Raw genomic sequence first — 142130 nt, 5'->3', positions numbered from 1 at the left:
AGTCTTGAGAAGCAATTCCAGGCCAGGTCTAAGAAGGCTGATGTGTCTTATTGGATCAAAATTTGATTCAGTGCACTTATTTTGATTAGAATATATTTTTTAAATTTAAAACATTTTTTTTTATTATTTTCCTCTACAGTAACATTGAAATATTGATATATTAGCATATTGACATATTAGCACATTGAATAATCGAAATATTGAAAATATTTATGTGTAATGGAAATATACACAAATGAAAACATAGTACATGATTACATTATATTCCATATTTACTGACTGGACAAAATCTTATATATTAACAGTCAGAACAATAATTGCATATTAAAAAAAGAAAAATTCTAAAAAAAAAATAAAAATACCTGCAAGTATATATCTTATGTCCACTGCAGTGGTGAACTGAAAGCATTTTATGTTCATCTTAATGGTGCTTTCAGTTGACTGACCCTAATTTTTCTTATTTTCATTATTAAAGATTCTCTAATTTGTTTGGTTCGGAAACAGAATATTATTGGATTGACAAGAGGGGGAAACAGACTATACCACATGCTCACTATAATGCGAATATCGACATTCATTTGAACTGTTAAATCGGTAACATAAGCAGCACACCTGGGCAGATAGTAAAGGCATATGATAATAAGCTGGGGGCTACACGTGGAGAATGTTTTGTACATTGTTTGAACACTGGTTATTTTTAAGACCGTTATGATAATTACTGTGTAGGAGAATATGATGAACGTAAGGGGGCCCAACAGCACAATCATAGCCACAACAAAGGAAATTAATCTTATATTCCGAAAGTCAGTACAAGCTAGTCTGCTTATTGAATTTTGGTCACAGAAACACTGTGCTATAACATCTGAGGCACAGTAAGGCACTCCTATTGTCTGGAGAGTGATCATTGTCATCAGTGGAATTGGAAATGCCCACATCACTCCACATGCGAGTCCTGCTGAATAGTTTGTAATAAGAACAGAGTATCTGAGGGGGTTACATACAGCGATTAATCGATCAGTGGCCATTAACAGCAAAAGGAAAGAAGTGACCGTTCCAAGATAATGAATAAAAAACATTTGTACAAAGCAAGCTTGGAATGACAATTTTTCATCTCTAAGTAGGTATTTTGCAGTGATTTTAGGCATTGTGGTGGTTCCAAAAGCAAAGTCCACTGCAGCAAGATTACAGAAGATCAGGTAGCATGGTTTTTGAAGGCTCTTTTCATAAGACACAAATGCAATAATGAAAATGTTTCCCACTACAAGTGTGAGATAAATGAAGAGGAGAAGGGTTCCAACTGCTGTGTAATATTCTGGAAGGAGTCCTGGAAATCCAAGGAGGAAGAATTCTGTAATTGTTGTGGAATTTGTAAAGTGGTCCATGACTTTCAAAATGTTCCAAAACCTCCTGTTAAGACACTCACTGCAATTTTAAAAGGGAAATGGAAGATTGTATCATGTTTTGATAATATAACTAATTATTACATTATTATAAAACATAGATATTACATAACCAATTAAACACAACTAAATATTAAGTCAAATCGAAAAGCAAGTTCATATAATACATATAAATCATATAATGCAATAGCAGAATTAATAATCTATTAAGGTTTGACTTCATGTAAAAAGCAAACTATCCAACTGATTATAGCTAAAATATTTTTATTTTTTCTTTTTAAATACCACTTAAAACCCATTACATGTATTCCGCCATAATTAACATAAATTAGAATTTATAGAAAGCAATGCTTCCTTGCCTCAGTGTATGCTAGAGAGTAGCTGTAAGTATGAAAGCTGTGGCCACACTAGTGGTACCCATATGAGAACAACTCTAAAGCGTCAGTTTATAAATGCACATCGAAGACAAGAAAGGCCAAGTATGCTTGATGTACGATCTGACGTGTGTCTTTGTTCCCTGCCCTCCTGTTTAGTCACCTAAACAAAAAGTGGTGGTGCTCCCTTAGGGGCACTCAGGAAGCAGAAAGATCAAATCTGTTCATTTTCTAATCCTTCTCTCAATAGCGATGACAAATAGTGAAAATGTGCTCAACATGGCCAGAAAAATAGCCAGCTGTGGAAAGCACTGAAGTAACCCTCCTCTTGTTGAATTTATACCAAAATAAACTGAGGCTAATTGAGGCCAAAAGAGAATGTGTCATGACATTAAAAAATAATGCCTAATGTTTTCTACAATGATTGTTTAAAATTAGTAAATAAAATTGATTGTTGGAAATTTTGCATGTGTTAACACTATACTATGACCAAAATAAATTTTTTGAGGTTACACTGTCACTGAAGCAGTGACAATATTGCCAGCATCTTGTTTGTTCTGTGATACCTTTGAGTTTTGATATTTTTCTAACATAATAAATAATATAATAAACATTCTAAGTAATATAATAAACATTATATCATACCACCTGTAAAAATTGCACTGTATATATTTTTTTACACACACAAAAAATATTTTGTGTCAGATAATTGCACCACAGCCCAATTTCAGCTTCATTATAGTACTTTCAGTGTCAAAACCAAAAATGCCGAATTCAACATACTAGGTATTGATTGACCCATTGCAACGTCTCCGTTTTGATTGTGCTTATGTAATTATGGTTTCCCTTCCTTTGTCTTGGCCTGGTTTGCATTTCTGTGTTCTTCATTTATTTAGGTAATGTCTATTTGTGTTTCATCTGTGTTCAAGCAAAAGCTCCCATTGTTACTAATGTTAATCTATTAGTCTCCTTCATTCTTTGTTTTACTTCCATTTATAGTCACATGTATGAAACCTTGTTAGTGTTTTCTTGTTTGGCCTCTTTATTTAGTTGTTATCCTGCAAACCATTATTCTCTTCTCTTTTGTGTTTTCTGTTTCTTATTAAACTCACTCCTTTTTATTCATTTCCTACTGTCATTTAGTCATGGCTTCATGTCATAAATCAGACTCTGACTTTCTAAACTTTCTCATACGAGGTGATTGTTTGCACTCAAGCTAACCTACATTATACCCTTACATCAAACCTATGCAAACTAACGAAGAGAATGCTCAAGAATAGGCTGAACTATTTCCATAATGTAGGGGCTTCTGTCTCCATGTCAAAGCAGATTTAGAAGAGGTTGTACTTTGAATACTGCCCCATGTCTGTCTGGCCCAAGTCAATAAGGCAGCACTTGTACACAATTGTTTTGATATTGAAAATGTTTATGATATGGAAAATAAGGATAACAAGTGAAATGACATTTTATATGTTTATCTTATTTTAATTCATGCTATTTTCATTTACATTGATATATACCCCAAAAAACTATAAAATGCCACATCCTGAGTTTGTGAACTATGCATTTGTCATTACTGGTACAGCCAGCATAGCTAGGACCCAAATTGTGATATTTATTGAACAACAGATTTATTCATCATCAATCTTTGCGCCACTAAATATGTTTATATGAATCTGCCACATACGTCCACTGACGCCTGTCTCCAATGCCGCCACTGGCTTCTCATGCCAACTGACACAGAGAGTGTGACCTGCTTCACCTCTGCAGGGTGAGGTCAAAATAAATATATAACAAAGCCATCAGTAATTACTGACAATAAGAAATATAAGCCCTAATCTACTCATATTCACTTGCTGTTGATATATTTCATTAGTCCTGAAGTGTCTTGTGATACCAACTGTGAAGACACATATTATTAGCAGAACAATCATTTGTTAAAATTCAGGGTTTGACATAAAAATCCTAAAATTTAGACATAAAATATAAAGAAATATATAATTGCTCACTGATGAAGCAAATTGTTAAATTTACCTGGGCTCTCCACTCAAAAACATTATTCATTTTGCCCATTATATTCAGGCTATAGAGACATTTTCAGTGACATACTGAATGCAAATAATGTGTTTTGATTCAAATGATATTGCGTTCCATTGTAAAGTGGAGACAGGCTGGGGAGTATGGGATGTGTAAACAGTTTCCTAGAATAATTAATGTCTCTGAGTGTATTGGAAATCTGGCTTACCAGTGGGCATCTTGCTCTTATACATGAAAACATCTTACAACTTCCAGAGTTCTTGCAATATGTTTACAGTTATGCATCCTTGAATCATCAGTGTATAGCAGATACATGCAGGTTTTGCTTTAGAAATTGAATTAACATTGTTCTGGCTAAATGTTTGGTTAAGGCTTTTTTCACTTCTTTGGTCCTTATACAGTAGATGAATGGATTGATCATGGGTGGCACCAGGCTGTATAGTAGAATAACTAATATTTGTATGTCAGAACTGAACATTAGACCAGTGAAGGAGGCAAAATAATTAAAACACCTGGGTAGAAAGAAGAGGGCAGTTATGATGAGCTGGGAACTGCAGGTCGACAGAGTCTTTATCCGCCCTTGATTGGTTGAGATTCGAAGGACAACCTTAACAATAGAGCCATAGGAAAACAAAATAAAAACCAAAGGTACAAGCAACACAAACATAGATGAAATTAAAGCTGCAAGGCCATAGGGCGTCCTGTCAGTGCAAGCAAGCCTTGTGATGGATACATGATCACAGTAGCAATGGATGATTGTGTTAGTATTACAGTAAGGAAGAGGATATGCTCTGATTACCATCACCAAGATACATGGCACTGCCAGCAACCAAGCTATGATACATAAAATAAAAACAGTGGAGTCTTTGACAATAATAGCATACCTGAGTGGATTGCAGACTGCTATGTATCTATCAAAGGCCATTATTCCTAGCACAAATGCATTAACTGAACCTGTATAGTGCACAAAATACATCTGAATAAAGCAACCTAAGAATGAGATGCTGTCATCATTGAACCAATACTTTGCTATAATCTTTGGTAAGGTGGTAGTGCTAAATAGTACATCACACACAGAAAGATTTAAGATGATATAATACATGGGTTTTTGAAGACTTTTTTCCCATGCAAATAATGTAAGAAATGTTCCATTCCCTACCAAGATGCACATATAAACAATGAACATGACAGCAGATACAAGGCCGTAGTAGTTATGGTGAAGTCCAGGAAAACCTACAATTGTAAAATTCTTCAGAGTGGTGATGTTTCCTTCAGGCATGGTCAGGTGGAGGCACTGATTTGCTGAGAACTGATGCAAAATATTAATAATAATAATAATAATAATAATAATAATAATAATAATAATAATAATAATAATAACTTAAACAAGCAATAATGTTTGTAAGAAGAACATAGACTTATTGAAGTTTGGACATTTTATAAAGGAGATCTTAGATATTGCAAAGATTGCAAGATATTGTTGGATATCGCAAATAGACAGTAGGTTTGTGTATTTTACAATTTAAATAAAAATATTGTATGAGGGAAAAAAAACATTCCAAATAAACATTTGACAGGTGATTTTAAAATGTACACCCATTCAATTATAATCTTTGTCAGTAAAGCATATAACTTGGAGCTCTACCTTGCTTATATAGTTCCAAGTTTTCAGAAACATGCTGCATATTAAAACTTTAAAGGAGCAAAAGGTGTCATTTGTTGGGTAGTTTCAACTCATCTTTTAGGTACAGTCTACCTTCTTCTGGAAGACACTGTCGGCAAAAGTGCAATCATCAGTTTATACCTACTCTGGACCTCCCCTATTATCATGTGACACATTACTGTTTGTGAGAGTTTTCAAAGCTCAGCTTAGGGCTTTAATGTCATAATCACTCATACCCTGACCAGCTCAAGGACTGGATACAGGTTAGTAAGTGCTGCAGGCATCACCCTTCATTGAGCAGCCCAGTATATTAATCAGTGATTGTTTGGACAGGACAGGGTTATTCCTAGCACACAGTCTGGATGTTTGTTCCTGCCAGTTCAAAGTAAAATACCCAGGAAGGTGTATTTTTTTTTTACTGACTACCAAGATAACCAGAATAATACTGAGGAAACACTAATTATAAGTAGCAGAGGTAATGAGTCCTTATATTCCACAGGTGAGCATAATTAGAATCTATGGCATTCAGTCTGTATTCTGTGGAGGATGACCTCTGGTTGTGAGAGACAAAAGAGTCTCAGCTGTTGGCATACTTGACAGAGAAGAGGCAGTTGGAGGCCTGGTGCAAGTAAAAAAAAAATCTATCTCTGAATGTCAGTAAGACAAAAGTGATGACTGTAGACATTAGCAGGACATTAGAAGTGCTTCACATCTCCCTGCACATAAGCAGTACTTACACACAGTCTCTCAAGATTCTTCAACATTTCCTTCTTAGTAAAAAAAGCTCAAAAGCATAATTAAGAGCATTCTGGCTTGTAGCATTACTGCTATGGCAACTGGTTCCTCTCAGACAAGAAACCACTGCATTGAATCATGAAGGATACTCCAGTATTTGATTTGGTTGTCTTGCCATCAACATACTGAGCATCCAAGTGCAAGTCCTCTAGACTCATGAATACTTTCTTCCCACAGGCAGTAAGACTCCTGAACAGATCTGCCAAAAAGGCATTTGCAATTTTCAAACTCCTACCTCAGATCTACTCTTTTTCCACTCATAAATTTGCACCTAGTCCCTTTACATCTAAGATGAATCTTTGCTCGTTTTAATCTGTACACATTGCCTGTGCCTCTGACAATAGTTAATCTGTTAAATGATTAAATTATACCAACTATCAGCACTCACTGTATAATACATAAAAAATAGCAATGCACCATCCCACTACCTATTGCCTTTTGAAGAACCCTTCTGAGATAGAGAAGTTGATCCAAGCCCAGGTTATTCATTAAGTTTATTTAGCAGACATTTACCAAGGAGACATCAACTAGTAATGAATCTCACACTATCTGGTTGCCCACAATGAGAAAAGTTCTCATCTTTCATCTGGTGATATTAACCTACATTAATGTCACTATAATCACCAGTGTTAAACCAATTATAACAATCCAATTATAGCTACTCATACATGAAATTTTATTAAATTGTATAACTACCAATGTGATTTGATTACCACACTCAAAAATCTTGCTGGTGTGCCGGTATTACAACCCTGGCATCAGAGTACGAATTGTGGCAGAGGTCTTGTCAGGATTGTCTGGTGGAAGGTCTAACCATGAGTTGACTGTAGAGCATCACATTTGGTTTAAATATACTTAAATACATATGTTTCTTACACCATATTCTGAACGTCTCACTAAATCAAGGGAGTCTGTGTGTCCTGTTCTGCGCCCTGTGGCACTCGGGCCGACGTTACACCAAGTCCCATGAATTCTGCAGTAAATGAACAACACAGTCTTATTTTACCAGGGAATTGATTAGTCTGTCCATGATTGGCACTAAAAAAAATGAAAAAAATTAATATAGGCAGTGGAATTCTGACCCCCTCCACTGAACACAACAACTGAAGCATTGAAAGAGTTCAGTTGTTCTGTCTGTGGGCTAACTGGCTGACAAGGTTACAAATAATAAAATAATTTATATATATATATATATATATATATATATATATATATATATATATATATATATATATATATATATATATATATATGCAATGTGGTCCTTGATGTTCTCCACCAGACCTTGAATGGCTTGCTTGCCATAATGTCTAGAGAACACTTACAATATATTTTCTTCTTACAGTATAGGTGTTATCAAGAATCAATTGCATATAGTAGATATATGCACCTTTTGTTTAACAAATTGAAACAAAAATGAACTGGCTAAATTCTTGCTTAAGATTTTTTTCACTTCTTTGGTCCTTATACAGTAGATGAGTGGATTGATCATGGGTGGCAGCAGGCTGTATAACAGAATAACTAGTATTTGTATGTCAGGACTGAAGGTGATACCAATGTAAGGAGATAAATAATTAAAACACCTGGGTAGAAAGAAGAGGGCAGTCATGATCAGCTGAGAGTTGCAGGTGGACAGAGTCTTCAGCCGTCCATGAGGAGTTGAGATTCGAAGGATGGCCAAAATAATAGTGCTATAGGAAAACTAAATAAAAGCCAAAGGGCAAAGCAACACAACCATCGCAAAAACAAATGCTGGAAAACCATAGGGGGTTCGGTCAGTGCATGCAAGTTTTGTGATAGATACATGATCACAGTAACAATTGATAATTGTGTTAGCACTACAGTAAGGAAGAGGGTATGTCCTAATTACCATCATTAAGACACATGGCTCAGCCAACAGCCAGGCTATTATACATAAAATAAAGATAGTGGAGTCTTTGGCAATACTAGTATACCTGAGTGGATTGCAGACTCCTACATATCTATCAAATGCCATTATGCCTAGTACAAATGAGTTAACTGAACTTAAATAATGCACAAAATACATCTGAATAAAGCAGCCTAAAAACGAGATGCCTCCATCATTGAACCAATACCTAGCAATAATCTTTGGTAATGTGGTAGTGCTAAATAGTACATCACATACAACTAGATTTAAGATGATATAATAAATTGGTTTTCTAAGACATTTTTCACTGGAAAATAATTTAAGAAATATTCCATTTCCTATCAAGATGCACATATAAACAAGGAACATAATGGCAGATACAATGCCATAATAGTTGGTGTGAAGTCCAGGAAAACCTACAATTATAAAGTTCTTCACAGTGGTGATGTTTCCTTCAGACATGATGGTCAGATGACAGAAAGATTGACCTTGTACACAGAAAAAAACAAGCTCATGTTTATTCAAACTATACATTTTTATGAAGCAAACATTCTTTATTTATACTCAATATATAATGTAATTTTCTTATACTTAATTTTGGAAACTACAAAGTAATTTGTAAAATTTGAATGCTGAAAAACCTCATGAAATCTTACCTCTTTAGTTTTGTTCACAATGTAAGCAAACATGTTACTGCTGACAATATTCAGCAAACCATTTCTACTCTATATCTTTTGGATAGCTTCAGCAGTTTTTTATAGAGGCTGTAGTCTGTTTCCTTCCTTCTGACACTAACAGCCAAACTAAAAGCATCCCTTTATAATCACTGTGGACTTTCCCTATTGACATTACCATGTGATACATATTCCTGTTTGTAAACTTTAAATAAGTATTTCATGATAATTAAAGAAGGCATAAAGAAACAACACAGCCATGCAGAAAAGATGGGAATTTCCATAATTCCTAATAATGGGATATTACACATGGGAAACTTAGTGAGTGGTTTTAGGTGTGTTCCTTCTCCCAAACTTTATTTTTTCTTCAAAGAATTATCTATGGTAAGTAGCTGTTAATCAGGGAACTGAACATTAAAATGGATGAGAAACTCATTGGGCTCACTGGCTAAAGTCTGTGGTGACTCTTCTGTTACTCTTGCCAGCACAGCTGTGTCCAGATCTAGACCCCTGGCTCCAGACCGGGTCTGGGTTGCCAGATCTCATGGTCTGGAGATGTTGTAAAGGAGCGTGCCTACACAATGGTGAATCAAGACCACTTGAAATGGGTGGGAGGGGGCAGGCCTGGGCCAGTGGCTATGTAAGAGGGGCCATGTGCTTGCAAGAGTGAGGAAACTCAGTCCTCATTTAGGAGGGCTGTGGGGGGGGTGGGCAAGGTTGTTGTCAAGGATGTTGCACCCCCCCCACCCCCCACCCCAAACTACCATTTTGCTTAATTGACATCCCCAATGAGAAGCCCGAGAAGTAATGCCGTCTAAGGTGATTTATGACATGTACTGTTAATTGGAGGGGGAAGGTTAGCTAGGCCTTTATGTAATACTCGCTGTCTTAGGCCATGTGAGGAATGTCTTAACATGGATAATTGTATTATTTGAAAATCTTTGCATGGTGCCTGGTCAACATTATTCAATGGCCACTATACTGTGATTAGGCCCAATGAAATCATGAGTTTATTTTTTTTCCCCATTTAGTTATGTATGTGCAAATCATTATGAACCTCTTGTCCCTCTTGCATTCAGTGCAGTCAATGGGCAACATTAGCATGGACAAATTCCCAGTCTCTTTCACCAGTGTGATTATCACCCCATTGGGATTGTGAGTGATTTTCTTCATTATTCCCCTTAGGTCAACTCTGATATTAATAAAAAAATATTCTAATCCCCAGTGCTCTGAATTAGGAATGTGTTTTCACTAAATACCATACCCTTGTCACACATGCTATTAGGCTGGGAAAAACAGTGGAATTTTAATTATATACTGTTGCGATGGAATTCCAAATTCATAATTATCACTACAATGAGAGAAAAAAGTTTCAGTCTGAACTTTCAGAACAGCAAATTGGCAGTTCTCTGAATCCCTCTGGAAATATGATTTGCTTTGTGACTTTATGCCTCTCTGCTTGGTGTGAGACAGGGGACCAAACTAGAAATTTTAGCATGTAGGTTTCACTCTGTCAGTATCACAAACAGGTCCTAATTAGTCTGGTTCCCTGGAGTCCTCATTAGTACATGTTTATCTGTCATTATGATTCAATGCCTTTGAAACTACCTGGTACACAAAGAGACCTCTATACCTTCTCTTAGGAGAGAGCATAACATAACAAAACTCTCACAACACCCACAGACACACAAACACAAGCATAAACGCATGCAAGCGCGCACACACACACATACACACACACACACACACACACACACACACACACACACACACACACACACACACAGAGTAATTCTGAAACAAATGTAAGATGAAACTTTTGTATTATAATAAGGTGTATTTGAAATGTGATCCTTCAAAATCAACTGACAGATTATTGATCAGGATTAATAAAAAGGCTAACAATGACGACAACAACAACAACAAAACCCCTAGAAAACAAGCAAACAAACTGAAAACTAGGTGTAGCTGCTGATTGTTTGTCTGGATTTTATAAGAGATGACACAAATAATAAACCATAAAAATTTATAAACTATTTTAGCTATCTCAGCAATCCTGCAACATTTAGAATAAAAAGACCAAGCTAATGTAAAACTTGAGGAACTGCTATGGTTAGTATTTGATTTGGTACTCTAAGGCCTACAACCACGCTGATCCCACCACTCTCTTGACCTTGATTGACTCAGAGTTAGTGAAGCATGCATCAATTAAAGAGGTTAATTCTGAACAATAATGTGTTTGCACATGTTGCACATTTCAGTCTCATCACTGCTCCCAAAGTGACCATTTATTCCACAGTTTGTGTACCAGCTCTAGACTCAATACTGACATGAGTCAGAAAAGGCTTTCATAACAATTACTATGGGAGATCAAAACCTGTTTACAAAAACTATTTGAAATGAAACCAACCACACACTGAATAAATATTTTCATGAGGACTAGTGCTGGGTTATTTCTCTAACACCAGGATAGTCTTTTTGCAGACTTACTGCTCTAACATGTTGTAGCTGTCATTGAAGGAAACCCTATGCAACTCTAAACAGTGTGAAAATTGCTAATAAAGGTACTACACTGAAAGTGCAGTTCAAATATTTCCACTACTCCTGGACTATTTTCTGTGACCCCAGAACAAGAATGACACATCATTAAGCATCCATTCCTCTGCTGCCTATTGGATGGAGGTGGCTGGCATAAGATGAGTAGAAGAATGTGAATGTAACTCTTCTCCCTTGATTCCTCATGTTTTCTTCTCCTGGTGTTGTGAAGTTTTATCAGGGTCAAGCTTTTTTCTTTTTTGTTGTTGTTAAAACATACACAAGTGATAAACCAATGAGCACATTCATAGATACATACTGCTCCCTATATAAACCCAACAGTTGTACTTTTTGGCAGATTTTGAGACCTGGGACTTTGGGGATGTGACGAACCAGAGCAAATTTGCAAATTTGTTTTAAAGAAATGCATACATTTCTTTTATTGCTTTCAATATTGGATGAATTGAAAGACATGGGCACTTTTTAGATTTTTTTGTGCATTACACTGCACTGGATCACATTATAGAGAGTAGAGAAGGGTAATTACATAGAAGTTGTAATTGTTATAGGGAAAAGAAACACAATGCCATTTCAAAATATTTCTACAGGAAGCATTACTGAATTTGTAATTGGAGGATTTGACACCGTGCAAAGACCTTTAGCTGTTGGTGTTGTGCTGCTGATAATGTACATTCTTGTTATGACTGCAAACTTTGCAAACATATATTTCATTATATTAGATAAACGTCTGCACCAGCCAATGTACCTTTTTATCTGCAATTTAGCATTTGTAGATATGCTTTACTGTACAAGTTCATGTCCAACTATGATAGGTGTTCTTGTAGCTGGCTGTAAAACCATATCCTATGTGCCTTGCATTTTTCAGATGTTTGTTTTCCATTTGTGTGGCATCATGGAGATGTTTGCTATTGCTGTTATGGCTTTTGATCGTTTTATTGCAATAGGAAGCCCTTTACGATATAGGTCTATACTAACCAATTTTCGTTGTGTTTTAATCACTGTTTTACTGTGGATGGTGGCTTGTGCTGTTTTGAGTATAATTCCTGTCACTATTCTTCCTTTACCATTATGTCAGTCAACTCTGAAATATGTCTTTTGTGACTATCCGGCTATTGTTAGGGCAAGTTGTGTGGATCCTAATCCATATTTCAACACAATATCTGTCATATCCTTCTTTATCATTTTTGTAACCTTTGGGTTCATCTTCTTTTCCTATCTAAAGATAGTTATTGTTGTTGTAAAAATGTCCTCAATGAGTGACAAGAAAAAAGTGTTCAATACTTGCTTTAGTCACTTGATAGTTATAGTCTGCTACTATGCTCCTACATTTATACTTATTGTCTTGACCAGAATTGGTGTAGTTTTATCACTGGAAGAACGGCATGGGTTGATGGTTGGGTCCATTCTTGGACCTTCTTTAGTAAATCCTTTTATATATTGTCTTAGGACCAAGGAGATCAGAAACAAAGTGTTGAGAATTCTCTCAAAAGTTGAACCAGCATTTTGAAGTAAGCAAACATATAAGATGTAGATTAAAGTGGTTTGTTTCTTCCTATATGTTTTAAGCTTATCAGCCAAACTTGGCTTCAAGCTTTGAGCAGCGAGGATCCTTGTTTGATACAATGAATTTGTTATAATTGGAATAAAATACATTTACTAACATAATTCATCAAACTAGTCAAACTTGCTTTCTCCAGGTGACACAATTAATTTTATAGGACTGTGGGGCACAGGTTATTTGCATGGAAGTGTTATAAGGGTGTAAGAGGTGACTTTAAAATCAATATGTTGATGTCTGTTTATATAGGAAAATTCATTGATGAAAATAATGATTACAATTATTGACAAGATTTCTGATCATGTCATCTGATTATAACATAAAACAATTATACAGGGACAGAAATAATAATCAAAATGTATTTAGCATTTAAAACTATCCAAATGTTTTCAGCATTTATGTTGTATAATTTATGTTGAAACTTAATTGTATAAAATCTAAAATGCTACATGTATGTAAAATATATATGGTTTGGACATTTATGTGATGCAATACATCTAAACTTGTTTGTGAATAATAGGAGCAATTATGCTAGTGGTAGGAGTAGAAATGAAAACTCTCAAATAAATCAGCTGATTTTCTTCCTTTGAACGTTTTATATACTTAACCCTTAGTTACAAGACTACATGTAGAGAAAATTATTTGCTAATTAGATTAATAAGACACAGTCACTTTATGCTTAGTATAAAAATTATTTGTATAAACATTTATACATACAGGCACATATTAAAGGGAAAAAACCCAAATAACAACACAAAGTCTCTTTTTAAGGTGTTAGGCAACCTTAAGTGTCCCGAATGGCTTAATTGTATCTTGACGTGGTTTTGGAAAGTTTTAAATAACACATTAGTCCAAAACCTCCCATGTGTTGAGATCTAGTGATACCAAAAGCTATAGCATATGAATTAAATATTTTTATAGCGATCAAACCATTTAGTAACCCCCCTTGGCCTGTGAATGGTGATAGTCATCTTGGAAGAAATCAGTCCAATCAGGACCAAAGGTTTCCAGCACAGGGCAAAGCTTATCAGTCTAAATAACTGTGTATTGATATGCATTGATTTCCTTTGTCTAAGTTTTAAGGGAACTAGTTAATCCAAATAATTCCAGCAAATACACTGCCCATCCCCCAACAAGTACCTGTACTAAGAACATGGTGATTGATGACTCATCTGGCCATGCCATATCATATTTTTCCCACACATTTGTAGATTAGTGGCAATGTTACCACTGAGCTCCCAAAAGTGCATTCATTTCACAGACACTGTTATCAAATGTGAATTACATTTATGATATAATCCACCATGAACAAATGATGGTAAAGGACCTTGCCCAGGGGCCCAACACCTTCCTTGATTCTGATGCATGCCAATATATAAACTGTATTGTGCAGCACACCTTTCTGGAAACAATTGCACTCTTTGCCAAATTATTTATTCAAGTGTGTCTTTAAATGTTTCATGTGACTATATATTAAAATCACAATAACTGAAAGATACTTTAAAATGAGGACACTTATGAAAGAGGCAAATTCACAGCATTAAGCGCTTCCATGATCCATAAATATGAATATACAACAGTTAGTCCCAACCTTACAATCTGATTGATTGAGAAGTGTTCTAACCATACTGATATGTATGATAACAGCACAGGTTTTTTACACCAAATCTTTATCAGCCCACTGATGCATTGCTAAGTAACGACTAGCTTTATGCACCAAAGCCTTAGTTGATTGGTGCATATACAAATTGGAATTGCCAATATTAAGAGATAAAATCACTACATCTTTGGCATCTTTTCTTTATTTTGTAGAACTGTTGTATAAAAGAAATATGATCTATAGCACTCAATATAGGCTCATGCCCAAACCAAATGACAGCTGTGAAGTATTTCATGACAACACACTTCCGCCTGTGTTCTGTTGTTTAAATATTACAATTATGTAAAGGTATGGCAGAAAAAGGTATAATTTATTTGAAAGAAAGTGACAGTGTGTAATGGTTTGTTAGCTGTTTTAGTCATTAGTTATGGGAAGTAATATGAATAAAATTTAACTGAATTTAAATTTTGTAAATATATTTTATTCTTATGGCCAAGACTAAATCAAAAATGGGTGGCAAACCTAACAAAAAATCAAAAGAGTCATTTTTTAGTATAAATGTTAAATGTAATTACATTAATTTTTATGTCATGGGAACACATACAATGTAGGGGCATTGTAAAAGTCACATGTCTGATTAACCAATGAGCTTCTTCATTGAACATTGCTGATCTGTATAAAGATGGACTCAACAGCTTTCTTCCAAATTAGATAAAGCATTAGGTCTACTGAAAGATAGATAGATTAAACACTGCACAGACACTTGTTCAGTAATTATTGCTTATTTGACATTAGAGTTTTATTGACTTTTGGAAAAGCATGTATTTATTTATTCAATTTATTTACTAGAACATTGCTAGTGAAGGTAAAACATCATGTCATTTCAAAATATTTCTAGAAAAGCAATCACCGAATTTGTCTTTGGTGGGTTTGACACTGTGCAAAGTCCAGTGGCTGTTGGTGTTATTTTGCTCATACTGTATATTCTTGTTATAACTGCTAACATTGCAACAATTTGCTTAATTATTACAGATAAAAAAATGCACCAGCCAATGTACCTTTTCATCTGCAATTTGGCAATTGTAGACATGCTCTACTGTACAAGTTCATGTCCAACTATGATTTGTATTCTTGTCATTGGTTATAAAACCATATCTTATGTACCATGCGTTATTCAGTCGTATATTTTCCATGTGAGCAGTACGATGGAGATGTTTGGTATTTCAGCCATGGCATTTGATCGTTATATTGCTATTGGAAGACCTTTACAATACCATTCTGTTCTAACAATTTGCCGTGGTTTTCTCATAACTGTCATACTGTGGACGGGGGCTTGTGCAATTATGGCACTGTTACCTGTTACTATTGTCCCTCTACCATTTTGTTACTCAGCTGTGAAGTACATGTTTTGTGACTTTGCAACTGTTGTCAGGGCAAGTTGTGCAGATCCCGAACCATATTTTAACAATGCATCCATTTTAATAACCACTCTCATTTTTGTAACATTCAGTTTCATTTGTTTGTCTTATCTAAAGATTTTTGTTGTTGTTATAAGAATGCCTTTAAAGAGGGACAAGAAAAAAGCATTAAATACTTGTATTTGTCATTTGATAGTCATAGTCTGTTATTATGCTCCCACATTCATACGTATAGTTTTGACCAGGACTGGTGTAGTATTAACAATGGAACAGCGAAATGGATTGATGGTTGGGTCAATTATTGGACCTTCTTTAGTAAATCCTTTCATTTACTGTTTTAGAACCAAGGAGATCAGAAATAAAATATTGAGAGTTCTCTCAAAAGTTGAAGCAGCTTTATAAAGAAACATAAGAACAACTGCATTTCAAGACCTTGAAAACACAGATGTAAAAAAGGTTTATGCTCCTCCAAGCTTTTCAACAAAACCTAACATCGAACAATGAGCAGCTAGGACCCTCATAGTCAATCCAGGCTGTGTGTCATATATTGAAATTAATGTACAAACTTTTATTTCAGGGGAGTTGATCTTCAACACTTAATACAATATATATTTTTTAATTTAATTTATTTCATAATTTTTTCCCTTTCTCCTAAGGCTCCATGTGTAAAAAAAAAACCAAAGTAATAATTAAATATTTTATATTCACAAATGTTTTGAAATCCCTCATACAAAATACACTGTGCTTCAGACCTGCTCATTAGGATCTGGAAACAAACATTTGGTTCATTGTGACAACACATGCTGTATAAAACGCTATATAAATAAGCCTGACTTTAATTAAAATGTCTATCATAAAGGTATGGAGTAGCTCAATGAATGTTACGTTGATCTTGAATTCAAATGTGCAGAGGAGATTCAGTGGGCCAACTATACAGAGACGCATCCAGAAATCGGCATTTGTAAAGCCCAAAGTGTTGTTCTGCTCTCACTGGAGCAGATTGGATTAGCAAGTAGCTGAGTCTGCTGTGTTGCGTGCCTGTGAGTTAGTACCTGAGGCCTACTGCCAAGATTCAGAAAGCACGCAAAAATCAAACAGCATTCCTTGAGAAATTGTATATTGCCTGTGAAAACCCTAAACCAATTTAAGCAGTTGGTTATATTGGCAGGATTGAAAGCAAGTGCCCCAGAAAGACTTGCAGTGCATTTAAATGGACAAAGGGTTACATCACTTGTTGACATTGCTGTCCTCCCAGATTACTGTGCTCATGCACAAGCTGTTTTTTTCTCCTTTGCGCCGGCATGGGCTTAGTGATAATGTAAATAACAAAGACCCTTTTCTTATTGGTCCGCTGTTTTTGTACACATGGTACATCACTGTACATAGTTGTAACTAGTTTATAGTTCAGAAGTAGCTGGGAAATAGAGAGCTTGATGCCATTTTAGTTTCAGTGCCCCTTTATCTTCTGTTTATGTAGCTAGGGAGATAGATTTGTGTTTTCTTCTGTTTATATCCTGTTTCTATCTTTTTTTTCCCTTGTTGTTACTGTTGTTGGGTTTTCTGTTTGTTATTTTGGCTTGGTCAGCCTGGTAGATGGGTTGAAGCACAAGGCTGGAAATTGATGGTGAATGTTGTGGTGAATGACGGTGCTGTGGTGTATTGCATTAACCACACGGAGGCCTGATATGATATTATATTCAGAAAGTAAATGTATAGTTTACTTTTAAGAGTTAACAATTCCATTTGATGATGCAGTTGAAGCTTTTGAAAGGAAGAAGCTGAAATAGATTTAGAATCTGACGTAAGAGAATGTGGGTGGCAGGCATTAATCAGGCCAGTAGAAATAGTTGCTATGGTATCTGTATCTAGTATGGTATCTGGTATCTAGGTCTGCTCCATCTTTGCTTGAAAAGGCTAGTCAGTGGTTATGGATGAGGAGGGAACATGATAGTTCATACAGGAGAATACAGCATAGAGAGTTTTCAGTGTCAATGTCATATCACTATCATGTCTAGAATGAGCATGCATTACCGTGCTAGTAGGGCTAGATACGGCCTTAGTGATCACAGAGGCCAGTATGAATCTGCATTATAGGGTGTTTGGTGGCACAGTGGGTAAAATTCATATGTAACTAGTTGTATTGAGTATGCATCAACAGTGCCAGTGGAGTACTTGGAGTCCAGCCATAGTTACTGTGGAGGCTACAATGGATTTTATGATTTGGGGAGTGATTGACAGTGCAGGGACAGCACAGTGGGTAAATATGTCTGTCTGCTTTTATAATATAGTAAAGTTTCTGCGTAACTGGCAGCTCTGAGCATGTATTAATGGTGCCACTAGGGTTGGGTAAGGCATTATTCACCAGTGAGGCCATTATGGATTTGGTGGATTATTATTATTATTATTATTATTATTATTATTATTATTATTATTATTATAGATTGATTGTCTGTGGGGCAGTTTGGAGGTTTAAAAGCAAGTTTGGAGGGGATTGGCTCTGGGATGCTGTGTCTTCTGTGGGTCTGAGCTTAATTCAGTGAAACACTGACAAAAGGAGGTGTCCATCTGACAACACCTGTAAAACGTTTGCAAGGTAGTTGGTTAAAGGTGTTGATTATGAGTGGAGTGAGTGGGCCCTACATGAGTGGGCCCTACATGAAACCTTAATGATGTAAAAAGCATTCAGGACAGAGTTTTTAAATGCTATCCAAAATATGATCACATTTTCAAATGATATGACTGTCATATGTTAATCAGCAGTGCTGGGACAGAGCTTTCTTTACTTAAACAGCTTTAATACCTAAATAGGTGGATCACATTTCTTCTTATTTTAAAGCTCTACACCTATATTGATTTGTAAGTAGGTGACCAAATTTGGCAGTTTGGCCAATAGCAGGTGCTATTAACATGCAAATAAATATTTTTCACTGGTCTGATTGAGCAACAACTTTACATGCTGCTTCCTAAGGTGTTCTAAGCATAACTTAATAACTGAAAAAATTTAACTTTGTTCAGTTAAAAAAACTTACCAGTTTTTGGCTATCGCTGATCATTTGAAAATGTATTTTTCATACTTATCCTAAAGTGTTTGCCCAGTCATCTCAAAACTAATCAGCAGTTTCTCTCTGAAAATCATTCCAAATCATGTTGAATCATGGCTGCAGTACCTCAATCAATAGGTGTTTAGGTACAATTAACTAAAACATTAAAAGTCATAGGCCGATTATCACTGTATTTGGCAACTATTTACAATGTCACATTTATGAAGTCATCTGCCAAGTTTGGTAGGAATTGGCCTCAGGGGAATACTGCAGTGGCAAAAAACTGGCACAATTTTACAGTTCAGTGAATCTGAAGACTTTTCAAATGAATAAATTAATGAAGTTATATATTTATATAGTGTATTTCAAAGAAACCACAGTTGCTTTACGATTGACACACATAGCTTTTACATCCAGTCACACGCCAGTGACAAGTGGCAGCCAATTGCGAACAGGTGTCCCCCACGTGGGGGCTGAATAGGGTTCAGGGGGGAGACAGGACAACAACAAAGACAGAGCACCATCCACCACTGGGCATGCGCACACATTCACACACACATTGTATTTAAATAGGACTACTGCTTTCATTCTTTTTAAATATGGTTCTATAAACAATCTATAGATCTTCCTTAGATAATTGTGCATCTTTCTAACATGCCCCTCCTACCCGGAATTGGGAAGTGTGCACAGACACGTGGTAAACCAGAGAGCAAAATCATACTGAACTATATAAATGGTCTTCAGCAGTCAGCTTTTGTAATCACAGTTGATCTGACACTGAAGTAGGCTGTATAAATCCCCAAACAGGATCTGTGTTTTCAAAGACTTTGAAAAAAAAGGATAAAGAACAGGATTACTTTGGACACTCAACTGATAATTAAAAAATAACTACAAAAGGCCTTTTTTGCTCTTCACACTGGCACAGAAAACACACTGAACTATGGTTGAAAATGTTTCTAGAAAAATTATTACTGAATTTGTTATAACAGGTTTTGATACTTTAGAAAAACCAACAATTGTGGGTATTATCATATTCATTATATACATTGTTGTTATGCTTGCCAACTTTGCAAATATATACTTTATTGTTTTGGATAAACGACTGCACCAGCCAATGTACCTTTTTATCTGCAATTTGGCAATTGTAGACATGCTCTACTCTACCAGCTCATGTCCAACTATGATAGGTATCCTTATAGTTGGCTATAAATCTATATCGTATGGACCATGCATTGTTCAGATGTTTGCTTTTGGTTTAGGTTTTGTGATGGAGCTGTTCACTATTTCTGCCATGGCATTTGACCGTTTAATTGCTATACTCAATCCCCTGAGGTATCATTCTATTCTGACAAATTTTCGTTCTGTTCTGCTCACTTTTTTGCTGTGGATCGTGGGTTCTGCTTCTATGGCCATAGTTCCTGGTACAGTGCTACCTCTGCCATTGTGTTACTCAAGTCTGAAGTTTGCTTTTTGTGATTATGCAGCTGTTGTAAGTGCAACTTGTATAGATCCAACTCCATATTTTAATTTGATTTCAATGTGTTCCTTCATACTTATGATTGGTTCTTTTAGTTTTATTTGCATGTCTTATCTTAGGATAGTTATTACTGTCGTCAGAATGAACTCAAAGGGTAACAAGAAAAAAGTGTTCAGTACTTGCTTAAGTCACTTGATAGTTATAGTCTGCTATTACGGACCTATCTTCATACTAACAGGCCTAACCAGGATTGGGTTAGCCTTAACAATGGAGCAAATACATGGCTTGAGAGTTGGAACAATTCTTGGTCCTTCATTGGTAAATCCTTTTGTATACTGTTTTAGAACTAAAGAGATCAGAAGTAAAATATTGAGAATTATATCAAAAGTTGGTCCAGCCAAACAAAGAAGACAATAAATCCCAAAGGTTTTGTATTGACCTTTATCTTTAACTATATTCTCACTGGTTATTTTGGGTGCAAAAATTTTTATTATCTCCACTGACCACATATATTTTATCAGAACAATGACTGGAAATGATAACAGGTATGTATGCTTATGGTGTGACTACGGTGTGAGAGTAGACGGTTTTTTTCTGTAGGCATTCCAAATGTCTTGCTAGTATGGAGGCCACCTTAGTTTTCAGGACTGTGTGATCACCAGATGCAATTAATGTCACCCCCACCAAGTCACTCTCCTTAATTTCATTGACGACCTTTCTTTCCCAGGCAAAATATTAAAATATAAAACTATCTATTAATTCAAATATAATTCAAAGTAGGTAATGATACTTTAAGTTTATAACTAATTCCAGAAGGCCAACAATTTACGTTTATATTCTTATATTTTTCCAGCCATGCTGATAGCTAACTAAAGTGGTTTGGCATGTGTCACCTTTACACAGTGAATAAATATATAAGACTTTACTGACCATTTCATTCTTAAACCTCATTTTTAAAACTTAAAAAAAAAGAATTAAAATGCAATATAAACTGAAAATACTTGAATGAGATATTGTGCTTGGGCCATTTTAAATATGCCTGCCCTGCACTGTTGTTGGACCCCCCACTGTAAAGCTACTGTTTAAATCCTGTGCTATCTATTTTTCTCTCACATGTAAACATATTTTTCATTTGAAAATGCTCTTTCGTTTAATGGCGAAGATTCCTTTTCAGCCACAATAGTGTCCAGCCAGGGCAGGTCTGTTCACACAGATTTGTTCACTTACAAAAATTAATGTAACTAAACAAAATTTAAAAAACTGGATCTGTACAAAAAAATAATTAATTTTACACAAGAGAAACATGTTTGACTATTGCTTTTAAGAACACTTATTAAACATTTCCCTGACTACTATATGGCAAATCAGATCATCTGTTAAATCATCTGTTAATGTGTCTAATGCCTAAATATTTACAAAACATAGTTATGAAAGCCACAGTTTGGCATTTAATATACTTGTAACTTGCAATTACATTTTATGTTACAGCAACTGGGAATGTGAGATAAATGGAATTTAAACTTTTACCCTAATGCACCTCAAAAGGTGAATTTTATTAATTTTACGTTCGCTTCCTGGGTATTTGGCTTAATTCCATTGCACAACTCTCCCTGCACGTTTGACTGTCAAACAATGACTCTAGCTTGATTATGAATATAAATATATAACTATGATGATGTCACTTCAGTAATCAGATTCATCACTTGGAATGATGAAAACAAGTGGCAAGGATTTGGTTGAATGGAGCAAAAATTTTGTTTTGTATGTTACTGAAACATAAGAGATGATTAAAAAATATATGCCTCACTTTTTAAAAGATATTTCCTATAATATAACTTTAAACTTTATTTAAAGTTGCTTCTCTTGAATTGTTAAGTCTTTTAATTTAATTACATAATTAACATGATAAAAATGCAACAAAATATAGGCATCAGAAATACAGGCCTTTTACAATTCATTGCTTTTATTGTTTCATTATTCTGCTTCTGCTTTTAGCTGGGGCTTATACTTTACCATTGGTGTTGTTTTTTTAAAGTCTCTTTTTGTTTAGAGAAGCATTATCATTCACTGACCAAATCCCATGTTGTAACATGCATGTGTAAAGAGCTCTAATGGTCCAATGAGGTCCATGCCAGTTCTCTTAAAGGGCAACTCAGTCAGAAGCAGGTGGCATAATGGTGCTCATTTGAAAGGCACACCACCAGCATACATTGCCGCAGTCATCCAGCCAATAGAACTGCTATTAGTCTGTGTAGCATTTTGTCTTACCCCTAGGTACCCTGCCATGAAAACTGAATGCCTGAGACTCTTTGGTATTAACAGCTGTTACTGTTTCTTCAGTGGGGATCCTGTGCCACTTGGTAAAGCCTTCATCCAGGCCCACCCACTCCAGGACTGCATGCCTCAGTACCTTGTAGTCCAATTGAGTGCCTATGTGAAGTTGTGCAGCAGGTTGAGCTTCTGCAGTGAGCAGTGGCAAAATGCATGGCATCCAGCTGATTGAAGGCCACACTCAAAAGATATCAACATATGCATCTAGATCATCCTGGGGCATCATCCATGACAAGATTTGGGTTATGGCAGAAGCATTGGGCTGGAAGATGCTTCTGAGAACCTTGGCCAAAGCCTCAAAGAGGTGCATCTGCTCCTGTTGCATGTCCAGGAGTACCTGATGCTGACAATGCTGGAAGGCTGGCCAAAATTTTGATCACCTCACTCAAAGGGGATATTTCCATCGTGATGCTTCCCTTCTTCAGTTCCAGGTTTTGGCACTACTGTGGTAATATCTGTGAGGAAGGGGGATCTGAGACAGTTGGATTGGAGTAAGTAAACATTGAAGATAACACCAATCAATAAAGAAAAACAAGCCATGTCCTGGTGGTATGCCTGCTGTTAACACAGTTTTGGAGTTCCACACAAGTGAATGTTGTCTGTCCAGGTCTCTCTCTCTCTACTTGGAACAGAGACTACCCAGCTTATCCAGAACAATGAAATGGTGCACTGAATGGCCACACTGCTACATCAACATTTCTTTAATCAAAGTCCATATCTAATACACTCAAACATATTTAAAAAACCCCCAGTCTTAGATACAACTTTCTACATTCATTACTTCATTACATTAGGGAGGTGTCTCCTGTTCTCAAGTATGTCTCTGTCAGCTGACTAGCCTCATGTAGGTGTTGCTGTAGCAGCTCCAGGCAGTGACTCTGGACCAATTACACTGTCTAGAAGGCGAGCTATTTCAGCACTACCAATGGAATACAATAGCTGTAGAGTCTGGCTCCACAGCAAAGAAACAATACCTTTTGGTGCTGCTTAGGGATTTGGCCAGCCTGTTGCATGTTTAGGTGTGTTCAAAGTATTCCACAAACTCTTCTGGTTTGTGCTATGGAGTCATCTTCATAAATTGAAATTGGCCTGCAGTTGGAGCACTGGCAGGCTTCAGCAGACTACGGAGGATCTGATGGCCTGCATCTTGCTCCTTAGTGAGGGCTTTAAAGTGAAGGAACTGCTCACATAGTAGCTCAAGGAACTCCTGATGCTGTGTTTGTTGCACAACAGCAAGAGTTTTGATAATATTTCCAAACAAGAAAGTCTTTAAAGAGACTTACATGAGTTCAACAATCACCAGCTTTGGTAAGGGAGGAAGGACTCTTGGTCAAAGAGGAAGGACAGGGAAAGTGATAGTGATAGTGAAAAGAGATTTCCTTACTGCTCACTATGAAACAAGAAAAAAAACTTTATGTAAGTTATATAACTTTTATATAACCTTTTTTTCCTACATTCATTTTGCTTTTTAGCAATCAGTTTTGTTTTGTTTTTTGACTCAGGGTCTGTGTTAGTCCTCTGCTCTCTCTGGAATTAGCTTTGGCAACCTACTGAAAGAGTTGGCATATAAGTAGTCTGCCATTATGCACTCACAAGTTTTATTTCTGACTGATTCACCTGTGCTGCTTCTACGCTGTGCAGATGATATTTGCCATGACCCTGCTTTTTCATCACCTGGAAAAGGCCCATCAGCTAATACAGAGACCAGAGGAAAGAACAAGGCAGCTATCATGGCCTCTGGAAGGAAATGACTCAGTTTTTGATATGGCTTTTGTATAAGTAAGAATCAGCAGTCTGTCATTGCTGTATTTAGCTGGCAGGATGTGTGACTTTTTACAATTCTCTATGTGCAACAGCCAACCAACTGATGGTGTTTGTAATCTAGCGTTATGCAAAGGCTGCTGTCTCCACTGAAATAAAATTAATATTCTCATTTTTCCATGTCATCATAATGATGACATGGAAAAATGAGAATATTATGAACCTCTACAATTTATCTCTCTGTACTTGCAACTAATCACAACATCCTGCACAACCTATCCAGTATTAGCCATTCCACATGGCTCCTCCTCAGTTTCCACCATTTAAAAAATATTCAAACAATCCATATATGTCCTTCCTTTAATGTTTGTTTCAGCATTCAGTCAGGGTCCAGCATACATTAAGTCATTTTAACTGTTTTAACACATTTTGGACCAATTTATTGTCATAATTAAAATCAAATCCCAGCAAAGAGGAGGAACTGTTATTCTCTCACAAACATCTGCTGATGACAAACAAGGAAATCTGCTGTCCCACTAGAGGGTGCCGTGACAGAAGTCATGGTGAAGTAGCCAGGTCAGCTAGCTAGCTAGCTGGCTAATTGGCTACTTAACTTCCCTATGAAGGCCAAACACTACTACAGCTAGGCTACTAGCTACCTTAAAGTACCATGCTTTAAAACAGATCTCTTACAAAAATAGCAACCATTTGTTAAGTTTAAAACAGTAAAATAATAAAGAAAGAAATCCAAGTTGTATTGACATTTATACACTGTTCACCTGCAGCTGTCACTGCTGAACCATCTATGTTGTTCGCTATTTTTTTCAAAATTTTTCAGATGTTAGTAACTTCTTCTTTTCCATTTTGCATTGCATGGAACAATACTATCCATTCAAACCATACTCAAAAACCAACCAGTTCTAAGTATGCATCTTGGAATTTTGAGTGTACTCAAATTTAACAATTTTAATTACACTATATACTACATACTCATAGACTAGTTAGTATTAGTAAATAGTATGCAGTTGGGATGCGCACATAGTCTTGGCCTTACTTTTCTTCAGACAAAGAATGGTCTGCTCCGAGGAAACCCTGCTTTTCCTAATGTGAAGGATACTCACTGGCAGCATGAAGCAGAGTAAATTGTAAAGCTTATTCATTTAAAGTGGAATTGTATGATGCTTGTGTTATGTAGGTGCTGAGTATTCAGATTGAACTGTGGTGGTTTACTGGTGGGCAAGCTAAATTGTTTGGGTTTGGCATTACAACTCTTGATAAAGTGAGCTCCACATTACATATCCTGCTCCCACTGGCACACTTGTAGCTGAGCTTGATGACAACTTTAAAAGTAAATAAACTCCATTCACCTGTAGCTATGCTGACACAAACATGGTCATATCTGACTCACCCCACTCACTCTCTTGACCACACTTGTGCTAATCACCAGAGATAGGCACTGCCCATCTCAGCTATTGATGTAACATTGCAGTTCATGTGTCCTGAACCAGAGGATAAGCTCCTTCTGACTCCAGTGATAACCATGGCCAAATCCTCTGGAGCCCCAGCCCAAGTCATTTTCAGTGATGGAACTTTGACAGACCTTCATGGTGAAACCAAACTGTTCACCACTTCAGCCCTAGGAGCAGAACTAAAGAAAACTCTGACTCCAGGGTAGCTTGAGTCATTATTCCAGGGCTGATGTCAGTCTAGCTGGCAGATATAAACAGCAAGGAGATGAGCAGCATTACAGATGTCAGTCCGCTAGTCCACAGCCTCCCGACTCATGACATGTACACTTTGCTCATACTTGGGATTCAGGAAATGGATAGTTGCTGAAGATGTTGGAACAGCACAGTTATGCTCATGTACTACAAAAAGCCCAGTATAATAAGGTCAAATTCACAGCTTACAATGTTCTCATAAGGTTGAATGATCCTGCACACTCCAGATGTAAATTGGAACCATTGTGAAAAGGACATTATACTGTGACATGAGCAATCAAGCCTGCTGATGGTCATGGTATGCATGAATTACTTTTATTTTGAAAATATTTTTTTTTAAAGAGCGGAAGAGAGAATGTAATGCAGAGGTGAGCAGAGTGCCTGTCTCCTGTGCTCTGGCTTTATTTGTTTTCTTCCCAGCAGAATTCATAGCCAAGTCTATTACTTTAGTACTGAGTTTCTGTAAACTGGTTCTTTCTGCATGAAGATCTTACATTCATATTTTACATTATTTTTTCTTATAATTACAGCTCTTGTGTTTGAACAAGCCAGATCTGATATTTTTGTTTTTTAATTGAAATTAAAACATTGAGAATTTGGCATTGCATTTTTATCTTTTAATATAACTGAATTATTTACTTGTTTAACCAATTACAGTGCACTTTTTATTTTTATATTATTTTTTAGAGTTCTCTGAGTATTAAAATATGCTATACAAGTAAATTTACTTTGCCCTGCCTTACCTTACGCTCTAAATATTGTAATAACCAGCTACCAGTTATATCTAAAATTATTTTTGCAATGTGTAATACAAGTATTTTCAATCTAATGTATACTTTTAAGTTCATTTGAGTTTTTAGGAATTAGGTGCTCAGCCAAGCATTCATAACAAACCCTTTGACTATTCAGCATGTGAGAGTTAAATAAATATATTAAATATATGAATATAACCGCAAATTATTGACCTTCAGGAATATGTATAAAAATAGTTCTAAACTAGAGCTATTTTTTATATTCAATACTCAGATAACATCTATTAATTACTGCTTTAAAAAGTATTTAACCAATAATTAATAGATACTTGTTTGAATATTCAGCCTGAAAGTATGCTCCTACATGTAATAAGAAGAGAGACTTGGTGAGAATGACAATGATTGGTTGTGCATTACTCAGTCCTGAAAACACAAACACAACTTAAACATTATACCAGCAAGTGGACTGAAAAGCCTGCAAGAAAAAACCCCACAATCCTAAACACTTAGACTTTGTTAAAAGTTTAATACATTTATCATGTCTATTAATTGACCTGATAAGATATCTGTAGTCAGTTGAGACCACAATAGAACATTTTGTCCATAAAAATTACCAGTGACTTTGGTATGAATGATGTTAAAAAAGCTTGTGCAGAAACAGTCCAAACATATTTGAGAGTATTGTCTTCTTTATTTATCTGGTTCAACTTTTGATATAATTCTCAGTATTTTATTCCTGATCTCTTTAGTTCTAAAACAGTATATAAAAGGATTTACCAAAGAAGGACCAAGAATTGTTCCAACTCTCAACCCATGTCTTTCCTCCAGTGTTAAGACTAACCCAATCCTGGTTAGGCCTATTAGTATGAAGGTGGGTCCGTAATAGCAGGCTATAACTATCAAGTGACTTAAGCAAGTATTAAACACTTTTTTCTTGTTACCCTTTGAGTTCATTTTGATGACAATGATAACTATCCTAAGATAAGACATGCAAATAAAGCTAAAAGTACCAAACATTATTATGGAGGAAAACAATGACATTAAATCAAAATATGGATTTGGATCTACACAAGTTAGCCTGACAACAGCTGCATAATCACAAAACACATACTTCAGACTTGAGTAACACAATGGCAGAGGTAGCACTGTACCAGGCACTATGGCCATAGAAGCAGAACCCACGATCCACAGCAAAAAAGTGAGCAGAATAGAACGAAAATTTGTCAGAATAGAATGATACCGCAGTGGATTGAGTATAGCAATTAAACGGTCAAATGCCATGGCAGAAATAGTGAACAGCTCCATCACAAATCCTAAACCAAAAGCAAACATCTGAACAATGCATGGTCCATACGATATGGATTTATAGCCAACTATAAGGACACCTATCATAGTTGGACATGAGCTGGTACAATACAGCATATCTACAATTGCCAAATTGCAGATAAAAAGGTACATTGGTTGGTGCAGTCGCTTATCCAAAACAATAAAGCATATGTTTGCAAGATTAGCAAGCATAACAAAAATGTATACTATCAATATGACAATACCTACACCCAATGGCTTTTCTAATGTATCGAATCCTGTTACAACAAATTCAGTAATCATTTTTCTAGAAATATTTTGAACCATAGTTCACTTTTTGTGACAGTTTGAAGGACATAAAAGGCCTTTGAATGAATGAATAAGGAATTATCAGTTGAGTATCCAAAGTAATCCTGTTCTTTATGCTTTTTTTTTCAAAGTCTTTGAAAACACAGATCCTCTTTACAGATTTATACAGCCTACTTCATTGTCAGATCAACTGTGAAAACAAATCTGATGACTGCTGAAGACCATTTATATAGTTCAGTATGATTTTGCTCTCTGGTTTATCATGTGTCTGTGCACACTTCCCAATTCCCAGTAGGAGGGGCATGTTAGAAAGATACACAATTATCTAAGGAAGATCTATAGTTTGTTTATAGAACCATATTTAAAAAGAATGAAAGCAGTTGTCATGCTCGCCCTCCCTTGTGTTCTGTTTTCCATGGTGACACCTGTTTTGTTATCTTCCTGGTTTTGTTGCCATGTGCTTCCTTGTTTTGGTTTTTGTTTTCTCTGCCCCCTTGATTAGTTTTTCACCTGTTACTCATTTCACCTGTGTCTTGTTATTGCCATATTAGTTTGAGCCTACATGGATGGAAAAGGACCAGCTCAGTATGACCTGGGCAGCCCATAAATTTATGGACAGAATGGACCAGCTTATAGGTAGAGGCATATTAGGACTGGATGAAGACCATATAGCCTGTGTCCAAGCGGATATTACAGCCCTCTTAGAGTTGTGTAGGCGGGGAATGTCTCCAGCTTCAGTGGCTCTTTAACCAGGTAGTGGGATTTGTGAGCAAAGCTCCACAAAACCTGAAAACCTCCCTACACTTTACCCAAGGTGCCACCAATGTTGGAGGAAATAGACATCTGAACATGTTCCTCAGCCAGGTCCATCCTTCTCATCTATTATCTCTATGGACCAGGCTACCCCAGGGGGTAAGAATTCTCATGGATTATTTGGGGGGTGCCGTGTGCCCCTGGGTTTGGCCCTTTCATGGCCCAACAGGACTTTCCCAAACCTTGTTTGACCCAGAGAAAGACTCTGGGTCTCAGTGGCTGCCTAGGGGCCTCTCTGTCTTTGAGTCCCCCTACAGGTGACCAGCCTCCAGACCCTGGCAAGGGACACGACAACCAGCTTCCAGACCCTGGCAAAGAACACGACAGCCAGCAGAGCGCAATGGCCAGCGGAACTCGACAGCCAGTAGGATGCGACGTCCAGGTTCCAGACCCCAGTGTGCTCCTTGATGCTCAGGCTGTGTCAGGCATGCTAGGAAACCTACCGGACATGACGCTGATCATTGCTGCACCTTTGGACCAGTCACCTGCAGCAGCTGCACATCTGGACCTACTGCCAATAGGTACTGCACTGCCAGACCCCTTCCAGTTCTTTTTCCCAGCATAGAAAACATGACCTTGCCAGCTCTGGTTCCCATGCTTTGGGCCAAGGCCATCCCCATGCCTCGTACAAGGCTTATTCCAATGGCTACACCTTGTGGCTCTCCAGTGTTCCTAGTAGACACATGTTGCAGCTCTCCTTTGCCTCTTTTGACTCCTGTGGCCATGATTCACAAGTGGCCATTTATTTCAGAAGCCTTTTTGTTGACCTCCCAGACCCCAGTGACTCCAGAGGCCTCTCTTTCAGGATTCTGGACCTCAGTGACTCCTGTGTCTATGCCTTGCGTTCCTCTGTAACTCCTCAGCTCTCTCAGGTAGCTGTGTCAGCGCCTAGAGCTGCCCCAGTGTTCTTCCCATCACCCATTACTGGCACTGTACTTATGTCTGTTTTTGTTCCTGTTCCTGTTGTTGTGCCTGTTTCCGTCCCCGTGTCAGTATCAGTTTCTGTCTCATTTCCTCTGAATGTATCAGTTCCTGTACCTGTGTCCATCTTTGTTCCTGTCCCTGTGTCTTTTGTTCAGTCCCTAATCCATTCTGTTCTCCATTGTCCTGTCCAGTCCTCCATGGTCCAGCATCCTGTCCATTTCACCATAGTCCGTGTGGTGTCTAGCCACAAGTGGTAATGAAAGGGTCCAAGGACCACACTGCCCATGTTCACACTTCCGCTGTTGATCTGACAGTGCTCCACATTAATGCAATTTCACCATTCATATTTTACATAAGGCTAAGGTCTATAGGCCTGCCAAAATACTGACTCAAAGCAAATTTAGCATGTATTCATGGCAAGTATTTATGTACATACCTTTTTTTGGTGACAATCTGACACCACATTGTCAAGTTTTAGCCAGTTTCAAGTTTCAAGTTTGGTTTATTTGTCACATACATAGTCATACACAATATAACTCATAGTGAAATGGTTGAGAGTGCTCTGTCTAAACTGAGGAAAAAGAAAACAGGGGTGCATAGAGGAATATATATTCTTTATATGTACAAAATATATTAACAATGTATGTACAATATATATATATATTATGTTTATATACACAATGTACAATGTATATGGTTGTGTATATATGTATGTACACAATGTACAGAATGTACAGATCCATTTTGTAAAATGACATATTTACAGTTTTTATGTTACATATGTTACATATTTACAGTTTTTATGTTACATGGTGGTAATTGAATATATATACAGTTATTGAATATATATACAGTTATGTTACATGGTGGTGGTGGTCCCCACAGTTTATCAGTTTCCCTGATTCAGGGCCCGAATGGCCTGTGGGAAGAAGCTCCTCTGCAATCTCTCTGTCTTGGTCTTTAGGGAGCAAAAGCACCTCCCTGACCTCAACAGAGAGAAGAGCCTATTGTTGGGATGGGTGGGGTCCTTCACAATCCTCCTGGGCTTGGTCTGGCACCGCTTGTAGTAGATGGTCTGCAGGTGAGTGATGCGCTCTGCTGAACGCACTACCCTTTGGAGTGCTTGTCTGTCCTGCTTGGTGCTATTCCCAAACCAGACTGTGATGTTCCCCATGAGGATGTTCTCGATAGTGCAGGTGTAGAAGTTCCGCAGTACCTTGGCGGGCAGTCTGAAGTCTCTTAGGTATCTGAGGTGGTAAAGACGCTGACGAGCCTTCTTTGCCAGGGAGTTGGTATGGCTGGACCAAGACAAGTCCTGCGAGATGTGAACACCAAGGTACCTGAAACTATCTACTCTCTCCACCATGGTTCCACTGATCCTCACAGGTTGGTAGTGCCGCTCTTGCTTCTTGCTGCAATCCACGATCAGCGCCTTTGTCTAACTGACATTTAGGAGGAGATTATTTTCCTGGCACCAGTTTTCCAGGTGTTTAATCTCCTCCAGGTAGGCCCTCTCATCGTTGTCCAAGATCAGGCCCTTGACAACGGTGTCATCAGCAAACTTGACAATGATGGTGGAGCTGGAAGTGGCTGCGCAGTCGTAGGTGTACAGTGAGTAGAGTAGGGGGCTTAGGACACAACCCTGAGGAGCTCCAGTGCTGAAGGTGAGGGTGGATGAGACACAGTTGCCCACCCGTACTGATTGTGGTCTGTCTGTTAGGAAGTTGGAGATCCAGTGGCACAGGGATGTATGCAGTCCTAGATCCTCCAACTTAGTAGTGAGTAGGGAGGGGATGATAGTGTTAAATGCTGAACTGTAGTCGACAAACAGCATTTGATTACATAAGGGCGTGCATGTGGAGACCGAAAGTGTGGTTAAAAGTTATATTGTAATAGGTGTTTTCTTGAATTCTGTAGAAGTAGTTTATGTATCCAGGATAAAAAAAAATCTATTTTATGGCCATCCAGGTAATATTTCAGATTCAACAGAATGCTGTCATCACATATCTCAGCTTCTTTTTTTTGGAAGCTGTGTTCAGAGTGCAGGGTCAGTCATTGTACAACACCACCCTGTTTGCTTACAGGGTTAAGGGCCTTACTCAAGGGCCCAACAATTGCTAATGGCAGAGCTGGGAGTTAAACCCACAACCTTCCAATTGATAGCCCGATTCAGATATTTTCTGACAAGCAAAATGAATGCACCCACTTGCATATATGTTTTAAGCTATTTGGCTAAATAATGCTTCTCCAGAAGCCATCTGTGCTTGTTTCAGATGAATTGCTGTGACTTAAGCCCCTCCCAAGATGGCAGATGCACAGATAAAGCCAAGATGAATTGTTGTGACTCTAGCCTCTCCCAATTTCACTGTCCTTGAGGAATTTACATGAGACTATGAGCTGAATCATGCTGAAGTACATAAATACCATGGGTTTTGCCAGATAGGGTTTGAAGTAGCACAAAGTAGCACCTTTGCTTGTCATTTCTCAGACACAAAAGTGCATGAAATATTGAAGCTGTGATGACACTTCAAGGACTTTGAAAAGAAAGAAGATAAAACAATCTGTCACAAGGCGCATTAAACCATGACTAAGAATGATTCCATAACGGAATTTGTTATAACAGGTTTTGACAATTTTGAAAGGCCAGTGGCTATTGGTATTGGTATTCTTACAGTATATCTGCTGGTTATGCTTGCTAACTTTGTAAACATATGCTTTATTGTCTTGGATAAGCGTCTGCACCAGCCAATGTACCTTTTTATCTGCAATTTGGCAATTGTAGACATGCTCTATTGTACCAGCTCATGTCCAACAATGATAGCTGTTCTTATAGTTGGCTATAAAACCATATCTTATGTACCATGTGTTGTTCAGATGTTTGTTTTTGGTTTAAGTTTTATGATGGAGCTGTTTACTATTTCTGCTATGGCATTTGACCGATTAATTGCTATACTCAATCCACTGCGGTATCATTCTATTCTGTCAAATTTCCGTTCTATTCTGCTCACTTTATTGCTTTGGATTCTGGGTTCTGCTACTATGGCCATAGTTCCTGGAAGTGTAGTTCCACTACCATTGTGTTACTCAACTCTGAAGTTCATGTTTTGTGACTATGGATCTGTTGTCAGGCTAACTTGTGTAGATCCAACTCCATATTTTGATATGATGGCAATTTTATCTTTCTTTATGCTATTTGGAACATTTGGTTTTATCTGTGCAACTTACATAAGGATAGTTATTGTTGTAATCAAAATGACCTCAATGTGTAGCAAGAAAAAGGTGTTCAATACTTGCTTTAGCCACTTAGTAGTCATTATCTGCTATTTTGGGCCCACATTTGTAGTGACAGTTCTGACAAGGACAGGTTTGGTTTTAACTGTGGAGGAGCGACATGGTTTGAGAATTGGGACTATCCTTGGTCCATCTTTATTAAATCCTTTCATATACTGTTTAAGAACAAAAGAAATCAGAAATAAAATATTCAGAGTCATATCTAAAGTCAAAACAATCAAATAAAGAAAGAATATGAGGTTCTTCGATATTCCTGAAACAATTTATATGCACTGTTTTCCTCTGATTAATCCAACTGTGTAGTTGACAACAGATGTTAAATATAAAGAAATACAACTTAGTGTATTTTTGCTGTTTAACTGCTGTTCTACCATTTACATTACATTTACATTGAAATGTGCCACATGGAAGTACTGCCAACATCTCTGGGAAAAAAAGAAAATGAAAACCTAAAGGATCGTTCTAATGATTCTGTAAGATATGGCTGTAAACAATAGAAATAGAGAGGATAATTCAATTAAAATTCAAATAAAACAGGGCCTGCCTCACCAGTGTACCACATCTGGCAGGAGTGATACCTATATTCAGATCAAAAGTTGTACTGTTGTAGTCGTATTCATGTCAGTCTTCACTGGTTTCCTGCATTAACTGCCTATTTCTGTTAACATAAGCAAGTCATTTTAACATTGACAATTTTTGCGGAATTGAATAATCTTTAGTAAAATAGTTTTGAAATGACAATGAATATGAAGTTAAGGTAAAAACGCAATAAAAAGTAATATTTTTCAGGGTGAGGCTCTGTCAGGTTTCTACTGTCACCACAATCAGTTCCTATATTTGGGGGCTTTATTCTTCAGTACTGAGTAAGGACATGTGGGGTTCCAATCAGCTGATTGGCCAGTTTTTGGCTCAGCTGTTGCTTTAGCACTACTCATGGGGTTGCTGCAAGAAGAAATGCCATCCACTGAGGTAACTGGGTGATTTGTGTGGATCCAAATATTTTGCCTGTATATTTATTGTTTTGTAACTGTGCAGTTAGTTCCAGTCTGCTGCATGTATGTATTTTCTTAAAATAAGAAACACATTCTTCAACTCCACTGTTACAGGGAAATAAGTATCCATCATATCATAGCTCATGAAAGTGTTTTAAGCTGACCGAAGTAATAAAATTAATAAATTAATTACAATTAGGGAAATTCATGTATACAAACATTAATTTAGTTGAACGCATATAATACACACCATGTGAGTTTACAAAAAGTGAACATTAAGAGAAATCAGCCTAGTTTAATGTATTTATACTTCTAAATATCATGTCATCTAAATATGTTGGAATTGTCATCAAAACACACTTATCACACAGCCTTCACTGTGACTAATGTAGAAGGAGCTGGGTAGCCTTAAAGAAACGGGAGTCACTGAGAGATGGTGCTAACTCTTTTGAGGACATCCTTTATTGGCAAACAACAGAAAGAATACAAAGGCACAATCGACATTTGCAGTTTGTAAGGGTCTAATGAAAAATCAGGCAAACAAAATAGACATGGATATCAAGGTTAGAGCAGTTACACTGATAACCAATGTATAAAACTCTCAGAATAGGAAATACCCAGTGGCAATTTTAGACTGTGGGATCCACGCTAGGGCCCATCAGAGGGCCTGTTCATTTGTACCTTTCTATCTTATTCTTCTTCACTTATTTATATTCACCATATAAATAAATGCATTGTGATCAATAAGTCAATGTTCTTTATCATGAAACATTTTATTTTATTTGCGTTAGCCTACATGGCCAACTATTTCTGCCCATTGACAGAAAGTTTTCTCAGAAAGCACTGAGAAAAGCACAACACAGGCAAGGAGGAATTTCAGCAGATGGCTTTGGCAATTCGAATGCAAAGCACTGGCAATGGGCACCTCTGGGACTTAAAAAGCAAGCGAGTGGAATGATGAACAGCTGCAGGTGATTACTAATAAGCAGGTGATTGGTAATGGGGGAATAGCTGTAATGTGTGATTGGTAAATTCCTGCCTGATGGTGGAATGACAAGATTTTAACATAGTAACATTGTAACACAGTAATAGTAGCAATTTTTAACATGGTAGAATGTTCACATCAAGTTTAATTCATTTTTCAAAACACTTTAATGTGTTTTAAATGTGTAGAAGAGATTTGGCAATGTTAACATGATCAACTATATGAATAAAAAAATATGATTATTGATGTTTTTAATATTTATTATAGACTCCAGTCCATTTATACCAGCTGCCCCTGTCAAAACCCAGTCATTGCCCAGTTTATGTAAATTGTGCTCCTTTCCTTCATCAATAATGAGTACTAGAACACATTCTGAATATGCAACAATGGGAATAAGCCAAAGAGATATTAGGAATGCAAAAGCAAGGAAATGTAAAGTAAGCAATTGATGTCGGACCGACACAAACAAGATGACAAGAGGTATATATACAGGGCAATGAGGATAAAACATCAAAAGGCAAATAACAATACATGAGATATGAAGGAGGGCAGAATGAAATAGACACAAAAGCAAAACCATCTGGTGCTAATGCCATGAAAACCAGAGGGGAGACGTTATAACCACACCATTCAAGTAATGCACAGCTTCCAAAGTGCAAAGGGGCAAACAGGGCCCCTCAGTTCCCAGAGCAGGACTGAGCCAAGAGGATGGTGTTGCGCCGGAGGAATAAGGCCAGTGGCTAGAAGCAGATTAGGAGCCAGGTCGAGAGCTATGGTCCAGTCAGGATCAGGTGCCGAAATCAGGAACTGGTCAAGAATGGGAGATGCAATCAGAAAGTGACAACAGATCCAGGGAAAGTGACTGGAGCAGGGGAAGGGCCTGCAATAAGAACAGGAACAGGACATAGAATAGGAACAGCAGTAAGAGATAAGCAGGACAAGAGAGGAAGCTAGAATAGAAAGTGGACCTGGAACTGGAACCCACTTAGGGGTGGGAACTAGAACTAGGCCTTTAGAAGGAGCCAGAACTGGAGGTGAAACAGGCCTCGGGCCTGGAGAAGGAGAAGGAACATGATCCTGACCTGGAACAGCGAGTGCAGACGGTAAAGGGGCTGAGAAGTGGACCGGAGCATCTGTGACAGTAGCAGGTGGTGTGGGGGTGATGGTGGGGTTGAACTGGGGGGTATGTTTTATCAGTATTGTTGGCATAACTGTCATTAATTTTCTTACTTAATGGTTTGCTGCCTGCCATTTTGCATACAAGCTCCGATGCCAACATTCATAAATTACAACTGCTGTCAGTGGAAGTGCTGATGATGCATTGTATGAGTCAGTGGAAGTGCTGACGATGGGTTTGTATTCATATACTCTCTCACACAGTACAGTCAAAATTACAGCCAGTTCAAATAAAATCACACCAACTGAGAAAGAAAAAAGACAAAAGTATAGAGTGTGTTTTTAAAGGCCATTTATGTAATGGACTTTTATTAAATCCTTAAGAGTAGATGCAGTCACATCCCATGCCAATACTGTAGCTGATTTATCATTTATCATTAGTGTGCTCAAGGGCAACAATATCATAATAGAATAAAGGTCATTATTGCAATAATCATATATTTGGACTGAACCAATTATGTTTAATGGTATTTTTAGCAGCAATATTAGCAATATTTAGCAATATTAGTAATTTTTTAGATAATGTGAAGGTAAAATAGCCACCATTGTTTATAGACAGAAACCAGGATTTTTGTTAATCAGAATTTCATGCACATTGGACAATGTGGACAGTATGTACTCCCAGAATTTTATAATCTCATTACAGCCCTAAAGCATATGCAGGAATGTGCCGACAGTAAGGCATGGGAAATGTGGCAATAGTATAAAACATATGGCTATGTAGATCACCAGAGCAGGCTTGTCTATCTGCTTCTCATTGTCTAAACTTCACTAAAAAATGTCACTTATGTTACTGATACATGATATTACATTTTACATGATATTAACTGACAGAAGTCTGCACATTCCCAACTACATAGGGATCTTTAATTTAACTCTGACAGATTTTGGTGAAACAAATGCTATGATTCCTAACCTTATGAAGACATTTGTTTTTAATTCTCAGTACATATCATAGGAGGCCTGTTTAACTAACATGGTTTTTATTTATTTATTTATTTATTTATTTATTTATTTTTGTATTCATTGGTATACACAGTTTAACTCTTGTTGTCCTGCCATATGATTTTTCATGGCAAATTTATGTACTGCATTACTCATCTATGCACAAATTCTTGCTATAATTTTAGCGTATTTAGGCTTTTTTATTTTATTTTTTTTGCCCTAAACCTTTAAGCTGCACATGGATCCGTCTAATCCCTCTGAACCACAAGTTGTTTAAAAATGAATGGTTTTGCATTATTTATGGTCTGAAAACACATTTTTGTTATTTTGACCAGTTGTCATTTTCTGCAAATAAATGCTCTAAATGGCAATATTTTTATACTGAATTTTGTAGAAATGTTGGTAGGAATTTGTAGAATAAAAAGAAAATATTCATTTTACTCAAACCTATTACTAAACAAGACAAACCTTTTCTCTAAAGGTTATCAAGTGTCATGTGCCTCTTACCTAGTTCTGAAAGCTACTGAAACAATACAATACAAAAGAAGAGACGGTGGAGTCGGGGACCTTTTAAAAAATGACCATGTGGCTTGCAAAGACAAATGTGTTACTGCACTGACTAACCTCTTACGTGAAAATATATGGGAAAATGTCACTATATATAAAGGTCTCAAGTTCACTCAGATTCTGACTTCCAGAAAAGGCAACGAACAAAAGCCCATACTGAAAGGTGAATCATTTAAAGTGCTTTATCATTATTAGAATTAACTGGTGTGTTCTAATTAATCAGCTACAAATAACTCTTTTTAAATAATACTGAAGAAGGTTTATCATTGTAAGTGCACCATCTTCATATTTTATATACAATGAACTGAAAATATACACATATATATTTTTATATAGTGTTTTTGTTTACTTCATTGTATAGATCATTTTAAGGTGAAGAGAAAACCAGCACCTACAGGAGAATCAATACCATCATGAGTGCTTTAAACTCTAGTTTATCTACTAATATGTCATTTGTGCACCCTGAGTACTTTTTCATCAGTGGTTTTTCTGATATGCCTTTCAGCAAATACTACTTTGTTTTCTTATTTTTTATTTATATCACCTCTGTGTTTGAAAATTCAGTTGTCTTTATGGTGATATTAACTGACAGAAGCCTGCACATTCCCAAGTACATAGGGATCTTCAATTTAGCTTTGGCGGACTTTGGTGAAACAAATGCTATGATTCCTAACCTTATGAAGACATTTGTTTTTGATTCTCAGTACATATCGTACGGGGCCTGTTTAACTAACATGTTTTTTGTGTTTGTATTCAGTGGTGTACAGAGTTTAACTCTTGTTGTCTTGGCATATGATCGCTTCATTGCCATTTGCTTACCCCTGAGATACCATGTCATCATGAATAACTCCTTTATATTTGTAGTCTTAATAGCAGTATGGTCGATTATCACTTTTTTGATGGGCATGATTGTAATTTCAATCACCCGACTTTCATTCTGTAAAACCAATGTGGTAAAAAGCTACTTTTGTGACCATGGACCCATTTACACAATTGCTTGCAATGACAACAGCATAAATTATTTCATGGCAAAACTATGTACTGTATTACTAATCTATGCACCATTGGTTGCTATAGTTTTGTCATATTTAGGCATTTTCCTTTCCCTACGTAGGATTACCACATGGGAGGAACGACTTAAAGCACTGAAGACTTGTGTCTCTCATCTACTGGCAGTAGGAATATTTTTCCTCCCTTTATTGGGTATATACCTTGCGGCTTTAATTTGCCCTCTGCATCCCAATGCTAGGATAATCAGTACTTCCCTATCAAGTGCTCTTCCACCTATGCTAAATCCAATCATTTATGTCTTAAATACAACAGAATTTAAGGGTGTCATATTGAAAGTGCTCAAAAAGAGATCCACTGTAATGGCCCAGGGTTGAATGAAATGACAAAAACAAACAAACAATTAAGAAAACAAGCAAAAAAGAGATCTGCCCACACAGCCCCAGGGAGCAAAAGCACTCTAGAAAAAATAAATAAATAAAGATTTTTGCCTCATGCATGTTGGCAGAAAAAAAAATTGAATAAAATTTTAAGAATCTTGCTGTGGACTGAATTGAAGATCCTTGTCAGATTTATTTTTCTGAAAGCCTGGCTGTAAGTGTAAAATGATTGTACAAACATTTTTAATTATTGTAAAATTATTATTGCAAATGTTAGTTCATCAGTGCATATTTGTATCTATATGGCCTAATATAGGATTACATATATGTATAATTGTAAAGGGCCACAGCAGTTTAACTTTTTTCCCCTGTGGCACCTATGATCCAAATTATAAAGTACTTCAAGCACATGTTAAAAAAGGTAAATACTCAGTTGCGCAGTCTTTCAACACTCCAGAACTGGACTCTAAATTGGACTCTATACTGTGTAAAAGAATGTGAGATGAAGAAAGCTAAACCTGAGCCAAAGTAGAAAGTCAAACTCACTGTGGAACATAGTGGTGCTGTAGATTGTACTCTTGATTAAGGGATGAGACTGTGCTGTAGGCATAAGACAAACACTGTCAAACCACAAATCTGAGTTGAAAATTAAAAAGTGTCAAAATAGTTCAAAATTCAGCCTGGGTATGCTTAATGTAATCTGTGGGTAGCATTTTATGCTTATAATTATTTTAATACCTGATCAACTGATTTCTTGACTTGGCATATATGTTTCGGCAACAACCATTTCTCAGGATGTGTTTAACATGCAACTTGATCTTTTGCTGCCATCTTGTGGTAATTATGGAAGAGCATCCCCTTCTAATATAGACTGGTTATAATACTTGCAATGAAGCATGAAAAAGCAATTAAGCAAAAACAACATAGTTATGTGTTACTAGGATGCTTCTGTTTTAGGGGGAATAAGTTTCACTTGGTTATCAGATGTTTGCCTGAATTACATACTGTTGTTTTCTAATGAAAAATGAATGCAGTGCACAGGGTCTATGTGCAAAGTAAATGTATTTTAGGATCCATTAATTTTCCTTGTATTAAAAGAAAGCTAAATAAAATAAATAAATAAGTGCTGTGTTGAATCTAGAGTTTGCACATGGTAGTATGTAAGCTAGATTTGTTGTTGTTGTTGTTGTTGTTATTTGTTTTGTCCCTTTTAGGCATCAATATACGGTTAACTCTGGACCTTTCAGCTAATCCATGTAGTACATCAGTAAGCCACTATATACCAGTATACCACTTTAAACTAATCCACTTTAAATTAATCCATATAGAGCATTACTAGACAATCCCTAGACCACTATGTATCAGTATTCCTCTCTAAACTTGCCAGGTCAAGCCCCACCACTGCCAAGTTGCCACTGTTGGGCCCCTGGGCAAAGCCCTTAACCCTCAGTTGCTCAAGTTGTGTTCAGTCAGAATCGCAAGCTGCTTTGTGTAAAAGCCTCAGCAAAATTCCATAAATGTGACTGTAAATGTAAACTAAACCATGTAGAACATCACCACACCACTATATACCAGTATACAACTTTAAACTAATCCATGTATTCTATCAATAGGGCACTATATATCACTTTCACTCTGTTTCATTCTCAGAGATCTGTTTGTTTCTGTTTGGCTTCACTGTTATTCAGCTGCATTACAAGTTTATCTTAAATTTTCACAAAATCATTCTGCTGTCCTATTGTGACGTGAAAGAAGCCTCACAAAAAGAATCACAAGATTACATCATAAATGCTTTGAGAAAATACACATTGTTTGGGTGTTTATTTTTATTAACATTATGATTGCATACATATTCATTCATTTCCAAGATTCAAGAGTTCCCTTTTGATTTTTAACACAATAGGTTAGTAGACACATAATGAAAATCCCAAATCCCATTTCATATTTTATATCTGACAGATGTCCAGTGCAGTTCAGACCCATTAGAAACAGATATATGATATGTAAAAGTGATGAATTCCTCTAAAAACTCTAACTCGCTGCTTCTTGCTTACGCAAGTGTGGTGCTACTTTTGGTGTAATAAGAAATTTGAGCACTTTGTCTCGCAGTTCTTCAGTCTTTAAGCTGTATATGATAGGGTTTAGCAGTGATGGAAGGGTAACAAATATGGTCAGAATTGCTGTGTACATATCTATTGATTGTATTAATCGCAGATTCCCCAGTATATAAGACAAGATCACTGGCAGATAATAAATTAAGACCAAGAGTAGGTGAGTGAGGCAGGTGTGGGAGGCCTTCCAGCGCTGGGTTGCTGATGCAATTCGTAACACTGCAATAATTACTATAGCATAAGAACAAATAATGAATGTCAGAGGACCAAACAAAACCATTAGAGACTTGGCAGTTACCAATCTCTTGTTATAAGAGATATCTGCACAAGCTAGAACGAAAACTGGGCCATGTTCACAGCAACAACTCCCCACCACTCTTGAGTTGCAGTAGGGGAGGAGACTTGCCAGAGTTACTGGGTAAACCTCGATCAGAAACACCAGAAACCAAATGGCAGCTATGATAAGTCCCATCCTCAGATTAGTGTTTATAGTTGGGTAGCGCAGAGGAAAGCAAATAGCAACCAGACGATCATAAGCCAAAAGGGCGAGAGAAAAGGACTCCATATCACCGAAAAAGTGCAGGAAAAACATTTGGGAGAAGCATGTGCCAAATGAGATGTGATTGAGGTTGAATACAAACACAGGGACCATTTGTGGAATGATAACACTGCTTATCGAAATGTCAACAATGGCAAGGTTGCAAATAGCAAGGAACCTAGGGTTTTGTAAACTGGAGTTCATCATGACTACAGCCAGTAGAGTAAGATTACATAGCAAAGTGATCAGGTAGATAATTACGAATGCTAGTATCAGGTAGTTCTTGTTGGCCAGTGTGTTGAAAGCAGTTAAATAAAATCCCCTATCAAATGAATCATTTCCATTGCTGACACTGAAGGTAAAATTCATTTGTGTGGTTTCTTTACACCTGCAAAAATAAATAAATAAAATGTAAAAATCACAGAAAGAATACATGTTTACATTAAAATGATAATTGTAATAGATGTATATGACAATATGGCAATATTATTAATAAAAAATATAAAAATAAAGTTGTGAATATTCATAATTCTATTATTGTTATTTATATTTTAATATAAATCATTGTTTAATATATATTAATGTTATACAGAACTATTCTGTTAAACATTTACAAAAGTAAAATAAAAGCTATATAAAGCTGTCTAAAATCACAATTTGCCATTGATATGAGGCAAATAGAACACTACATGGCACAATTATTATTATAAACTATATGCAGTATGACTTACGGGCAATTTACAAGTCCACTCAGTTCAGCCTTCTCTTTGAAATATAGAACATCTAAGGAATGTCATAAATATAAGCAGCTCAAAAAAATGTCAAATGGTAATTTGGGATTAATTAGTCACTGAGTGTACAAACAAAAAATCAGTTAGCTTCAACTAATTAAACTGAAAGTTTCTTTGCAGTACCTAATTGGACTATTTATTACAAACAACAACAATAGGGGGATGAACTGTGTATAAGGTTTATATGAAATTTTCAACCTAAATGTTGTCCTTAGATACAAAATTGTAAAAGGATGCCACTACCAAATAGCAAATGTTGCATACATTGATTTTTAATTTATGTTTCAGCTGTAGGCAGCACTTCTAATTTAAAACCTCTTGGATTCCCCATCGCACTTAGTAGTCTAGGCTAGTTTAATAACATCTGCCAATTATGTTTTCATTTTCATTTTCTCTGAATTTTGGCAGCTGGAACTTAATAAAGAGCACTAAAATGAGCTCAGTGTCTCTTTCCCAAATATAAACATAACACTGAAACAACAACAAACAATCTCAAGTTCTACAAACAATGAGATGTGGCCACTCTTTTAATTTACATTTCCAGCATTGTTTACTTATGATTTTGACACAAAATTGGATAATGAGGTTTGGAGTGACTGCACAGCTCTCTAGAAGTAGGAAGTGCAACAGTGGCATTTTCTCAATAAATAAATTACAGAGACTAATATTCTTGTCTTATTTGGCTCTCATTCTCTACTTTTAGGACTTGTGTGGCAATCTGAAGTTTTAGGTCAAATTTATGCATAGTATCGTAGCTGTTCCCAGGACTGCACTCTTCTGGATGGAGATCTCAGAAGTTGTTCCTGGGATCTGCTGGAGCCACTTTCCAAGTTTGAGGTTCACGGTCCCTAGTACTAGGGGCAGTGGAAGTTCAATGGTGTACCTGGTTAGTAATTGGAAGGTTGCCAGTTCAAGCCCAAACACTGCCAAGTTGCCACTGTTGAGCCTCTGAGCAAGGCCCTTAACCCTCAGTTGCTTAAGTTGTACTCAGTCACAATTGTAAGTCACTTTGGATAAAAGCATCAGTTAAATCGGACTAGTGCTGAAGTTGAGCTTCACACAAATTAAATATGCACTCCTGTTGCAGTCTTGCACATTATCCTACTTGTTGCTAGAGCACTGTACTCTGAACTGCTCTGGCTGCTACCAGTGACTGCTATGTTGATTATAGCATGTCACTGACTCTTTTGCACAACTCATTTTGCATATTACCAGTACTGTGTACTGGACTAAATAATTGCACTGTCTATTCATTTTGTATTTGTCCTGTCCTGTATTTATTATTGTTTATATAATGTTTATAACATTTTACACTATATTGTATTGTTTGCACTTTTGTGGCATGTTGTCTGTTGCACAGTTGTTTTATGTTGCACCATGATCCTGGAGGAACATTGTCTCATTTTTGCTGTGTATTTGTATATAGCTTAAATGACAATAAAGCCTCTTTGAACTTTGAACTATAAATGCCATAAATGTAATGGTAACATTGCCTTTGCTTTAGGTGAATTACAAGGTCTTTCTGCTTCAGAACTGGAAGTAGGAGAACCCTCTGCATGTACTTCAGTGCTGTCAACATTAGTGTGTAATGTATCCACCTCAACCATCTCATCAAAAATAATTTAATTTCAGTCTGATTTCATTTTTCATTAGATGGTGTGAAATCAAGATAACAAAGTTCACATCTAGTTGATCAAAATGTCCTTTCTAAGATGTTTTCTTCACAAATAACTAATAAAGGTGTGTTCAAGGATGTCTGTGCTTCAAACTGTGTCATAGTGACTGCACAGGCACTGCAAAGACAATATCACTGCAGAGAGGGCTACAGTCATGAACTGCCTGTGCAGCAAAACTGCACATTTCCAGAACTGACTCCCAACTCACATCCACATCCACATCCAGTGATTAGCTATATATCCCAGGTGATCCCCCACATTAAAATGCTGTGGCAGGTCTGGGCGTAATCAAGGCCGATAACTTTGGATTAAAGGAGATTATTGGAAAGGGAATCAAGTCAAGAGGGACAGAGCTGAAGTGAAACTATCACATAAAACTGAAAAAGAAAAAACCCCACCCCACCCCACCAACACAGTACTTACAACATGTACACACCAGAGACCAATAAGCATGATCAGCATAGACCGGCATGGGGGAGGAAGAGTCTAGTCTGTTGACAGCACTAAAGAAAATGGACCATCAAAATATTTAAACTTTATATCTACACAAGAAAACATAAATAAAAGGGTAGGCACCCGCACCTTAACTAAGATGCCTAGATATCTGCCTATTACATGTAGAATGAATAACTGCATCTACTGTCCAGAACTCTGTTACAGCTCAAGTAATATCAAATAGCTAAGTAATATATGAGTGTATCACAGACTCATTATTTAACAGAGCTATGGCTAACAACAAAAAAGCCTGTGTTTAATTAAACAGTGTCTTCCCTCTCTCTCTCTCTCTCTCTCTCTCTCTCTCTCTCTCTCTCTCTCTCTCTTCTCTCTCTCTCTCTCTCTCTCTCTCTCTCTCTTTCTCTCTCTCTCTCTCTCTCTCTCTCTGTGTGTGTGTGTGTGTGTGTGTGTGTGTGTCACATGCAGTGTGCATTCTCTTCTGCTTCTCCTCCCTCCATCTTTTAAAGGGAAAGCTCCGTCTATGCGGGAAGCAGATTTTCTGCAACATAAACACCTGCATCACTCATTATATTGGTTCCCCCAGAAACACATAACAAACAAGCAAGTATGTGCTCTCGCGCATAACACTGATGTTGACCCTCTGTCCTCTCCAGTTACATTTACAGCACACCTTTTCACTCTAAGATTTTGGAGAAAGTTACTTCCTGACATGCATAAAGTATTTTAATGTGCAGTCACTTTAGGCAGGTATGGCCTTGCTCTTAGTTCAAGTATGAACCCTCCTTTGATGTTGCTGTGCTGAAGCTATGAAACAGTCTATCACTAAGCATTAGATCTACTCCCTCTATCACAGTCTTTAGATCTAGTGGTAAAACTTACCTTTTTACTTTAGCATTGTAGTGTAACAGAAATGTCGGCACTTGCCAGCTTTGGTTATTTTAAATGTATAAATGTGCATAAGTAATGTCTGCATAGTATACTAAAATTGAATATTATACATATGAAGATATCTCAAGTAAATTATGTTAATCCTACATGATGAGTAAATGCTTTTATCACCTTCAAATTAATTTGACTGACCTAATGTCTTTTTAAGAAGGCTTGGTGCAATATTTTTCTGTTATATAACTCATAAATTGTAGAATAATTTTCTAGAAGGTGTTAGGAATTAATGCTCCATGGATACTTAAAGCCGGAATGAATACTTATTTGATTACCATGGCCTATACATTGCTTGGTGGACCTTTACTTTGTTTAACATTTCATGATTTTATTAAAAATAAAACAACATTTTAAAAAATACAACAAATCAATATTATTATAATCATTATTATATCATATTTATTATGTATTATCATTAGGATGTGAGGACAAATGTTTTGAATAATATCATGAACATTATGTTTGTTATTATCTGATTTGTTGATCGATAGAATGATGTCATCTTAAACTATACCAGTATACCACTTTAAACTAATCCATGTATTATATCAACAGGGCACTATATACCAGTATGGTACTTTAAACTAATCCATGTAGAACATCACCAGACCACCTTATACCAGTATACCACTTTAAACTAATCCATGTATTATATCAATAGGGCACTATATACCAGTATACAACTTTCACTCTGTTTCATTCTCAGAGATCTATTTGTTTCTGTTTGGCTTCACTGTTATTCAGCTGCATAATTCATTTTATCTTGAATTGTCACAAAATCATGCTGCTGCCTTACTGTCATGTTAAAGAGACCTCACAGAAATAATCACAATATTACTTCATGAATACTTTGAGAAAATACACATTGGGTGTATTTTTATTATCATTATTATTGCATTCATATTCAGTCATTTTCAAAATTCAAGAGTTCCCTTTTGATTTTTAACACAATAGGTTAGTAGACAAGTAATGAAATTCCCAAATCCCATTTCCTATTTTATATCTGACAGTTGTCCAGTGAAATTCAGACCCATTAATACCAGTTATATGATATGTAAAAGTAATGAATTCCTCTAAAAACTCTAACTTGCTGCTTCTTGCTTATGCAAGTGTGGTGCTACTTTTGGTGTAATAAGAAATTTGAGCACTTTGTCTCGCAGTTCTTCAGTCTTTAAGCTGTATATGATAGGGTTTAGCAGTGGTGGAAGGGTAACAAATATGGTCAGAATTGCTGTGTACATATCTATTGATTGTATTAATTGCAGATTCCCCAGTATATAAGCCAAGATCACTGGCAGATAATAAATTAAGACCAAGAGTAGGTGAGTGAGGCAGGTGTGGAAGGCCTTCCAGCGCTGGGTTGCTGATGCAATTCGTAACACTGCAATAATTACTATAGCATAAGAACAAATAATGAATGTCAGAGGACCAAACAAAACCACCAGAGACTTGGCAGTTGCCATTCTCTTGTTATAAGAGATATCTGCACAGGCTAGATTGACAAGTGGGCCATGCTCACAGCAACAACTCCCCACTACTCTTGAGTTACAGTAGGGGAGGAGACTTGCCAGAGTTACTGGGTAAACCTCGATCAGAAACACCAGAAACCAAATGGCAGCTATGATCATTCCCATGCTCAGATTAGTGTTTATAGTTGGGTAGCGCAGAGGAAAGCAAATAGCAACCAGACGATCATAAGCCAAAAGGGCGAGAGAAAAGGACTCCATATCACCGAAAAAGTGCAGGAAAAACATTTGGGAGAAGCAGGTGCCAAATGAGATGTGATTGAGGTTGAATACAAACACAGGGACCATTTGTGGAATGATAACACTGCTTATCGAAATGTCAACAATGGCAAGGTTGCAAATAGCAAGGAACTTAGCGTTTTGTAAACTGGAGTTCATCATGACTACAGCCAGTAGAGTAAGATTACATAGTAAAGTGATCAGGTAGATAATTACCAATGCTAGTATCAGGTAGTTCTTGTTGGCCAGTGTGTTGAAAGCAATTAGATAAAATCCCTGATCAAATGAATCATTTCCATTGCTGACACTGAAGGTAAAATTCATTTGTGTGGTTTCTTTACACCTGCAAAAATAAATAAATAAAATGTAAAAATCACAGAAAGAATACATGTTTACATTAAAATGATAATTGTAATAGATGTATATGACAATATGGCAATATTATTAATAAAAAATATAAAAATAAAGTTGTGAATATTCATAATTCTATTATTGTTATTTATATTTTAATATAAATCATTGTTTAATATATATTAATGTTATACAGAACTATTCTGTTAAACATTTACAAAAGTAAAATAAAAGCTATATAAAGCTGTCTAAAATCACAATTTGCCATTGATATGAGGCAAATAGAACACTACATGGCACAATTATTATTATAAACTATATGCAGTATGACTTACGGGCAATTTACAAGTCCACTCAGTTCAGCCTTCTCTTTGAAATATAGAACATCTAAGGAATGTCATAAATATAAGCAGCTCAAAAAAATGTCAAATGGTAATTTGGGATTAATTAGTCACTGAGTGTACAAACAAAAAATCAGTTAGCTTCAACTAATTAAACTGAAAGTTTCTTTGCAGTACCTAATTGGACTATTTATTACAAACAACAACAATAGGGGGATGAACTGTGTATAAGGTTTATATGAAATTTTCAACCTAAATGTTGTCCTTAGATACAAAATTGTAAAAGGATGCCACTACCAAATAGCAAATGTTGCATACATTGATTTTTAATTTATGTTTCAGCTGTAGGCAGCACTTCTAATTTAAAACCTCTTGGATTCCCCATCGCACTTAGTAGTCTAGGCTAGTTTAATAACATCTGCCAATTATGTTTTCATTTTCATTTTCTCTGAATTTTGGCAGCTGGAACTTAATAAAGAGCACTAAAATGAGCTCAGTGTCTCTTTCCCAAATATAAACATAACACTGAAACAACAACAAACAATCTCAAGTTCTACAAACAATGAGATGTGGCCACTCTTTTAATTTACATTTCCAGCATTGTTTACTTATGATTTTGACACAAAATTGGATAATGAGGTTTGGAGTGACTGCACAGCTCTCTAGAAGTAGGAAGTGCAACAGTGGCATTTTCTCAATAAATAAATTACAGAGACTAATATTCTTGTCTTATTTGGCTCTCATTCTCTACTTTTAGGACTTGTGTGGCAATCTGAAGTTTTAGGTCAAATTTATGCATAGTATCGTAGCTGTTCCCAGGACTGCACTCTTCTGGATGGAGATCTCAGAAGTTGTTCCTGGGATCTGCTGGAGCCACTTTCCAAGTTTGAGGTTCACGGTCCCTAGTACTAGGGGCAGTGGAAGTTCAATGGTGTACCTGGTTAGTAATTGGAAGGTTGCCAGTTCAAGCCCAAACACTGCCAAGTTGCCACTGTTGAGCCTCTGAGCAAGGCCCTTAACCCTCAGTTGCTTAAGTTGTACTCAGTCACAATTGTAAGTCACTTTGGATAAAAGCATCAGTTAAATCGGACTAGTGCTGAAGTTGAGCTTCACACAAATTAAATATGCACTCCTGTTGCAGTCTTGCACATTATCCTACTTGTTGCTAGAGCACTGTACTCTGAACTGCTCTGGCTGCTACCAGTGACTGCTATGTTGATTATAGCATGTCACTGACTCTTTTGCACAACTCATTTTGCATATTACCAGTACTGTGTACTGGACTAAATAATTGCACTGTCTATTCATTTTGTATTTGTCCTGTCCTGTATTTATTATTGTTTATATAATGTTTATAACATTTTACACTATATTGTATTGTTTGCACTTTTGTGGCATGTTGTCTGTTGCACAGTTGTTTTATGTTGCACCATGATCCTGGAGGAACATTGTCTCATTTTTGCTGTGTATTTGTATATAGCTTAAATGACAATAAAGCCTCTTTGAACTTTGAACTATAAATGCCATAAATGTAATGGTAACATTGCCTTTGCTTTAGGTGAATTACAAGGTCTTTCTGCTTCAGAACTGGAAGTAGGAGAACCCTCTGCATGTACTTCAGTGCTGTCAACATTAGGGTGAAATGTATCCACCTCAACCATCTCATCAAAAACAATTTAATTTCAGTCTGATTTCATTTTTCATTAGATGGTGTGAAATCAAGACAACAAAGTTTACATCTAGTTGATCAAAATGTCCTTTCTAAGATGTTTCCTTCACAAATAACTAATAAAGGTGTGTTCAAGGATGTCTGTGCTTCAAACTGTGTCGTAGTGACTGCACAGGCACTGCAAAGACAGTCCAGAACTCTGTTACAGCTCAAGTAATATCAAATAGCTAAGTAATATATGAACCTATCACAGACTCATTATTTAACAGAGCTATGGCTAACAACAAAAAAACCTGTGTTTAATTAAACAGTGTCTTCCTCTCTCTCTCTCTCTCTCTCTCTCTCTCTCTCTCTCTCTCTCTTTCTCTCTCTCTGTGTGTGTGTGTGTGTGTCACATGCAGTGTGCGTTCTCTTCTGCTTCTCCTCCCTCCATCTTTTAAAGGGAAAGCTCCGTCTATGCGGGAAGCAGATTTTCTGCAACATAAACACCTGCATAACTCATTATATTGGTTCCCCCAGAAACACATAACAAACAAGCAAGTATGTGCTCTCGCACATAACACTGATGTTGACCCTCTGTCCTCTCCAGTTACATTTACAGCACACCTTTTCACTCTAAGATTTTGGAGAAAGTTACTTCCTGACATGCATAAAGTATTTTAATGTGCAGTCACTTTAGGCAGGTAGGGCCTTGCTCTTAGTTCAAGCTAAAGTGTGAACCCTCCTTTGATGTTGCTGTGCTGAAGCTATGAAACAGTCTATTACTAAGCATTAGATCTACTCCCTCTATCACAGTCTTTAGATCTAGTGGTAAAACTTACCTTTTTACTTTAGCATTGTAGTGTAACAGAAATGTGGGCACATGTTTGTACTGTCTTATATCTTTCTAAAGTTAATTGTGTCCTTTTGTTACTAACTTTGCACAACACTAGCCAGCTTTGGTCATTTTAAATGTAGAAATGTATATAAGTAATTTCTGCATATTATACTACATCTGAATATTATACATATGAAGATATCTGAAATAAAATATGTTAATCCTACATGATGAGTAAGTGCTTTTATCACCTTCAGATTAATTTGACTGACCTAATGTGTTTTTAACACAGCAGTCCATGTTGTTAGCAAGATAAGAGTTAAATCATATTCTTATTCAATTTGCAATGTATGTCTATTAAGTTCTGGATTTACTACAATGTCATGTTTTTGACATTAGAATTATTTGATGGCTAAGTTCCTACATGTCTTGCTGATCTCTGAGAAAATATAACTCGCCTGAGGCAATACTGTTCCTAGAATGGTTTATAACTAAATTGGTGAAATATTTTTTTTCTGTTACATAACTCATAAATTGTGGAATCATTTTCTAGAAAGTGTTAGCAATCAATGACATATATATATATATATATATATATATATATATATATATATATATATATATATATATATATATATATATATATATATATATATATATATATATATATATATATATATATATATATATATATATATATATATATATATATATATATATATAGATTTTATTCAAAATAAAACATACAACAAACCAGTATTATTATTTCATATTTACAATGCATTATCAATTGGATGTGGGGACAAACCTTTTGTATAATATCATGTATGTTTGTTATTGTCTGACTTGCTGTTCAATAGAGTGATGTCATCTTAAAGTCCTGGAAGACTAATCGCCTATCCCATCACCTAGAGACTTGTTAGTGTTAGTCTCATACGACAACCCTTTGTCTACTCTAACGACTACAAGATGTAACATCTATATCTTTTTGCTGTTCATTAAGTTAATGACTGGTTTGTTTATGCTGTTGCCATTTATTATGGGGGTCTCTGGCAAGTGTCCCTGTAGGTCTGTAAGCCAATAATGGCTCTTCAGGGAATGAGTTGTTTGCAATGACATGATCTGCAAAGAGTGGCGTCAGATGAATGGGCCACAAGTTCAGTTTATTCTGAGACCGACGTGCTAAACGTATTTCACAGCTGCAGTTAGTTTTGCTGGTTTGATGTATGATGCAAAGGTCTCCTCAGATACAACCAAATTAATTTAAATGGCATCTGCTCTTGCTGTGTTTTATCTTGGAGAAGGGTAATGACTCCAAATTAGGGCAGAGAAAAAAAAACAACCCTGAATCAAACAGTAAATGTAAATGAATGTATTTAAGGGCTGGCAGAGCAACAGTAAGGAAACTTCAAAGTGTCTGATGATATCTACAGGTCACATGCTATCGGTTATTTACTGTAAAGCATCTGCAGATGTTTATTTGTTCAGTTTGAACAGTAAAGACATAAATACCCTTGAAAGACACAATTAAGACATAAATACTGAAGAAAGCTGGTATTTATGATATTTAATACAGGGGTGTCTTTGGTTGGGGTAGTGGGGGGTGTACGATGGTTTCAAAGGCTTGTGGTTGAAGGCAGCCCTAAAGAATCATTAGAATATTACTGTCAATATTATCTCAGTATCATTAATAAGATATTTGATTTACAATATACTATAAAAAAAACTAATGGCTTCCACAAAAGAAACCAAAAAGGAAAGAGAAAAGAAAGGGCGACACTATGTCACCCAATTTTTCACAAACAAAAGTGGTTGTAAGTATGAGTTATGCATCAAAGAGACAGCTGAGGTTTTTAATAACTTGAGTTGATCTAATAGGAACACCAGCAACATCAACAGTGAGGTTTGAGAAACCAGAGAGAAGCCTACTAGTAAAACTTCAGATTTATCAGCATTACATTTCAAGCAGCAGCATCCAGTTTTAGATCTCTGATACATGAGATCAATGCCTCAGCAGAAGCCATGAGGGATTATATCAATCTGAATGTCATCAGCATGACAGTGGAATTTAAGGCCATTATTACGAAGATCTGGCCTAGTGGAGAAATATATAAAATGAAAGGAAGAGGCCCAAGGTCAGATCCCTGGAGTACTCCTTGAACAACAGAGGATGATTTTGTGTATCGATAGGTATCGATAATAATATCAGTCAATTTAGAGCTAAGCAATTAATGTTAAGTATACCATTTAGTATTTCATGGTTTACAGAATAAAAAGCTCCTGTGTCATCCAAAAGAACAAAAACCCACATCAGTTGAAAGCAGCTAATTTGCAACTCTTAAGAGGGCAAACTCAGCACTGGGCATAGTCTTTGAACTTGTCTGGCAAGGAGTTGGCAGGAGTTGCCATATCCCATAGTGAGATACTAAAATGACTGATTGAAAGAGAATGTTAGGCTACGGATGTAACCACAGTCCTCTGATAAGATGAGTGAGGTTTCTTACTGGACCACCTTCCTTGCATGAATCAAGGAAGTGGAATGCTCATATTGAATGACAATATAACATTGCGTCTGTCATTAAAGATGGAGGAAGGGTGACTTAGAGTAACGGTTGACCAAAGCTGCCATAAAATTTGTTGTGCACAATAATGACACCAAATGGAAGAAACCTATTGATTTGGTGACCACTTGACCTTTCCTCTACTGCCACAATCAGGCCTTTTCCCTTGTTTCCCATTTCCCATTTTCACTTTTACAGCTGCTTTTTTTCCAAGTTGGTAGGGACAGCTGTAAAAGATGACCATTTGCACATCTCTTATAGAGGGTATCAGTCTTACATGAATTGAATCAGCAACTGGATTATATAACTGATGCAAAGAAAAAGGGATTTGACTGGTTAATTTATACAGGATGAAGATAAGATATATACACATCAACAAAACTCAATTGACTCACTTCCCCAAGTAAAATTAAAGGCTCAACTGACATTTGGCTATCATCAATGCTATTATTAATAATATTTCACCAAATTCACAAATAATCTATCTAAAGGAAGAATGTCTGCTGTAGCTGTGATAATCATTTTCAATAACCATAGGAAGATGTGGAAGGTCAGATGCCTAGCCTAACAGGAAACCAAAGAGGTCAATGGCATGTCTGCTTAAAGAGGAAACAGACTTCCTCAAAGACAGTCTGAAGTATGGAATGTTAACACAAGCTTTTCCAAAGCATCCACTGAGCACTGAATCCACAGCAGTACAGTTTACTGGGTACAGTTTTCGGAGTTTTCTGGGAACTAGCAGCAATCTCCCTTGCCAGTGTATTCTTCCAGGCCCTGGAAAGGGCAGAACAATGCCATATTAACACAAACTTTGAGCCAGCCATGCTTGGCACTGACAGAGCACTCAATCACCTAAACCAAGAAGCTCAAATTACAAAAACAAAGAAAACAAGAAACCAACCAACCAACCAAATAAACAAACAAACAAACAAACAAACAAACAAACAACAAGAAGAAACATTTTTCAACACCATGATCTAATTTATTAAATGATATTTTGCCACACTTGCCCAGTTTCAACAATATTTCTGTACATACAGACTGTATTCCAAATGTGTCATGTAAAAACAATCATATTTTAATATGTATTTATTTATGTTAGAAACTGTGAATGTGAATAACAGTACTGATATGCAAACATCCAGAAATATACATTACTGCTAGATTGAAAATAGTGTTAAAATAATGAAAAGCTGCACACAAACACACAAGTACATTCTTGCAAATGTGTAAATGTGTTTTAAGCACAGTGTCTCATGGCTTTTGGCTTGACATGTGCTTGTTGTGTGTGGAAAATAATGAGTGAGGTGTGCAGTAAAAGGAATTAATAGTTTAGCTGTAGTGTTCTTCCCTGGCAGTTCTAATTTTCCCACTATGCAGGTATGAAAGAATAGGCTGAATCACAATTCTGGCTCTGTTGCAACGCTCTGTGTGCTGTGAATGCAGAGCAGAGAAATAAGCATATTTTAAAACCTTTTTTTTTTTTACATTTAACAAATGTTATACACAATGTTTGGCCATTTTCATTTCCTCTTTTATTAAAAGTACAAACAGCTGCAAATGTGCTGCTTCCAAAGATTCCATCTCTCTGCTCAGGTTAAACCTTTACTTTGTGAGTTCAAAGATATGTACTGTAATAATTTGTACTGGGGTTACATTTATAGGTCTCTGTATTGGGTTAGTGTAGACTTTAAGCAAATTTCCAAAGACTGTATCTAGGCTTTCCTGCTTGCACCCATATACTGAAAATGCAAGCTGAGGATATTGATAGAAATTGTATACCAAACCATTTATAAAAATATCAATCATCAATCAGTGATTTATATAAGTATCTTTATGTATCATCCATAAAACACTTCTGTATTTTCAATGACGTAGATAATATTTCTGAAAAGCAGAAAACCATGATTAATTTAAGATTTCTAGGAATGTGTTATTTTTTCTTTGTTTCTTGAAAAATGCATGGTCCCACAGACAATTAAATACCCAGGCATAAATCATAGAGTTTGTATCCAGAAAATGCTAAACACAACATACAAACAAGCAAATATAATGCTACTCCTATCTCGACATATTATCACAAGGCAAATGTTACTTTCCATGCTGTTAACTGAATGTAACAAAGCAACAGATCACAGGTTACCTCATAGCGAATAAACATATTCTCATAATTAGCAGACTACTGCCATCTTCTGTTCATGAAGTAAGGTATGTACAGTTTGTTATTTATCCCATGAAAAAAAAAAAACTAAATAAGTTCTTAGAGGTAGGGTAAGGGTAAAACAAGAACAAAGAATAAAAAATAAAGAAATAAGAAATATTAATAACTTTAAATAATTGTAGACTATACATTACACAATATGTCATGTCTACAGGTTGTGAAGACTATATATTTTGCTTAAGTAATTTTAAAGCTTTGATTCTGCTTACTTTTGTTCCCAAACCATAGATTATAAGATTCAGTGTTGCAGGGAAACTAATGACCAGCTGTTGAAGGGGCATAAATCATGGATACTTCAGGCCACTTTGCTATAAGGCTATTAACTAAGAGGGCCATTTCAGAAAATCGGAATATTTACTGATCGAAACTCTTTCCTGTTAGCATACATTTCCTCAAATTTATGTGGGGCCTATCAGAAAATTATATGTAATTAAACTTTGATTAACATGATTTTGCATAACAATAATTACAGTCTATGTAAGGCACAATGAACTTTATTGCAATGTATGACCTATCATCTACACAAAGTATATTTGGCAATCCATTGTCAAAGAGTTTTTTTCAGTGTTTGCCTTTGTTCTGAACCAGTTGAAGGGAACTTGATAAAGTTCCTTACCCTTGCAGAGGGCATCTGATAAAGCATTCTCCACATGACTGAAAGATATTTGATAGGAGCCAGATACAAAAAATCTCAGTTCAACCATTTTAATTTGTAAATATTACAGGAAGATGTGAGGATGTTTTTGATTTATGCAAGATATATTCCTTGGAAGTCATTATTGTTATAGAAGTATATAATCACGTAGGTCAGAGGATCTGCCCTGTCTTTGTGAGGGCTTTGTGCGGGTTTTCTTCTATCCAAATCCCAGATAACGTCTAACTAAAAAAAAAACAAAAAAAAACTAAACAATAGCTTTGCTATATTTTCTTTAGGTAAACTACTTGGTATTTTAAGAAGGCATCCACTTGAAAGTCTTATAAATGTTTGAATTGACATTATGTATAATGTATTTCCAGTAATTAGAATATTTCAACTTTGAAGTATATTTTAAGGCAAGTGTGATCATGAGAACATTTTTTTTCAACAATATCACTGGTTTATAAGAGGAAAGCATAGTATTTTTTTGGGAAAATTATATTTATTAGTAATCTTGTTTAATATGTAAAGTTAAGAAAAAACTATATTTAAAATAAATTTATTTCTTAAGACGCTTTTGTGAATCTGTCCCCTGGTCTTCCCCAGACCCCAATATATCTGCCGTTTTTTTTAGCTTTTGCCCCAGGCAGCAGGACAGTGGGGCAGTGAGGAATGGGGAATGAAAAGCTGGTGACCCTGCATTTGCTTCAATCAACCATAACCCAGGAGTGAAGATATTTTACCAATGGAGAAATAAACAAACAGACCACACAGTATCCGTACCATCCATACAAAAGGTAGGAGGTGATGGATGGCATCTTGTGTTAAAACTGATTCAAGATACAAATATCTTGTAAATATTGGATATGGTGTTATGGTTTGGAAATAGGGCCAGATTTTTATAGTCCACCTTTAATTTTTTGCATAAAAAAAAAAAACAGTAAAACTGTGGTTAAATATAAATAGACATACCGATACAATTTGTCCAGAAGGGGACAACATTGCTCTTTATAATGTGTGTGTGTGTGTGTGTGTGTGTGTGTGTGTGTGTGTGTGTGTGTGTGTGTGTGTGTGTGGGTGTGTGTGGGTGTGGGTGTGTGGTCAGGGGTTATTGTATGCTTTAAAAATTCATACATATGATTTCCTGATGTGACCCAGTCTGAATGCAAGCTTGACTGGAAGTTGCTAATTGAGAAAACACCATAATTAGGATTTAGATAACATTAGAATTTCATATCTTTGTCATTAGATTTTCAGTTAACATAGGAGATCAACGTAAATTTTAAATTCTGTTAAATGCTAATGCAGAAGGACTTGCCTCATTAAAAACTTACTTTACAATGTGGTGAAAGTCTGGTACATGTCAAAATATATACAATTTAAAACAATTCTTAAAACTTTCAAAGCAATAATCCAACATCACATCAATTTTATGCTTATGAGGGATAGACCGTTTGCTTAAGGAGCTTTAAAGTGTTCATTCTAATTTCTTTTGTCCGTAAACCATAGATGATAGGATTCAATGTTGGAGGCAAAATCATGGCAGCCACACCACTAAATTGTCTTATATGTGTGGGAATATCTGTAAGCCTGTAAGAAATAATAGTGAATAGGCCTAAACATTCAAAAATGATGAAAACTATTAAGTGTGTGGCACATGTCTGCAGGGCCTTGCTACGTGTGTCTGAGCTTTTGTTACGGAAACAGGCTATGAGAATCTGCAAGTATGTAAAAACAAATGTGCCTACAGTTACTACCTGAGAGAAAGCTACAGTTGTCAGTCCATAAATATTATTAATAGCTGTGTTCCCACAGACAAGCTGGAGCAGAGAGGGGTTGTCACAGTATGTATGGGTCAGGAGAGATCGACACCGTGGCAAGCGGAGCAGCAGGATAAAAAGCACAGCTATCATAAGTATGTTTGAGAGCCAGACCAAGGAGATGATTTTCATTATGTGTGTGTTGCTCATAATTGTGTTGTATCTCATTGGTCGGCATATAGCCACATATCTGTCATACGCCATAGCAGTCAAAATGAACACCGCACCTACTATGTACATATGTATAAAGAAAGCTTGGGTAACACAGGCTGAAAACTGTATGGTCCTGGTATCCCACAAGAGTTCTTTGATGAGTTGTGGATAAAGGGCTGTAGAGCCCATAAGATCATTTATAGGCAGGTTTAACAGCAGAATGTACATGGGCTGATGAAGACTCTTATTTACAATGATAGTGATCAGGAGGATGAGGTTACAGAAGAGAATGATCATGTAGTTAAGTGTAGCAAAGAGGAATGCAGGGAGGATGCTCTCAGAGGGGATGTCGAAGCCTTGAATTGTCAGCAAGAATGATTCATTTGAGAAGTTGTTCATTCTTGAGTTATTTTTAAACCTGTGTTGAGGGAATAATGGTGGTCATTGCTAAAGCTTCTAATTTTAAAGAAAAACATGCTGAACAAAGAATATTGATTACAGACCAATTTAACAGTATATACATTTTAACTATAGCACAATACATCAGAATGTTTTTTACTTATTTTTGTTAATTCATTTTTGCAGTACATACTCACCCTCAAAACTGAGCCTTCTGAGATTTTGTTCAGTGCCATTTTAGTGAGGTACCAGATGTTTGGTTTGCTGTTTAAATCTGAAGTGCATTGTGTATAAAGTGAATAAAAACACCTGGGCACTTTTTCAGCACCCAGGTTTTATAGAGTTCAGAATACTGGCTGTACAGCAAGGTGCCTAATGGCATATATTCTCAGGAGGAGATAGGGAAGAAATCTCAGTTTGCACGTGTGTAAACTTTAGTGTACTGCTAAGTAACAATATCATTCAGGGCAGAAATCCTGTGGGATTGGCAGCATTATGGTTGTGATTGAGCCTGTATCAGGCTACTGCATAACCTACATTGATTTTATTCAAAGTGTCTGCTTAAGTTAAAATATTACTTTATTGGCTATGCAACAGTGCACTTTTAGAACCTTTACAGTACTCCTTTAGAAAGGAGTTTCCCAATCCTGCTTCTCTACTAAGCCAGCACTGTGCATTGTTTTTGTCTTCCCAGCCGTTATGTCTTTGTTAATCAGCTCAGGAGTTTAGTTATGTGTGTTACTACACTGCATGGCACATCATGTTCATTGCAGATATATTTCAGGACAGATGTACTTTCACAAAGAACAGAGAAATTAGACTTTTTGTGCTATATCTGTTGAATATATTAAACAGGCCAGATTCACACAAGGTGTCATTTTGTACAAATAAATTCAAAGCAAGCCAACATATCCAAAAAGCAAGCAAAAGAGACAGTCACAGAAATATTTTATTATTGTTGTTGCTGCTGCTAATGATTTTAAATAATGCCTGATAACGTCGTCTTTCTCCTGCACCCACAGCCATCCCACACGTTACAGCTTCAGGCGTCTTATCAGTTTAGATTGCTGTCCCTGAGAGGTATGAAACATCACCTGATGGATGTAAAAGGTTCTTGAAGCAATGCATGCTTATTATTAATCAAATCAAATCAAAGTTTATTTGTCACATACGTAGTCATACATGCTACAACTAGCAGTGAAATTTTGCTTACATGAAGGGTATTGTAGAGATAGAGAATCTAAAGATATAAAGATAAATAATATAACTAAGAGAAAACAGTGGACCACTATTACAATGTAAACAATGTATATATGTTCATCACAATTGGTATAGGGGATGGTGGTAGTGAGCATTGTATGGTTGATTGTAAAGTGCAGTGTATAGTTGAGAGCAAAGGTGAGTAGAGAGCATAGATTAGTAGTGAGTGGAGAGCACTGACTCACCTAAATGCACTCTTATCCTTGGCTGCCCATGCTTAGTGCATCATAACCCTGTGATTTACTTGTAAAAGGGGAACATAATCCAGTAGAGGAAACAATGCCAGGGTCGCTGTTTGACTCTCCCACACTTATGTGAATGCAAACCTTTGTTTTTTCAATGCCATAAACAATGCATTTCTAATATCTCTTGTGTTCATTCCATATATAATTGGGTTCAGAACGGGAAGGATTGTAAAAATCATTATACCACAAACTTTTTGTGCATTAGGAGGTATATTCTGGAAACGATATGAAAGAACGCCAAAAATACCAACTATTTCAAAGAGACTAAATGTAATCAGCTGTGCTGAGCAGGTATTTACAGCCTTTTTTCTAGCATCAGATTGTGAATGGGAAATGCAGGTTTTGAGAATCTGGGCATAAGAGAATACCTGAATACTCACACTAACCACATGCATAAATCCAGTCAAAACTAAGCCATATATATTGTTCACAGTAATATCACCTACACATGAGAGTTGTACTAAGGCCATATTTGAACAATACACATTAACAATAAATGTCTTGCACTTTGGCAGTCTGGCCTGAAGAGCAAACAACACGACCTCTAATGCAATGTCAGTGCCCCATGCCAGAGCTATAACACCTCCAACTGTAAAGGGTGTCATGATAGAGTGATATCTGAGTGGCTTGCATATTGCTATGTAGCGGTCAAATGCCATGGCTGCCAGGATAAAATAAACACCACCTGCATACAAATGCAGAATGAATCCCTGTAACACACATGTTGGATAATAGACAACATTTGACTGAGTTACAATATCGATCAGCAGTCTGGGAAGGAGAGTGGTGATTCCTACTAGATCTGCTAGTGGAAGGCTGAACATTATGTAGAACATTGGCTTATGAAGGCTTTGTTGTGTCAAAATGAGTGCTAGGATGATTCCATTACATAACACTGAAAAAAAGTAGATCAGAGTCCCAGTGAAGAAGACAGGATATACAGCCTCTGGAAGGACATCAAATTTGGCAATCTGAAGACTCCAGCTAAAGGTGTCATTTGAAAATTGGGCTTCCATTAAAATCTGTGGAACAATCAAAAATGTAAGAGAAAAGTTACACATTTCCAAAATATTTTTATCCTAGTATTTATCTAGTAAATTATATATTTTTTCTTTGATTCAATATTGGAGCAATATTTTACTCCTTGAAAATTCTTCATTATTTGGACTACACATTTTGGACACTTTTTTTGTATTCTGTATGGAACAAAGCCTTTCATCAATAATGACACCAAATGTAAGATTGTCATAATGAAAAATGTAGGTACATTTTAACAAATATAACATGAAATAATAAAAAAAAGTTTGTAAAAAATCATAGAAGGCCCTGTTCCTGTTTTAGCTTACCATTGGCTTAGCCTTTGTTAACTTCAGGCAACATCAGGTGAATATTTGGCCAGTAAAGTAATGAAATGCACAGATCTTCTAGTGGCATCAATAGTGAAGCACAATGGCACATTTATATACAGTTAAATCCTCCAGAGACTATGCCAGTGACTCACATGTAATGCCAGAGAACCGTCGGCAAAATCTGTTTAAAGTCTATAAAAAGCCCCCAGCTGTCTGGAAATTTGTATGTTTTGTTTGAAACTACTAAACTACTTTAGGTGATTATGACCTCATTAACATTTATTAAAGTGTAATGTGAATGCACATGTGGAGTGAGTTACATCAGTTGGCTGCTCCTCATACCAACCCCAGTTTCTACAGTCCACCAAGCTATTGTTAGCAGTAAACCTCTGTGGGTAGATGCCCTGTAAACGGTGCACTAGTAAATGTAATAGGTTTCCCTCTTCCTTTAATTGAGGGTGGCCTAGTCCACTTGAGTTTGGCGCATACTGAATAAAGGTCCTAAAAGGTTGGATGTTGTCAGTGAGAGACACAATGCATTATAGCTGATACATTTACCATACTTCATATATTTCATTTAATTACATTTTCATTTTGACAGCATAATTTAAGTCATTTCAAATGAAAAGAGACATCTCTTTTTTTAGACAATGGAATTATTTAATTATATTTTGATGACACATTTGAAGACAGTACCAGCATATTGTTTTTATGTTAAATCAGTCTACATATTCATAAAGGTTAAAGCTTTCACATTAGCTTTATGTGACTGTGACCTTTACTTTTTTCAAGACCAAAAAAAAATGCATTTCTAATGTCTTTTGTATTCATTCCATATATAATTGGATTGACAACTGGAGGAATTGTGAAAATCATTATACCACACAATTTTTGTGCATTAGGAGATATATTCTGGAAATGATATGAAAGTATTGTACTGGTAGAGACTATTTCAAACAGACCAAATGTAATTAATTGTGCTGAACATGTATTTATAGCCTTAATTTTAGAATCAGACTGAGTGTGGGAAAGGCAGGTTTTGAGAATTTGTACATAGGACAATAACTGAACACCCACACTAACTACCTGCATAAATCCTGTCAAAACCAAGCCATATATAATGTTCACAGTAATATCACCTCCACACGAGAGACGCACCAAGGACATATTATCACAGAACACATTAACAATATATGTCTTACACTTTGGCAGTCTGGCCTGAAGAGCAAACAACACGACCTCTAATGCAATGTCAGTGCCCCATGCCAGAGCTATAACACCTCCAACTGTAAAGGGTGTCATGATAGAGTGATATCTGAGTGGCTTGCATATTGCTATGCAGCGGTCAAATGCTATTGCTGCTAGGACAAAAAGTACACTACCTGCATACAAATGGAGAAGGAAACCTTGTAACACACATGTTGGATAATAGACAACATTTGACTGAGTTACAATATCGATTAGCAGTCTGGGAAGGAGAGTGGTGATTCCTACTAGATCTGCTAGTGGAAGGCTGAACATAATGTAGAATATTGGCTTATGAAGGCTTCGTTGTGTCAAAATGAGTGCTAAAATGATTCCATTACATAACACTGAAAACAAATAGATCAGAGTCCCAGTGAAAAAGACAGGATATACAGCCTTAACATGGCTTAATGTTAAGTTAATAACATAAATACAGAAAATACACACTGTTCCATGTTTTGTATCAACAGTTCTTTTTTTTCCCACGTCATACATTAATATATGCATGACTAAAGTGAAAATATGCAAGGTAAGCTAAATATTGTGGAAACTGAATCCTTCAGTCAACTTAAATTTCATGAACAATGTCTTATTACATGTATCTTATGGCTGATACATTTGTAACCAATCCAAGCAAGTCAGTAACAAGTATGTTGTGAATGATGAAACTTCTTTTGATTCTCTGAGGTGCTGTCAATTTATTTTTTGAACAAAATATACATTTATTTGGATTTGTATGAAAAGGAAACTTGGCTTTAAGAAAAAAGGAACTAAGTGAACGATACAGTTGCTAGGCATTGGTTCTTGGTTTAAAACAGACCACTTGTTTCTCCTCAGCTTCCCTTGAATGTAAAGCCAATCAAAAGCCAAAATATAATGTAAAGGAATGAAAATTATAAAGAAAATGAACAGATCTAACATCAAAGTTTACAATCATTTACAATCGTTTTCAGTTCATGCCCTTTACAAATAAAATTACTATTACTGTTTTTTTCACATAAAACATTAAATTGGTTTTACTGATTTTAGAACAGTATATCCTGTTGTTCTTTTTAATAACCAGGGCTATACTTGATATTTTCCTTTTGACAGCATAATTTGTCATTTCAAATGACTTTCTTTCTACAGACTATAGAATTGTTGTTTAATTATATTTTGATGACACATTTGAATACTGTACCAGCATATTGTTTGTTTATATTGAATCAGTCTACATATTCGTGAAGTATAAAGCTTTTCACGTTAGGTTTATGTGAATGTGACCTTTATTTTTTTCAAGACCATAAGAAATGCAATTCTAATATCTTTTGTATGCATTCCATATATAATTGGATTAACAACTGGAGGGACTGTGAAAGTCATTATACCACACAATTTTTGTGCATTGGGAGATATATTTTGTAAACGATATGATAGTATTACAGTAGTGCAGACTATTTCAAACAGAGCAAATGTAATTATTTGTGCTAAACAAGTATTTACAGCCTTGATTTTAGCATCAGATTGAGAGTGGGAAAGACAAGTTTTGAGAATTTGTACATAAGAGAATAACTGAACACCCACACTAACAACCTGCATAAATCCTGTCAAAACCAAGCCGTATATGTTGTTCACAGTAATATCGCCTCCACATGAGAGTTGCACTAAGGCCATATTTGAACAATACACATTAACAATAAATGTCTTGCACTTTGGCAGTCTAGCCTGAAGAGCGAACAACACGACCTCTAATGCAATGTCAGTGCCCCATGCCAGAGCTATAACACCTCCAACTGTAAAGGGTGTCATGATAGAGTGATATCTGAGTGGCTTGCATATTGCTATGTAGCGGTCAAATGCCATGGCTGCCAGGATAAAATAAACACCACCTCCATACAAATGCAGAATGAATCCCTGTAACACACATGTTGGATAATAGAGAATGTTTGACTGAGTTACAATATCGATCAGCAGTCTGGGAAGGAGAGTTGTGATTCCTACTAGATCTGCTAGTGGAAGGCTGAACATAATGTAGAACATGGGCTTATGAAGGCTTCGTTGTGTCAAAATGAGTGCTAAAATGATTCCATTACATAACACTGAAAAAAAGTAGATCAGAGTCCCAGTGAAGAAGACAGGATATACAGCCTCTGGAGAGACATCAAATTTGGCAATCTGAAGGCTCCAGCTAAAGGTATCATTTGAAAATTGGGCTTCCATTAAAATCTGTGGAACAAACAAAAATGTAACAGAGAAATTCCACATTTCCAAAATATTTTTTATCTTAGTGTTTATCTACTAATTTTTTTTTTCTTTGATTCCATATTGGAATAAAAATGAATCATATTTGCTACTTTGTTCCTTGAAAATGTCTTCATTGTTTGGACTACATATTTTGGACTTTTAAAACATTTTTGGTATGCTGTATGGAACAAAGCACTGCTGCCTTACATAACAAAAATCCACAAATAGCTAATAATGATAGCAAATGTAAGAATGTCACAATGAATTATTTAGATATATTTTAACAAATATAACATATGAAATAAAACAAAAAATGTTTATTCTAAAAAAAATAATTCAAGGCTGTTTTCCTTTGTTTTAGCTTACCCTTGGCTTAGCCTTTGTTAACTTCAGGCAACATCAGTTGACTATTTGGCCAGTAAAGTAATGAAATGCACAGATCTTCCAGTGGCATCAATAGTGGAGCACAATGGCACATTTATATATAGTTAAGTCCTCTAGAGACTATGCCAGTGACTCACATGTAATGCCAGAGAACCGTCAGCAAAATCTGTTTAAAATCTCTAAAATGCCTCCAGCTGTCTGGAACGTTGTGTGTTTGAAATTACAAAACTACTACAGGTGATTATGAACGCACTAACGTTTATTAAAGTTTAATGTGAATGTTGTGATTTTTGCCTGTGTGCTGTGGTTGGGTTGTGTTGGCTGTATCTCTTTCTGTTGGTCTTTGTGTCTCCATAACTGGTTTTCCTTCCTATTCTTCACTCACCATTACCAAAGTTTGGCCAATAGCCCATCAAAAGAAGGTTGCAGAGTCATTCCACACACCTGAACAAAGGGGAAACCCTACAAAACAAGTGACAGAAGCACCAAGGCAGGGTTGGAATATTGGGCCAGAGTACTACATCATCTGAGTAACTTTTTTGGAAATTAATTTTGGTCTTCATACTGCATACTGATTTGAGGCCCAATCAGAATGTGAGTAACTTTGTACAGATGATATTTTTATGAATGTTACTGTCTTTGTCTTGTTTGATGTATGTTTTGAAACAGTGCAGCTGGTTACTGAATGGGGTTTCACACTGTTACCTCTGGTTACATCTTTGCCTTCAGGTCATTATTGAAAGACAGGATGCATTGCCAGGCCAATCTCATTCACAAAAATATTGAATGCATGGCTTAATGTTAAGTTAATAACATAAACACAGAAAATACACACTGTTCCATGTTTTGTATCAACAGTTCTTTTTTTTCCCACGTCATACATTAATATATGCATGACTTAAGTGAAAATATGCAAGGTAAGCTAAATATTGTGGAAACTGAATCCTTCAGTCAACTTAAATTTCATGAACAATGTCTTATTACATGTATCTTATGGCTGATACATTTGTAACCAATCCAAGCAAGTCAGTAACAAGTATGTTGTGAATGATGAAACTTCTTTTGATTCTCTGAGGTGCTGTCAATTTATTTTTTGAACAAAATATACATTTATTTGGATTTGTATTAAAAGGAAACTTGGCTTTAAGAAAAAAGGAACTAAGTGAACGATACAGTTGCTAGGCATTGGTTCTTGGTTTAAAACAGACCACTTGTTTCTCCTCAGCTTCCCTTGAATGTAAAGCCAATCAAAATCCAAAATATAATGTAAAGGAATGAAAATTATAAAGAAAATGAACAGATCTAACATCAAAGTTTACAATCATTTACAATCGTTTTCAGTTCATGCCCTTTACAAATAAAATTACTATTACTGTTTTTTTCACATAAAACATTAAATTGGTTTTACTGATTTTAGAACAGTATATCCTGTTGTTCTTTTTAATAACCAGGGCTATACTTGATATTTTCCTTTTGACAGCATAATTTGTCATTTCAAATGACTTTCTTTATAGAGTTCAGAATACTGGCTGTACAGCAAGGTGCCTAATGGCATATATTCTCAGGAGGAGATAGGGAAGAAATCTCAGTTTGTATGTGTGTAAACTTTAGTGTACTGCTAAGTAACAATATCATTCAGGGCAGAAATCCTGTGGGATTGGCAGCCTTATGGTTGAGATTGAGCCTGTATCAGGCTACTGCATAACCTACATTGATTTTATTCAAAGTGTCTGCTTAAGTTAAAATATTACTTTATTGGCTATGCAACAGTGCACTTTTAGAACCTTTACAGTACTCCTTTAGAAAGGAGTTTCCCAATCCTGCTTCTCTACTAAGCCAGCACTGTGCATTGTTTTTGTCTTCCCAGCCGTTATGTCTTTGTTAATCAGCTCAGGAGTTTAGTTATGTGTGTTACTACACTGCATGGCACATCATGTTCATTGCAGATATATTTCAGGACAGATGTACTTTCACAAAGAACAGAGAAATTAGACTTTTTGTGCTATATCTGTTGAATATATTAAACAGGCCAGATTCACACAAGGTGTCATTTTGTACAAATAAATTCAAAGCAAGCCAACATATCCAAAAAGCAAGCAAAAGAGACAGTCACAGAAATCTTTTATTATTGTTGTTGCTGCTGCTAATGATTTTAAATAATGCCTGATAACGTTGTCTTTCTCCTGCACCCACAGCCATCCCACACGTTACAGCTTCAGGCGTCTTATCAGTTTAGATTGCTGTCCCTGAGAGGTATGAAACATCACCTGATGGATGTAAAAGGTTCTTGAAGCAATGCATGCTTATTATTAATCAAATCAAATCAAAGTTTATTTGTCACATACGTACTCATACATGCTACAACTAGCAGTGAAATTTTGCTTACATGAAGGGTATTGTAGAGATAGAGAATCTAAAGATATAAAGATAAATAATATAACTAAGAGAAAACAGTGGACCACTATTACAATGTAAACAATGTATATATGTTCATCACAATTGGTATAGGGGATGGTGGTAGTGAGCATTGTATGGTTGATTGTAAAGTGCAGTGTATAGTTGAGAGCAAAGGTGAGTAGAGAGCATAGATTAGTAGTGAGTGGAGAGCACTGACTCACCTAAATGCACTCTTATCCTTGGCTGCCCATGCTTAGTGCATCATAACCCTGTGATTTACTTGTAAAAGGGGAACATAATCCAGTAGAGGAAACAATGCCAGGGTCGCTGTTTGACACTCCCACACTTATGTGAATGCAAACCTTTGTTTTTTCAATGCCATAAAAAATGCATTTCTAATATCTCTTGTGTTCATTCCATATATAATTGGGTTCAGAACGGGAAGGATTGTAAAAATCATTATACCACAAACTTTTTGTGCATTAGGAGGTATATTCTGGAAACGATATGAAAGAATGCCAAAAATACCAACTATTTCAAAGAGACTAAATGTAATCAGCTGTGCTGAGCAGGTATTTACAGCCTTTTTTCTAGCATCAGATTGTGAATGGGAAATGCAGGTTTTGAGAATCTGGGTGTAAGAGAATACCTGAATACTCACACTAACCACCTGCATAAATCCGGTCAAAACTAAGCCATATATATTGTTCACAGTAATATCACCTCCACATGAAAGTTTCAGCAAGGACATATTATCACAGTACACATTAAAAATCAGTGTCTTGCACTTTGGCAGTCTGGCTTGAAGAGCAAACAACACGACCTCTAATGCAATGTCAGTGCCCCATGCCAGAGCTATAACACCTCCAACTGTAAAGGGTGTCATGATAGAGTGATATCTGAGTGGCTTGCATATTGCTATGTAGCGGTCAAATGCTATTGCTGCTAGGACAAAAAGTACACTACCTGCATACAAATGGAGAAGGAAACCCTGTAACACACATGTTGGATAATAGACAACATTTGACAGAGTTACAATATCGATTAGCAGTCTGGGAAGGAGACTGCTGATTCCTACTAGATCTGCTAGTGGAAGGCTGAACATAATGTAGAACATTGGCTTATGAAGGCTTCGTTGTGTCAAAATGAGTGCTAGGATGATTCCATTACATAACACTGAAAACAAGTAGATCAGAGTCCCAATGAAGAAGACAGGATATACAGCCTCTGGAGGGACATAAAATTTGGCAATCTGAAGGCTCCAGCTAAAGGTGTCATTTGAAAATTGGGCTTCCATTAAAATCTGTGGAACAAACAAAAATGTAACAGAGAAATTCCACATTTCCAAAATATTTTTTATCTTTGTGTTTATCTACTAATTTTTTTTCCTTTGATTCCATATTGGAATAAAAATGAATCATATTTGCTACTTTATTCCTTGAAAATGTCTTCATTGTTTGGACTACATATTTTGGACTTTTAAAAAAATTTTAGTATGCTGTATAGAACAAAGCACTGCTGCCTTAAATAACAAAAATCAACAAATAGCTAATAATGATAGCAAATGTAAGAATGTCACAATGAATTATTTAGATATATTTTAACAAATATAACATGAAATAGAACAAAAAAAAAGTTTATTCTAAAAAAAGTAATAATTCAATGCTGTGTTCCTCTGTTTTATCTTACCTTTGACTTAGCCTTTATTAACTTCATGCAAATTCAGTTGACTATTTGGCCAGTAAAGTAATGAAATGCACAGTTCTTCCAGTGGCATCAATAGTGGAGCACAATGGCACATTTATATATAGTTAAGTCCTCTAGAGACTATGCCAGTGACTCACATGTAACGCCAGAGAACCGTCAGCAAAATCTGTTTAAAATCTCTAAAATGCCTCCAGCTGTCTGGAAGGTTGTGTGTTTGAAATTACAAAACTACTACTGGTGATTATGAACGCACTAACATTTATTAAAGTTTAATGTGAATGTTGTGATTTTTGCCTGTGTGCTGTGGTTGGGTTGTGCTGGCTGTATCTCTTTCTGTTGGTCTGTGTTTCTCCATAACTGGTTTTCCCTCCTATTCTTCACTCACCATTACCAAAGGTTGGCCAATAGCCCATCAAAAGAAGGTTGCAGAGTCATTCCCCACACCTGAACAAAGGGAAACCCTACAAAACAAGTGACAGAAGCACCAAGGCAGGGTTGGAATATTGGGCCAGAGTACTACATCATCTGAGTAACTTTTTTGGAAATTAATTTTGGTCTTCATACTGCATACTGATTTGAGGCCCAATCAGAATGTGAGTAACTTTGTACAGATGATATTTTTATGAATGTTACTGTCTTTGTCTTGTTTGATGTATGTTTTGAAACAGTGCAGCTGGTTACTGAATGGGGTTTCACACTGTTACCTCTGGTTACATCTTTGCCTTCAGGTCAATATTGAAACACAGGATGCATTGCCAGGCCAATCTCATTCACAAAAATATTGAATGCATGGCTTAATGTTAAGTTAATAACATAAACACAGAAAATACACACTGTTCCATGTTTTGTATCAACAGTTCTTTTTTTTCCCACGTCATACATTAATATATGCATGACTAAAGTGAAAATATGCAAGGTAAGCTAAATATTGTGGAAACTGAATCCTTCAGTCAACTTAAATTTCATGAAAAATGTCTTATTACATGTATCTTATGGCTGATACATTTGTAACCAATCCAAGCAAGTCAGTAACAAGTATGTTGTGAATGATGAAACTTCTTTTGATTCTCTGAGGTGCTGTCAATTTATTTTTTGAACAAAATATACATTTATTTGGATTTGTATTAAAAGGAAACTTGGCTTTAAGAAAAAAGGAACTAAGTGAACGATACAGTTGCTAGGCATTGGTTCTTGGTTTAAAACAGACCACTTGTTTCTCCTCAGCTTCCCTTGAATGTAAAGCCAATCAAAAGCCAAAATATAATGTAAAGGAATGAAAATTATAAAGAAAATGAACAGATCTAACATCAAAGTTTACAATCATTTACAATCGTTTTCAGTTCATGCCCTTTACAAATAAAATTACTATTATTGTTTTTTTCACATAAAACATTAAATTGGTTTTACTGATTTTAGAACAGTATATCCTGTTGTTCTTTTTAATAACCAGGGCTATACTTGATATTTTCCTTTTGACAGCATAATTTGTCATTTCAAATGACTTTCTTTCTATAGACTATAGAATTGTTGTTTAATTATATTTTGATGACACATTTGAATACTGTACCAGCATATTATTTGTTTATATTGAATCAGTCTACATATTCGTGAAGTATAAAGCTTTTCAAGTTAGGTTTATGTGAATGTGACCTTTATTTTTTTCAAGACCATAAGAAATGCAATTCTAATATCTTTTGTATGCATTCCATATATTATTGGATTAACAACTGGAGGGACTGTGAAAGTCATTATACCACATAATTTTTGTGCATTGGGAGATATATTTTGTAAACGATATGATAGTATTACAGTAGTGCAGACTATTTCAAACAGAGCAAATGTAATTATTTGTGCTAAACAAGTATTTACAGCCTTGATTTTAGCATCAGATTGAGAGTGGGAAAGACAAGTTTTGAGAATTTGTACATAGGAGAATAACTGAACACCCACACTAACAACCTGCATAAATCCTGTCAAAACCAAGCCTTATATATTGTTCACAGTAATATCACCTCCACACGAGAGTCGCACCAAGGACATATTATCACAGAACACATTAACAATATATGTCTTACACTTTGGCAGTCTAGCCTGAAGAGCAAACAACACGACCTCTAATGTAATGTCAGTTCCCCATGCCAGAGCTATAACACCTCCAACTGTAAAGGGTGTCATGATAGAGTGATATCTGAGTGGCTTACATATTGCTATGTAGCGGTCAAATGCCATGGCTGCCAGGATAAAATATACACCACCTTCATACAAATGTAGAATGAATCCCTGTAACACACATGTTGGATAATAGACAACATTTGACTGCGTTACAATATCGATTAGCAGTCTGGGAAGGAGACTGCTGATTCCTACTAGATCTGCTAGTGGAAGGCTGAACATAATGTAGAACATTGGCTTATGAAGGCTTTGTTGTGTCAAAATGAGTGCTAAAATGATTCCATTACATAACACTGAAAACAAGTAGATCAGAGTCCCAGTGAAGAAGACAGGATATACAGCCTCTGGAGGGACATCAAATTTGGCAATCTGAAGGCTCCAGCTAAAGGTATCATTTGAAAATTGGGCTTCCATTAAAATCTGTGGAACAAACAAAAATGTAACAGAGAAATTCCACATTTCCAAAATATTTTTTATCTTTGTGTTTTTCTACTAATGTTTTTTTCTTTGATTCCATATTGGTATAAAAATGAATCATATTTGCTACTTTGTTCCTTGAAAATGTATTCATTGTTTGGACTACATATTTTGGACTTTTTAAAAAAATTTGGTATGCTGTATAGAACAAAGCACTGCTGCTTTAAATAACAAAAATCCACAAATAGCTAATAATGATAGCAAATGTAAGAATGTCACAATGAATTATTTAGATATATTTTAACAAATATAACATATGAAAAAAAACAAAAAATGTTTATTCTAAAAAATTAATTCAAGGCTATTTTCCTTTGTTTTAGCTTACAATTGGCTAAGCCTTTGTCAACTTCAGGCAACATCAGTTGACTATTTGGCCAGTAAAGTAATGAAATGCACAGATCTTCTAGTGGCATCAATAGTGAAGCACAATGGCACATTTATATACAGTTAAATCCTCCAGAGACTATGCCAGTGACTCACATGTAATGCCAGAGAACCGTCAGCAAAATCTGTTTAAAATCTCTAAAATGCCCCCAGCTGTCTGGAAATTTGTATGTTGTGTTTGAAACTACCAAACTACTTTAGCTGATTATGACCTCACTAACATTTATTAAAGTGTAATGTGAATGCACATGTGGAGTGAGTTACATCAGTTGGCTGCTCCTCATACCAACCCCAGTTTCTACAGTCCACCAAGCTATTGTTAGCAGTAAACCTCTGTGGGTAGATGCCCTGTAAACGGTGCACTAGTAAATGTAATAGGTTTCCCTCTTCCTTTAATTGAGGGTGGCCTAGTCCACTTGAGTTTGGTGCATACTGAATAAAGGTCCTAAAAGGTTGGATGTTGTCAGTGAGAGACACAATGCATTATAGCTGATACATTTACCATACTTCATATATTTCATTTAATTACATTTTCATTTTGACAGCATAATTTAAGTCATTTCAAATGAAAAGAGACATCTCTTTTTTAAACAATAGAATTATTTAATTATATTTTGATGACACATTTGAAGACAGTACCAGCATATTGTTTTTATGTTGAATCAGTCTACATATTCATAAAGGTTAAAGCTTTCACATTAGCTTTATGTGACTGTGACCTTTATTTTTTTCAAGACCAAAAAAAATGCATTTCTAATGTCTTTTGTATTCATTCCATATATAATTGGATTGACAACTGGAGGAATTGTGAAAATCATTATACCACACAATTTTTGTGCATTAGGAGAAATATTCTGGAAACGATATGAAAGTATTGTACTGGTAGAGACTATTTCAAACAGACCAAATGTAATTAATTGTGCTGAACAAGTATTTATAGCCTTAATTTTAGAATCAGACTGAGTGTGGGAAAGGCAGGTTTTGAGAATTTGTACATAGGACAATAACTGAACACCCACACTAACTACCTGCATAAATCCTGTCAAAACCAAGCCATATATATTGTTCACAGTAATATCACCTCCACACGAGAGTCGCACCAAGGACATATTATCACAGAACACATTAACAATATATGTCTTGCACTTTGGCAGGCTGGCCTGAAGAGCAAACAACACGACCTCTAATGCAATGTCAGTGCCCCATGCCAGAGCTATAACACCTCCAACTGTAAAGGGTGTCATGATAGAGTGATATCTGAGTGGCTTGCATATTGCTATGTAGCGGTCAAATGCTATTGCTGCTAGGACAAAAAGTACACTACCTGCATACAAATGGAGAAGGAAACCCTGTAACACACATGTTGGATAATAGACAAGATTTGACTGAGTTACAATATCGATTAGCAGTCTGGGAAGGAGAGTGGTGATTCCTACTACATCTGCTAGTGGAAGGCTGAACATAATGTAGAACATTGGCTTATGAAGGCTTCGTTGTGTCAAAATGAGTGCTAGGATGATTCCATTACATAACACTGAAAACAAGTAGATCAGAGTCCCAGTGAAAAAGACAGGATATACAGCCTCTGGAGTTACATCAATTTTGGCAATCTGAAGGCTCCAGCTAAAGGTGTCATTTGAAAATTGGGCTTCCATTAAAATCTGTGGAACAAACAAAAATGTAACAGAGAAATTCCACATTTCCAAAATATTTTTTATCTTAGTGTTTATCTACTAATTTTTTTTCATTTGATTCCATATTGGAATAAAAATGAATCATATTTGCTACTTTGTTCCTTGAAAATGTCTTCATTGTTTGGACTACATATTTTGGACTTTTTAAAAATTTTTAGTATGCTGTATAGAACAAAGCACTGCTGCCTTAAATAACAAAAATCAACAAATAGCTAATAATAATAGCAAATGTAAGAATGTCACAATGAATTATTTAGATATATTTTAACAAATATAACATGAAATAGAACAAAAAAAAAAGTTTATTCTAAAAAAAGTAATAATTCAATGCTGTGTTCCTCTGTTTTATCTTACCTTTGACTTAGCCTTTATTAACTTCATGCAAATTCAGTTGACTATTTGGCCAGTAAAGTAATGAAATGCACAGATCTTCCAGTGGCATCAATAGTGAAGCACAATGGCACATTTATATATAGTTAAGTCCTCTAGAGACTATGCCAGTGACTCACATGTAATGCCAGAGAACCGTCAGCAAAATCTGTTTAAAATCTCTAAAATGCCTCCAGCTGTCTGGAACGTTGTGTGTTTGAAATTACAAAACTACTACAGGTGATTATGAATGCACTAACATTTATTAAAGTTTAATGTGAATGTTGTGATTTTTGCCTGTGTGCTGTGGTTGGGTTGTGCTGGCTGTATCTCTTTCTGTTGGTCTGTGTTTCTCCATAACTGGTTTTCCCTCCTATTCTTCACTCACCATTACCAAAGGTTGGCCAATAGCCCATCAAAAGAAGGTTGCAGAGTCATTCCCCACAACTGAACAAAGGGAAACCCTACGAAACAAGTGACAGAAGCACCAAGGCAGGGTTGGAATATTGGGCCAGAGTACTACATCATCTGAGTAACTTTTTTGGAAATTAATTTTGGTCTTCATACTGCATAATGATTTGAGGCCCAATCAGAATGTGAGTAGTATGTTCAAACACAGCCTGTGTGTTCCAACTGACCTTTTACAAGCATGGATTGAGTTACATCGGTTGGCTGTTCTGCTTTAATAACAATATATGCTGAAAAAAGTCAGTTTCATTGAATCATTTAGGTTATGAATGCTACTCACAGCATTTATTACAAGAGATGTCCATTACATGCACAATTTATCTGGTTTATTCAGTAAAGTTCTGTTGTGTATAACGATGTACAGATGTTCTTTTTCTGAATGTTACTGTCTTTTTCTTGTTTGATGTATGTTTGGAAACAGTGCAGCTGGTTACTGAATGGGGTTTCACACTGTTACCTCTGATTACATCTTTGCCTTCAGCTCATTATTGAAAGACAGGATGCACTGCCAGGCCAATCTCATTCACAAAAATAATGAATGCATGGCTTAATGTTAAGTTAATAACATAAACACAGAAAATACACACTGTTCAATGTGTAATATCAAAGATTCCTTTTTTTCCACGTCATACATTAATATATGCATGACCAGAGTGAAAATATGCAAAGTAAGCTAAATATTGTGGAAACTGAAGTCATCTTAAATTTCCAGAATAATGTCTTATTACAGGTATCTTATTGTAACAGGTAATACCCATATACATTAAATTTCTTTTAGTGTGCTGTGTGCCTTTTAAGGTTACTGCCTCTGCATGATTGGGAATCTCATGAGATATTTAACTCCTGTTTCTTCTTGTTTGAATAAGAGTGGCATATGTCATATGGCTAATTTGTGATGCCCCTCATTTTAATTCCTGGACTGTAACTTTTTAAACGGATTGAGGCTGAGGCTGTAGAAGTTTTGTGGTGCAAAGGATTTTTTCTGTGCTGTGTTTTAATGTAATTGAGAATAATTATGTCTTTAACTTTATAAAGGACATTACTTTGGGGAGCCAGGAGATTTTGGTCCTGAATTACAAGTCATGATAGGTGGTAAGAACATCCATATGGTGGAGTTACAAACCCGATATTGGTTTTGAAGTGCTCCATTTATGTATGTGCCTGCTTGTTTGGCTTTAGGTGATTAGAAGACTGGTATACCGAGTAAGTAACATATGTGAATGGGTAGGCTAATGTTAAGGGTTTATGGGGAATTGTATCATGCTTTAATTTCACTTGTGGTGTTTTACTGGATTGAGCCTGTTGTGCATCAGAGAAAGCCACTGTTTTGTTTTGTTTTTCTCTCTGCAGTTTTCTTTTGATTTGTTTCTTTTTTTGGCTTTTCTTCCTGTATGGATGGCATGTATTTTTAATTGCTCTTAACTTAGTTATCGGTATTACTGTTAGCGTTTGTTCAGTGTTGTCGGTGGTGCTCCACAGTTGGGGAAGGTGTTTGGAACAGGTGGTGATTAGTGCTAATGCTGCTACTACAGAGGCGAAACTGGTGGAAAAAAAGGTGCATTCTTGTTTTAATTTTGAAGTGTGCTTTATTTTTAGTCCGGGATTTAATTAGATTTCTTTTATATGCGCAGATTTCTGATAGCTTGGGCAATGTGGTCGCTGTGCCTTACTGTACTCTGGGTATTAGTAATCCCAGGACATGTAGCCCTTAACCACATTATCCCCACTGAATTTTGTATGTTGCAGGTGATTACTGAAATCATTAGTTGTTGATGTGATTGTATTTGAATTCATGTTATTAAGTCATGTTTTAATTATATTTCTTATATGAATCAATAAACGATCTATGCATCAGTTTCTGCAGTCCACCAATCTATTACTAAACCTCTGGGTGTCAAGACCCTGTATATGGTGCTTTAGTAAAGGTAATAGTTTAACTCTTTCTTTGAGGGGGGCCAAGTTGACTTGAATTTGGCACATACTGAATAAACATTTTTTCATACTTCATATATTTCATATACTTAATGTTTTAATTTTGAGAGCATAATTTATCATTTCAAATGAAGAGAGACATTTCTTTGAATAGACAATAGAATTGTTATTTAATAATATTTTGATGACACATTTGAACATTTGAAGACAGTATCAGTATATATATATATATATATATATATATAGATATATATATATATATATATAGATATATATATATAGATAGATATAGATATAGATATAGATATAGATATAGATATAGATATAGAAATAGATATAGATATATTTATTTATTTATTTATGTATTTACTTTATTTATTTATTTATTTATTATGAATCAGTCTACATATTAATAAAGTATAAAGCTTTTCACATTAGGTTTATCTGAATGTGACCTTTATTTTTTTCAAGACCATCAGAAATGCTATTCTAATATCTTTTGTATGCATTCCATATATAATTGGATTAACAACTGGAGGGACTGTGAAAGTCATTATACCACACAATTTTTGTGCATTGGGAGATACATTTTGTAAACGATAAGATAGTATTACAGTAGTACACACTATTTCAAACAGAGCAAATGTAATTATTTGTGCTAAACAAGTATTTACAGCCTTGATTTTAGCATCAGATTGAGAGTGGGAAAGACAAGTTTTGAGAATTTGTACATAGGAGAATAACTGAACACCCACACTAACAACCTGCATAGATCCTGTCAAAACCAAGCCATATATATTGTTCACAGTAATATCACCTCCACACGAGAGACGTACCAAGGACATATTATCACAGTACACATTAACAATATATGTCTTACACTTTGGCAGTCTGGCCTGAAGAGCAAACAACATGACCTCTAATGCAATGTCAGTGCCCCATGCCAGAGCTATAACACCTCCAACTGTAAAGGGTGTCATGATAGAGTGATATCTGAGTGGCTTACATATTGCTATGTACCGGTCAAATGCCATGGCTGCCAGGATAAAATATACACCACCTCCATACAAATGTAGAATGAATCCCTGTAACACACATGTTGGATAATAGACAACATTTGACTGAGTTACAATATCGATTAGCAGTCTGGGAAGGAGAGTGGTGATTCCTACTAGATCTGCTAGTGGAAGGCTGAACATTATGTAGAACATTGGCTTATGAAGGCTTCGTTGTGTCAAAATGAGTGCTAAAATGATTCCATTACATAACACTGAAAACAAGTAGATCAGAGTCCCAGTGAAAAAGACAGGATATACAGCCTCTGGAGAGACATCAAATTTGGCAATCTGAAGGCTCCAGCTAAAGGTGTCATTTGAAAATTTGGCTTCCATTAAAATCTGTGCAACGAACAAAAATGTAACAGAGAAATTCTACATTTCCAAATTATTTTTTATATTATTGTTTAGCTACTAAATTTTTTTTTCTTTGATTCCATATTGGAATAAAAATGAATCATATTTGCTATTTTATTCCTTGAAAATTTCTTCATTTTTTGGACTACATATTTTGGACTTCTTTTTTTTTTTGTATGCTGTCTGGAACAAAGCACTGCTGCCTTACATAACAAAAATCCACAAATATCTAATAATGATAGCAAATGTAAGAATGTCACAATGAATTATTTAGATATATTTTAACAAATATAACCTGAAATAAAACAAAAAATGTTTATTCTAAAAAAAATAATTCAAGGCTGTTTTCCTCTGTTTTAGCTTACCCTTGGCTTAGCCTTTGTTAACTTCAGGCAACATCAGTTGACTATTTGGCCAGTAAAGTAATGAAATGCACACATCTTCCAGTGGCATCAATAGTGGAGCACAATGGCACATTTATATATAGTTAAGTCCTCTAGAGACTATGCCAGTGACTCACATGTAATGCCAGAGAACCGTCAGCAAAATCTGTTTAAAATCTCTAAAATGCCTCCAGCTGTCTGGAATGTTGTGTGTTTGAAATTACAAAACTACTACAGGTGATTATGAATGCACTAACATTTATTAAAGTTTAATGTGAATGTTGTGATTTTTGCCTGTGTGCTGTGGTTGGGTTGTGTTGGCTGTATCTCTTTCTGTTGGTCTGTGTTTCTCCATAACTGGTTTTCCCTCCTATTCTTCACTCACCATTACCAAAGGTTGGCCAATAGCCCATCAAAAGAAGGTTGCAGAGTCATTCCACACAACTGAACAAAGGGAAACCCTACGAAACAAGTGACATAAGCACCAAGGCAGGGTTGGAATATTGGGCCAGAGTACTACATCATCTGAGTAACTTTTTTGTAAATTAATTTTGGTCTTCATACTGCATACTGATTTGAGGCCCAATCAGAATGTGAGTAGTATGTTCAAACACAGCCTGTGTGTTCCAACTGACCTTTTACAAACATGGATTGAGTTACATCGGTTGGCTGTTCTGCTTTAATAATAACATATGCTGAAAAAAGTCAGTTTCATTGAATCATTTAGGTTATGAATGCTACTCACAGCATTTATTACAAGAGATGTCCATTACATGCACAATTTATCTGGTTTATTCAGTAAAGTTCTGTTGTGTATAACTATGTACAGATGTTCTTTTTCTGAATGTTACTGTCTTTTTCTTGTTTGATGTATGTTTGGAAACAGTGCAGCTGGTTACTGAATGGGGTTTCACACTGTTACCTCTGGTTACATCTTTGCCTTCAGGTCATTATTGAAAGACAAGATGCACTGCCAGGCCAATCTCATTCCCAAAAATAATGAATGCATGGCTTAATGTTAAGTTAATAACATAAACACAGAAAATACACACTGTTCAATGTGTAATATCAACAGTTCCTTTTTTTCCACGTCATACATTAATATATGCATGACCAGAGTGAAAATATACAAAGTAAGCTAAATATTGTGGAAACTGAAGTCATCTTAAATTTCCAGAATAATGTCTTATTACAGGTATCTTATTGTAACAGGTAATACCCATATACATTAAATCCCTTTTAGTGTGCTTCGTGCCTTTTTTGGTTACTGCCTCTGCATGATTGGGAATCTCATGAGATATTTAACTCCTGTTTCTTCTCATTTGAATAAGAGTGGTGTATGTCATATGGCTAATTTGTGATGCCCCTCATTTTAATTCCTGGACTGTAACTTTTTAAACGGATTGAGGCTGAGGCTGTAGAAGTTTTGCGGTGCAAAGGATTTGTCCTGTGCTGTGTTTTAATGTAATTGAGAATAATTATGTCTTTAACTTTATAAAGGACATTACTTTGGGGAGCCAGGAGATTTTGGTCCTGAATTACAAGTCATGATAGGTGGTAAGAACATCCATATGGTGGAGTTACAAACCCGATATTGGTTTTGAAGTGCTCCATTTATGTATGTGCCTGCTTGTTTGGCTTTAGGTGATTAGAAGACTGGTATACCGAGTAAGTAACATATGTGAATGGGTAGGCTAATGTTAAGGGTTTATGGGGAATTGTATCATGCTTTAATTTCACTTGTGGTGTTTTACTGGATTGAGCCTGTTGTGCATCAGAGAAAGCCACTGTTTTGTTTTGTTTTTCTCTCTGCAGTTTTCTTTTGATTTGTTTCTTTTTTTGGCTTTTCTTCCTGTATGGATGGCATGTATTTTTAATTGCTCTTAACTTAGTTATCGGTATTACTGTTAGCGTTTGTTCAGTGTTGTCGGTGGTGCTCCACAGTTGGGGAAGGTGTTTGGAACAGGTGGTGATTAGTGCTAATGCTGCTACTACAGAGGCGAAACTGGTGGAAAAAAAGGTGCATTCTTGTTTTAATTTTGAAGTGTGCTTTATTTTTAGTCCAGGATTTAATTAGATTTCTTTTATATGCGCAGATTTCTGATAGCTTGGGCAATGTGGTCGCTGTGCCTTACTGTACTCTGGGTATTAGTAATCCCAGGACATGTAGCCCTTAACCACATTATCCCCACTGAATTTTGTATGTTGCAGGTGATTACTGAAATCATTAGTTGTTGATGTGATTGTATTTGAATTCATGTTATTAAGTCATGTTTTAATTATATTTCTTATATGAATCAATAAACGATCTATGCGTCAGTTTCTGCAGTCCACCAATCTATTACTAAACCTCTGGGTGACAAGACCCTGTATATGGTGCTTTAGTAAAGGTAATAGTTTAACTCTTTCTTTAATTAAGGGGGGCCAAGTTGACTTGAATTTGGCACATACTGAATAAACATTTTTTCATACTTCATATATTTCATATACTTAATGTTTTAATTTTGACAGCATAATTTATCATTTCAAATGAAGAGAGACATTTCTTTGAATAGACAATAGAATTGTTATTTAATAATATTTTGATGACACATTTGAACATTTGAAGACAGTATCAGTATATATATATATATATATAGATATATATATATAGATATATATATAGATATAGATATAGATATAGATATAGATATAGATATATTTATTTATTTATTTATTTATTTACTTTATTTATTTATTATGAATCAGTCTACATATTAATAAAGTATAAAGCTTTTCACATTAGGTTTATCTGAATGTGACCTTTATTTTTTTCAAGACCATCAGAAATGCTATTCTAATATCTTTTGTATGCATTCCATATATAATTGGATTAACAACTGGAGGGACTGTGAAAGTCATTATACCACACAATTTTTGTGCATTGGGAGATACATTTTGTAAACGATAAGATAGTATTACAGTAGTACACACTATTTCAAACAGAGCAAATGTAATTATTTGTGCTAAACAAGTATTTACAGCCTTGATTTTAGCATCAGATTGAGAGTGGGAAATACAGGTTTTGAGAATTTGTACATAGGAGAATAACTGAACACCCACACTAACAACCTGCATAAATCCTGTCACAACCAAGCCATATATATTGTTCACAGTAGTATCGCCTCCACACGAGAGATGCACCAAGGACATATTATCACAGAACACATTAACAATATATGTCTTACACTTTGGCAGTCTGGCCTGAAGAGCAAACAACATGACCTCTAATGCAATGTCAGTGCCCCATGCCAGAGCTATAACACCTCCAACTGTAAAGGGTGTCATGATAGAGTGATATCTGAGTGGCTTACATATTGCTATGTAGCGGTCAATTGCCATGGCTGCAAGGATAAAATATACACCACCTCCATACAAATGTAGAAAGAATCCCTGTAACACACATGTTGGATAATAGACAACATTTGACTGAGTTATAATATCGATTAGCAGTCTGGGAAGGAGACTGCTGATTCCTACTAGATCTGCTAGTGGAAGGCTGAACATAATGTAGAACATTGGCTTATGAAGGCTTCGTTGTGTCAAAATGAGTGCTAGGATGATTCCATTACATAACACTGAAAACAAGTAGATCAGAGTCCCAGTGAAGAAGACAGGATATACAGCCTCTGGAGAGACATCAAATTTGGCAATCTGAAGGCTCCAGCTAAAGGTGTCATTTGAAAATTGGGCTTCCATTCAAATCTGTGGAACAAACAAAAATGTAACAGAGAAATTCCACATTTGCAAAATATTTTTTATCTTAGTGTTTATCTACTAATTTTTTTTTCTTTGATTCCATATTGGAATAAAAATGATTCATATTTGCTAATTTATTCGTTGAAAATTTCTTCATTGTTTGGACTACATATTTTGGACTTCTTTTTTTTTGGTATGCTGTATGGAACAAAGCACTGCTGCCTTACATAACAAAAATCCACAAATAGCTAATAATGATAGCAAATGTAAGAATGTTACAATGAATTATTTAGATATATTTTAACAAATATATGAAAAAAAACAAAAAATGTTTATTCTAAAAAAATAATTCAAGGCTGTTTTCCTTTGTTTTAGCTTACCATTGGCTTAGCCTTTGTTAACTTCAGGCAACATCAGTTGACTATTTGGCCAGTAAAGTAATGAAATGCACACATCTTCCAGTGGCATCAATAGTGGAGCACAATGGCACATTTATATATAGTTAAGTCCTCTAGAGACTATGCCAGTGACTCACATGTAATGCCAGAGAACCGTCAGCAAAATCTGTTTAAAATCTCTAAAATGCCTCCAGCTGTCTGGAACGTTGTGTGTTTGAAATTACAAAACTACTACAGGTGATTATGAACGCACTAACGTTTATTAAAGTTTAATGTGAATGTTGTGATTTTTGCCTGTGTGCTGTGGTTGGGTTGTGCTGGCTGTATCTCTTTCTGTTGGTCTGTTTGTCTCCATAACTGGTTTTCCCTCCCATTCATCACTCACCATTACCAAAGGTTGGCCAATGGCCCCATTTATTAATAACTATATATATAATTGTGAGAATGGCTCCAGTTGATCCCAGGAACAATAGCTGAGATTTCATGCAGCTGGATACTGAATGGTGTTTCACACTGTTAGCTCTGGTTACATCTTTACCTTCAGGTCATTATTGAAAGACAGGATGCATTGCCAGGCCAATCTCATTCACAAAAATAATGAATGCATGGCTTAATGTTAAGTTAATAACATAAACACAGAAAATACACACTGTTCCATGTTTTGTATCAACAGTTCTTTTTTTTCCGACATCATACATTAATATATGCATGACTAAAGTGAAAATATGCAAGCTAAGCTAAATATTGTGGAAACTGAATCCTTCAGTCAACTTAAATTTCATGAACAATGTCTTATTACATGTATCTTATGGCTGATACATTTGTAACCAATCCAAGCAAGTCAGTAACAAGTATGTTGTGAATGATGAAACTTCTTTTGATTCTCTGAGGTGCTGTCAATTTATTTTTTAAACAAAATATACATTTATTTGGATTTTTATGAAAAAGGAAACTTGGCTTTAAGAAAAAAGGAACTATGTGAATGATACAGTTGCTAGGCATTGGTTCTTGGTTTAAAACAGACCACTTGTTTCTCCTCAGCTTCCCTTGAATGTAAAGCCAATCAAAAGCCAAAATATAATGTAAAGGAATTAAAATTATAAAGAAAATGTACAGATCTAACATCAAAGTTTACAATCATTTACAATCGTTTTCAGTTCATGTCCTTTACAAATAAAATTACTATTACTGTTTTTTTTTCACATAAAACTTTAAATTGGTTTTACTGATTTTAGAACAGTATATCCTGTTGTTCTTTTTAATAACCAGGGCTATACTTGATATTTTCCTTTTGACAGCATAATTTGTCATTTCAAATGACTTTCGTTGTATAAACTATAGAATTGTTGTTTAATTATATTTTGATGACACATTTGAATACTGTACCAGCATATTATTTGTTTATATTGAATCTACATATTGGTGAAGTATAAAGATTTTCACATTAGGTTTATGTGAATGTGACCTTTTTTTTTTTCAAGACCAAAAAAAAATGCATTTCTAATGTCTTTTGTATTCATTCCATATATAATTGGATTGACAACTGGAGGGACTGTGAAAGTCATTATACCGCACAATTTTTGTGCATTGGGGGATACATTTTGTAAACGATATGAAAGTATTGCAGTGGTAGAGACCATTTCAAACAGAGCAAATGTAATTATTTGTGGTGAACAAGTATTTACAGCCTTAATTTTAGTATCATATTGAGAGTTGGAAAAACAGGTTTTGAGAATTTGTACATAGGAGAATAACTGAACACCCACACTAACAACCTGCATAAATCCTGTCAAAACCAAGCCATATATATTGTTCACAGTAATATTGCCTCCACATGAGAGTTGCACTAAGGCCATATTTGAACAATACACATTAACAATAATTGTCTTGCACTTTGGCACTCTAGCCTGAAGAGCAAACTACACGACCTCTAATGTAATGTCAGTACCCCATGCCAGAGCTTTAACACCTCCAACTGTAAAGGGTGTCATGATAGAGTGATATCTGAGTGGCTTACATATTGCTATGTAGCGGTCAAATGCCATGGCTGCCAGGATAAAATATACACCACCTTCATACAAATGTAGAATGAATCCCTGTAACACACATGTTGGATAATAGACAACATTTGACTGAGTTACAATATCGATCAGCAGTCTGGGAAGGAGAGTTGTGATTCCTACTAGATCTGCTAGTGGAAGGCTGAACATAATGTAGAACATTGGCTTATGAAGGCTTCGTTGTGTCAAAATGAGTGCTAGGATGATTCCATTACATAACACTGAAAACAAGTAGATCAGAGTCCCAGTGAAGAAGACAGGATATACAGCCTCTGGAGAGACATCAAATGTGGCATTCTGAAGGCTCCAGCTAAAGGTGTCATTTGAAAATTGGGCTTCAATTAAAATCTGTGGAAAAAACAAAAATGTAACAGAGAAATTCCACATTTCCAAAATATTTTTTATCTTAGTGTTTATCTACTATTTTTTTTTCTTTGATTCCATATTGGAATAAAAATGAATCATATTTGTTACTTTATTCCTTGAAAATGTCTTCATTGTTTGGACTACATATTTTGGTATTTTGGACTTCTTTTTTTTTTTGGTATGCTGTATAGAACAAAGCACTGCTGCCTTACATAACAAAAATCCACAAATAGCTAATAATGATAGCAAATGTAAGAATGTCACAATGAATTATTTAGATATATTTTAGCAAATATAACATGAAATAAAACAAAAAATGTTTATTCTAAAAAAAAATACTTCAAAGCTCTGTTTCTCTGTTTTAAAAGGTGTCATTTGAAAATTGGGCCTCCATTAAAATCTGTAGAACAAATAAAATGTAAAAGAAAAAAATGACACATTTCTAAAGTGGGAATTTGAAGGATGAAACTTAAGGTAGAATTTGAAAATTTTGCTTCCATTACAAACCTGTGTGAGAAATGAATACAACAGAAAAGTTATTCCTTTGCCAGTATGTGTTCTTTTTGTTCTTGACTAACAGCTTCAAAATACTTATTACATTTACAGATCAAGTCATAAGCCGAAATGATGATAGTTAATGATGATACTAAATGATTACAATAAATGCACTTGATTGTTGCAGCTTTTTCCTTAAACATTTTAACATTTTTTCTTTTATTTTAATATTTTCTTAAGCTCCTGTTCTCTTATTTTGACATACCTTTTTAAATAACCTTAGTCTTATATTGTATTCAGTAAAGCTGCTTTGAGATAATGTCTGGTGATTAAAACAACATAGGAATAAAATTTAACCAAAATCAATTGATATTTATGGGAAGATGCTGATCTTAATTTTATCACCTGGTGCCCAGCAGGGTACATTTATATATACTTAGGTTGCTAATCTCATCCTGGAAGGCCTGTGCATTGCCCCAGGAGTCACCCTAAGAAGTTCCTTGAGCACCCTCCTGTAGAGCCCGCTGTCAGTCATTCGGCCCCTTTAGTCCTACGCTACGGCGTGAGCATGGTTGGTGGTGTTGTTCTTGCCAGGAGGTGGTGGAGAATACATAGATGTGTAGGCCAAAGTCTAGAAAGTTTTGCTTTTTTTCTCATTTACACCCACTGCTGCGTTCTCTCAAAGGGATAAGGCCGATCAAACCACAATACATACTATATGCTTCCAGCTTTGTGGCAAGAGTTTAGGGAAGGCACTTTCCTGCTCCAGACTGTGCCTCTCTGCACGGAGAAAAGAACATAAAGACATGGCTTCTTGTGGTTGGAAGAACTCCAGCAGCTTGCGCGGAGCCTTGACCTTATCCCCACTAAGCGCCTTGTGGATGATTTGGATTGTCAGTTGGTGGTGGGGGTAAGGAGGCATGCAGCAGTATCAGATCAGATTCCACAGCATCTCTTACAAGGTATTCTACACATTTTAGTTTTTCCACACATACTCAGTCTATTAGGTTTAGTTACAAACCTCACATATGATACCAGAGGATCTGGAGCAACATCTTATTGAAATGTTGGAGAAAGCTAAGCTAGTCTACAACTTTAAATATCTGCTGCCACAAGTTTAATTGCACTTAAAGAATAAAAATAAAGTTCTGAAACAATACACATCAGATTGAATTTCCCTAAAGCAGGCATACACAACTTCAGTCCAGAAGGATGGGAGGCCAACAACATAAGTTCCCTGTGAAACACGTCTGATCTGGTAATGACCATCTAGTCAGAAGAGAGAAATCACCAAACTGTGATTGATTCAGGTAGTTAGTTTCCCCAACATTATAGTTAATTTATTATTTTTTTTCTAATAGTCTCTATATGGTACTGCATTACAATTGAAAGATGTAGGGCAATTATGCCACAACATTTTGAAAGGAACAAGAACAAAAATGAAAGACACTACATTACAAATAATAATAATAACAAAAGAAAATGAAGTTGATTTAATGGCAGAGCAATACCTGGTACAGAATACAAACCCAAAGTCACCAGGTTGTTTGTCCAAAATGTAACTGACAGATCACAATCATATGTACTAAAAATAATGTTGTGAGCTGGGCACGGCGGTGGCCTATAAGTCGCAGGGTGCAGTAGAGGAGATGATAGAGGGGACACCATCTCAGGCGCGAGGCATGGTGGAGTCTAAACCTCTCGAGAACAAAGTGTCCATATGATATGGCACAGCAGAGGCAGCACATCGGTGAGCCTCCTCTGATGAGCAGAGCTTGCAGGATGCTGCAGGACTGTGCCTGGAAGAGGAACACCCTGTTGCTGGCAGGATGCAGTAAGGGCCATGTCTGGCAGAGAAGCATCCTGTGCAGAGAAGCCAGGACACAGCAGGTGCCACATCTGGAGCAGGCACACTGTATAGTGGTTAGGGTGCACAGGGAGGTGTGAGTCAGGCGTTAGAGGCACGCTCACTGAACAGCAGGTGCAAGGGGAGGATCACCTGCCCCAGAGTGGGCAGATGCTAGAAGAACGGGCATGTTGGGGTCCTCCCTCTTAAGATCAGTGATGGGACCTCTTGAACCCAAAGCTTTCTTGTGTTAGATTAGGATTCCTGGTTTTTGAAACAAGGACTTCACTGACCTTTTAGTGTGATATACATTATAGCCACAGAAGCCAGAAACATATTTTGCCAATGCCAGGTAAACACCTGGGCAATGCAGTGGATGGACTACATTGAAATCTGAATAAATAGAATAAAAATGTAAAAAATAAATAAATAAATAGGTAAAAATAGGCTAGCTGTATATAGTGCTATTCACAAGGTCACTTTACAAAATAAGAAAGTAAGCACAAAGCACAAAGAAGTATAAAATGTAAACATTTTTGATGATAATTGAGTCCACAGATTTTTGTTACAAGTTAAAAACACTTGTAATTGCAAAGTTGCAAAAAATGAATGCAATATTATGTTCATGAAAATATGTAGGAGATATATGTGATTTTCATGAATAGTGCCCTACCAGTGACAAATATTCTGAAACTTCAGGGAATCTAAGAGCATCATTAATGAGACATGACATTTAAGTTTCATTATGATTGGTCAATGCTAAACTTGAGACAAACCTTCTGATCACTGACTAAACAATACTAATCACAATTTCTGACATATTTGATGAATTTGCATATGGTGGTCATCCTGTTTTGAAATATCAAAATATTTTTGGTATCTATTGAGGAACAGACTCCTGCAGATATGAGAACACCAGTTTTGTGCAGGTCAGGTGAAAAACCTAGGACTAGTTTGCAAATGTAGGTTTTGCATATTATGCAAATTAGCAAAACAACCATCGTGGAGGATGATGCTTGGACCCTAAAACTTTTTGAAAATTCAATATGAATCTTATGTCCTGTTTCCTGGTCAAGTAGTTGGCAAAATATATAATTGTGCACAGTTGCCTGTTATACCAGAACCCAAGGCCTGTTACATTAACTGCTTTGTGAATCTACATAAGCATGGAATTTGTGCAAAATGGTATTAATGAAAGTATACTATAAAAACAATAATTGACGAATATATTTGTCTTTAAAGTAATATTGAAATATTGCATGATTACATTAGTGTCACATTAAGATTTTGGCATTAATATGACACAAAACAAAATCAAATATATCAAGAAATATTATTTTGTACTTGTCATGCTGTGTCTAAGTGTCAAATTAAAGCATACAAAAATTTCATGGGCTTGCAATGAGAACATGTTTGGTGGAAGAATTAAGTATATAGTTGAACTAGGGAAATTCTACTTAGTGAAAAAAAAATCATGGAAGAAAGCAGACGGACTTTACACCTTTTAATTTTTTATTCCTACAGCATGTCCTGCTTACAGTGCTAAATAATAAAAAATATCAGCAGTTGTATAATATTCAAAATTAGGGAAAACCTGAATAGTGACATAGTTGATGAGTAATATTACAATAAAATGTAAATATATGAACAAACATTTATATAACATTTATAACATGAAATTGGTGCATTGCAAAATTATCAATTCATTCATTACTTTCACTGATGTCATATCCTTGGCCCCAACAATACAATCACAAGCCATAGTTAAGAATAAAAGACCCAGTTTATATATGTTGTTCTAAAATTTCACATAGAAAAATCTATTTTTTTTACCCACTTAGGTTTAATTTTCTTGTGGAAAAAGTAAAAAATGTTCTGTCGAATTTCCTTAGTTTTCAGTCCATATATGAGAGGATTAAGAATAGGAGGAAATATCATTATTGACACTCCAAAGGCCTTTCGTAAGTTTGGAGCTGAATTCTCAAATCTGTGAGCGATGAGAGCAAAGAGTGCATAAAACTCAAAACATAAGAAAACTATTAGGTGTGTACCACACGTCTGAATTGCTTTTCTTTTAGCATCTGACTGCCTTCGAGAAATGCAAGTAAATAAGATTTGAATGTATGTAAATAATACTATCATCAGTGACAGACCTTGAGAAAAAACCATAACAAAAAGACCAAAGTAGTTATTTGAATTTATGTCCCCACATACGAGTTTCATTAAAGATGGATTATTGCAGAAAATATCTACTATTTTTGTGCTACAAATCTCTTTGCGATAGTTAAGAGCAAGTAGAAAACCAATGAGAATACAATCTATCATCCACATAATGATAATTATTTTCAGCAAGTTACTTGAGGACATCAGAGAGTTATATTTCAGTGGGAAACATATGGCAACATACCTGTCATAAGCCATTGCACTGAGAATGACTAATGACCCAACCCCATATAGATGTACCAGTAAAGCTTGTATGAAACATGCAGAGTAGGTTATTGTTCTAGTCTGCAAAAGTATACTAGACACCAGCTGAGGAAAAAAGGCTGTCGCGCCCATCAAGTCATTTACAGGCAAGTTAAATAACAGAATATACATGGGCTTGTGAAGTTTGCGATTCAAAGCAATTGTCAGCAGGATGATGAAATTAAAGAGCAAAATTACACCATATGTAAGGATTCCAAATATGAATGCTGGCAAAACATAACATGGAAGCAGGTCCAGTGATTCCAAAGTCAAAGATGTTGCATATATGGAGAAGTTATAATCCATTGCAAACTTTGTTTCAAAGTTTGAAGAACCTACAGTGGAGGGTAAGAAATGTTATGCAGAGCAAATAGACAGATGCATGTATAACAAGAATACACCTGCAAAGCATAAGTCACTGATAACATGAATGAATTAACAATAATTAACATAGACTTTCATTTAGTATTAGGACGAATACTTGGCAAAGTTTAGTATTGTATGAGAGGAAAAGATCAGAGATCCATCATTTCAGACATGCATTTTAGTATTGCATGTTATTTTTATACTTCAGACATTAAAAGCCAACCAAATCCCAATTGCACTTTCTTCCAGTGTAATGTCTCTAGGGGAGACCTAACAAGTGGGTGTCTGTGTCAGTTCCAAACTATATAAAAGCACACAGCAAACAGATAATTTAGATAATTGGCCATAATATTAGGAATTTCTTTCTCAAAACTTTGTTTGTCTAAGTCACAATAAGTGATGGGTTGTGTGTTCTATGGATACCTTCTCTTGGTAGAAATTATATCATGTGACAAAACGCTACAAACCTTCAGCATTCTTCCTCATTCTAGTTTTGTTTTCTTACAGCCCCACCCAATAATACAATTTTGTTCTTATTAAAATGCTTCACAAAAGTTTATATTTACAAACACACTATGATGACCTTTGATATTTAAACTGGTCAATGTCTTTTTTAAACATTTTTCATTGATAACGCAGGAAAAAAAATTACAAGTTATGGCATTTAGGTTAGCATGCCTGATTTTCTAAACAAGGACTTCACTGACAATACTTTACTAGTTTAATTACACAGTGATCTATTGGTTATCAAGGTCTATTTACCACAAGAATTATTGGCTATTTTACCTAGAATGATACAACACATCATTCAGGATCTGATGTCATTAACAATATTCAGATTCTTCAAATTCTTCAGATTAACAGAAGTGTGAAATCTTGTACATGTACTTAAAAACCTTATAAATATATACTATATATTAAATATACCATATATTAAACATATTATAAAGAAAGACCATTACATTGCAGAAGAAAATGATCCAATTATTTTTAAATATGTTTTTTAAGCTGTTGAAACTTTTATGAAGATGGAAGTAACTAATATTATTAGACATCACACTGGCAGGTAATTCCTCTTTATGCTGGGGATATCTTCTTTTGGAAGTAGAAAATGATCTTCTGTCGAATTTCCTTTGTTTTCAATCCATATATAAGAGGATTAAGGAAAGGAGGAAATATCATAACTGAAACACCAAACGCTCTTCTTGTGGATGGGGATACCTTATCAAATCTGTGAGAAATTAGGGTGAAAAATGCATTGAACTCCAAGAATAAAAAAAAACAATTAGGTATGTGCCACATGTGGATTACCTTGTACTTTGTATCTGACTGAGTTTTGAAGGTGAAAGTGATTAAGATTTGGATGTATGTAAATGCAACCGGGTGTGTGTATGTTTGGATCCATATAGTATATTGATGGAAAATATGACTGATGGGAAAATGTATAAAGTACTTCACATGTGACGTGTTTCCATGTGGCTGACGATGGTTTGTGGGGTACAAAGTAAGATTCTGCCCAAGTCAGCAACGGAAAGGTTTTCTAGAGCAAAGGGTATGAGCAGAGGTGAGTGTGTGAACATTTCGGTATGCGGTAGAGTATAAATGTGTCCAGGAGTGTATGATTATTGCGTGTTTCAAACTCCAACAGGTTGGCACTATTATTCCGTGAGGGTTTATGGTAGCGTTTTGGCCCATGTATGTTGATTGTTCCATGTTAGCACATGGTATCATGCTAAGTTGGGTACTGGGAGTGTGCATAGCTAGGAGGATCGAGTTCCATTGGGTAGAAGTTATTTTGTTTTGTTATTTTGTTGAAGTGTTTTGAGTGGACTATTTAGGACCATGTCTGATGGAGAGAGGGAAATATTTTTTAGGGGTTTCGCAGGTTGGAAGTGAGTACTGTGTAGAGTAGCGCTGTGCACAAGCAGCTGAGTGAAAACTTTATTTTGTTTACATGTTCCTGACTTAAGCTCACCAGAGAGGTGAATGTTTCATTTTTGATGTCCCAGGTTTATGTATCCCCTGTAATAGACTGACGTGATTTTCTGTTTATAAGTTTTTTTTTCCTTATAATCTTTTTCAAAATCCCAGTCAGTGGGATCTGTTGGAATAAAGACCCAAAAGTGTTCATAAGCCATCTGTGTGGTTTCTTTCCCCAGCGACTACAAAGTGATACCAGGAGTGGGGTAGTCGTTCTGACAGTTAGCCTAATGTCAGCTTATGTGTGGGGAGGCACAGATCAATAGGGTGGTAGTGCTGAAGAAGGTGGAGCGGAGACGATCGTGGACGAGGAGCCAAGGCGAGTGGAAGAGGGCATGCGAGGAACCAGCCATTGGACTGTGGAGTAACACAGTCTGAGAGGCCAAGGGAACTACAGAGAAGGTTGTCTACAAAAACTCTTCCTCATGGAGTCCAGAGGATTGCCATAAACATTAACCTTTGCAAAGTTTCGCATGTACAGAACTTTCTAAAATGCCAGAACATCTAGATGAAGGTGTGGAACTAGTCTTGGTCATGGCCAAAGAAAGAGTAACAGACATTCAAGCCCAGATTGAGGAACTAAATAGAAAGCATGTGATGACCATGGAGACTAATGACTCTTTACATAGGGCACAGATCATTCATATGTTTATGTGCCAAGGGAATGACACATAGCACCATTCTCTGGTGATTTAGCTAGAGATGGGAGATCTGTAGAGGACATCATTGAAGAAGTTGAGCATGTGCTCCATGTACAAAATCAGTCTGTGAGTGATCAGTATGATTTTGTTGTGTCACTACTGAGAAGTGCTGCATTAGAAGAAATTCAGTTACGAAGCGATAGCAAAATTGATCAGGTTTATGATCTTTTCACATACTTACAGGAAGCCTTTGGTGATAGATGTAATGGTCCGCAGATGTTACACGAGTTCAATAACCGTAAGCAGTGAGAAGGAGAGGACTTACTTTAGTTTTAACATTTCTTGTGACAGTCTCTTAGTAAGGGCACCTGATGTGGTATCTAACATGAAACAGATATTGAGAGACCAGTTTGTGGAAGAGGTTTGTGATCCCACTTTGTGAAGAGAGCTCCGTAGATATGTGAGGGATAGGCCTTCTTCTTTGCAAGTGGAAATGCATGAAGAGGCTTATTTGTGGAGTGGGGAGGAACCCTCTGTAAGCTCAAGGGCTTCTAAATCTAGAGGTAAGAGCACTGAGCAAGTGGAGATAACTTCTTGTGCCTTGGTCAGTGCCCACGAAGACCGCACCTTGTCACAGTAAGACATTAAAGCAAGCTGTGGGGACTTGTCCCATAGTGGAAGTCAGAATCGGGGGTGTTACCGCCTCATGTTTACTGGATACAGGCAACCAAGTGAGCAGCCTGATGGAGGAGTTTTTTCATCAGCAGTTGGGTGGGGAAACGAGATATGTTGGCAACTGCAGGATGGCTCAGATTAACAGCTGCTAATGGATTAGATATCCCCTACTTAGGATATTTAGAGTTGGAAGTAGAGGCAATGGGAATGAAGATCCCAGATTGTGGGTTTCTAGTGGTAAAGAACCCTCAGAATCAGCAGACAGCTATACCCTGCATAATGAGTAAGCTAGATGTAGGAGGCACAATGGAACAAGAAGCTAAAAGGTAAAAGCATTGCAGGACAAATAAGCTTATGTTATTGCTGTGGGAGCTGACAATCTACTGTATGCGTAGACAGTGAAACATGAGATTAAGCTGGTGGATGACGTGCTGGTAAACCTCCCATACCATAGAATTCCACCTACTCAGTATAAAGAAGTCAAGAATTATATCTCTCCAATATTGGAAAAAGGAGTTATTCAAGACAGCTCTAGCTCCTATGCCTCACCAGTGGTGGTGGTACAGAAGGTGGATGGTTTCCTCTGCCACGAATAGATGAGAGTTTTGGTGCTTTGCGTGGAGTGAGGTTTTTCTCCACTATTGATCTCACTAGTGGTTATCATCAGGTGGCCGTTGAAGAAAGGGATCAGCATAAATCTGCATTCACCACTCCTTTTGGTTTATATGAACATAAAACCTAGACTCTTATGGGAGTCTGCAATGGGCCAGCAGCGTTTCAGCGGTTGATGCAGGTGACCATGACTGACTTAATTTTCCAAATAATGCTCATATATTTGGACAATATTTTTGGTACTTTCTAGGACATTTCCAGAGCATTTGGAGAGGTTAGACACAGTGTTGAGACGGCTGCAGGAGACAGGGCTTAAAGCGAAAGTGGAGAAATGTCATTTTCTCCAGGATAAGGTTATCGTTTTAGGACATCAGATTTCAGCTGAAGGTATAGCGACAGACCCAGGAAAGGTGTCTGCTGTTGCACAATGGCCGGTGCCCAAGATGCTGAAAGCACTGCGATCATTTTTGGGGCTCTGCAGATAATTTGTCAAACCATTTTCACTGATCGCAGGTCCCATACATGATTTAGTAAGTTGTTGTCTGAAAATGGGCCCCTCAGCCAGAGTGAATGAGCTGATGGTAAGCCTGTGGAACACAGAGTGTCAGGCTTCATTTGATCATTTAAAGGAGAAGCTGGTTAGTGCACCTGTGCTCAGTTTTGCTGATTTTAGTCAAGACTGACACAAGTAGTCAGGGCTTGGGAGCTGTCTTGTATCAACAGCAAGATGGAGCGAGAAGGGTGATGGCTTATGTGAGTCAGAGGTTAAGAAATGCTGAGAAAAATGATAAATACTACAGCAGTATGAAGTTGGAACTCCTTGCCTTAAAATGGGCCATAACAGAGAAATTTAGGAGTCTGCTGAGCACAAAGTTCTTGGTGGTTACGAACAATAACCCACTATGTCATCTGAATACTGCAAAGTTATGAGCCATTGAACAATGATGGGTTGCACAGCTATCAGCATATGACTTTGATGTTCAGTACTGTCCATGTCGGTGCAATGCTGCAGCAGATGCCCTCTCTAGGTACCCGTCGGCAGGGGAGACCGAGATTGATCCGGAGGATAGTGAATATGACAACTGTATGGCTTTTTGCAATTTAACGAGTAGAGGGACTACTCTTGACCCAGAGTTAGAGATAGGATAGATAGAGAGGTGTGAAGTTAGACAGATATGGCTGAGGGAAGCCTGGTACCTGGGTATGCCAAGAATGAGTTAGTGGTTTTTCAACAACAGGATCCGGTGCTGAGTGTGTTCAGAACCTGGTGGAAAAGGGGAAAGAAGTGTTGAATACACAACTGCTTGAGAGTGTGCATGACTCTATGGGTCATCAGGGCATAGAGAGAACGCTCCAACTACTATACTGTAGGTGTTTTTAGGTAGGGGTGTATGAAGAGGTCAAGCAGTGGGTAAAGAAATGCCAATGTCGTGTTTTGACCAAAATGCCTCATCCCAAAATACATCCACGCATGTAGTCTTTTCTAGCTACCAGACCATTGGAGGTAGTAGCTGTAGATTTTTACCCAACTCGAACCAGCATCTGATGGGAGAGAGAGTGTCTTAGTAATTATAGATGTTTTCATTAAGTTCACACAGGCTTTTGCAACCTGAGATCAAAAAGCTGACACGACTGCAAAAATTCTATTAAAAGAGTTGTTTATTCACTATGGCGTGCTTGAGGAGTTACACTCTGACCAAGGCCGGAATTTTGAAAGCGAGGTCATTGCAGAGTTGTGCAAGCTGTAGGGGGTTAAGAGAAGCCACACAACACCGTCCCACCTGACTGAGAATGCCCAAAGTGAGCAATTCAACAGGATGTTCCTCCAGAGAAGAAACGCAGATGGCCAGAGCATTTACCAGAATTGACCTATGCATATAATGTGACTCCACATGCGACTACAACGTATTCTTCATATTTCTTGCTGTTGAGAATGGATCCTCATCTTCCGATTGATGCATTGTTAGGAAGAGATGCAGTTGTGCCTAATCACAATTGGCTAGCGATACATCAGTGCCAGTAGAGGCACATGAGAGAGCCAAAGCTTATTCTGAACAGAAAGCAGCTGAACGCATAGCCATTCAGAGGAACAAAGTGTACTGCCCCTCCACTGATGTAGGTCAGTGTGTGTATGTGAAGAATCGACCCCCAGGCAGGAACAAAATCCAGGATGCCTGGCAGGCTGTTCCTTCTCGCGGAGTGGACGTGCAGGGGATGAATGTGGACTCAGTGGAGGGAGGACCAATAAAAATAATTAATTGAGTAGATATACATCCCTGCACTCATTCCCCTAGTCCTGCCCCTTGGAGGGGAAAGCGAGAGCAAGTCGTGGAATCTGTGCCTGTGGATGAATTGCAGGTTGAATTGGAGAACCTTGAGGAAGGGGTGATGTTGGTAGGCACAAATCTTTCAGCCATGAGTCGTCATATGGATCAGATTGGCTCAGGGGATCCTAATCTGGATGTAGCAGTGAGGACGTTTTCTGAACCAGATACAGCAGATACAGGGGAAGTGACTGCTGACTTTAGTCTAAAGCCAGAGGTATTGCCTGGTCCAGTTCTGCATAGGAGTAAGCGGACTAATGCAGGTCAACATTCAAATCTGCATCGTGAACCCAGGTCAGTTGTAAGATCTTGTTCAATAGACCCAATGATGGTTTCACAGATGTTAGCTAATCTAGGTACAGTATTCTTCAGAAAAGCTGTGAACAAGGTTAGAAGGTCCCGCACAGTCAACGAGGATGCTGACTGATGGGCAGGGGAGAGTGAAACCGGGTGATAAATACGAAGTGGATTGAAGCAGAACATGGGTGTCGCGACAGCAGTTGAGAACGCAAATACATGATGTCATCATTCCTCCTGACGTTGGAAGCTTATAGGAAGCTTATATATAGAATAGAATTCTAGAAGTGTTAACACTAGAAGTGTTATCAGAAGTCATCCTGGTTGGATGTTAATAGAAAGAGGTAATAACATTTGGATTATGTGTATGTTAAAGAGTAATGAACCTCAGCATGTGTGTATATTTGAATATATAATATATATATGGAAATATGACTGATGGAAAAATGCATAGAGTACTTCACATGTGGTGCATTTCCATGTGGCTGACCATGTTGTAGGTTTGTGGGGTATAGAGTGAGCAAACAGCAATGACAACACAAACAGCAATGACACACCTTGTAAAAAAACTGTTATAAACAGTCCATAGTAGTTATTCAACTGGATGTCCCCACATACAAGCTTCATCAAAGATGGATTATTGCAGCAGATATCTGCTATGTTAGTGCCACAGATCTCTTTGCGGAAGTTCAGGGCAAGTAGTAAACCAATCAGACTAAAGTCTAGGATCCATATTATTGTGATTATTTTCAACACGTTATTTGGGCACATCAAGGTGTTGTACTTTAGTGGACAACAAATGGCAATGTATCTATCATAAACCATAGCAGTGAGAATGAGAAGAGACCCAGCTCCATATATGTGTACCAGGAAAGCTTGCAGGAAACAAGCAGAGTAGGTGATTGTTGTATTCTGTGACAATATATCAGACACCAGCTGAGGGAAGAAGGATGTTGCCCCTACCATGTCATTGATTGTCAAATTAAACCACAGTACATACATAGCTTTGTAAAGGTTCCGGTTCAGAACAATTGTTATCAATATTGTCATATTAAAAAGCAAAATAGCACAATATGTAAGGGTTCCAAAAATAAATGTTGGAAAAATATTTGATGGTAGGATGTCCAATGGTTCCATTGTCAGAAGAGTAGTATATATGGAAAAATAAGTAGCCATGTTAAGGTCCCCTTATGTATCAAGTTTTAATAAACCTACAACAGAGTGTTAATGTAATTTGTCCTTGTGTGCTCTTTTTATAAGTCAGACATTAGGCAACAAGCCTATTCCATTCCCCAATGCTCAGTTTCATGGTTACATGGTTATTCAGAGAATACTTTCATAAAACTCAATTAAATGGCAAATAAGCATATTTTGAGTCTGATATTACTGAAATGCAAGCCAAAATAATATTGATGCAACTTAAGCTGATTTGTTTTTGCCTAAGAAAATGCATGCTTTGACAACAGACCTCATTTGTAAATATAGCTACTAACTGATTTATAGTTGCTTTTGTGGTATGGTTTTGTGCAACAGAATTTATATGAACAGTTGATTTCTGGTGAATTGTGTCTTACTGTGTTGTGTTGAACTGTGTGTGTTACGTTACATTCCTTTTGTATTACATGATACATTCCTACAGTGTCTTTTGTGCAGGACTAGATTAAAACAAGATAGGGGAGATGCTACTCTACTTTGAACTATTTCTGTTAATAAGTGATTTACTGAAGCTCTTAGCTGCAGAAGGCAGCAGTCCCTGGGCTTATTACTTATTAAGACTGATGACTCACTCCATTTCTGCATGGACTACACCAAGCTCAATTATTATTTAACTAGCAGATACAGCTAAGTGCAGGCAGATGACAATCGAGGATCGAGGAAAGCATTGACAATGGCCATGGGGTTTTCTGAGTTTAAGAAAATGCCTTTTGATATTACATAATACCACTGTGATATTTTATATTATGATGCACAATATGGCCCAGAAGCCAGAAACATATTTTGCCAATGCCAGGTAAAATACCTGGGCAATGCAATGAAAGTATCACATCAAAATCTGAAAAAAAAAAAACAAAACAGAATACATTTTTTAAAATTAAATAAATACATTTTTAAAAAAAGATTAGCTTTATATATTGCCATAAAAAACACAAGGTAATTTTACAAAATAAGAAAGTAAGCGCAAAGCACAAAACAGTACATAATGTAAACATTTATTGTTAATAACTGAGTCCACAGATTTTTCTTACAAGTTAAAGACACTTGTAATTGCAAAGTTGCAAAGAATCATTTGAATCCAATATTATGTTCATGAAAATATGTAGGAGATATGTGTGATTTTCATGAATAGTGCCCCACTAGTGACAAATATTCTGAAACTTTAGGGAATCTAAGAGAATCCTTAATGAGACATGACATTTAAGTTTCATTACGATTGGTCAATGCTAAACCTGAGACAAATCTGCTGATCACTGATTGACCGATGCTGATTACAATTTTTGACATATCAAAATATTTTGCCAATTTTACTTAACAGATTATTCTGTTAAAAATAGATAAAAATATTCTATTAAAATTAGAAGTAATATTTTATGTTTCAGTCCTCAAAAAATGACAAAACTGCATTCTTATTAGGACCTTTAGAGCCAAAGAATCATTAATATCAATAAGAGTTGGTATTTGTAGGTAGTTGGCAAAATATATAATTGTGTAGAGTTGCATGTTATATCAGAACCCAAGGCCTGTTACATTAATTGCTTTGTGAATGTAAATACACAAGGCATTTGTGTAAAATGGTATTCATGAAGGTACACTATATTATTATTAATATGACACAAAACAAAATCAAATATATCACGAAATATTATTTAGTACTTGTCATGCTGTGTATAAGTGTCAAATTAAAACATACAAAAATCTCAAGGGCTTGCAGTGAGAACATGTTTGGTGCAAGAATTAAGTATGTAGTTGAACTATGGAAATTCTACTTAGTGAAAAAAATTAATTATGGAAGAAAGCAGGGGGACTTTACACCTTTTAATTTTTATTCCTACAGTATGTCCTACTTACAGTGCTAAGTAATAAGAAATATCAGCAGTTGTATAATATTCAAAATTTAGGGAAAACCTGAATAGTGACATATTTGATGAGTAATATTACAATAAAATGTAAATATATGAACAAACATTTATATAACATTTATAACATGAAACAGGTTCTGCAAATGCATCATGTCATTCATTACTTTCATTATTTTCAAATCCTAGGCCCCAACAATACAATCGCAAGCCAAAGTAAAGAATGAAATATTCAATTTATCTATTGATGCTATAAAATTGCACACATGGAAATTTTTCTTTACTCACTTAGGTTTACAATTTTTTGGTCCAGAATGTTTTGTGGAAAAAGTAAAAAATGTTTTGACGAATTTCTTTAGTTTTCAGTCCATATATGAGAGGATTAAGAATAGGAGGAAATATCATTACAGATGCACCAAAGGCCTTTCGTAAGTTTGGAGATGAATTCTCAAATCTGTGAGCTATGAGAGTAAAGAGTATATTAAACTCAAAGCATAAGAAAACCATTAGGTGTGTACCACACGTCTGAATTGCTTTACTTTTTGCATCTGACTGCCTTCGGGAAATGCAAGTAAATAAGATTTGAATGTATGTAAATAATACTATCATCAGTGACAGACCTTGGACAAAAACTATTGTAAACATACCAAAATAGTTATTCAACTTTATGTCCCCACAAATGAGCCTCATTAAAGATGGATTATTGCAGAAAATATCTACTATTTTTGTGCTACAAATCTCTTTGCGATAGTTAAGAGCAAGTAGAAAACCAATGAGAATACAATCTATCATCCACATAATGATAATTATTTTCAGCAAGTTACTTGAGGACATCAGAGAGTTATATTTCAGTGGGAAACATATGGCAACATACCTGTCATAAGCCATTGCACTGAGAATGACTAATGACCCAACCCCATATAGATGTACCAGTAAAGCTTGTATGAAACATGCAGAGTAGGTTATTGTTCTAGTCTGCAAAAGTATACTAGACACCAGCTGAGGAAAAAAGGTTGTCGCGCCCATCAAGTCATTTACAGGCAAGTTAAATAACAGAATATACATGGGCTTGTGAAGTTTGCGATTCAAAGCAATTGTCAGCAGGATGATGAAATTAAAGAGCAAAATTACACCATATGTAAGGATTCCAAATATGAATGCTGGCAAAACATAACATGGAAGCAGGTCCAGTGATTCCAAAGTCAAAGATGTTGCATATATGGAGAAGTTATAATCCATTGCAAACTTTGTTTCAAAGTTTGAAGAACCTACAGTGGAGGGTAAGAAATGTTATGCAGTGCAAGTAGACAGATGCATGTATAACAAGTATATACCTACAAGGCATAAGTCACAGATGACATGAATGAATTAACATTAAGTAACATGGATTAACATTACGTATTAGGAAAAATACTTTGCAGCAAAGTTTAATGTTGTATGATATAAAAAGATCAGAGGTCCATCATTTCAGACATCTAAATGAACTGCATATTAGTATTGCATGTTATTTTTATACTTCAGACATTAAAAGCCAATCCAAATCCCACCTGCACAGTCTCCCAGTGTAATCACTCTTTGGGAGACCTAAACAAGTGGGAGTCTGTGTGTCAGTTCCAAAACATGCAAAGCACACAGAAAACATATAATTCAGATCATTGGTCTTAATATTAGGAAAATCATCTCAAAACATTATTTGTTCTAAGTCACAATAAGAGATGAGTGGTATGTTTCTATGGATACCTTCTCATGGTAAAAATTATATTATGTGACAGAAATCTACAAACATTCAGCATTCTTCCTCATTCTAGTTTTCTTTTCTTACAGGTCCACCCAGTAATATAATTTTGTTCTTATGAACATGCTTCACAAACGTTTACATTTGCAGACACACTATGATGACATTTGATTTTCAAACTGGTCAATGTCTTTTTTAAAACGTTTTTATTGACAAAGCAGTAAAAAACAAACAAAACAAAACAACAAAAAAAAACAGTTATGGCAGTTAGGTTAGCATGCCTGATTTTCTGGATTAATTACACAGTGATCTATTGGTTGTCAAGGTTTATTTACCACAATAAATATTGGCTCCCTTAGATATTTTAGCTAGTAAATTTTCTTAATATATTTTCTAAGATCAGCACAATGAGATAAATATATAATTTTATTTTGATACCAGGGCTTACGAATCTTAAAATATATATTTGTTAGTAGCTCTACATTCTTACTTAATTTTTTCTTACTTTACCAAGAATGGTAGACCACATCACTCAATAACTGATGTCATTAAAGATATTCAGATTCTCCAAATTCTTAAGATTCATAGAAGTGTGAAATCTTGTACATGTACTTAAAAACCTTATCAATATAAAACTATATATTAAAAATATAATAAAGAAAGACCATTACATTACAGAAGAGAGAAAGTGATCTAATTATTTTATAAATATGTTTTTAAGCTGTTGAAACCTTTATGAAGATGGCAGTAACTAATATTATTAGACATCACGCTGGCAGGTAGTTCCTCTTTATGCTGGGGATATCTTCTTTTGGAAGTAGAAAATGATCTTCTGTCGAATTTCCTTTGTTTTCAATCCATATATAAGAGGATTAAGAAAAGGAGGAAATATCATAACTGAAACACCAAACGCTCTTCTTGTGGATGGGGATACCTTATCTAGTCTGTGAGAAATTAGGGTGAAAAATGCATTGATCTCCAAAAATAAAAAAACAATTAGGTGTGTGCCACAGGTCTGGATTGCCTTGTGCTTTGCATCTGACTGCCTTTTGAACATGCAAGTAATTAAGATCTGGATATATGTAAATAACACTAACAGCAATGACACACCTTGTAAAAAAACTGTTATAAACAGTCCATAGTAGTTATTCAACTGGATGTCCCCACATACAAGCTTCATCAAAGATGGATTATTGCAGTACATATCTGCTATTTTAGTGCCACAGATCTCTTTGCGGAAGTTCAGGGCAAGTAGTAAACCAATCAGACTAAAGTCTAGGATCCATATTATTGTTATTATTTTCAACACGTTATTTGGGCACATCAAGGTGTTGTACTTTAGTGGACAACAAATGGCAATGTATCTATCATAAGCCATAGCAGTGAGAATGAGAAGAGACCCAGCTCCATATATGTGTACCAGGAAAGCTTGCAGGAAACAAGCAGAGTAGGTGATTGTTGTATTCTGTGACAATATATCAGACACCAGCTGAGGGAAGAAGGATGTTGCCCCTACTATGTCATTGATTGGCAAGTTAAACAACAGTACATACATAGGTTTGTGAAGGTTCTGGTTCAGAACAATTGTTATCAATATTGTCATATTAAAAAGCAAAATAGCACAATATGTAAGGGTTCCAAAAATAAATGTTGGAAAAATATTTGATGGTAGGATGTCCAATGGTTCCATTGTCAGAAGAGTAGTATATATGGAAAAATTAGTAGCCATGTTAAGGTCCTCGTATGTGTCGCATTTTAATAAACCTACAACAGAGTGGGAAAATGCACACACAGAATACTTTGACAAATAGTGCCTTATGTAGACATTTACATTTTAGATTAATTTTTTATTTTTTTTTAAATAGTAAGAAGGTTGCTTACCCAGAGTGGGCCTTTACCAAAAAAGCTTCGCACCTGTAACAACAATTAGCTCAGTAGAGAAATAGAGAAATAGGGCCATACATCTTAAAATCATTTCAGAAGATGAAATGTTAATATAGTTTGTCCTTGAGTGCTGTTTTTATAAGTCAGACATTAGATGACAAGCTTTTTCCATTCCCCAGTGCTCAGTTTCGTGGTTACTCTGGGAGGGGATATAATGTGACTCTAGAAGACTTGGTGCTCTGCAGATTCAGAGAATACTCTCATAAAACTCAATTAAATAACAAATAAGCACATGTTCAGTTTGATATTACTGAAATACAAGCCAAAATAATATTTATGCAATTTGAGCTGACTTGTTTCTGCCCAAGAAAATGCATGCTCTAATCCTGAATGCATGATCCAAACATGGAAACACAAATAGTTAGTATATTAAGAAATAAAGGACTCACAAACATATGCTTTACTAAACCTCAGAGTGCTTATTCCATTCTGGATTTCTTACTTGGACCATTTTTACATGGACTTTGACAAACAGACCTCATTTGTAAATATAGCTACTACCTGATTTACAGTTGCTTTTGTGGTATGATTTTGTGCAAAAGAATTTATATGAACTATCAATTGCTGGCGATTTGTGTTTTATTGTGATGCGTTGAACTGTTGGTGTCACATGTTACATTCCTTTTGTATTACATGTTACATTCCTACAGTGTCTTTTGTGGGGGCCTAGATTAAAAACAAGATAGTGGAGATGTTAATCTGCTTTGAAGTATTCCTGTTAATGATCACTATGATCTTTTAGTATGATATACAATATAACCCAAAAGCCAGAAAAATGTTTTACCAGTGCCAGGTAAAATACCTGGGCAATGCAATGAACGGACTACATTGATATCTGAAAAGAAACAGAGTAAAAAAATTTTAATAAATAAATGAAGATTAGCTTTATGTATTGCCATACAAAAAGACAAAAGGTCACTTTACAAAATAGGAAAGTAAGCACGAAGCACAAAACAGTACAGAATGCAAACATTTTTTGTAAATAATTCAAGTCTACAGATTTTTCTTACAAGTTAAAAACACTTGTAATTGCAAAGTTGCAAAGAATCATTTGAATCCAATATTATGTTCATGAAAATATGTAGGAGATGTATGTAATTTTCTTCAACAGTGCCCCACCAGTGACAAATATTCTGAAACTTCAGGGAATCTAAGAGAATCCTTAATGAGACATGACATTTAGGTTTCATTATGATTGGTCAGTGCTAAACCTGAGACAAACCTGCTGATCAGTGATTGACCAATACTGATCACAATTTTTGACATATTGAAATATTTTGCCAATTTTACTTAACAGATTATTCTGCACAAGACAGTCTAATAACCTGCTAATGTCACATTTTAGGGTCAACCAAAGTTGGGATTTGATGAAAAATCAATAATTAGTCAACATCATCTTGCTATTAATGTCTGTGAGAAACATTTAAAGGCTCCTCAATGTTCTGGATATTTGTTAAATGTTAAATGTAGAAGTAATATTCTGTGTTTCAGTCCTCAGAAAATAACATCTAAAAAATGACATCTAAATGAACTGCATATTAGTATTGCATGTTATTTTTATACTTCAGACATTAAAAGCCAACCAAATCCCACCTGCACAGTCTCCCAGTGTAATCACTCTTTGGGAGACCTAAACAAGTGGGAGTCTGTGTGTCAGTTCCAAAATATGCAAAGCACACAATAAACATATAATTCAGATCATTGGTTTTAATATTAGGAAAAATTTCTCAAAACATTTATTCCAAGTCACAACAAGAGATGAGTGGTGTTTCTATGGATACCTTCTCATGGTAAAAATGATATGTGCCAGAATCTACAAACATTCAGCATTCCTTCCTCATTCTGGTTTTTGAATCTTACAATTCCACCCAATAATACAATTTTGTTCTTATCAATATCCTTAACAAATTTTACATTTGCAGAAAACACACTATGATGACCTTTGATATTCAAACTGGTCAATGTCTTTTTTAAACATTTTTCATTGGTAAAGCAGAAAAAAGGACCCTTCTGCTGTTATGGCAAAGCCCATTTTAAACCAGTTTAAAATGGAAGCAGGGAACCAGTTTTATACCAGATGCAGTAACCGCTCTGTGGCACATTGTGAGTGATATGCTCATATGCTAATGAATGTACCCTTTTACCCAAGGCATGGGCAGCATGGGTGCCATGGCAGTAATGCTCAGGGTGAAGTTACATGCTCTAATGTAAAATAATGTCAAATAAATAATCAAAACAAAACCTTGTACTTTAAGAGAATTTGGCAAAATAGTGTTCAACTAAATATTTTCCGGGAGGAATGGATAATTGATTGTCAAAGAGGACATAAAAAGTAAATGTTAAGGGTATGATATACACCAATCAGTCATAACTTTAAAACCACCCACCTAAGATTGTGTTATTGTGAGATATTTCATTTCACTGTAACAAAAATAGTTAGTTTCACACATGGAAAAATGTTTATGGTTTATGGTTAGTACTACACAAAAATAATTGCATGTAGCACAGTGACATGGTAGAATCCCTTTAAATCAAGCATTTTCTAGGTAAAATATTTAATCAATTATGATGAAATATCACTTCCCTCTCCAGACACCAGAGGGCGCCCTCGCCGGACTATTAGTCCCATTGTGTTAAGGTCTTTCACCAGTTCCTGATTTCCCTGTGTATATAAACTTGAGCAACCTTCAGCAACCCTGAACATTCTTTGTCTAGCATGTTATCTCTTGTGATCACCTTTTCTTGGACTTTGGTTTATAATTTTGGGGTTCTTGTTACTTGTTTTGTTTCTTTGTTTGGACAGCCTATTGATGTAAGGTTCTTTGTATTTCCTCTTCTGAATATGAGCTTGGGTTGCACCCCCAGTTGTTTTGGTCTAGTGGCTGCCATGAAAAGGAGACAGCAGAAAGTGAAACAAGCATTTCAATTGGTAAATGTACTGTAAGCACATAGCCAGTCTCCAAAGTAAGTCGAAGACAGTGTGAGTAATGCTTCAGCTTTAGAGAAATTATCAACAAAATTTAGATCCTGAAAAATAATAACAATGTGTTTGTATTGTAGGGCATGGATGGTGAGGATGATGTTGTAGTGGCCATTGCGCACAGCATATGGTTCAGCCTCGTCTGCAGCGAAATGTAGCATCACCCACACCAGCTTGCGACAGCTTCCAGGTATGATGTCACAATCTGCCAGTCTGTCACAAAGGTCCCCCACAGACAGTTGATCAGGAGATTCAGGATCTTAGACACATTCCAGATATAGGAATGTGCTTTCTGAAACTACAAATCAAACATGTGGCTCAGATATGCCTGTGTGTAAAACACTGGGCTCACAACTCTTTTGAATCATGTCCCAAGAGTATGAAATGTATTAGAAAGTAGTCTAATGGTAGCAATAAACAATACTATAGCTGATGCCTCGGCATATAATACTGTATGTTATATGCATTCCTGAGTTAACTTTAAACTAATTTTTTCAGATTTTTCAGGACATATGCTGAACATTTCCAGATATTCTAGTGGTAATATGTGTTATTTCCCATATAACAACACTTAAGACACACTAAGGAGCATAATATTAACCAATCAACTACATTCAAGGGTGCAATGCCTCTAAGTTCATATTAGCATGACCCTACAAAGCATAGAGCACATAATAGAGGGGCAGTTCTCACATTATTCAGGCTCTCTAGTTTAGCACCAGGATTTTCTAAAGGTTACACTACAAGGTGCTAAAGCATTGCTTCTGCTGGAACATGTTAATCACATGTAGGTGGTACACACATAATGGCACCTTTGGTGCACAGTTAGGACAACACCTATCACTCTTTCCCTTGTAGCATTAAGACCACTTGAAGGCTACTTTGGGGAATTTGTGAAGTGCCATTCTAAGTGTGAAGATTAAACACCCTGATAAGGTTATAGCAATAGCTTCACTTTTGTTTTGGTTTGGCCTCCTTTTTTTAGACAATAGTATTTTCTTTGTAGAGTTATTTTTTGTTTGTAACATAATATAGCATTAACTCCCAAATTACAATTTAGAAGTCTGTTAAGCCATTTTAATTTGTGAATCTGTTTTACACCATTTTTTTTTTTTCTGTTGACACTGTTACCACAAGACTTGTTCTTGGGGATTAAATTAATTTGTAGTTTTTATTCCACTGTGAACAGAAGCTGAACTGCTTGTTTGTAACTTCTAATGTTAAAATGGAGGGTTTGTAGAAAGGCCACTGATGTTCACTGTTCACAGGAAAAGCTCGGCTTCTACTCCTCTACGGAGAGGAGATGGACCTTGAACTTCCTGTTCCTGACCTATAGGTGTGAAAATGTAATGGAAAAGAAAATGCAGAATATGCAGAACCTGTAATCTGCATCTTTGAGTGATTGGTTGCAATTTGGTTATCATCCATCCATCCATCCATCCATCCATGAGAGGGCCCGCAATTAATTCCTGCACATTATATTAAGTTACAGTCATAAACTTTAGAATAACAAAATCAGCACAGTGCAGTTTATTTTGTAATGATGGCTAAAAGATGTTTTTTTCAATCACCTGAGACATTTTTAACATCAGGGTGTTTCATCATCTTAATGTAAATCCTTTCATTAATGAGATGAACAGGGGATGTAGTTAATGATGTCCTACTGACACTGTTATGTTATAATTAACCCTCAGGGGCTTGTTCCCAGTCTCACAGTGTAGAACTTGTACACGGGTAATTTAGTAATAAACAACCCTGCTAATAATCCCTTTGGGAAGAAATACCATGACACTGATCTTGACTGATAAATAGGATGTTTTCTTTTTAATTTAAACATTTTATTGTTTATTATTATATGAGAGAACCAACAGAAAAATTATTTTAAAAAGAAGTAATATAGGTTTTAGAAAAGATGTTAGAGATTAAAACATATATAGAAAATCTTCTTTCGTATAACTTTGAGGAAGTTATAATTGGAGAGATGTGGCAGTGTAGTTGTTAAATTTGTTTTTCATTTTTCAACAACTCACTGCAGTTGCTATTTCTCCAAAATGTGATCAATCCATGAAGAATTATAAAGATGCACTTCATGTAGAAAACTGACATACATGACTATATTTTTAATTCACTTTAGGTAGCTGTATTTATGTATTGATATATGATATTTTGGTGTCAACCTCAAAATATCATTAATGTTGAGGTAAAACTAAAGAGTTAGAGACTGATCTTAGCTAACATTCATCCACCACTCTGAAAAAAATGCCTATTAATTAGCAGCCAGTGAGCTGGCCAAAGAACAGAGCAGATGTTTAGACAAAGCCAAATTTAATTAATTCATGTGGTCGTTACTTCGGACCTCTGAGCATATTATAGCTTTCCCACGTGTGAATAAGGAAAACCCAGGTGCGTGTGATTGTCCCTATGAACATGTCCATAATGGGTAGTAAGCATTACCTACATAGGAGGTATCACTTCACATTATGCACTTGTCCATAAGAAGGTTATATTAGTTTTAAATGGAAGATTATGGGTTAAAAACATTTTTCTTTCTTCTTTTTGTCTTATGTCTGTTGAGCCTAGAAAAGCAGAACCAGCAGCCTGAATGGTTCTATTAGTCCATAAACACTGATTCTTGGTCGTGTATCAAACTTCTTGTTACCTGAACCTATGGCCTGTATCAGGTCCACCGTTTTGCCAGGGAAGTTTAAAACAAATAAAGAGGTATAACTCTTTGACCTCAGACAGTGTTAGCTAACTCAGTGTAGCATTCCAGAAGCATGTAACCAAAAATCTTATCAAAATTGATATTAGTTGCACTCTGTATTATGTTTAGTTAGTAAGACTTCAGGATATGGTATGAACAGAACTGAATTGCTCCTGGCAATCAAGACTAGGTGGAAGATTATAGACCACTGAGGAAAGAAAACTTTTGTGTTTATCATACAATAAGTTGGGAGCAGCATGTAGTGTAATGTAGACTGTTCTGTTCACATTCTAGTCCTTGATTCCAAGTTTAATGTTAAACTCTAGTTCAACTGATGAAGGGCTAGTTAATCAAGGCAGGCCTGGACATTAAGGCAGGTGTGGCAGGTGTGTTAAGATCAGGGAGAATACTGAAATGTGCAGTCAATGTACATCCAGGAAAAGAACTCATGCAGATTAATTCTAGCAATGCAGAGAGAAAGAGAGAGAGAGAGAGAGAGAGAGAGAGAGAGAGAGAGAGAGAGAGAGAGAGAGAGAGAGACAGAGACAGAGAGACAGAGAGACACTAAGAGGCAGATATAGTCAAAGGTTTGTTTACAGTACCCCAGTGCACACTGTGCACACTGTGTGGTTGTTACTAATTATGCTAATCATGTTCCAGTATGTTTTATTTGGACTAAATACATGTTTGTGGTAGGGTTGTGTAGTCCAGTTATACCGCAAATGTGCTTCCAAGTGATTTTAAGAATAAAGGGAAATTGCATGGTGAGAAATGTAACCACTTTTCATTCACCAGCAACAAACACAGCCTCACGTTTGTTCTCAAGGCCAGTGTGCCAAGATAATCAAATCAGTTCAGAAACTGAGGCAAGAGCAGCACAGTGCATATTTTCACACAAGCAATGGTCAGCGCAGGACTTTGTCTTCTTTTACTCACACAAACTCACATATTTATGAGCACATTTAGCTCTCTCATTAGTCTGAGCCGAATACAACTCTGTTTCCCTGTGCTGACAAACCAGTTGACCACACGAAAGACGCCGACGGGGTGTACATGAACGGCAGAGCTAAGTGGAACTTTAGTCAGTCTGATGATGGATACAGCAAGATACTTGCAATGGCATTTTGATGGTGACTTAATCCATAAGCAAAAAGAGTTGAACAGAACTGAAAGTGTCTGGTATGGGTGCACAACATAGCACAGAAGCACAGTGTACTGAACCCTGTAAATGCATTCTTTCTCTTAATTGCAATTTAGAACAACAATTTAGGCTGTTTTGGGCTGCAATCAAGTGGAAAAAAGATAGGTAGGTCACTGTGATCTGTTATCTAATATACCTAATTATCCCCTGCATCAGGTGCAGTTTTTCCTAGTGTAAAACATACTGAGATACAGTGCTGTAGTATTCCAAAAGTATATAACCAAGAGTTTCATCATAATTTGATATTAATAAGATGGGTTGGAAAATGTTCCATTACGTTTTTTTTCGATTTGTTTTGTTCCAGTGATCCAGTGAGTAATATATGCTGGAGGTCAGGCAAGGCCTGACATATCCTGTTGCTTTACCAGTGTATCATGACCACACCTGAAACATTTCTGAATATAAGAATGTTTAGCTGCCGTCTAGATTCCAGATGTGAGCAGCACATCATTCTACTGAAACTGAGCCAAGACACACATAAAAACCACAATAAGCTGTGAACTGTGCTAATTTTGAACATTACGGATAGAGCTAATTACTGGCTACTATTAGTGTCAAACCACATGTTACAAGAGCCGACCATCTTGTGAAAATAACTGAAATGTGTGGATTGATAGAACAAGTTCAGATCCAAATACATTCAGTAGTACAGTGACACAATTTTAAGATTAATAAGGTCAAAAGTCACTCACTGTGCCCAGGGCCTTAACTGATGGTGCAGGCCAGTAGACATGTTTGTAGTGTAGTGTATTCACTCTTAAGTCTCAGTGCCTGGAAGAAGGTATGAGCAATGTGTCGTGAAGGACTTAGAGGGTATTTGGTACTTTTTCCTAATGAATTCAGTACAAAGCAAGAAGCCAGCAAATGGACAATATGCATATAATACTGTTCATTATATAAAAAGCTAGTGCATTACATATTTAGTTGTCAGAATGATAAGCTTCAGTGATTTTTATTGAATCATGCAACTCCATAACAGCCAGCTACCACCCAACCAGGTCACTCTGCTTGGTAGCCTAGTCAAGATCACTGGACCAATCTTAAGTATGTTGTACCAACATTTACATTTACTGCAGATACTCATATTTAGAACACTTTACATATTTATAAGTGTGACAGTGTGTGTGCTCTCTGGGAATCAGACCACTCACAAATTGCCTCCCCAAGAAATACCTGGAGGGCAGTAGTACTCTGGAAAATCCTGGAGCATTCATTTAACTACAAAAAAGTTTAAGAATCAGTGTAGTTGTTGAGCAGTAAAGAGGTTACTGGAGAAAGATGTCAAACTATGCATCTGTGCTAACCCAAAGCATAGTATACACAACATTACAGAGATCAATTAGTGATGGAGGGAGTTTAGTCTGACACATGAAAGGCCAAAGCATTTCACCCTATGACAAAGGTGGCAGGTAGACAATAAAATTAGATGAAGAGAGCAACTTTTACACTTTTTCCTGCAGTTAAGGATGAAAGCTTTTGAAAACATGCTTGATTCCACCTACATTCCCACTGATGGAAACCCCTTGAACATCCTGGTCAGAAAAGAAAAAAACTTTTGGAAAAGAAAGATGGTCATGTTTCATGGAGTTGCAATGGAATGTGTTAAGGGGTGGGCTATATGAGGTATCAAGTGAACAGTCAGATCTTGGAGTTAATTTGTTGGACCTACAAGGCAGAAATATATATCAGAAATATTTTTCCACTCTTCCTTGAATACATGTGGAAGCAATGCCCACTGTTTAAGCTTTGACAGCAGTTTGATTACTCTGAAGTCTTCAGAACAAATACGGACAGGACAGAAAGCAAGCTTGCACATTATAACTGTCCACAAGAGGGCAATATGATACTAGTAATCATTTTAACTATGAAAAAATCTCAAATTCTATCTTCTACTTCTATAATAAAGCAGACACATTTTTATTATTTACTTATTTGCTTGTTTATTATTGTGGTTGAAATTATAATGCTTTATTTAAAAAGTTGTATAAGCCACAAAAATAGCTCATGCATAAACTCTAAGACAAAAAAAGCAATAACAATTTGCTTAATGAAATAAATTCCAGAAAGATATATTGCTATAAACTAATGACTAATGGTTCTGTGACTCTCCGTGTAAATGCATATGAAGAGTTTCAAAAGCAGCAGTGATGAGGCCCAACATTTTACACATTTTAATCCACTGCCCCAGATACAGTACAAACACGCTCTGTTTATAAGAAGTTTATCTGTACACAGTACAGTTTTATACACTGTAGTTGCTGTTAATTGTTGCTATGCGCAATTTATCAGTTTACCTTTCAACCCAGTTTAATCGAGGGCCCGCTCCTGATCACAGGACCACGTCTGACCTGATATTATTTGGGTGGCCAGCCATTCTCAGCAGAGCAGTGACACAGTCATGATGATGGCATGCTGGTGACTCTTGCACTGGTGTATATTCAGAAAATTCATATATTCAGGCCATTCATATATTCAGACAACAGTTTTCTTGTTGTAGGATGGCTAACACAAGGCATTGCATGAAGGTGTTTCTTTTAAATAAATGTTTCTAATTAGGTGGGTGGTGAATGTATATATAACAGTGATTGGATTTGCTGTGTAGACAGTATTTTTAACAGTACTTTCCTGCTCAGATTTGAATATTTAATTTAACTCCCAGCATTACAAATGGCTGAGATGTTTTAAAAGGAAATATCAGCTTATAGTTCACACTGAAAAATAAAAAAATCTAATTCTAGTAGGTTTATAATTAGCAACCTGATAAAGGACACAAAATCTATAAAAACGGTCATAACATTATAAAGAATGTTCAAATAAATGGTTCGTACATAATTAAAGGGTACTGCATGTGTGGTGGTGTGTAGGATGGCATAATAATCATATTATGCTATTAGGCAATGTTGTTATTATTATTATTTTTGTTCACTGCAATATAATATTAGGAAGCATATTAACTGCCTCATTTTCCTTTTCAACAGTAAAGACAGCAGAGCTGGCTCTCATGTGTGGCAGGTGTAGAGGTAGGTGCTGCTCAGACTCCAGCTGGGTGGAAAGTCCTGACTGGGGTGACCCTTCAGGTGCTTCTGCATAGTGGCCAGGCTGCTACAGAACTCCAAACACAGGGTGCACTGGTACGGTGTGGCCCCACCGTGCGTACGTAGATGCTTAATCATAGCAGAGTAGTCGCGTGACCGCTGACCACACAGCCGACACTCAAATGGCTTCTCCCCTGGCGACCATGATGGAGAGAATAACCGAGAGAGTGAGAGAGGGAGAGAGAGAGAGAGCGAGAGCGACAGATAGAGAGAGGACAAGGTCATGTAGCATCTAGGCAAAGATCAAAAGATTGATAAAGAATCAGGCTTTAGGGCATGGTATGAACAGAACTGAACCGTTCATTTGTTCACATTCTGGTCTTTGATTCGAGGTTCCTGCTCTAACTCTAGTTCAACTGATGAAGGGCTTGTTAATCAGCTGAACACTGAGACTTTACAGAGCAGGAAAACACTGAAATGTGCTGTACATGGATAAAGGTAATTTGATTTGGAAAGTATCCTGTGTTTGGTACCTGTATGTACTCGGAGATGTGTGTCCAGCTGGTGTTTCAGACTGAATCTCTTGCTGCAATGTTTACACTGATAGGGCTTCTCTCCTCTGAGGTCCCTTCTCAGCGTTCGCTGAGATTGCTTCACCCTCAAATCTTTCCTACAGAATTTGCATCCAGCATGTACCTCCTCGGAACCTAGCAATGAGAGAGAGAGAGCGAGAGAGGATGTGAGAGAGTGAGAGAGAGGAGGGGGGGAGGGAGGGAGAGAGACAGAGAAGGAGGTCAAAGAGAGAGGGAATAGGAGAGAAGAGAGAGAGAGAGAGAGAGAGAGAGAGAGAGAGAGAGAGACAGACACTGAACACTGAATCTGTGTCAGGTTTGTTTGAAAGGTTCCAGAGCTGGTATAGTCTTATGCACTATGTGATAGTTATTGATTACAACAATCATTATGGTTAGCTCTGTTTCAGTATTAGTTTCATTTTGAATTTCATTTGGACTCAATATATGTTTGTAGTAGTGTTGTGTAGCCCAACTATACTGCAGCTGTGCTTATCTTAAGAATAAAAGGTAATTGCAAGGTGAGAAATGTAACCACTTTGCATCCACCAGCAACAAACACAGCTACACTCTTGCTCTCTAGGCCAGTGTGCCAGTATAATCACACCATCTCAGAAATAGATCTAAGGCAAGGGCAGCACCGTGCATATTTTCACACAAGCAATGGCCAGCACAGGATTTTGGCTTTCTCCTGCTCACACAAATTCAGTCACATTTCTGTGAATTTTTAGCTCTTTTGATGTTCTGAGGCGGAGATAACCCCGTTCCACTCTGCTGTCAAACCAGTGACCACATGTGAAAGATATTTGTGAGAGTCAACAATGGTGCGTGCATGAGGCTCAGAGGCCAGTGGAACTTTAGTCAGTCTGATGGTGGACTTAGTCTTAAAATACCTAATCTGACTTAGTCTACAAGCAAAGCAAGCCATTTGAGTTATTAGTATCAATGCAAGGCCTTACACAGAAGCATAGTGTACAATGGCCTGTAAATGCATTCATTCTCTAAAATGCAAATCAAAATAATAAATACATGCATGCATTTCCCTCAGTACATTTCTCCTGTTTCCACTTAGCAAACTAGTGGAAATATATAAGAAGGTCGCTGTGGTTAATTAACTAACATATATGCAAATGACATTTATTTCCAAACTACACTGCTCTGTTTCTGCACAGGTCGGTCAGCCTAATATTTGTTAGTTTTGCTTTCTGCTCAGAACCTTGCGCTGCAAATCTGGTTTCTTTATCACGAATGTAAAAGATTCATACTCTTGTAAAACAGTTTGAAGCTCATTTTTCATAGCTTTTAAGGTTGCTCACATATGCACTTGTATATGGTGCATATCAAGTGGATCTGAGGGGGAGATGGGATGAGAACTGTAGAGATATCCCAGTGTTACCATCATTACCAGTGTTACTATGGTGATGGGATCAGAACTGTAGAGATATCCCAGTGTTACCATCATTACCAGCATTACTATGGTGATGGGATCAAAACAGTAGAGATATCCCAGTGTTAACATCATTACCAGCATTACTATGGTGAGGGGATCAGAACTGTAGAGATATCCCAGTGTTACCATCATTACCAGTGTTACTATGGTGATGGGATCAGAACTGTAGAGATATCCCAGTGTTACCATCATTACCAGTGTTACTATGGTGATGGGATCAGAACTGTAGAGATATCCCAGTCTTACCATCATTACCAGTGTTACTATGGTGATGGTTAGGGGCCCATTTTTAGATAAGAACATCCTGTGGCAGCGTTCAGTGTGTAACCTGCTGTACTGCTCCTCATGTCCACACACACATACACATACACACACCACATCCTCTCTCATACAGCTCAAAAGATGAAGAAAAAAAGCGTGGTTAACACTTTTGTCTTTGTTAAGATACCAAGTCAGTTTGTGAGAACCTAGGACATATGGAACCTGTTGTAAATTTGCGCTGCTGCAAGAGTGACATAAAGCTTTTGGTGACTTATCACCTACTCCTAGTCATAAAGACTCCTACATGTACGCATGCGTACTCACACATAGAGGAATTTGCAATGACAAAAAAAGAAATATAAAATCCTAAAGAATAATTTGACATGAAAGAAATGTGCAAATGTCATGAAAGCTGAGCATAATAATAAACAGTAAAAGTGTAAAATAACTGTTTCACTTTGCTGAAGTATGCACAAGATGGCTTTGCACTGGCCTACTTACAAATTTAGGTATTAAAGACTAGATATTGTATTAGGTAGAACTTTTCTCATGCCCTTTCTGTTGTTTATGTAGTGCATTTTATTAAAATCTTATACTATGAGTCTAACACACATACATGAAAACATAAATACAATGTGGGGTAACAGGTAATATCGTCATCTTTTTTTACAATCCATGCACTGTACAGCCAATCATAATTCACTGCAGAAAATACAGTACAGTTTTTGTTTGCCAAGCAACCACAGCAGTGCACCAGTGTACCACAAGAGAGAGCCGCAGAGATCTTTCTCTATCTCTATGTCTGTCTATCTATCTATCTATCTATCTATCTATCTATCTATCTATCTATCTATGCTGTGATCTGGCACCATACTCATTGAGGTAATGCAAAATAAAGCAGAATACTAATTATTGTTGTAAAAATGGAAGGAAAACAATACAAATGTAATACCATAATGCACACAATTATAAGAATGAAGTTTTCTTTGGAAAAAGGTTAACAGATGTTGACTACTAACTACATTAGAATTATATATGACTATTTGTACATGATAAACCACCAACTCCTGCTCTGTGTGTGTGTGTGTGTGTGTGTCCGTGCAGGTGTGCGTGTGTGAGTCCATCCACGCACCTATCTTTCCTGAAGATGTGGACCTGGGTGTTTGTCTCCAGGAGATTTCTACAGCTGGCTTGCTGCAATGTCTGCAAATAATTTCCCTGTCTGACTGAATCTTTGGCTTCCTGTGGAAGAGAGAGAGAGAGAGAGAGAGAGAGAGAGAGAGAGAGAGAGAGAGAGAGAGGTGGCTTAAATGTTGCTGCGCTTCTTCCCCATGGCTCTGGCTTAAATTGCAAATGCTGAGTTCAATTTCATTTACACCTTCCCAAAATTTAAGTTACAAGACAGACCTGGATAGCAGTCATTTATTATATATGTTGCACTAAATAATAAATTCTTCAACATCTTCAAAACATGTAACAAATTTCCATGTAATTATGGGGCCTAAACATGTGTAGAGGTGTTCTTGTTTGGGTTTACATTTAGCGTTCTGCTTAAATATGAGTGACCACAGCTCAGTCTGACGAGTGAGAATGAATTAGAGTTATATTAGTATTGGAGTTATAGATGCTTATGTGTGACTGACATTTGGCGAAAAAATGCCTCTCTACTTGGTACTCTCATTTAAGAGCTGAGTAGCATTTTATTTTCACAGTTTTTCACAGTTGGGATTTTTCAGATACCACTCGAAGAACATGAAGTAGTATGGAACAAAGTGTCTTCTTGCACCATCTAACGCTGCACCACATGGCCATGTGATTGCACTGATAAAACGCAGTTTGCTGCTGATAACGTTACTGAGAGTGTTTGCGCTCTGCTCTTCATCATCTCGACCTCTTTGTAGATTCCACTGTTTTTGTTCGTATCTTTTCCAGCCCTGCCCCCTAAATCACTACTAACTTCTATACCTCGTAAAATTATTATAAAGAAAAAACAACCAATGCTATCAATCCAAAATAAATCTTTAACAACACAAAACAAATGAAATTACTACAGGGAGGTATTCACTACAGAGAGGTTCAATATCAGCTTCTGTAATATTGTTATTTTTTGACTATTTACTGTCATTTGCATTTTATTGATATTTTACTGTCATTTACTTACATTTCTATACACAGCACCAGAGTTGAACTGAGGTGTCAGTTATGTTTTTCAGTTAAGATAAAACGCATCAAACATACTAAAACTAAAAACAGATAATTAAATGCATACCATAATCTTATTTATTTAAAAGGTTGCTTAGACACTTCCCACATGTGTTTGTGTAAGCATGCATGCGTGGAACGTTGCACACATGCACATCTGCATGGATGCTACTGTTTGTGCATGCAATGTCACCGAACTTAGAATGTCTCATAACTGAAAATTAAACCTTAATCCTTTTAACACATAAAAAAATATATCACTTACACAGGATCTTACATCACCTTCCTTTGTGGGTCTCAAACTAACAGAGAGAAAATGTGTGAAGGGAAAAAAAGAAAAAAGAAAAAAACATTTGCGTGTGTAGCAGGAAGCAAAGCATGACAGCGATGGCTTCCTCTGCCAAGACGAAGGTGGACACTGATTAAAATCTGCAATAGGAGAGAGAAGAGATCTGGGGAGCTGATAAGTCCCCACTCATTCTCCCAAAACAGAACAGGAGGGTAGTGAAGCCACACTCTTATCTGATTGATTAATGGGCTCAGAACGTTTGCTGCAAGACTACAGGTAGGAGTCTTGCTCAACTGGTGGCAGCACTGATACTGAGCATCGGTCTAGAGCAGGTCACACACAGTAGTATGCAGAAAGAACATTTCAGGTCATTTTCTGCAGCTGATGCAACTCCTCTTTGCTCTGTCACTGTCAATAGTCATTAAACAAATGTTGTGCAGACGTGTGTGTGTGTGTGTGTGTGTGTGTGTGTGTGTGTGCGTGTGCATGTGTGTGTGTGTTTGTGTGTGTGTAAGCAGACATTGGCTTAAAATGAGACTGAAACAGCACAGTGCTCTGATGGAGAAGAGAGACTTTCATGTTTGATGTTTGGGTAATGAGGGAGAATTAAGGGGTCTCCCCTCTGATTCTCCATCCTGATAGTAAAGCACTTTTGCTCCATAACACTCCACAGACAGGAACCGAGTGGGCAGTACAGTGCAAAGGCTGTGTGCATACATACAGTAGTGCTGCATCTTGTGTGGCTTTAAGCCAGGGCAACAGAGGAGGCACACTGATCAGCATCTCTTCTTCCAAAAAACAATAAACAGATAAAAGTAAACAAAACAGGCAATCACCTACAGATGTGTAGTATTAAGTAATCAAATTATTAATTAAATGATCCCTATTAAATAGGTGTATAATGAGTCATTAGTGACTGGTGACACCTGTGATAAGACATGGTGTGTAGGTGGAGGGGTAGCTAAGGAAAATGACTATTGGAAAGTACAGACAGAATGACAATTGTCTGACACGACCTCTTCATACGAAGTTGAGGTGCCAGTGACCCATAGACTGCACCCATCTAAGCCTCACATGAGTAATGAAGACCAAAAAATTCAAAGTCAGTTATGCATCCTCGTAATAGACTAGTGGTTACAATTTATGTCTTCATCTTTATGCAAGGAAACTTTATACTATATCTTTAATGTGTTTTTGAACATAGATGTTTCATGTATTATTCTGAAAAGCTATGCATCTTATTAATAAGTTATTTTCATATTTCTGTTCAAATGATATGACCTTTACATTAATTTATGGCTTTCAATATTCATGTTTTATAGGTATATTTCTGTGTGTGCTATTCTGTTCTATTTAGTATAGAATGTATTTTTTTCATGTTTAAACATTGAGAGGGGCATTCCTTAAGCACAAGTCCTCACCTCTCCCTGGTTTGTGATACTGTTCCTTCTAGTGCTGCATTGATGGAGTCACTCTTCCCTTTGAGGCCTGGCACGAGTGGACTAGCTAAAGTGAGAGGCCCAGGTCCAAGGAGATGCTGGTATGGTTGAAGAAGCCCTGAGTATCTCGACAGAGAGCTGGACGTCTGTGGCTGGAAGGGGCGGTGAAAGAATGGGTACATGGGTGTGGGGTAAGAACAGGCCATCATGTGTTGGGAGGCCGTCAGGGCACGCATCGCCATGAGGTCGCTGTAGCTAAGCACCATCTGATGGGAGGGGTTCAGCGGGGGCCAGCGGAGAACGGACGCCGTGGATGGAGAACTGGCCAAGCGGGCCGTGGTGGAGGTTGTGGCATATGTGAAAGTTGTGGGTGACGATGCAGCCATAGACAAGCGGGGCTTCTGTAGAGGGGGCGACGGAGTGAAGGTGCACCGGGCCCTTGCGTGGTCACAGTGGATCACAGGAGAAGAATCTAAAGAGGAACTGAGAGATGCCTCATCAGAAGAGGGGATTTTCTTGCATGATGTTGAATCACAATGGCCTACGTCCACATCTGGTGTAGACCCCCTGCCTGCATCTTTAATCCTCTGTAGGCTGTCTATCTGCACCTGACACTGCTCCACAAGTGCGTGGACTTCCAGGTGTTGAGCTCCCCTCAGCAGCTCCAGAAGGTCCTCCTTTGGAACCTCTACCCACTCACTGTACACATAGTCCAGGATTTGCTTAAGAGTGTTGGGGGGAACACTGTCGATGGTGCACCGATAGCCCATACCTGGACTCTGCCTGGTGAGCTGCCGTTCAAGGCTCTTGCTTGCCCAGGCTAGCACCAAAGCATGCGCTTTGAACACATGACTGTCCGCTATGAGGACAGTGTCACAGAGGGTGCCCGTCCGCAGAAATGCTTCAGTGTGACGCAAAAAGGGCATGTGGTTAGGGTTGTGAATACGGATCATCTCTGCTCATACAGAGGATAGGGATGGGTGAGAACACTGGCGAAGGTGATCAGGATGTACGGTGTGCTGGGTAATCTCCATTCAACCTGCTGAAAAGGAAGAAACAAACAAGTGGAGTTACAGAGGAGATGCATTCAACTAACTGGGCTTCACAGTGCGAACTCAGAACCAGGCACTGCTGGCTAGAGCATGTGTCATTGCAACTGTATCTCCAACACACCAGAGTCAAGCAGTGAAAAAATCTCTGTTTCTACAGTAGTTTTTATCTGGCTCAGAAAGCTAGAACATGAAAACCATCAACCATCAATGTTTGCCTTAAACTGAAATATACATTGTAGTCTGACAAGTGACCCACAAAAACAAGAGTTATAACCTTGGTTTTAGAGATGACTGACAAATGTGACTAACACTGAGAAATTTCATCTAGTAAACGTACAAATGTTCACAGCAAAATTTGAAAAAAAAAAAAATCAAAGTGCAAAAATCTGAATTCCATATTTGCTAACCTCATGAAAAACATGCAAAAAAAAATAAATGAATGACAAAAAAAACAAAACAAATATTTTACTGTTTAGCAGCAGTGTACTTTTTCAAAATCCAAAAAAAAGTTAAATAGTTCAAAACAGATAAGATCGAAAAGGCCATGTAAGCATTAGCCAAAGATTTTTCACATGCATCAACTCATAAACAAGTTTAGGAGTTGCATCTAAATAATTTTACCACAACAATTACAAGAGTTTTATAAAGCTGTGGCAATTGCTTTATAGCTCTTAAATGCCATAGAGTGTATGTATTTTCAACATAAAATGATAATATAGCGCATTTTACAATATCATATACACTGTATATTTTAATTAAAGAACGTTAAATTGCTTGGTTCTTTAAAAGCATGAAAATGATAAATGTATGTATCCCTTAAATCTGGTACTGCAAAAAATGATTTATCTTGACTTAAATGGTTGATTTCACAACCTAAATTACTGTTAACTTTTTTAACATTTTAAGCTTCCCTATCTTAATTCAGTGGTATATATGACAATTCACATAAATGTAAAAGTGAAAGATACTTCAATGGGTCTGGTTTATATTTTCACTTGAAGCACTAAAGCAAATACAGACAACTAATTTGGTGCTTATAAATATATATATTTTCAGGAAAGCTTTTCATATTACTAATTAACATCCAGAAATATTGGCATACATTCTCATAGCGCTGTCATGCATACAGATATACGTGGAAGTACACACACAGACATGCATGCATATACACCCACATCCATGTACAAAAAGATAAATCCACAGTCCACGATGGTAAATTCTAGATGTCCCATGGTTTTATTTGAGCTATTCTGATGTAACTTTTCCATGGCTGACAGTCACAATCTGGCAGTGGCTGTTAACATTACCAATACTGATACTATACACTTTGCCAGCCTTTACAATGATAGTATTATAGATTACATAGGTTGTACCTACATGTAACAAAAAAGGTGTATCCTAAATCTCATACCATCTAAGATTACATCTAAAAAGATACAATATAAACATATTGAAAACTGTAAAACTGTAAAAAAAAAAAAAAAAATGTAATTTAACTCTCACACCTGTAAGGTGTATAAGGTGTGTGACCTGCAAATTTTCCACTTCTGACAAAAGTTGTATATCATCCTCCACCCACCCTAATTTTATGCAGCTCCGTGATGACACTGAACAATGAGAAAGTCATTCTCATAAGGTGCATGGAATTCTTCCATTTGTCCATATTAACATAATTTATTTTATGATGTAAGAAACATCTCATGGATGCACTAGGATGCATCATCAGTGATATAACCTGGAGTCATCGGATGTTCCAGGTCTCTCAACATCAGACACCCTCGCCCAAGGGACCCAGCCGGGGCTGATCAAGCCCCGGCTTGTGTCCCAGCAGCTACCCACGGATCAGCCCTCCTATTTCACAGAGACTCTGACGCTTGTCATCTGAAGGCGGTGTTTATTAGTGAGTTGGACCACGTCAACCAGAGAACACCTTTCACACTTTGCATCATCTTTGAAATTTTGCTCTAAAGCTTGAAGGAAGGCCACAGATCTCTGTAGAATGTGAAACTCTGACTAATGCCTGTACACGTCTTCTCATAAGACAAAGCTCCAAGTTTGTTTCATCAACAACAACAGTATCAAAGTGAATACAGTAAGCTGGTTAAGATACAAATCTACTGTAGTAACAGTGTGATGTGGTGACTGGTACATCATTTGATTACGGAGCAGTACGTCGCAAAATTATGTTAAATTTACCACATTGCAGTATACACTACTTCTATAAAAGAAAGATAAATTAGTTTTGCTTCTAGACATCTACATGCAAAAGCATGTAGCACATACTGAAAAAAGTTAATTAATAAAAAAAATTTATATATATATATATATATATATATATATATATATATATATATATATATATATTGCAAGTTCTGAATACCCATTGACACTTGAGGCTAGAGGCATAGGACTGATGGCATAGTAAATAATGACATAGACAGAACAGCATCAAGTTGGTCAAAGGTGTTTCCTCACTGCGCCTTTGAACTTTCATGCTTAGATAATCCCAGTTTGTTGTTATTGTTGTTGTCTGCACTGGCTTCACTGGCTAACCTTAATATCATTTTGATTTGACAGAGTCTCTGCCAAACTTGCATGCAATATTATTTTAAAGATATGATCACTCCCCCTTATTCTAGTCTTGTTGATGACAGATTAGATGGAAAGTAGATGTGATTAAGTGATAGACCTTAATTTCCGAATTACTGGAATTCAAGATAAAATAATTTAAACAAATACTCTTGCAAGCTTGTGCTTTGAAATCACTTCCTGTTAGATTTCACAACCAGAATAATGTCTAAATATATATTAGTTTTTCTTATTTTTCTATTTTTGGATAGCATAATAATAGAGATTAAATAAAACATAGCACACATTTGGTTAGACATCTTACCAATTAATTAGCCTGATTTGTAGTAGTTTTGTTTTTTGTTTTTTGGGGTTTTTTTCCTATTAGCTATGAAGAACTATCCATTCAACTGAAATAAGATTTGGGAAACTTCCAGGAGTTACTGGCTAACCTAATATTGCCCGTTTGGCTTTTCCGAATATTCTTTTCCCAGAATTGATTCATTTAAAAATATGGCTAATGTCTGCTCTGTGGAAACCTAGATAACATTTAAACATTCTGGTCAGCTTTCTGCAGTTTTACATGCATAACCCCAAAGTGTTGAGTTATGGAAACACTCCTTTGTCGTGTTCATTATATGCCCTACATGCCCAAATCATCAGCTGGTGAAAGGTGAAAAGTTGTTTAGTGACTTTATTGCTGAGTTTAAATATCTGAGTCTTGCTGCAGTTGTTTCAAAATGCAACACACCTTACATCTAGTGTAGATTAGTGTGTGGAAAATGATTATGTGTGTGTGTGTGTGTATATATATATATATATATATATATATATATATATATATATATATATATATATATATATGTGTGTGTGTGTGTGTGTGTGTGTGTGTGTGTGTGTGTGTGTGTGTGTGTGTTTACTTTATTATACTTTATTTTTCTGAAAGGTAGATCACTGCGTGTACCCAATAAGAGGGATTCGAGAGTCAGACAGAAGAGACTACAAAATACTAGCCACTTTCCTTACCAAAACTGTAGACAAAATCTTTGGTCATATTATTTAAGATGTAATACAAATAGTTTTTTATACCTTTGTATTATGTAATTGTATGCTGGACAAATGTCGCAATGTAATATGCAAATAAGGCCAATCTTTATAAATTTGTTCTATTTCACGATAACAAATTTATACATATCTTAGATTACCCCAGTCCTAGTCCTGCATTTCATCTCTAAATATTTCAAATAATATTTCTAACACTGATAAAAAGGCGCAAAACAGCTCAGCTATTTTAGAACAAAATGATAAAGAATTGTAATTATGCATAACTGATGGCTGACATTCTCAGATGTGTCTGGTAGAAGCTTACTGACACTACGATCAATATTAATTATCAATCCTGAAAGTGCTGCAGTCATTCAGGTAAGGCTGCAGTTATGAATGCTATGGCCCAAATACCAAATGCTAAATCATTTATGCCCTATGTAAAATGCAAAATTCAACCATTTATGTGAGAAAGAATAAAACCATGGCCAGTAGTAAAAAAAATATGTTAACGATTTTGTGGTGAGGATATGACAGGTAGAAAAGGATGCTACAGACATTCATCTATAAACACGCAGAAAGCTGAAGCTAGTAAACTCACCTACTAAGAACTTCCTACAGTGCAAGACTTTGATACCTATCTCAGCGCTATACAAATAAGAGAATAATCTATAATCAAAATTTTTCAAATGTTACAATACTTCCTCATCCAATCTACCAATAATCTACCCTATGCTCATTTTCTGAAAACAAAGTGATTAGCAAAGAATCAAAAGGTCATTTGTAGGGTGACATAGGCAACTTGCAGACTTCACTGAAACACAAAACTGCTGAAATGAAGTGCTCAGTTTAGGTCCAGACAGACAGAGAGAGACAGAGGCCCACGAGTCGAAAGGGGAAAACCTCTCAGCAATGACACATCCTCTCCAGGCTTGCTAAAGTGAGGCTCTCCACGCACACTAACAATCAGTGTGACTTGCACGGCAGCATTTGAAAACTATCTATGATGTTTTTCAGCTAATAAATAGTCCAGTAGCGCAAGACGGCAAGAGAGAGATGGAAGAGAGAAGGAGTACAAGAAAGACTTACCAGTGCATTTGAGGTTTAGGCCACGTCCTGAAATGGGTGAGTGTGCATACACACACGCGCGTGCACATACACGCTTTTACACATACGTATTGTGGCTTTGCCCAGAAATGACATCGACCTATGGAGGATTAAATGTAGGTGAACTAGAGCATGACCACCTCTGCACTCTGGACAACCCCTCCCCTTCATAAGCAGTTACTTCTGATTGGCCTCTTTGATGCACATCTGTACAACCTGATTCATTCTTCCTAGAGCTACACTGTAAAATAAATGGCAATGGCCAAGATGAAACTATAAGATGCCAGGAGAAAAAAGGTCATACCATATTAATATGGATAAAAGGTCTTAAATGTCACGTGTTATTATTTTAGGAGTAAGTAAAATATGTAATTAAATAAGAAGATAAATAATTGTTGAAAAATGTAATATTTAACTTTAATCTTTGTTAACTTTTTTACATTTTCAAAAGTCAGTGCATGCATACAACACTAAATGTTTTGATTTCAAAAGGTTTCTTAAAATAAAAAAGCACTATTTTTCCACACATAGCACGACTGAATCCACTTTTCCTTTCGCTTTTTTATTCACCCGCCTACTCATTCTCTGACAAACAATCCACAATTCGCAAATGTCAAGAGATGGAAAACAACTAATAAAGGAAAAAATGGAAATATTATTTGCTGCTCAGCCACAACTGAAAATCCAGCATTACCCATTACCCAAAACCCAGCATTACCCAATCCTCCCACCCCCAAGTATACCATCACCCAGTTCACATACTGATCTGAGGTGCTTCCATAATTCTCACACAGCCCTCCAAAAGATGTTTTGTACATATCTTAGTTGACGTTACCACCTAGTATACCATACTTTAGGCAAATGTGCAAAGACAACAGAGATAACTACGTCTCCTCCGAAACAGTCCCAGATCAAACTGTCTCCACATCTCTATTTTATGTGAGCTACTAGAGTTCTATGACTGCTTTAACAGTGCATCGTCCTGTTCTCTGTTCTAACATACTGAAGCCTCCATGCCTGATGCCATCTTACATGTTTACCCATACACATTGTAATATGACTACGACCATCTGACAGACAGGCAGGGAGTGACAGATACAGCTGGGTGCAGGTATGGTTAACCTTTATGAGGCACCATTAATACAAGCAGAATTAACTAGATAACTACAGTTTATGTTATTAGCGTTTAATCATTAAATGGCATTATATCATGAATTTTCATTCCCTTACGAAGTTATATTTTGGCATATTCAACTGAACAAAATCTGAATGCTCTTTCAAACCTTATGTAGGATAACTAGACAGAAAGTTAAATCATATAAGCAGACCCACTTCTGCTCTGTGTCTGAAGCTTATTTACACGAGTAAGAGAAGAAGCCAGAGAAGGTGCAATAGATGTTATAAGAGAAATGATTGTAGGATTAGGATTTTAATCTTTTGCTGTTACGCGAGATTTGAATGATGTTATCATTTGTGTATGTGTGTGTGTGTGTGTGTGTGTGTGTGTGTGCGCGTGCATGCATGTATGTGTGTGTGAGTGTGTGTTTGTGTGTGTGTGTGTGTGTGTGTGTGTGTGTGTGTGTGTGAAGAGTATTTGCAAGCAGACATTTCAAAGCACACGTGCATGTGCATGCATGCGTATACATGTTTCCCCACACTGATAAACATGGGGAACCTACTGACACTATCGAATACGTGTACAGTTTACATTTACATTTTCAGCATTTAGCAGATGGTCTTATCCAGAGTGACTTACAAACGTGCTGTTATTTACTCATAGAAAGTGTGAAACAAGTATAAGCTCTATATCAGAGAATGATAAGTGCAATTACAAACAATATCAAACTATACGTCCTAGAGCTTCGGTTACCCAACAGGCGCAGGATCAATGGTCATGCTTAATATTCCACAAATATAGATAAGTTTTCAGTCTGCATTTGAAGACTGCAAGGGATTCTACTGTCCAGACAACCAGTAGAAGTTTTTTTCCACCATATGGGAGCCAGAACAGACAGTAGTCTAGATGCTTGTCTTCCATAAGACTTGAAGCATGGTGTTTCAAGCTGAGCCATACTTGAGGTCGAAGTACTCAAGGTATAGACTGGGCTTTGACCATTGACATTATGTATAGAGGGACTGTCCCATTTTAGGCTTTGTAGGCAAGCAAATTAGATGCAGGCAGCTACTGGAATCCAAGGAAGGGCACGCAGCAGCAGAGTGACTTGTGTGAACTTCGGAAGACTGAAGACTAATTGTGTTGCTGAATCCTGGACAAGTTTTAGATTTCTGATGGCCCCATAGAGGGAGACTAGAAAGTAGTGAGTTGGAGTAGTCTAGCTTTGGGATGACAAGAGACTGCACAAGCACCTGGATAGCTTCCTGTGACAGAAAGGGTTGGATACTTATTATGTTCCAAAGGTGAAATATGAAGATGAAGACCGGATCAGATTTGAAACATGAGTTGAGAATGATCATGTTATCTGATAGGATTGTCCCTCCATACAGAGCATCATACCAAAGCTGAAGAGAACACAGAGGAGGATGTTGTGGTTTACTGGGTCAAAGGCTGCCGAAAAGTCCAGAAACAAGATGGGTGATAGTTTTAAAGCTTCTTTGTAACTGCTATGAGTGTTGTTTTTGTTGAATTCAGTTGTTCTGTTCAGTTGTAAAGCAAGTTTCTATGCACAGGGAGTGGGCAATTATCAGTGAATGCAAGGGTGAGTGCAAGGTGTCTAACTTATAGATTGATGTTAATTGATTATTCAACATTCAAATGATCAATAGGCAAACTTCTTTGAGACAACAAAATGGAATCTGATTTCAGAGGGTTAATTGTTAAACATGTTATCATAATCACACACTATTTATTTCATTAGAAACAATATGTGTATGTAGAATTATTATGTAGAATTTTTTTCCAGTTGTCAGTTTCTGAGTACAAGATCTCTGTTGGCTGGATGTTTTTGGAAACTCAGTTTCAAACCAATTGTAACACTGACAGTGTAACCCTCATAGCCTTTCATTACCATGTCAGTAACACTTGTGTTGAGAGCAGTCTGCCACCCAAATAATGTTCAGCCGTCAGTGGTCTTGTAGTCATAGTATCATCAGTATAGTGATGATAGTAGTATTAGTGTTGAACTTGGTATTATTAGGTATTGGGCATTGACAAATTGTGCATGGAGACAGATGGGCTACAGTCTGATCTGGGATTGCAGTCATATACATACACTTGCATGATAGATGTACTTAATAAAGTGGCTAGTGAGTATAATCTGACCAGTATCATTATTAGTTTATATTTCTCTTACAGGTTCCTTCACTTCAGTACATACTTTAACCCTAGTATCTTCAGAACAAAAAAAAGTTCATTTTACAAGTTTAACTCCAGTCCAGTTTTGTAATGTGCATGAAATGCAGTCTAGCAGATTTTAAAATACACGTTTGCAAACTGAATTCTGCATAAATTAATATCATCAGGATCTTATTTGTTTGTTTTCATGATAAAGATCCAGGATAAAGTACTGGGCCTCCACAGTGTAAAAGTATTTCTCAGAAAGACACGAAACTGGAACACACCATCCAAATTTATGACCACTCACAATTCCTGCTTATGCTTTGTACCTCTGGTTTGACAATAATGGTGTTAGGTGACTGGCGTTAGGTGAGAATGCTATCATAAGACCTCACAGGAAGTCTCATAACACCTTAGTGAAGCCAGACCATTACCCCTCTGTTTCCTTTTCCCCTAAAGAGAAACTGAGTACCATTTAAGGCCTATCCACTAAAAGGGATAGGGCAGCTGTATGAAACAGCAAAGATATGTGCTTTGATGAGTAAAATATCCAGCATTTACACTGGGCAAGAAAATAGGATCTTCTTTTACTTCTCAAACTAAAATAGATGGACTTTACAGGATTTGAATTTGAATCTATTTTTTAGAATTCTTCTACCATGTATGATTTTGTGTGACAAGTTTTACATTAAGTATATATTTCTTATTTATAGATACGGCTGTTAATTATACTTAAATGCATGTATGTACTTATATGAACTTGTAAAATGTACAGTGTTTGATGTTTGCCTATGTTTGGTGTAGCATCCCTTTTCTGTGTACAGCAGGGGATCCACTTTCCTAGGTATCATTCTTCCTTATTACATATCATGCATAATGGTGTGGGTATACTGGAACAAAAAACTAGGGTTGATAGAGAAATTCTGAGAACATTTGGATTCAGCATGCAAAAATAAATCATAAACACAGGAAACAAAAATGCTTTTGACCAGTGTTATTTGACCAGTGGCAGGTAAGGAGAACCAACGCTAATTTAACCTAAAATGGGCCTCGTTTAGGATCAGAAATTAATTAGGGTGAGGGTCATATTTAAAAGGTACATATTATTACATGTATCAGGCTACTTAGAACAATAGTACTTAACAGTTCCTGGTTTGAATGGTCCAGTAATTTCCACACTGGCCCCCAACACACACTGGCTTAAAGGAAATGTCAGGTTTTGCATACTGTACTCAACGACTTTTGTGGCCATATGGAAGTGATGCAGTCTGAAACTACTATTGGGACCGAAACCCTTTGGGGAAATTAGACTGCTCACTTAAGACTCACTTAAAAATAAATGTAGCAATTCTTTATATTCATAGAAGGCATTATACATAATATCCAAATATGCATGAATATACTGTACATATGGTAATATGGCAATGTTATAGTAAGTTTGTAAGTAGTTCCACATGTACCCATACAGTCTAAACATCCTCAGCTGGCATGCAAGGCATGCAGTAAGTATATTCTACTGCACACAGAGGCAGTGCACCTGGGTAGCTAGTGTCAACACGCTGCATTTGATTTTCATTTTCCCACATAATTTCAGTGTGATTTAATTCAGTGAGAAATGGCACGGCTGGCCGCTCTTAACCAACTGATGACCTTAAAACAGATAGCTGGTGAGTAAACATGTGGTTGATGACTGAATGCTATATGGTACGAACCCCATATGTCGTTGACAACGCAGATAGCGGGTAGAGAGCTTTAGCACAGCTTCGGGGGACTTGACAGTAATTTCAGAAGCCACACTTTGCAAACCTCAAGCAATGTATAATTTGCAATCTTCTGACAGTTTAACACTTAATGCCAAGGATTAGTACACACCAACGTTGGCTGAGTCACTGTAAAATCTGTAAAACAGTTTCACTGAGCAAATTACGAGAGTTTGTGTGTCTGTACATATGTTCTTGAGTGCAGGTATGCAGACCATAAAACCACCTATGCAGACTTTCAAGGACAGCCAAATGAACAGCTATGTGTTCAAAGTAAAGACACAAGGTTAAATATTCATTACATTCAGCTATAAGTGAACAAAGCCTATGCCTTATGTAAAAAAAAAAAAAAAAAAGAAAAATGAAAATGAATCTTTTCAACTTTGTTTCTGCTAAGGTCTTCACTTTTGAGGTAAGTTTATGGGTGCTGTAAAAAAAAAAAAAAAAAAAAAAAAAAGGATATCAGAACAATTATACACATTAAAATGTCCTTACATGTGCCAAGACATTAGGGATTACATAAGGGCCTCCAGAAGGCTCGACCATGAGATCTGGCATCCCAGACCCACCACCTTCCAAGCCCACTTTATAATAAGCTTACCACTCCACATGACACAACATTCAGAAGCATCCCCTAAACTAACCTGTGACATCCTGATTCTCAGCCACTGACTTGTTCTTTCCCCCAAATATAACACCATGTCCAGCCTCACCATAGTTCCTGCAATGCAGCGTGGAGCCTGAAGTGGCCTATCTACATCCATTACCAATTTCCAGTCTCGTGCTTTATCCCATTTATTGCTAATGCTAACTTGTGTCTGACCACTGACACTCTGCTCTTCCTTCCCAAACCTAATAAAGCTATTCTCACTTTTGCCTGGAAGAGAACTAACCTCAGTGTGCCTACTATCCAATAAACATGCTAAGGATCTGAATATGCCTACATGAATAATGTTCCTGTGACAGTCTTAACTTTGCAACTTGATAAATTGTACCTGGCAAATCCATATTTTCACCTACCCACTGACATCATAGGTAGTTCCAGTGACAAATCTGACACGAATTGTGTCCATCACCCATAAGTCTCGACAGTCTATTGTTCATTTCTCACATCTTCCCACCTCAGCTGACAGTGTTTTCCTTGAGTGACTGTTATAGCACACCTGCCTTTCTCTTCCTGTTCTTGAATAAAGTTAGTAGTCATTTGCCTCCTCTTTGATAATGTCATTTTGTCGAATGCCTTCCATGAATTACATGACCCAAAATGGTGCACTCCCATTTTCTACCTGCCCTTCAACATCTCTGTGTTCCAAAGCTCTCTGCGCTGGATGTTTCACTGGTTTCACCACCTCCCTTGGACAGAGACTGACTTTGCCTTGCCTTTTGCCTTGGTTACAGCTATGCTGAGTCAAAAAGATGTCTGAATGTTGGGAACATAGAGAGGAATTTAATTGGCTCCAATAAACTTGGAAATAAAGTCAGGATTACAGCTTTGCTGTGTCACTTCAGATGTGTTATAAAGCCATGAATTAATCATGGAGGAGAAGAGTAAATGATTGAATGATTGGGTAAACCTATATGTATGCAGGGAGCTCTTTACTTCCCTCCTACTTAACTCCATGTCTCTTCTAACTGTTTTCATTGAGGACACATGAGGACAGCATCAGCACCAACCATAAGGCTGAAGACTCACTCTGCATTTAAGTCATTCTCCTTTAGCTTGTGGGATTTCAACTGACACCTATTCACATGCTGGTGAAAAGCCTTCATATTTGAACTATCAGTGAACTTACAAATCCCTTAATTCACATTTTCCACCCAAACACTTGCTATCCACTACAAAAATGTTTGGCATTAAATATTAGGTCCTGTGAGTAAATCATGACAAAAATCTTATTTGTTTATACCATGCAAGTCCTTCCTAACAACACTGACACCTATTCAAGCATTTGTTTCCCTTTTTTGGAGTAATACAAGACCCATTCAAAGACTAAATGTCTGAATTAGTTCGTGTTAGAACCAGGTAGGGTTAGATGACCCTTTCAGGTTGGTGGGCAGAAGTGGAGTTGAACGCAAGTTGAATTTTAAAAGGTTTAATGAATCCACTCACAGGGTAATGCAAAACAGACTAAGTTCAATGCCCGTAGAGACAAATGGCCAGGCAGACTAAACTGAACAGAAACAGGCAAACTGGAAAAAGCTGAGTAACCAGGCATAGAGTCATACAACAAGAGAAACATACAAAGCTTCCAAATGCTAGACAAATACCAAGCTAGACTTCACAAAGATAGACTAGAACTAGTGAGTATAAATAGAAGCATTAGGGAAAACTAGACCGAGGTAACAATAAACAGGGCACTGTAGTCCACTGGAGACAGGCTGGAGGCTGCAGATATGATTGACCTACTGACATGATAGACCTACTACTCAGGTGGGAGATGAGTCTACTGTGCTCATCTCCCAAGGTGAACCCAAACTAATATGACTGGGACATGACAAATTTACATGAATGGAAAAGTCAGAATGCAAGTTACCCCAGTAACACTCATAAGCATTAGCTAGGCACATTCACACTGGTAAAAACTGTGGTTTCACAATAATCTGGAATTTGAGCAGATCTGTGTGTGTCTGTGTGTGTGTGTGTGTGCGCGCGTGTGTGTGCGTGTGTGTGTGCGTGTGTGTGTGAAAGAATGACAGAACAAGACAGAGAGAACATTTAGAGAAAGAGAGAAAAAAGAACATGAATGGTTGAGATATGGGGAATCATCAGTGGTGGCTCAAAGTGAAATTCTCTGTAATGTGTGGGTTTGAGACAGCAAAAGAGCCCAAGAGAGACAGTGAGAGTGAATGAGTGAGAGAGAGAGAGAAAGCAAGGGAGAAAAGGTAACAATCAGCCAGTTACTAGTAAATACTACCACAATGTGGGAAATGTAACATTTTCCAGCATATGCTAAAATTAAGTACATTTCATATATCGTTATTCTGAGGATTTTTTTCTGGTGTGACCTTATTATCAGGTGAAAGAAGGTGATAATTCTTGGCCTGAAGATATATGTTTATATGTTTAAAGCCACAAAAGGTAGTGCAGTGGCCAGCTTCAGCTGTAACAAACCCGTATTTTACCAGGATTTAAAGTTATATTTCACCAGGGTTTACAGTTATTGCATTCAACCACTGCGGTTCTTGATGGCCAATGAGACTGCGTCAATATGATTTAAATGAGCTGGTTAAACCTTGAACATGTCACTCATTTGAATATTCAAAATTAGTATCAAACTGATGCAATACAGAACATATTGCATCATATTTAAGGATGACATCTAAATGTTTATAAGCAAATTACACCTTCTTTAGTTGTGATTTCAGTACTGCCTTCATAACAACAGGATAGCAGCAGTCTTCCTGAAGCCCTAGACAAGGGTGCTGGGGCACATTTTGTCACGATATAGCAAAGGGCTTTGAACACATGACAACAATGTATGCTCAAAAAGTATGGTTTATTACTATTCTTTTATTCATTTTGTTGCCCCATTCTATTTTATCTTTATCATGTATAGCAATCTGTAAACATGTTTTAAAAAAGGTACTATGCAAATAACAAATATATATATATATATATATATATATATATATATATATATATATATATATATATATATATATATGTGTGTGTGTGTGTGTGTGTGTGTGTGTGTGTGTGTGTGTGTGTGTTTATATGTTTTCACTGCTTTAGAACACCTCTTTAGGTAATTAACAAACATCTTTTTGAATCACTTTGTGCCACCCCCCCAAACAAGCACCTAATGAACTGACTAATGGTGTCCAGTGACACATGCCTCTAAATGAGACATGATCCCCCTCATGAGCCCCTCATGAGCCAGAGTGTGTGTCAGCACTGGTGTATGATAAGACTCTGTAGGACAGAGCAGCTTTGTGAGTCCAGATGAAGGGTAGATGACTGGCAATCATTCTGGACTTGGGGAAATAAGAGACATGCAAAAATGTTCTGTGCTTGGGGTCTGGGAAATTTAGGAATTATGCAATAATGTGAGCATACTGAAGCAGAACCGAAAATTTTAAAAATGTAAAATAACATTTTAAAATTGATAGCTATACAGTTACTACAGGAATAGTTCCACTCTTTGAGGACAGACTTTTAACCTTCTAATGGGTATCATCCAATGCACCTGTGCTTCTGTTTTCCTCTGCACTTCATTGCAGATTGCAACTCAGTTGTTAATCAATTACAAATTATCACTGACAGGACACACATTGTTTGCATAGTGATTTCCATAGTGCATACTGTCACAAAGCTGCAACACATAGTTCTGGGTCAATGCATAGAAGACCTAAGGCTAAGGCTATTAATGCATCATACTGAATGATAAACATAAAGAAAATAAAATACAATGTACAGCAGAGCCTTAGCATCCTGTTCTAAGTGAATCAGAACAGAGATGCTTATCTAAAGTGAGATGCAGTGTGTTAATAATTAGTCATGAACAAATGTGGTTGCTTTGTGCGACAGGTGCGGATGGATTGTACAGGGTGAAGTGTGATTGCCTTTTCTTTCAATGATAGGAAAGGAGAGAAAGGGAATGCATGTTTTGGCAGTTTAGCAGAACCTATAAATGTGTACAGTAGTTTGAGTGAACACTCGAGTGTTTATTAAGCAAAACCTGACACCATGAGTGTGTTGCCCATTCTCACAGTCTCAACACAACATGGACGAGACGGACAGAAATGCTACTTTAAAAGACATGGTTTTATTAATGGCATGTTATGTGCACACTGAAATAAAAACAGCAAAATATGTCCATTATAAAATAAAAATACCACCTGCAAGATCATGAGCTTCTAGCAGTGTAATTCAGGTCTGTTGTTTTTAGGTAAGTGAAATATGTGCACAACGGTTTACAATAGGGACAGCGGGGTTTCATCAACCCTACTGCCAGTGGATGGGATGTGAAGTCTGTGAACTGACTAATGGTGTCCAGTAACACACCTCTACATGGGCTATAATAGCAATGATGTGTTTGTTTTGTCTAGCACAGTCTATCAAATGTACTGCCTATTACTGCCTAAATGTGTCCTTGTGAAGGTACCGTCTGACTAAAGTGAGTCTATAGAAGGTTTCCAGCGAGACAGAACATTTTGGACAGAGGTACTTTATCAGTTGTGCAAAGCAGCACTTTTCTTGCATAGCTGATGAAGGACCTTTGTCCAAAACATCCCATTACTCTGGAAACTTTGTGTACTTCAATACATTTTTTATTCTGTCTTTTTCTCTCTCTCTCTCTCTCTCTCTTTCTCTCTCTCTCTCTATATATATATATATATATATATATATATATATATATATATAAATCCAAAGACGATTTGTGTTTTGATGACCTTTTTCGCCCAGTCAGAATTAAGGATTAGTTGTTTCCAGTGGCAAGACATTTCATTGCTGATGGACATTGTATTAATTACATATCTGTTTCCATTGGCAGTTGTTAAGAAGCTAAGAAGCTCAAAGAAAAAGAGCTGATCTACTGATCTTTGCGTGCAGTGCCGATGAAGGACCTCTGTCTGAAACATCCTGTGTCTCTGGAAACCTTGTGTGGTTCGCTACAATTTTAAAACATTTTTCTCTGTATATACATACAGAGAGAAAAGTTTTTAAATGAACTATAGAATAAATGAACTATTTACACACTAAAACAGGTTATCAGCAAAGTGAAAGATGATCCCTCACAGAAGTTTCAAACACTTTCAAGTGCTGAAGATTAAATGTGGGCTTTAATTGAGGCTTTAAAAACTGATATGGAGGATACAGACCTAATGCCGAATGGTAGGCTGTTCCACAGTCATGGGGCATGATCAGCCTCAAACTATAACTGACATCGTGGAACATTCAGAGGTAGTTGACCTGTAGATCTGAGTGGTCGCGTGTTTAAATGGAGGCAGAGTAAATAAGGGGCCACAGCATATAGAGCTTTAAAATCAAATAGTAAGACTTTAAAATGAATCAGGAAATGTATGGGGAGCCAGTGAAGGGAGGCTAGAACTGGGCTAAAAATAATCAATGAAACTGCAAAACCTGTCTTTATAGTGTTAAGTTTCTTGTTCCTTAGAAGTGTTAGTACGCATACCTGTTCAGTAAACATATCTCAGTCAGAGGGGATCTGCTGTACCTCTCGCCGGTGTGGTTAGTCTGAGTCAGGGGTATTTCCCTGCAGCTTCACCTAACACAAAGGCAGCAGTGCACATCCACAAGCCCCGCCCATATAAATACATTCAGTTCAATCATGTTGAATTCAGTGGAACCTCTTTAGTCTGGTTCTGGTCTGTCTCAGTGTTTCCTCTGCAGGCTGTTGATGTCTTGAGGTTTCTGTTCCAGCTTTTCTGTGTAAATGCAGGTAACAATAATTCAATGAGTCTGAGTCCAGAACCTTGGTTAAATGCTGCATGCTACACATTCATTGGACAACATTTAACCAATATTAACAAAAAATGACATGCATGTAAGCAAAATTCATGAGCTGGTAACACATGTAAAACTATATGTGGCTTGTTTATAAATGTTGTAAATTTATACATATCACATTTTGTGAGCCTTTAAAGTGTTCTGCTTCATATACTATAGAACATCACTGACCTCTAGTGGTACAAAATCATATATCGCATCAAGCCATTTGTTTTAATCGTTGTTTCATTAAAATAAAGCTGTATGTATCAAATAGATATGAAGAATGTTATCATGGTGAGGTAACCGTTCGAATATATTTATAATATATGTATTATCTTTGCTTAGATCTGGTAGATTTGTAAACTTCCATCAATTATAAGTCATGCACATTTCACAAAAAGGTCAATTTGTAGTGTTCACCTTATTCTCATTAACAGCAATGTTAGACCAGATATGGAAGAATATGAAGAAGAAGAAAAAACGAGCAAAATAAATAACAAAATCAGTCAGAAAGCTAAAAATATCGAGATTCCTTTGACTGCGCTCTGGAATGTATGTATCACAAATTCTTGATAAGATAAGAGCGCTATAACGGGGCGGTGGAGGATGAGCTTAGCGCAGAGATAACTAAAGACTGGAAAACTACTCGATGTAAGGCTAAGAGTTCGAGAGTTCGAGAGAGAGAGAGCGCTCATCCACAGCAGATATATAAGACGTCTCCACGATTCAGTTCAGTGAAATTTATTTAACAAGCGTTCAAAGTGTACTCGGCCCTCTATAGCGACTGACTCATAACTTCAGCAATCTTGAAAACGGAAAGGTCCGTGGGCTGCGACGCCTCACAGAACAAGAATCACACGCACATCTTCCCTCAGCAGAGAATTAGCCATTACGCTTTTGGTGTTATTCGATGTCGATACGTCAAGGCTCACGTCACTATTGCAGCGCTTACTCGACACGGTATCTCGAACCTGCAGTGGAAGCTTCTGACGTCACTGGATGTTGTGGAACTGGTTCGACAGGCTTGGCGCTGTCTTGTAACATGCGAGCTATAAAAGAAGGTGTCAAATCCCCGGCTATGCTTTTACTGCAAAATTGGAAATGCGGAAAATATGCAGGCCGCAACGAGGAAGAATCGTTTAAGAACGTGTCAACCCGTTGCAGTTTGCAACCCGTTTCAGTTTGCAATATTTTATTGTACTACTTTTTCATATAAAAACGGAAACATAAAAAAAAAAATTGCAGCACTTTTATGAAACAAGAAAATGATTAAGTGTTTTATAGTTTGCAGTGCTGTGCTGTTTTGAGTAAGACTGCTATAATTTATGAAAACCACCAGGTGTCACTGTTTTGCCATTCGCTTTCACCGCTCCAGCGCTTCAGACCTTTTACATCGGCACAATCAGGAAAGAAGCCTCAAAAGCTTCACGAGGCTTCGTCTGCCCATCACTACATTACATAAAAGCTTTTTCCTCGGTGCTTTAATGTCAGTAATCTGGCTCTCCAGGGCCTCGAATACTCTTTACCAATTAAGGTGGATTAAAAGTAGTCAAACATTTCAAAGATCTTTGACATGTAATCAACAGATACAGTTGATTACATGTCCAGTTGGCTTTGTCTTAATCACAGAGACTGAGTACAAAGGCTGAGCATGGATGGAGCAGAAAAGAGGTTCGGAAATCTTCTTTTTTTTTCTTTTTCTAAAATCAGCATCTCCACATATACAGCAGCCATTTAGTTCAAGTGTTTGGTGAATTCCTTCACAGACACACCTCATTCTACTTAATGAGATGCTGAATAGGTGATCACCTTAACAAAATCTTGTTCTAACAAGCAACAGTATAAAAAACACTGCTGCTGTCATCACTGTTTTCTGGTTATAGAACCAGCTGGATGGGAAAAGCAGTGCTGGGACTACCCAAAAAGTAAGTGTAGTCAAAATACAGCTCCATCTTGAAAATTTCAAAGACTGCAGTTCATAAGGACGAGGCCAAGCAGCAAACACATGGAACAACAACAGCTACAGACTGGCAGAGGTCAAAAATGACTCTCTGCCGAACATGATGATCGCCACTTCACCTGAATGTCACAAGTTATCTACAAAAAGAAGGCCATGCAGCAGCTGGGGTGAATTGCACAGGGAGGACAGTTCGAAATTGGCTTCTGGACGCAGGGCTGAAGTCGTGCAAAGCTAGAAAAAAGCCTTTTGTCATTGAGAAGCAAAGAAGAGCCAGACTGTTTGCAAAAAAAATGTAAGGATTAGACTGTAGAGGACTGGAGTAAGGTCATCTTCCCTGATGAGTGCAGTTTTCAGCTTTGTCCAACACCTGGTCGTTTAATGGTTAGACGGAGACCTGGAGAGGCCTACAAGCCAGAGTGTCTCGAACCCACTGTGAAATTTGGTGCAGGATCAGTGATGATCTGGGGGTGTGTCAGCAAGGCTGGAATCAGGCAGATTTGTCTTTGTGAAGGACACATGAATCAAGCCACTTACAAAACTGCTGGAAGAAAACTTGCTTCCTTCTGCTCTGACAATGTTCCCCAACTCTGATGATTGGTTTTTTCAACAGGACAATGCTCCATGGCACACAGCCAGGTCAATCAAAGTGTGGATGAGGGACCAGCAGATCAAGACCCTATCATGGCCAGCCCAATCTCCAGACCTGAACCCCATTGAAAACCTCTGGAATGTGATCATGCAGAAGATGGATGGTCACAAACCATCAAATAAAGCCGAGCTCCTGGAATTTCTGTGCCAGGAGTGGCGTAAAGTTACCCAACAGCAATGTGAAGGACTGGTGGAAAGCATGCCAAGACGCATGAAAGCTGTGATTAAAAATCAGGGTTATTCCACCAAATACTGTGTTGTTTATAAATGAATATGAACTTGTTTTCTTTGCATTATTTGTGGTCTGAAATTTTTAACTGTTTTGTTATTTTGACCATTAGTTATTTTCATTTAAAAAAAAAACACATGCTCTAAAATACAATATTTTTTAGCTGGAATTTGGAAGAAATGTTGCCAGTAGTTTATAAAATAAAACAAAACTGCTCAGCCTGGTCAAACACATACCCATTGTAGCGAACTCTTTTTTTCCGGAGCTGTATATGACTACTCTTAATTGCCACTGATTACTAAGGAGTAGCTCTGTGCCTCCCTCTAGTGGCCTCACTTAGCCTAGCAGAAGACAACCCAGAAGCCAGCCACTGCAGAAAGACAACGCGATCTAAATAATGCGCTGAATCTTCTGTTCCAATATTGTTCCAAGTGGTTGTAACAGGCTTGCGTCCTCTCATTGGCCTGTTCCAAATTCTTTTACAAAGTCAGCAGAGCGCCATTGGCCTGTTCAAATGAGATTCTCGATTTTTCATTGGCTCTTCTGTTGCTATCCCGTTGCCGTCTCGTAGCTGTCACGCTTCTCACTGCTGTCACGTCTCTCAGCGTGCAGTAAGTACCGCCGGGTATGAAATTTTACCTTCGATTCGTTTTTGATCAGTTTTACGCTCTTGGTCTTTACCTCCCTTTTATACCCCGTCTACGTAGGTCAGGAATGTACTGTAAAAGTGAGTTTTAATGGGCCAAATTAGCAGCCAGAACCGACCGACCGAGCTCGCTCGTCTAGGTCGTTTATGTGCGGAATATCGTGTGTCTTGACTATCTGGCTCGCTAGATGACATTAAAATTATTGACTAAACGTGCCCAGGTAGTTTGCATGCTCGTCTGGAGTGGTGCTTTACAAGACAAGATCGACCGTATTGCTGAATTGTATGTATTGCAGCGGTGTACCGCGTTCATTCTAAGTGTTCACCAAGCAAAACGCGGCCGTGTCGGCGTTAATCTGTATTTGGCACTGCTGTGTGTTCTTCTTTCTACAGTTTGGGTATCGACCAGCGATTCAAGTTAGTAGCCTGTCAAAGTTTCACGCGTGCGCGCGTCGTCTTTTGTCTCCACAGACGTGTGTGAGTGCGTGCCCTTGTGCCTCTTCCTCTCTCGTCCCCTTTAGGACAAAATGGATTACAAGCCCTCATTCAGGCGTGAGACCTCCGGCAAGCTCACCCTCCAGCTTTCGCCCGAGGCCGTGGAGCAGTCCGAGGCCTACAAGCAGCGGCCGGCCCCAGTCTCGGGCTTGGAGCGCCGAGAGGGTGATGGAGGACACCAAAGACCGCGTGGTGGCGAGCAGGGGTGACCCTGGGAACACCCGGCTGGTGCTGACCGAGAGCACAGTCCAGTTCTGGCAGTACCGGGGTCAAACATTCAAATGGCTGCTGACCATGGGATATGCTGTCATGGTGTTGGCAGCCCATCAACGGGAGCGCAAGGGTGGAGAGACTTTGATGTTCCCTGCCATGGCGAACAAGGACGCCCTGGTCCAGTACGCGAGCCTCTTCCACGACGTGACGAGAACCGTCGGGGAGCGCCGGACCAGGGACGGGTCCTCCTCTCCTGGGCGGGAGGACCACCGTCTCGACGGCTTCGGGGAACACCAGAGCGTCTCGTACAGGGACCTGTACGAGGGTAAGGACAGGGAGAAGAGGAGGTATGTAATGTATTCACGCAGGACAAACAGAGCAGCATTGGAACATGGAAGGTTTTGCAGTTACACGTGCGGTTTTGTTAATCCAGCTACGTTCA

General features: G+C 36.8%; 23 protein-coding genes, 1 long non-coding RNA gene and 3 pseudogenes across 26 annotated transcripts; 6 read left to right on the top strand and 21 right to left on the bottom strand.

Moving 5' to 3' along the window:
• Window positions 1-400: 400 nt before the first annotated feature.
• On the bottom strand, window positions 401-1382 carry LOC145651822 (olfactory receptor 1500-like). Its single transcript, XM_081700060.1, has one exon. The coding sequence runs from the start codon at window positions 1380-1382 to the stop codon at window positions 417-419; it is 966 nt and encodes a 321-aa protein (XP_081556186.1). The 3' UTR covers window positions 401-416.
• Window positions 1383-3294: 1912 nt separating this feature from the next.
• Window positions 3295-5157, bottom strand: LOC145651826 (olfactory receptor 2AT4-like). Its single transcript, XM_081700110.1, has one exon. The coding sequence runs from the start codon at window positions 5088-5090 to the stop codon at window positions 4107-4109; it is 984 nt and encodes a 327-aa protein (XP_081556236.1). The 5' UTR covers window positions 5091-5157; the 3' UTR covers window positions 3295-4106.
• A 2475-nt stretch (window positions 5158-7632) lies between these two features.
• Window positions 7633-8914, bottom strand: LOC145651837 (olfactory receptor 2AT4-like; annotated as a pseudogene).
• A 2836-nt stretch (window positions 8915-11750) lies between these two features.
• LOC145651862 (olfactory receptor 6N2-like) lies at window positions 11751-13462 on the top strand. Its single transcript, XM_081700412.1, has one exon. It carries the CDS (start codon window positions 11950-11952, stop codon window positions 12892-12894), a length of 945 nt encoding a protein of 314 aa, XP_081556538.1. The 5' UTR covers window positions 11751-11949; the 3' UTR covers window positions 12895-13462.
• Window positions 13463-15301: 1839 nt separating this feature from the next.
• Window positions 15302-16366, top strand: LOC145651786 (olfactory receptor 6N1-like). Its single transcript, XM_081699586.1, has one exon. The coding sequence runs from the start codon at window positions 15421-15423 to the stop codon at window positions 16363-16365; it is 945 nt and encodes a 314-aa protein (XP_081555712.1). The 5' UTR covers window positions 15302-15420; the 3' UTR covers window position 16366.
• Window positions 16367-19813: 3447 nt separating this feature from the next.
• LOC113567720 (olfactory receptor 13C4-like) lies at window positions 19814-21039 on the top strand. Its single transcript, XM_026995814.3, has one exon. It carries the CDS (start codon window positions 19945-19947, stop codon window positions 20896-20898), a length of 954 nt encoding a protein of 317 aa, XP_026851615.3. The 5' UTR covers window positions 19814-19944; the 3' UTR covers window positions 20899-21039.
• A 6697-nt stretch (window positions 21040-27736) lies between these two features.
• On the bottom strand, window positions 27737-28838 carry LOC113567724 (olfactory receptor 2A7-like). The gene has a single exon (XM_026995819.3). It carries the CDS (start codon window positions 28676-28678, stop codon window positions 27737-27739), a length of 942 nt encoding a protein of 313 aa, XP_026851620.2. The 5' UTR covers window positions 28679-28838.
• A 4142-nt stretch (window positions 28839-32980) lies between these two features.
• On the top strand, window positions 32981-34441 carry LOC113567725 (olfactory receptor 6E1-like). Its single transcript, XM_026995820.3, has one exon. It carries the CDS (start codon window positions 32981-32983, stop codon window positions 33911-33913), a length of 933 nt encoding a protein of 310 aa, XP_026851621.2. The 3' UTR covers window positions 33914-34441.
• Window positions 34442-38491: 4050 nt separating this feature from the next.
• Window positions 38492-39903, top strand: LOC113567726 (olfactory receptor-like protein OLF4). The gene is made up of 2 exons (XM_026995821.3): window positions 38492-38516; window positions 38715-39903. Exon 2 carries the CDS (start codon window positions 38767-38769, stop codon window positions 39736-39738), a length of 972 nt encoding a protein of 323 aa, XP_026851622.2. The 5' UTR covers window positions 38492-38516; window positions 38715-38766; the 3' UTR covers window positions 39739-39903.
• Window positions 39904-41543: 1640 nt separating this feature from the next.
• LOC113567727 (olfactory receptor 52K1-like) lies at window positions 41544-43144 on the bottom strand. The gene is made up of 2 exons (XM_026995822.3): window positions 43122-43144; window positions 41544-42778 (listed from the first exon to the last, which is right to left on the bottom strand). Exon 2 carries the CDS (start codon window positions 42757-42759, stop codon window positions 41773-41775), a length of 987 nt encoding a protein of 328 aa, XP_026851623.3. The 5' UTR covers window positions 42760-42778; window positions 43122-43144; the 3' UTR covers window positions 41544-41772.
• A 3548-nt stretch (window positions 43145-46692) lies between these two features.
• LOC118242564 (olfactory receptor 52K1-like) lies at window positions 46693-48709 on the bottom strand. Its single transcript, XM_035534340.2, has 2 exons — window positions 48687-48709; window positions 46693-48343 (listed from the first exon to the last, which is right to left on the bottom strand). The coding sequence occupies exon 2, from the start codon at window positions 48322-48324 to the stop codon at window positions 47338-47340; it is 987 nt and encodes a 328-aa protein (XP_035390233.1). The 5' UTR covers window positions 48325-48343; window positions 48687-48709; the 3' UTR covers window positions 46693-47337.
• A 7943-nt stretch (window positions 48710-56652) lies between these two features.
• Window positions 56653-59259, bottom strand: LOC113567729 (olfactory receptor 52E4-like). Its single transcript, XM_081700344.1, has 2 exons — window positions 59167-59259; window positions 56653-58988 (listed from the first exon to the last, which is right to left on the bottom strand). Exon 2 carries the CDS (start codon window positions 58967-58969, stop codon window positions 58034-58036), a length of 936 nt encoding a protein of 311 aa, XP_081556470.1. The 5' UTR covers window positions 58970-58988; window positions 59167-59259; the 3' UTR covers window positions 56653-58033.
• A 603-nt stretch (window positions 59260-59862) lies between these two features.
• LOC118242565 (olfactory receptor 52B2-like) lies at window positions 59863-62011 on the bottom strand. The gene is made up of 2 exons (XM_035534341.2): window positions 61821-62011; window positions 59863-61496 (listed from the first exon to the last, which is right to left on the bottom strand). The coding sequence occupies exons 1-2, from the start codon at window positions 61821-61823 to the stop codon at window positions 60540-60542; spliced, it is 960 nt and encodes a 319-aa protein (XP_035390234.2). The 5' UTR covers window positions 61824-62011; the 3' UTR covers window positions 59863-60539.
• A 500-nt stretch (window positions 62012-62511) lies between these two features.
• On the bottom strand, window positions 62512-63575 carry LOC118242566 (olfactory receptor 52B2-like). The gene has a single exon (XM_081700225.1). It carries the CDS (start codon window positions 63573-63575, stop codon window positions 62574-62576), a length of 1002 nt encoding a protein of 333 aa, XP_081556351.1. The 3' UTR covers window positions 62512-62573.
• Window positions 63576-65728, bottom strand: LOC118242567 (olfactory receptor 52J3-like). The gene is made up of 2 exons (XM_035534343.2): window positions 65658-65728; window positions 63576-65273 (listed from the first exon to the last, which is right to left on the bottom strand). Exon 2 carries the CDS (start codon window positions 65265-65267, stop codon window positions 64317-64319), a length of 951 nt encoding a protein of 316 aa, XP_035390236.1. The 5' UTR covers window positions 65268-65273; window positions 65658-65728; the 3' UTR covers window positions 63576-64316.
• A 2057-nt stretch (window positions 65729-67785) lies between these two features.
• On the bottom strand, window positions 67786-69833 carry LOC118242568 (olfactory receptor 52J3-like). Its single transcript, XM_035534344.2, has 2 exons — window positions 69762-69833; window positions 67786-69375 (listed from the first exon to the last, which is right to left on the bottom strand). The coding sequence occupies exons 1-2, from the start codon at window positions 69786-69788 to the stop codon at window positions 68419-68421; spliced, it is 984 nt and encodes a 327-aa protein (XP_035390237.2). The 5' UTR covers window positions 69789-69833; the 3' UTR covers window positions 67786-68418.
• Window positions 69834-71001: 1168 nt separating this feature from the next.
• Window positions 71002-72365, bottom strand: LOC118242569 (olfactory receptor 52J3-like; annotated as a pseudogene).
• Window positions 72366-73439: 1074 nt separating this feature from the next.
• On the bottom strand, window positions 73440-74931 carry LOC113567731 (olfactory receptor 52J3-like). The gene is made up of 2 exons (XM_026995825.3): window positions 74861-74931; window positions 73440-74473 (listed from the first exon to the last, which is right to left on the bottom strand). The coding sequence occupies exons 1-2, from the start codon at window positions 74885-74887 to the stop codon at window positions 73517-73519; spliced, it is 984 nt and encodes a 327-aa protein (XP_026851626.3). The 5' UTR covers window positions 74888-74931; the 3' UTR covers window positions 73440-73516.
• A 2735-nt stretch (window positions 74932-77666) lies between these two features.
• On the bottom strand, window positions 77667-79123 carry LOC118242570 (olfactory receptor 52B2-like). The gene is made up of 2 exons (XM_035534345.2): window positions 79053-79123; window positions 77667-78672 (listed from the first exon to the last, which is right to left on the bottom strand). Exon 2 carries the CDS (start codon window positions 78664-78666, stop codon window positions 77716-77718), a length of 951 nt encoding a protein of 316 aa, XP_035390238.2. The 5' UTR covers window positions 78667-78672; window positions 79053-79123; the 3' UTR covers window positions 77667-77715.
• Window positions 79124-81824: 2701 nt separating this feature from the next.
• LOC118242571 (olfactory receptor 52J3-like) lies at window positions 81825-83268 on the bottom strand. The gene is made up of 2 exons (XM_035534346.2): window positions 83189-83268; window positions 81825-82814 (listed from the first exon to the last, which is right to left on the bottom strand). Exon 2 carries the CDS (start codon window positions 82806-82808, stop codon window positions 81858-81860), a length of 951 nt encoding a protein of 316 aa, XP_035390239.1. The 5' UTR covers window positions 82809-82814; window positions 83189-83268; the 3' UTR covers window positions 81825-81857.
• A 1377-nt stretch (window positions 83269-84645) lies between these two features.
• LOC113587121 (olfactory receptor 52J3-like) lies at window positions 84646-88163 on the bottom strand (annotated as a pseudogene).
• Window positions 88164-89470: 1307 nt separating this feature from the next.
• LOC113587133 (olfactory receptor 51I2-like) lies at window positions 89471-90928 on the bottom strand. Its single transcript, XM_027025664.3, has one exon. It carries the CDS (start codon window positions 90743-90745, stop codon window positions 89780-89782), a length of 966 nt encoding a protein of 321 aa, XP_026881465.3. The 5' UTR covers window positions 90746-90928; the 3' UTR covers window positions 89471-89779.
• Window positions 90929-91882: 954 nt separating this feature from the next.
• LOC113587115 (olfactory receptor 52B2-like) lies at window positions 91883-98510 on the bottom strand. The gene is made up of 2 exons (XM_081700479.1): window positions 97867-98510; window positions 91883-92174 (listed from the first exon to the last, which is right to left on the bottom strand). Exons 1-2 carry the CDS (start codon window positions 98508-98510, stop codon window positions 91883-91885), a joined length of 936 nt encoding a protein of 311 aa, XP_081556605.1.
• A 1678-nt stretch (window positions 98511-100188) lies between these two features.
• LOC113587116 (olfactory receptor 51I2-like) lies at window positions 100189-101871 on the bottom strand. The gene has a single exon (XM_035534347.2). The coding sequence runs from the start codon at window positions 101645-101647 to the stop codon at window positions 100703-100705; it is 945 nt and encodes a 314-aa protein (XP_035390240.1). The 5' UTR covers window positions 101648-101871; the 3' UTR covers window positions 100189-100702.
• Window positions 101872-102619: 748 nt separating this feature from the next.
• LOC113587117 (olfactory receptor 52B2-like) lies at window positions 102620-103887 on the bottom strand. Its single transcript, XM_027025635.3, has one exon. The coding sequence runs from the start codon at window positions 103870-103872 to the stop codon at window positions 102934-102936; it is 939 nt and encodes a 312-aa protein (XP_026881436.2). The 5' UTR covers window positions 103873-103887; the 3' UTR covers window positions 102620-102933.
• Window positions 103888-105923: 2036 nt separating this feature from the next.
• LOC113587125 (uncharacterized) lies at window positions 105924-117519 on the top strand. 2 transcript variants are annotated; one of them, XR_014117945.1, is made up of 3 exons: window positions 105924-107051; window positions 107148-107257; window positions 117392-117519. It is a non-coding gene; the product is annotated as an uncharacterized LOC113587125 (long non-coding RNA). The 2 variants fall into 2 exon arrangements; XR_003411703.2 differs by having other exon boundaries at window positions 105924-107067.
• Window positions 112896-126143, bottom strand: zbtb32 (zinc finger and BTB domain containing 32). Of its 2 annotated transcripts, none has more exons than XM_027025649.3 (5): window positions 125971-126143; window positions 120200-121256; window positions 117420-117529; window positions 114541-114714; window positions 112896-114201 (listed from the first exon to the last, which is right to left on the bottom strand). In XM_027025649.3, exons 2-5 carry the CDS (start codon window positions 121168-121170, stop codon window positions 113972-113974), a joined length of 1485 nt encoding a protein of 494 aa, XP_026881450.2. In that variant the 5' UTR covers window positions 121171-121256; window positions 125971-126143; the 3' UTR covers window positions 112896-113971. The 2 variants fall into 2 exon arrangements, with proteins under 2 accessions (XP_026881450.2, XP_026881449.2); XM_027025648.3 differs by having other exon boundaries at window positions 120200-121259; window positions 125971-126138.
• Between the last annotated feature and the right edge of the window lie 15987 nt (window positions 126144-142130).

Source organism: Electrophorus electricus, chromosome 17 (genome assembly GCF_041902795.1).
Source record: "Electrophorus electricus isolate QZ-2024a chromosome 17, ASM4190279v1, whole genome shotgun sequence".
Classification (NCBI taxonomy): Eukaryota; Metazoa; Chordata; class Actinopteri; order Gymnotiformes; family Gymnotidae; genus Electrophorus; species Electrophorus electricus.
Note: the sequence above shows the minus strand (reverse complement) of the source record. Positions and strands in the feature narration are given on the sequence as shown.

Coding starts and splice junctions, on each gene's coding strand:
- LOC113567725 (XM_026995820.3), top strand. CDS start 32,981: ATGACTAAGAATGATTCCATAACGGAATTTGTTATAACAGGTTTTGAC.
- LOC118242564 (XM_035534340.2), bottom strand. CDS start 48,324: ATGAATTTTACCTTCAGTGTCAGCAATGGAAATGATTCATTTGATCAG.
- LOC118242571 (XM_035534346.2), bottom strand. CDS start 82,808: ATGGAAGCCCAATTTTCAAATGACACCTTTAGCTGGAGCCTTCAGATT.
- LOC145651826 (XM_081700110.1), bottom strand. CDS start 5,090: ATGCCTGAAGGAAACATCACCACTCTGAAGAATTTTACAATTGTAGGT.
- LOC145651822 (XM_081700060.1), bottom strand. CDS start 1,382: ATGGACCACTTTACAAATTCCACAACAATTACAGAATTCTTCCTCCTT.
- LOC118242567 (XM_035534343.2), bottom strand. CDS start 65,267: ATGGAAGCCCAATTTTCAAATGATACCTTTAGCTGGAGCCTTCAGATT.
- LOC118242568 (XM_035534344.2), bottom strand. CDS start 69,788: ATGAAGTTAATAAAGGCTAAGTCAAAG. Junction 69,376..69,761: donor TAATAAAGGCTAAGTCAAAG/GTAAGATAAAAC, acceptor TTTGTTCCACAG/ATTTTAATGGAAGCCCAATT.
- LOC145651786 (XM_081699586.1), top strand. CDS start 15,421: ATGTCATTTCAAAATATTTCTAGAAAAGCAATCACCGAATTTGTCTTT.
- LOC113567720 (XM_026995814.3), top strand. CDS start 19,945: ATGGTTGAAAATGTTTCTAGAAAAATTATTACTGAATTTGTTATAACA.
- LOC145651862 (XM_081700412.1), top strand. CDS start 11,950: ATGCCATTTCAAAATATTTCTACAGGAAGCATTACTGAATTTGTAATT.
- LOC113567726 (XM_026995821.3), top strand. CDS start 38,767: ATGAGTGCTTTAAACTCTAGTTTATCTACTAATATGTCATTTGTGCAC.
- LOC118242566 (XM_081700225.1), bottom strand. CDS start 63,575: ATGCATATATTAATGTATGACGTGGGAAAAAAAAGAACTGTTGATACA.
- LOC113587117 (XM_027025635.3), bottom strand. CDS start 103,872: ATGGCTACTAATTTTTCCATATATACTACTCTTCTGACAATGGAACCA.
- LOC113587116 (XM_035534347.2), bottom strand. CDS start 101,647: ATGGATTATAACTTCTCCATATATGCAACATCTTTGACTTTGGAATCA.
- LOC113567729 (XM_081700344.1), bottom strand. CDS start 58,969: ATGAACAACTTCTCAAATGAATCATTCTTGCTGACAATTCAAGGCTTC.
- zbtb32 (XM_027025649.3), bottom strand. CDS start 121,170: ATGATCCGTATTCACAACCCTAACCACATGCCCTTTTTGCGTCACACT. Junction 114,715..117,419: donor CACATCTTCAGGAAAGATAG/GTGCGTGGATGG, acceptor TCTCATTGCTAG/GTTCCGAGGAGGTACATGCT. Junction 114,202..114,540: donor ACATCTCCGAGTACATACAG/GTACCAAACACA, acceptor CATGGTCGCCAG/GGGAGAAGCCATTTGAGTGT.
- LOC113567731 (XM_026995825.3), bottom strand. CDS start 74,887: ATGAAGTTAATAAAGGCTAAGTCAAAG. Junction 74,474..74,860: donor TAATAAAGGCTAAGTCAAAG/GTAAGATAAAAC, acceptor TTTGTTCCACAG/ATTTTAATGGAAGCCCAATT.
- LOC113567727 (XM_026995822.3), bottom strand. CDS start 42,759: ATGAATTTTACCTTCAGTGTCAGCAATGGAAATGATTCATTTGATAGG.
- LOC113587133 (XM_027025664.3), bottom strand. CDS start 90,745: ATGGATTATAACTTCTCCATATATGCAACATCTTTGACTTTGGAATCA.
- LOC113587115 (XM_081700479.1), bottom strand. CDS start 98,510: ATGGCTACTTATTTTTCCATATATACTACTCTTCTGACAATGGAACCA. Junction 92,175..97,866: donor TCATTGCTGTTTGTGTTGTC/ATTGCTGTTTGC, acceptor GGTTGCATTTAC/ATACATCCAAATCTTAATCA.
- LOC113567724 (XM_026995819.3), bottom strand. CDS start 28,678: ATGGTTCAAAATATTTCTAGAAAAATGATTACTGAATTTGTTGTAACA.
- LOC118242570 (XM_035534345.2), bottom strand. CDS start 78,666: ATGGAAGCCAAATTTTCAAATGACACCTTTAGCTGGAGCCTTCAGATT.